The sequence below is a fragment of the Heloderma suspectum genome, chromosome 1, assembly GCF_057233095.1.
Source record: "Heloderma suspectum isolate Gila_16-S chromosome 1, 16-S_ref, whole genome shotgun sequence".
NCBI lineage: Eukaryota > Metazoa > Chordata > Lepidosauria > Squamata > Helodermatidae > Heloderma > Heloderma suspectum.
The window spans coordinates 142,907,446-143,051,624 of record NC_139458.1 but is presented as its reverse complement, the minus strand read 5'-3'; the positions used below and the strand labels follow the sequence as shown (position 1 = coordinate 143,051,624).

At 46.4% G+C, this 144,179-nt stretch overlaps 1 protein-coding gene and 1 pseudogene across 1 annotated transcript; one reads left to right on the top strand and one right to left on the bottom strand.

Moving 5' to 3' along the window:
- Positions 1 to 17,522: 17,522 nt before the first annotated feature.
- Positions 17,523 to 19,299, top strand: LOC146358213 (A-kinase anchor protein 4 pseudogene; annotated as a pseudogene).
- Positions 19,300 to 61,664: 42,365 nt separating this feature from the next.
- WNT10A (Wnt family member 10A) lies at positions 61,665 to 133,054 on the bottom strand. Its single transcript, XM_084805551.1, has 5 exons — positions 133,002 to 133,054; positions 131,874 to 132,363; positions 115,850 to 116,112; positions 80,040 to 80,416; positions 61,665 to 62,817 (listed from the first exon to the last, which is right to left on the bottom strand). The coding sequence occupies exons 2-5, from the start codon at positions 131,951 to 131,953 to the stop codon at positions 62,350 to 62,352; spliced, it is 1,188 nt and encodes a 395-aa protein (XP_084661677.1). The 5' UTR covers positions 131,954 to 132,363; positions 133,002 to 133,054; the 3' UTR covers positions 61,665 to 62,349.
- Positions 133,055 to 144,179: the final 11,125 nt, after the last annotated feature.

Below are 144,179 nucleotides of genomic sequence, written 5' to 3'. Positions count from 1 at the left end.
GGATTTCTCCAATGTCCCTACCTGTGACCCTCCAGATATTGTTGGAGTTCAACTCCCAACACCCCTGCCCATTAGCTATGCTTACCAAGGCTGATGGGAGATGGAGTCCAACATCTGGTGGGCCATAGGTTCCCCACCCCTGGGCTAGAGCCATTCTTTCATTCTTATGGCAATGATGGCACAGGCCATGGAGATGGAATGAAGCAGGAGGAACCATAGCTCAAGGGTAAGAGCTCGTGCCCGGGATGCAGAAGGCCCCTCCCAGGTTCAATCTTTGGTATCCTCCACCCAAAGAAGGACCAGGTAGCAGGTGATGCAAAACACACAAACACCCAATCCCCAGGAGAGCTGCTGCCAACCAAAGCAGACAGCACTGGGGAAGATGAATAAAAAATCTGACCTGGTAAAAGGCAACTTCCCATATTGCATCTGGTTTTGTTTATGCACCATTCCCAGTGGAGGTGTATTTTTAGTTTAGAGCTGGGATAGGCAATCTGGTGTCTTCCAGAAATTTTGGACTAAACCCCCATAATTTTCAAGTATTGGGGCGTATGGGTATTGTGGTAAAAAAACATTCGGCAAGCACCAAGTTGCCCACTCTGGAACTTTAGAGGTTTGTTTGTTTTTAAGAAAGAGTATAAAATATGCTTTCCCCCCAGGTTAATACTGAATATTCTCTGCCTTAATTTTTTTATCAGCAAGCTTTAAGATTGTACTTTAAACAAAGATAATCAAAGCTAAAGTTGAAAATTATCCTTATGTAATTATTAGCATTAGGAAAGTTGACATTCAAAATTCCGAAATAATTTTTTAAAAACTGCTACGTTTGAACCTCTGCAAAGGTTTATTTCAGTTTTTCAATATATCCATGGGGCTGAGCACAAAATATGGGATCTATTCCACTGATAAGGAGTCAGGTTTTCTGACTGGCTGAATGAGAGCTTTTGGTGTTCAAAGCTAAGCTCTCAGTTGGAAAGGAGCTCTTAGTGCACATTTTGCTAGATCAGAATTTTGCTTCGATTTTTTTGTGTATATTGCCTCCCTGCAAAGCCCTGAGGCTGATCTAGCTAAACATTTAAGGCTGCAGACATACACACCAGCCTCTCCAACCTGGTGTCCTTCTGATGTGTTGAACTACAGCTCCAGCTGTCTGTGGATGATGGTGGTTGTAGTCCAAACCATATCGAGGGCCCCTGGTTGGGGAAGGCTGACATACACAGTCTTATACACACTTACCTGGGAGTAAATCCCATTGAACTCAGTGGGACTTACTCCTGAGTAAGACAGGCATATGTTTGCACTGCATAGCTCTAATCCTGCATGCAATCAGTCTGCTTAAATCCCATTGCAGCCAAGATAGAATGGTATCTAGATGGTGAATTTCACACTTCTGAAAAGTGTTTGCACTAGTGGAGGTATAAGGATGACAGATATGTATATATGTATATACGCCATCTCTTAGGAGAGGGGTGGGCAATGCGTGGCCCTCCGGAAGGTGTTGGTCTCCAACTCCCATCAGCCCCAGGCAACATGGCCAGGAATGCTGGGAGTTGCAGTCTAGCAACATCTGGAGGGCACCAGGTTGGGGAAGGCAGCTTTAGGGCTAGGATATCCCATACTCATGGGGGATGCTCCCAAGAATACAGAGCAATTCCAGGACTGGCCTTCTGTGTGATGCCCAAGGTGACCCCAGAATGTAACCTGCCTGGGTGATGATGATGATGCTTTTGATCCCCCTTCCACTCAAGCACTGCACCAGCCCTGGCCCAGCCCTTGTCCTCGTCTGCCACTTAACTTAGCACTCTGTGTCCTTGGCTGCCTTGCAATCTATTTTGTAACCAGTAGCATTTCTGAGCACTTGTCCAAAAGCAGGGATTCGTGGAAGGCAGTAAACAGCAGCTCCTGTTCTCTCATTTAGGGTGGAGAGAGAGGACAGAGCAACCCACAAGGAAGCTGCTTCGTGATGATGCAGCAGCCATACCTGGGAGGAAAGGAGCAGGGGCAATGTGAGAATGCTTGATCTGGCAAAGCAATAGGGTGCTGAAAATCATCATTGCTGGGGAGAAAAGGGTATTGCTGCATATACTTTACAGCAGCCTTCCAGTTGCCTTGGTCTACAACTCCCATGAACCCCAGCCAGCCTGGCCATTGAAGGAAGGCTGCTTTATAGAATGGGAATGGATGCATGTGAAAGAACTGAGTCTTCCTTTGGCTATATAAGAAAGCCTGTTCCTTCACATGTCATTTCCTTGATGGTGCAAAAGAGAATTATTTCTGTAAACAGGCTTAGCTTGTTGCTAGCATCTGGATGTACAAGACTGCTCCTGAAGATTATTCCGAAATGCTTTGGGCAGCAGTAAATTTTCATTGTTCACACCGAGGAGAACATGTCTCTCTTTTTACATTCTTTCTGGATTTGGTGCTTTCCTTTTGTTTTTTGTTTGCTTTCTAGAATGGGCAAAAGCATGCTAGAAATATTTCCCATAGCAGACAGTGGGTGTGTCTATGGGGAGACAAGATCAGGAGAAGGAGGTGTCTTTAAATCCCTTTGAAATCAATGGGATGTCAGCATGCTGTAGCAGATAGCGTGTTGTACAAAGCCCCAGAGAGCTTCTCCGAAACTGAATTTGGCCCTCAGGCTGAAAGTTCTGCACCCTGTCCTAGGGCATCATGCTGAGGTTTGTCCAGGTCTCCAGTTGAGCATGATCACGCACACACACTCTTTGATAGTTGCCCTTCCTTGTTTCCTCCCGGCCAAGTTCTCATGCCTCTCTCCATGTTGGCAATTTTCCTCAGATTAGTCAGGGTCCAGGGAGAGGCCCCATTTTTCGGCTCTCCATTCCCAATTCTATTTCTGCAATCAAACTGTTTGGCTTAGGGGGCCCTAATAATGATTTGCCCAGCCGTTCGGTCTCCCCATCAGTGCCCAGGAGTCTATGGCCAAGAATCTAACTGCCTCAGCTTAAGCTATGTCAACCTGGCCGAGGTGGGACTTAAGACCATGACTTGTCTAGGCAGCCAGGTTGATTACTCCAGAGCGGGACCTATGCCTGCTGTGAGATTCCTAAGGTGGCCAGGTGTCCTGCTATATGGAGGACAGTCTTCTATTTGAAGGGTTGTCAGGTTTAAAGATCATGACCCATCAGAAAGGAAAGCAGATCAGGGGCCTGGCAGTTGCTCATCAATACTGAGCACCTGGACAGCAGACTGGTGACACAGTCTTCCCCACTAGGGTGATATGCATGGCATTTCTATTTAAATTATAATCATTATTTCTAAATGTCCATCTATGCATATAAATCGGTGTCCTCTTTTGTGATGATGCATAAGTGGCCACCCTAGAGTTTCCACATACCATGATCAATCAGGAAATGAGGTCCTTTGGGTTCCCCTTATCCAAAACAAGGTCAATATACCTGCTTTGACTCTATTTCTTCTCCTAAAATTGCTCTAAATCTACCCATTCTGCCCTTCACATGGCTCACCCTCGCTGTTTCCCTGCTACCACCCTCCTCACTCCTGATTTGGCAAACTCTAATCCCTCGCCTCTGTCTTTCTATCCCTGCTGTTGAAAACAGGCTGCCAGTCTATTGCTAGGGGGTTGGTATACTAATTTAAGCTTTTTCTTCCTGTAAACATTTGTGGTAAAATAAAGCTGTGTTTATTTCCTCCTTTTCTTTGTCAGTGAGCTAATTTCCCCATTTTGCTGGAGTACTGTGCAAGGATCTACTGTGCTTCTGTGTGACACAACTCTGCGAAAGATCCCATATTCCCAGGTCAGTTGGGTACGTGTGTACATGTGTGAGTTTGTGGACACGTGTAAAAGAGGATATTCAGTAACAAGAGATTGTCAGGCAACAACTCCCATAATCCATTCACCATGCTGGCTGGGCTTAATGGGAGCTGAAGTTCAGCAACATCTGGAGGGCCAAAGGTTCCTCAGCCCTGGTTTAGACAAGCTTGAGACCCAAGGGAGGCCATCATGTCACACAGAAGAGGACTGCAACCTGTTCCAAGAATGTAGTGTAGCAAAATATGCATTATAGTGAGTGAAATTGATAAACATTTATTGTATTATGTAGATGTGATTAGTTATGTGTGTTGTAAGATAACTGTGTATAATGGCATGTATTTTTGGAAATGGAGGAAGGTTGCCAGAAGTGGGTCAGTCAAGTATTGGAAGCAGAAACATGCTTAGTTTAGCAGGGATGCCTGTATCTAGGTGTTACTGGTGTCAATGGCAAACCTGGCTACAGTGGGAGAAATGGAAATAGTGGTATGACCAGGTCTGAAACTAAGGATGAGGTCATCAACATCATGGGGGTTATAAAAGACAAGGGTTTCATCTGTTTAGGAGAGAGATCCTGGGAGAACGAGAAACCCAGTGAACGTGCTTAGGCTGGCTTTGCCTACCATGCCTTCCATTTAGGTAAATATGAAATTCTGATATTAACTGTTGGATTGAGAGGAACTTACTATGCAACATTTTACTATGTTGACAATATGCTTGCTACTATTTTCATTATACTTTTAGTGATTATAACTTGCATGTATTTATGGATGTTTGTGATCTGCCTTATCATAGCAAAAGCAAGTTATTTTCTTAGACTGTTTGAGCAATGAATGTATATTCTTTAGTACCAAATTTGTGTTGTCTGGTTTGAGAGAAGTTTCAGGGATCACTTTGTTGTTGTTCAGTTGTTAAGTCATGTCTGACTCTTTGTGACCCCATGGACCATAGCGCGCCAGGCCTTCCTGTCCTCCGCTCTCTCCCGGAGCGTGCTCAAGTTCATATTCATTGCATTGGTGATGCTATCTAGCCATCTCATCCTCTGCCGTCCCCTTCTCCTTTTGCCTTCAGTCTTTCCCAGCATCAGGGTCTTTTCCAGGGAGTTTTCTCTTCACATTAGGTGGCCAAAATATTTGAGCAGCAGCTTCAGTATCTGTCCTTCCAAGGAGCACTCAGGCTTGATTTCCTTTAGGATTGATGGATTTGACCTCCTTGCAGTCCAGGGAACTCGTAAGAGTCTTCTCCAGCACCACAGTTCAAAGGCATCAATTCTTCGGCGCTCAGCCTTCCTTATATTCCAGCTCTCACAGCCATACATTACTACTGGGAAAACCATAGCTTTGATTATACGGACCTTTGTCGGCAAGGTGCTTCTTACTATGCTGTCTGGGCTTGCCATAGCTTTCCTCCCAAGGCGCAAGCATCTTTTAATTTCATGGCTACCGTCACCGTCTGCAGTGATCTTGGAGCCCAAGAAAATAAAATCTGTCACTGCTTCCATTTCTTCCCCTTCTATATGCCAGGAAGTGATGGGGCCAGATGCCATGATCTTCGTTTTTGTAATGTTGAGTTTCAAACCAGCTTTTGCACTCTCCACTTTCACCTTCAACAACATGCTCTTGAGATCCTCTTCGCTTTCTGCCATTAGGGTGGTATCGTCTGCATATCTGAGGTTGTTGATAATTCTCCCGGCAATCTTAATTCCAACCTGTGATTCATCCAACCCATCGTTTCTCATGATGTACTCTGCATATAAGTTAAATAAGCAGGGCGACAATATGCAGCCTTGTCGTACTCCTTTCCCAATTTTGAACCAATCGGTTGTTCCATGTCTGGTTCTTACTGTTGCTTCTTGACCCTTGTACAGATTTCTCAGGAGACAGGTAAGGTGGTCTGATACTCCTATCTCTTTAAGAATTTGCCACAGTTTGTTGTGATCCACACAATCAAAGGCTTTAGCGTAGTCAATGAAGCAGAAATAGACGTTTTTCTGGAATTCTCTTGCTTTCTCCATGATCCAGTGAATGTTGGCGATTTGATCTCTAGTTCCTCTGCCTCTTTGAAACCCAGCTTGTACTTCCAGTAGTTCTCAGTTCACATACTTCCGAAGCCTAGCTTGTAGGATTTTGAGCATAACCTTGCTGGCATGTGAAATGAGCACAATTGTACAGTAGTTTGAACACTCTTTGGCGTTGCCCTTCTTTGGAATTGGAATGTAAACTGACCTTTTCCAGCCTTGTGGCCACTGTTGAGTGTTCCAAATTTGTTGGCATATTGAGTGCAGCACTTTAACAGCATCATCTTTTAGGATTTTAAATAGCTCAGCTGGAATACTGTCATCTCCACTAGCTTTGTTGTTACTAATGCTTCTTAAGGCCCATTTGACTTCACTGTCTAGGATGTCCGGCTCAAGTTCAGTGACCGCACTATCATGGCTATCAGGGACATTCAGATCTTTCCTGTATAGTTCTTCTGTGTATTCTTTCTACCTCTTCTTAATCTCAGCTGCTTCTGTTAGGTCCCTGCCTTCTTTGTCCTTGATCATGCCCGTCTTTGCACAAAACGTTCCCTTGAGATCTCCAATTTTCTTGAAGAGATCTCTAGTCTTTCCCATTCGGTTGTTTTCCTCGATTTCTTTGCATTGTTCATGTAAGAAGGCCTTCTTGTCTCTCCTTGCTATTCTCTGGAACTCTGCATTCAGTTGGATAGATCTTCCCCTTTCTCCCTTGCTTTTTGCTTCCCTTCTTTCCTCAGCTACTTGTAAAGCCTCATCAGACAGCCACTTGGCTTTCTTGCACTTCTTTTTCTTTGGGATGGATTGAGTTGCTGCCTCCTGAACAATGTTACGGACCTCCGTCCATAGTTCCTCAGGCACTCTGTCTATCAGGTCTAATCCCTTAAATCTATTCCTCACCTCCACTGTATATTCATAAGGGATGTGATTTAGGTCATACCTGAATGGTTTAGTGGTTTTCCCTACGTTCTTCAATTTAAGCTGAAATTTTGCAACAACAAGCTCATGATCTGAGCCACAGTCAGCTCCAGATCTTGTTTTTACTGACTGTATAGAGCTTCTCCATCTTTGGCTGCAAAGGACATAATCCATCTGATTTCGATATTGACCATCTGGTGATGTCCATGTGTAGAGTCACCTTTTGTGCTGCTGGAAAAGAGTGTTTGCTATGATCAGCGTGTTCTCTTGGCAAAACTCTATTAGCCTTTGTCCTGCTTCATTTTGTACACCAAGGCCATGCTTGCCTGTTATCCCAGTGATTTCTTGACTTCCTGCTTTGGCATTCCAATCCCCTATGATGAAAAGGACATCTTTTTTGGGTGTTAGTTCTAGAAAGTGTTGTAGGTCTTCATAGAACTGATCAACCTCAGCTTCTTTGGCATCAGTGGTTGGGGCATAGACTTGAATTACTGTGATGTTGAATGGTTTGCCTTGGATTTGTACTGAGATCATTCTATCGTTTTTGAGATTGTACCCCAGTACTGCTTTCCCCACCCTTTTGTTGACTATGAGTGCTACTCCATTTCGTCTAAGGGATTCTTGCCCACAGTAGTAGATATGATGGTCACCTGAATTAAATTTGCCCATGCTTGTCCATTTTAGTTGGCTGATTCCCAAGATGTTGATGTTCAATCTTGCCATCTCATGTTTGACAACCTCCAGCTTACCTTGATTCATTGATCTTACATTCCAGGTTCCTAAACAATATGGTTCTTTACAGCATTGGATTTTCTTTTCACCACCAGACACATCCACAGCTGAGTGTCCTTTCGGGTTTGGCCCAGCCACTTCACTCTTTCTGGCGCTACTTGGAAATACCCTCTGCTCTTCCCCAGTAGTATATTGGACACCTTCCGACCTGAGGGGCTCGTCTTCTGGCGTCATATCTTTTAGCCTTGTGATACGTTCCATGGGGTTTTCTTGGCAAGAATACTGGGGTGGGTTGCCATTTCCTTCTCCAATGGACCACATTTTGTCAGAACTCTCTGCCATGACCTGTCCGTCTTGGGTGGCCCTGCACGGCATAGCTTATGGCTTCACTGAGTTATGCAAGCCCCTTCACCACAACAAGGCAGTGATCCATGAAGGGGTCAGGGACCACTACCCATGCATTAATTCTTGAAGCCTAGAACACCTCGCCAGGATTCATACATCTGCTTCTGACTGGGGTCTGTCCTTAAAGCTGTTGTATTCTCTGTTAATTAGGAGAATCTCAGATTCACCTGTTCAAGTTTGGGAAACAAACTAATCAGATGGCGTGAGAATGTGTAACTCATCTCAGTAGGACTCAGAATAATAGGGTTAAGTTACAGGAAGGCAGATTTTGGGGAACATCAGGAAAAACTTCCTAATGGTCAGAACATTCAGAGAATGGAACCAACTGCCATGGGAGGTGGTTGGCTGTCCATTGCTGGAGGTATGCAAGCAGAGACTGGACAGCCATCTGTCAGGGATGCTTTAAACTGGATTCCTGCACTGAGCAAGGAGCTGGACTCGATGGCCCAAATGGCTCCTTCCAACTAAGATTCTATGCCTGAAGCAATCTCAGAACTAAAAATGTAACCATGCCTCCCCCCAAAGAACTTCGGGAAGATGCCCCCCGCCCATTGTCATTATTATTTTTTAAATTTTCTTTCCATTCATGGCCCCATTCCCATTGCATGCCCCATCTTAAGGGAGATTCCCAGCCTAGCTCCATGATAGAATCACCATCCCCAGATCCCTTGTGGGACGGGACAGGGGAGCCATGCAGCTAAAGCAATATGGAGGAATATGCTCCGAATACTAACATCTGCGTGAGAGTGCCACAGTCACTTAAAGCTACTGTGTGCATGTTGTGAATATCTATTACAGGGCCCACAGATCCAAGGTCTTTGCCAAAAGCAAAGTCTGCCAACAGGAAGCTTTCCAAAGATCAGCAACCCAGATCGCAGAGTGCTGCAAGCAGGTATGCTGCAGAAAGGTGTGCTCAGAGCAATGGTGGCTCCAGGTTTTAGCAGATGGGCCTTTGACAAGATGTCTCCTCCTCATCATCATTTGATTGCTGCCTGTCTGCTTGCCCCTGCCCCGCTGGGCCCCACCTGCCCCACCAGCCAGAGGGAGAGGTCAAGGCAAGCGGAAGCTCCTTCTCCTTGTCCCTATCACTGCTCAGCTCGGTCGCTTGGAGAGGGACGAGGAACAAGCAGCAGCAACTGAACAGCAGGGCCAGGAGGCCCCGGGGGTTGGCAGTGGGCCAAGTTGTGGGCCTTGGCGGTTGCTTGACAAATCTGACCCCTGATGCCAGACCTGGCTCAGAGCAAATACCTCTACATGGCTCAAGTAAGGGATATCATGCAACATGTGAAGCATGTCTGATAACGTCCAATGCTGATGTTGCGTGTCTCTACTCCAAAGGCATCGTTAATGTTTGCAAGGATCCGAGGGCCACCAAGACTCGCTCGCACTCACTCCTTCGGACTAATGGCCCGCCTGTGAAATTCAGGAAGCTCAACAGGTGGCGCTGCAGCCTCATCAGACTTCACATTGAAAAGTTTAGGGCAGAAAGGAACAGCCTTTGTCGTTGTCTCCTCCTATCTCACTGGAAGTGAGGTTAGTTTTTTCTTCCCTATCGAGGGCCATTAAACTATGGAAAAGAATCCATGGGGCCCACGCACAGTTCTCAATTGTATTAAGTGCTCTTAACTGTACTATAAACATCACAAGTAAATACCTATATTATAAAGTGTAGGAAGACCAGCGCTGGGGTCTTGCCATCTCGTGCAGCTCTGGCTACTCAGGTTGGGATCCACTGACTGACAGGAACAACACTACCTCTGTCCCTGGAGAGGGAGGCAGGCGAAGACACACGCCTGCTCCTTCAGTTAGGTAATAATCCGCCGGAACAGAAAAGGCGAATGGGGGGAGGGATTGTTGGATGCCCCTTCCAGCTGTGGCACCTAACCGGACACTCTCTTCACCAGTCCTTCCCTCAGTAAAGACCAGCAGTATTGCAGGAGGGGGACACGTGTTGGTTGCCACCGATACCAGCTCCAAGGTTTTCAGGGCCCTTGGCCAAGACACCCTCAGTGGGGGCCCTCCCCCAGTGAGTCTACCTCTCACCATCATTGTCAGCAGCTGCTCCTGCTTCTCGTCCTCTTTCTCATCAGTGCTACCACTTGCTTGCCGGACAGGCAGACAGCCAGTGGGCAAGAAGGCCATGGCATCTGCTGCTCCTCCTTCTCACCACCACTGTTTGCACCAGCGATAGGCGGGAAAACAAGCAGGTTGCAATGGACAAAAGGAGTAAATCCAGAAGGGTCTTGTCAGTGGGCCCTGCTGGAGTGTGGGTCCTCAGCAAGTGCCCTGTTATGCCTACCCTTGACTCTGGCTGTAGGGCGCTGCTGCTGCTCGGAGAACATTCCATTGCAGTTCCCAGCTGGCTGCTTTCGTTTTGGTTCCTACCCAGAGAGTATGTGTGCGTATGGGGGTGGGGAGGAAGCAGCTCCGTGGCAATGCACAGGGGGTGGATGAAATTAAGCGGCAGAGGAGACACATCTGATCCTTGTTCTGGAGGGTTTCCCACCCCCGCTCTACACAGCAGCCTTCTCTGCTTCTTCTGCTGCTGCTGCTAATTCTGCTGCAAATAGCTCTTACTCTTGCACACTCTAAAGGTAAGCTTCGTGGGGTGTAAAAGTGGAGTGTGTACCTCCAATTTTAATTCAGAAAAAAGTGCAATTCCGGCATCTATAAGGAAGTTTGGGAAACTGCTTTAGAAGAGCCAAGCCAACCTTCGCAGTACTAGTTTTTGCCAGCAGACGGCAACGCTCAGTCTATGATCCGTGTGCAAGCGTACTATTTCTTGCGCTAATGTATTTTGATCTCGGCCTGCATGTCTCTCCGCCCCTTCCAGCATGGAGAAGGATGACCAGGCTTGGCCTGTGTGTTTTTTTATATGAGTGAGATCCTGAATTGACTTGTTACTGCCTCTGGGTCCAAGAAAGAGTAAATCCATGGTAGTGCCTGGCAGCTTCCTTCCAAGACAGAAAAGGACAAACCCCAAAGTCCTCTTGGATCCAGTGGAGTCAGCCTGAACAAGAGTTCAATTGCATCATGCATGTGCGTTAACACAAGCTCTAAAGCAGCGAGGACAGCTTTGGCAAAGCCCTCCTTTTAGGCCTCTCGGAGGATGTTCACTCCCCTTTCCCTCTGCTTTGTCTTGTTCACAGGAGTAAGCAGGTCAAGTGCTGAACAGGGCAGAGGGGGCTTTGTTGAAACCTCCCTTGCTTGTCATGCTTCAGGGAACAGCATTCAAGAGCCCTTTCCTCTCAGTGGCAGGGCTTGAGGAGGCAGGGTCTGAGGAAGGCTAGGGCACCCTTCACCAATCTGGTGCCCTCCAGATGTTTTGGACTTCAGCTCCCATCAGCCCCAGTCAGCATGGCTAATGATCAGGAATGCTGGGAGATGCAGCCCAAAACATCTGGAGGGCCCCGGTTGGGGACGGTTATGCTAGGGGAGTTCACTGCTGGCAGCAAGGGCAAGGCACTTACCTTCTGACAGCTGGGCAGGAAATAATTGCCATTTGTTCTGAGATTAAATAATTGGCCAGAATGTGGAGAGGATAACAAGAGGAATCTGTCATTGCAAAGAATATTAAACACTGTGGCGGAGGAGGGATGGCAAAAGTGGGGTGGGGGGAGTTTTCTCCCCCAAGCAGCCCTCATTTTGGAGCTATGTTCAAAGACTGCTTTGCTCCAGTTCAGAAATATTTTTTGCCGAGTGGAGCTGATCTCTGGGAAGAGGGGTATAGGATTTGCCCAGGTATTACCTTTGTTTTGATGGCCCCTTCAGGCTGAGGCTAATTATCCCTAGCCCAGTGCCCTAGTTCTAACAGTGGCCAGTTCTGGTTGTCTTAAAGGAAGAGCAAAGCAACCCAGTGCAGTCACAGAACAGTAAAATCTCTGATGACCACTATCAGCCTGCAACAATTTAATGTGGAGGGACAGTTCTTTCTGTTTGCAAAACACAGACACACACCCCCCGCCCAATTTTATGGAAGGGCAATTGAGGCAGACAGGCTTATGGCTCACCAGAATCAGGGCTAAGAAGTGACTAAAACCCCCAAGTCTCAGCCTGCCCAGTATATCAGCTCCAGAGGTGAGAGCTTCAATGTTGTAGCAATCCACTCGCACACACCCCTCAAATCCACTGATCATGTCTCTTTGTCTGGTGTGTACAAGATGTTCCCTCCTACACACCCCTTTCCTTACTCATCACGGCACAAAAGGTCTTTGTTTTGTCTGCCTGTTATCAAGCGGACCTGCCATCTCCTCCTTCAACAGGATGGTTAGTGGGGGCACAGGTGGAGAACCAGCTGAGGCCCAGGGCTGAGGACCAGAAAACAACGGGGGCAGCTGGGAACAGAGGACTGAACACAGAGAGAGAAAGAACACAAGAGCAAGATAAGATAGACAGAGAAATGCAAAATATGTCAGGGGAAGAAATGGAAGGGGGGCGATGTAGAAAGCTACTGCAGGCCCTGGGAAAGGAACTCTGGTTCAGGGGCTGCCTCCTCCTCCACCCCCCACCCCCCAGGCTTCAAAGCCTCCTTGCCTGTCAGTGGGAGAAGAACTGCCCCCCCCAACCACACACCTGCAGCTTAAGTTGGGGCTGGGCCTAGGGTAGACATGATCTGTCCCATAAAGGGAGCCTGGCTAATGTGACCACCTCCAGTTTCTGTCTGTGGCTGCCAGTGCAAAACATGACACCAGCTAGTGCTGGGCCTTGGGGCCAAAGTCCAGAGACAATGCCCCCCCCCATGACCACCCAGACAGCAGCAGGTAATGAAGGCATCAGGGCAGCAGAAGCAAACTCCATTTTATTCCCGTAGTCATGATAGTGCCATGATTTAAGTGAGTTGAAAATGCAAAACTGCACATGCTCAATTAAAAAAAAAATCAAGGCAAACAGTGTTTTTGTTCTAACATATTAAAAATAGAGAAGCACCTGTAAAGCATGAAATGGTGGGGCAGAGGAAGGGAAATGTTAGCTGTATGCTTCAGAACTGGAATAATATACATGGCAGTCTAAAGAGTGGGCCCATAAGACCATAAAGTCCAGGTCTAAAATTAGCTAGCTGTATCACTGATGACATCTGTCAAGATCAGACCCAGTGGCATACCCACAGGACCTAGGCAGCAGGGATTTTGGTCCCCCCCCCAAAAAAACCCTCATTTGCAGCCAAGATTCACCCTAGAATCTATTTGCAAACCTACAACTCAGCTCTGGGGCATGTGAATATATCTATCTATCTGTATCAGAGCACCTTGAAGCATTTGCAGAATGCCTTTAAATATTTGCCATTGATTAGCTGCAACCAGCTCAAATGCATATTATACGGGGGCGGGGGGAGGAAGCTTCCAGGCAGACTTGAACCCCCAACACCTGTCATTCTACGTACCATTCCATTCCCACCATCTTCTCGAACTCTTCCGACAAATACCATTACTCCATTTTTATGCTACAGTTTAACGTTGCACTCCTGTACCCACTTACCTGGGAGTATACTGCACTGAACTCTGTGGGACATACTTCTGAATAGATTTGCATAGGATTGTGCTGTGCAAGCCAGAAATACCCACTCGGAAACTGCCAACAGCCAATCTAGACGTACAGCAGTCTCCCCCATTGGGTGCCCTCCAGATGTTTTGGACTACAAGTCTCAGCATTCCTGACCAATGGTCAAGCTGGCTGGGGCTGGTGGGAATTGAACTTCAGAACATCTGGAGGACACCAGGTTGGGGAAAGCTGATGTAGAGTATTTTAATAAGGTATCATCAGCAGGAGAAAACTAACTCACCTCATGAGGGTCTAACCCCAAAGTAACAGGAAAATTATCCCCCAGCGTGCAGGATGGTGGAACTCTACTCTCCAAGACCAGCTTTAATGTTGCTGCTGGTACGAATTGAAGTCTGCCACTAGGAGGCAGATTTGTTCTTTTCTGGCTTCTGTACCTCCTTATTAGCTTCTCTTTGTGGAAGGTGGTTGTTTCCTTTAACGCACTGAAGCCCAGCTGCAAAGGCCTGGAATCAGCTAGGCTTCTCTTGAAAGGTGAGAGCAGGCCAGCATACAGACTTGCACAGATACCTGGGAAGCCGACTAATCCTTTGCAAAGTCTGGCTCACAAGAGCCTGCCAAAATGTCTGTTCAAGAGAGGAGGGCATCAAGTCTGCCATGTCTGTGCTGGAATGCATGACTTTGTTGGGATATAATCACAATGCTAAATGCTCCACCTTCACTAAGAAGGAGAACTGGAGAAGGGACTAATAATCAAAATAGACTGAAAACATAAAGGGGAAGAAGGGTCTTTGAGCATGCAGAGGAGGCCTGTTAAATGCGTTTAACAGGCCTACTTCTGTTTAAAAGTATTTGTAACCCCTGCTTGTTGTACTTTTAATGTGTGTGTAATGCTGCATTTTAAAATAATCTTTTCTGTTGATGGTCAGTTATTTATATTTTTATAAATACTGTATTTTTATGCTGCTTTTAAAACAATAGTTTTCAATGTATTTTATGATTTGCGTTATCATTGGTTTGCTTTTGCTTTTATTATGTATGTCTCCCTGAGAGCTTCAGCTACAAGGCGACTCATAAATTGAATAGATAATGATGATGTATAGTATGTTTGCTTCTGATAACTGAAACTGGACATCTTGCTGGAGTAGAATTTTTCCTCCAACACACGTTTATATAAAGCTGGCCTCCCTAATCCTGTTTGATGCCATCGTTAATGCTGAGCACTTGGTCCTGCCTCAGTTAGTCACATGGGTAGTCCCAGCCAATCAGGGATCGCACAGTGAGCGATAACACCACGTTGGTTTGGTTCTCACCTCAGCCACAAACTCATTCCGTGGCCTTGAGCGAGAAATTTCCTCTCAGACATTTTCTCTCTGCAGTATGGGAATATTACTGCTGACGAACTTACAGAGATCTTGGAAGGATTACGGCCATATACATGGAGCATTTTGACAACTCTTTAAAAGTGCTATATTATTGTTGTACTTCTGATGATGTTCCTGGACATGGATAAATAAACTCATGTGGGTCAAAACAACCTAGTGGATTTTGCTTTAAAATGGCATTGCGATGGGAAACTTAGGACAATTTAAACACAACTGCAAACATTTTTGCAAAGAGTGCCAAAAAAAAGACGGCACATTTCATCACTGCAAACATGACTGCAAGAAATGGTGAATAGCCTTGGCTCGGCTCTGCCCTTAACTTGGTGTGGCTTCCTTCTGAATAAGTATGCATCCAATTGGGCTGCACATGCATTTTCCTAAGTGATTCCTAGAACACCTTTTAGTCTGGATTATGTCATTTGTGAGGGCTATTACTGCAGGACAGAAAGTGAAATAAACTTTCTAGTGACTATAGGTGTTATGTTTGAATTCCACACCTAGGAACATTCCCCTGGCAATGTTTTAAATCTTAAAAAAGATTTAAGTACCATTTATGTAAATGGCCTAAGTTAGTACCAGGTAAAACCGAAATATGGAGCCACCAAATGATCAGGCAGGGTGAGTCACAAGCTGGTCCTACCTTCTAGTAGGTCTCTCTTATCTCATAAGTGGGTCTCAGTGGGTTGCAGGAAATGGCAACCAAAATGGTCAAGGGGTTGGAACAAGTCCCCTAGAAGGAAAGGTTATAGTGTTTAGGGCTGTTTAGCTTAGAAAAAAGGTAAGTAAGGAGAGGCATGAGAGAGGTATATAAAATTATGCATGTTATGGGAAAAGCAGATACCATTTTATTAGTTAATTTATTTCATTTCTATACTGCCCAATAACTGACGCTCTCTGAGCGGTTCACAAAAATTAAAACCACAAAGCGCAGCATAAAACAATATAAAATACGAATGCTTAAAACCACAGTACAACAGTACAAACAGAACAAAACCTAGCAGCAATGCAGATATTTAAAAAACAGACTTTTAAAAACCAAAGCTAAAGAACTAGGAAGCTAAAATGCTAAAATACTGGGAGAATAAAAAGGTCTTCACCTGGCACCAGAAGGAGTACAACGTAGGCGCCAGGCGAACCTCTCTAGGGAGCTCATTCCACAGCCAGGGTGCCACAGCAGAAAAGGCCCTCTTCCTGATAGCCACCTGCCTCACTTCCTTTGGCAGGGGCTCCCAGAGAAGGACTGCTGAGGATGATCTTAGGGTCCAGGCAGGCGCATATGGGAGGAGGCGATCCTTCAGATCCTACTAGAACCTGGGGTGTCAGCCCATGAAGCTGATGAGTGGGAGATTCAAGACAGATAAAAGGAAGTGCTTCTTCACACAGTGCATAATTAAACTATGAAATTCACTTCCACAGTAGTGATGGCCACCAATTTGGATGGCTTTAAAGGGGGATTGGAGAAATGCATGCAGGATAAGGCTACCAGTGGCTGCCATTTATTTTTGTTTCATTACCTTTCTATATCACCCATTAACCAAAGCTCACTGGGCAGTTCGCAAAACAAAACTTAAAACCATAAAATACAATAATGGAGTAACACATAATATAAAATCCATAAGTTTCAAACAGAATAAAACCAAAGTAAAAACCAAGATGAAAGAACACATGAACATTAGAAGAGCCCTGCTGGATCAGACCAAGGATCCATCTAGTCCAGCATTCTGTTCACACAGTGGCCAACCAGCTGTTGACCAGAGACACGAGTGCAACAGCACCCCTCAGCCATGTTCCCCAGCAACTGGCGTACATAGGCTCACTGCCTCTGGTACTGGAGGTAGCACATAGCCATCAGGACTAGTAGCCATTGATAGACTTCTCCTCCAGGAATTGTCCAACCCCCTTTTAAAGCCATCCAAATTGGTGTCCATTACTACATCTTGTGGAAGTGAATTCCATAGTTAAAAGCCAGCTGCAGTGCAAAGATCTGAAAAACACATTAACACGATTTTAAAACTGAAGGACCAAACATTCCTGATGGCTATCTAGTCCCTCCAGTATCAGAGGCATCATGCCTCTGTATCCCAGTTGCTGGGGAAGATGAGTGGGAGGGTGCTCTTGCACTCAAGCCCTGCTTCCCATCAACATCTGGTTGGCCGCTGTGTAAACAGAATGCTGAACTAGACAAACCTTTGGTCTAATTCAGGGTGTCTCTTATGTTCTTACCTGCTCAGAGGCCCACCTGCTGCCACTTATTCCCATGGTCATCGAAGGGACTGCCTGAATCCTTTAGATATTTTTACAGGTTAAGAGGAGAAAACTTGCAAATCCACCTCTTGCTCAGACCTTGGCAGCTCACTGGTTGATGGGCGATTCTGATTCTTTGTGATGTCATTGCTGCTATATGTCCACCCAAGTGAAAATGTCCTTTGCTGGCAGAAGAGCATGGAAAGCTAAGAGAGGCAACATCTTGAGTCTGGCAGGGTCGCCAAAGCTGCTCAGCTGAGAAGAAAAACACTCTACAGCAATAAGTACTGCAGTGCGGGGCAAGCGAGCCTTTTGTTAAAGCATTGGCAACTCATCGCTGGTTGGTGGGGGATACTGATGCTTTGTGAAGTCACTGCTGCTATGTGTCCCCCTAAGTGAGAATCCTATTTGCAGACAAGGAAGGGCATGGAAGACTAAGAGAAGGCAACGTCCCCAGACTGGCCGGGTCATCCAAGCCGCTCAGCTGAAAGAAGAACACTACGGCTCTCAGTACAGTTCCATTTTGAAACCAACAAAGATGGCTCATGAAATCGACTGGCTCAACAGTCAGGCTGGTATGTGCAAGGTAAACTTCTACAGCCCTAATGGACAGAAAGACCAGGAGCGCAAAGTGATTTGCTTTCTCGATGTTGCCAACCTCCATGTCAAGGGCAGACATGCTGATGCCACCGGCCGATCCAGCAACCCCTCTGACCCTTCTGGCGAACTAGACTTGGCAAATCTGGAGGAGAAGGAGGTCATTATCATCAAGGACAATGAGCAAAGCAATCGCGTGAATACTGAGGGAGCCGTCTGCCTTTTCAAGCAAGGCTCCTCCGAAGACCTCAACGTGGTCAGCTGGCTCAGCAATGACCTTCAGAAGTACGCTGTCGGGTTCCAGCATGCGCTGACCCCTTTGGGAACACCCCACAGAGCCAACATATTTGACAAGGGCTCCCAGAACAACAACAACACTGCAACCAACACTTCTGGGAGCGGAAAAGGAAGCGCTGATGACATGGCCTATTACGCCAATAAGCTCTGCTCTTTAGTGCTTGAAATGACACGTAAGGAGATCAAGGACAAATGGGAGAGCTCTGGTAAGTGCATCCGCCAGACCATTAGCCCCCACAGTGCAGGGATGAAGGCCACAGCATCTGAGGGGGTTGAACGAAGCAAGACACCTCCGGTCAAGAGGGACGATCCATTCACAGGCGAAGTAGCTAGCCAAGATGGCTTCAAGCAGCAAGAGGCCACCTTTTCCGACAGAGTGAAGAAACAAGATGATATCACTTCTGTTAGCAAAGGGATGATGGTGTATGCCAATCAGGTTGCCTCAGACATGATGCTCTCGTTCTTGAAGACCATGAAAGTCCAAAAAGGCCGGCACCCTCCACCAGCCTGCGCCGTTCTCAAAGAGGTCCTTGTGAGGCACACCAAGGAAATAGTCTCTGACCTGATAGACTCCTCAATGAAAAACCTGCACAATATCACTGGGGCACTCATGACAGACTCTGATTTTGTTTATGGGCTGAAGAAGAATCTTTACAATGTGGGATCCCAGAAGACAGCCGAGATTTTGGAAGTCATGGTGAAACGCTTGTTTAAACTCATCTCTGGGGATGACAGGCAGGCTCGGGCTCAGAGTTTAGCCTTTGCAAGCTACAAATCAGGAGCTCAGTCGACCCAAAGGACTCAGGGCATGCAGTTTGCGTCCATGAAAAGGGAGTCTCATAGCCAGGGGAAGGACAGAGGAGGTGGGCCAGGGAAGTCTGTCCCGTCTGGAAGCAGGGGGATGGACAAGCATGGCTCCGTGGATGTGTATGCAAAAGAGCTTCTTTTAACAGCACTGATGCAGATACAGCAGCACCTATTAGAAAAAAACAGAGACCCTGGAACCCATGAATCCAACACCTCTTCATTCGGCTACATCCACCGGGACCCCAATCCTGACCAGGCTGGTGGGAGCCATGGACCCAGGCACTCCTCAAGGCCAGGGGAAGGAAGAGCAGATTTCTGCCAGTCCGACAGCCTGAAAGATAAAGGGAGCCTCATATTGTCCGTAGTCCAGAAGATCCTCAATGAGGCCGGTTTAAATTTAGATGACAGCTGCGGTGACAAGAACAGGGGATAGAAGCAGAAGACTGAGCGAGGGGGAAAAGACCTCACTGAAGCCGAGTGATGGAGCACCAGATCTGTATGACAAGATGGAGTGGACGGACACAAGCACATTTATTGACCAAATGGCGGAACCTGTGATGAAGATGATCTCTCTATTCATAATGACAAAAAGCACTTGCTCTGGTTTTAGCTAATTAGATACCCTCGTCACAGCCCCATTGGAGTGAATTCAAACTGGTTGATAAAATGGTAGCTGGGCAAGATCATCCATTAAAAGCAAACATTAAAAAGTAAGAAGAGGAGAGGGGCTGTGTTATTCATTGCTTCGTGAGAGCTTAACAAACCATCAGGTAACAACCAACTAGATTATTATGGCAAAGGGGTGATCGTGACTGATAAGGTGTCTTCTAGCAGATTGTGTTTCCTGTCTCCTCCCCATCCTGTAAGGTTTTGGTAGGTCCATGTCTTTCAGTGAGCCCTTCCGAGCTGTTCTCTTGGGTAGCCACAGCACAGGAACAAAGTACATTTTATTAAATCTACCAAAACGACTTTATGAAACTCAAACAGGTTAATGTTTTGTTTTACATGATAGTTTCAAATACCAGCCTAAACATTCCAGAAACTATTTTTATTTGCTTTATTTATTTATTTATTTATTAGTTTGCCTTTCTGCCCCCCCGCCAATGGCATTCAGAGCAGCTAACAGTAAAATCCAGATTAAAACCGAAATTCTTAATTGGAACGTAACATAAAAAACGAATACATTGAAAACACGGGAATAAAAGAAATAAACAGCATCAACCAATTTAAAATCCCTTCGGCGACAACCCAACTAACTTATAAATAAAAAGTAGATGAGTTTAGTTCCATACACATCCCACCCCATGTAGCCGCATGGCTCTCCTTTCCCATGGTACTCTCTCCCGTGGTTGCACTTCGGGTGAATTGCTCACATGTTCTGGCCCCATGTATGGAGACGCATGGCTTCTACCCAGCTCAGTGTGCATACATGATGGGAGGCTCAGTCAATAGCATGCCAGAAGACAAAAAGTGTTTTTACACATTACATCAACCTTCCCCAACCTGGTGCCCTCCAGGTGTGTTGGACTATATCTCCCATAATTTCCAGCCAGCATGGCCAGCATGTAGTACAACACATCTGGAGGGTGCCTTCGCGAATTAGAAGCTTCCGAATTTGGTATCTTCCATGTATCCAATGCCCTGCCAGGCTGAAGCCAGCAGGGCAGGAGGAGTGGCATAGGCACTCTTCACCTCCCCATCCTCTGGTCGCTGGGTTTTTCACTAAATTAGCTTTTTTGCCTGTCTAGCAATGGCACTTCAAAGGGGAAGGGAGGAGGCTGGAAGTGGCTCAGGATAGCTCGTATCCTGGCCGCATTGGTCTCTTCCCTTCCCTGCCCACCAAAATGCCCCCTTTTCCCCCTCCCCGAGGTCCAACTTTGGAAGCTAGCCAGTGCAGTTCTTTCTGCATGGGCTGCAAGGGGACAGAGGAGAGCAGTTGGATCTCCGACTCCCCCTTCCGAGGTCGGAGCGATGTCTCTGACCTCAGAAGGGGGAATCCCCACTATCCTATGGCCCCTCAGACAATGTCTAGGGGCTGTAGGGTTGTTCCCTTAGATGCTAACTGATTTATTGCAGCATGCAAAGGGCAGCCATTCTGATGCACGAATTGGACTGAGAAGGTGGCAGGTGAGTGCATGTGAGTGACAGAACGTTATTAAATGCAGAGCAAGAGGTGATGGCTCCAAACCCAAAACCAACACCCGCCATCACTTAGAGCACAAAGAAAGCAAATTAGCAAATTGCCAGAGTGCAACCTGTAGAAGGGAACTGCGCCCACACTTGAGCAAATAAGGCCACTGCCTTCATAGCTGGCATGTTGGATGCCTACATAGCTGGCCTTGGCTACATAGTTTTCGGACCGCTGGTTGACATCTTGCACACTGTTAGCATGCCTAAACCTTGGGGACTTCCCATAGGATTGAAGCAGCCTAATGATCTGCGTGATTGCAACAGCAAGTATAAACTTTTCTTCATAGTGGACAGGAACAAAATCCTTTCCAACACGGAGGAGGAGGAGTCCTTCCTAAGCTTACTATTAAATGCACCCTAAAGCAGATCAGTGTGCAATAGATATTTGATGCACAAAGGTTCCTAAAGTAGACCACGGGGGAAGGCCGCCCAGTAAAGGGGTCCAGGACTTTAAGATGACGGGCCAATTTTGGCCAACCTGGCACCCCAATCTGCCCCCCTGGGGTTCCCAAAAGGCCCCACCCCTTCCTTGGCCCCACCTCCTTTTCCCTGCCCATCAATCGTTTGGTCATTTCCCAGGTTTTGTGCCTGTTTTCTCCATTCTAAAAGTTTAAATGCCTCTCCTAAGGCTTAGTTCCTGGCAGCAAGGGCTTTAAGCTATAATATCCAGCTATCTTTGGTATTTTGGCCCTGCCACACGTTTTGCCTTTGCTCCTGCCCACCACTGCAACGTGGTCCCTGACAGCTTCTCTGAAATAGAATTTGGCCCTGGGGTTGAAAGAGGCTCCACACCCTGGCCCAGTGAGATCTATGAGATTGTTAAAGGAGCATGTGGCTGTTTGGATGTGACAACAGCCAATCAGTTTAAAAACCAGTGGGTGATGCCCACCTCTTCTGCTCTAGTCCACAACCCATGAATGGCTCAGCAACCCACCATTCGCTCCTGCTGAACATGATGTCCAAACCCAGACCGCTGAGTTGTTTAAACAACCCAGCAGCCCATGGTCAAAAGTTTTCTGGTTCAAAAACTCTCTGTAAGAGAATTCTCATTCAGTATATCCCATTTCACCTTCCCAGTTCCCCTCTCTTATCATACCAACCCCACAAATCTTTCAACCTGCCATTGCTGCTGCTTTTCTGCCCATCTTAAATTTATGATTTATTTAAGCAATGTTTATCCCTCCCCTTCAGCCCAAGTGCTCACTGGGAAACAAAACTCATTGAGAAGTTGGGATTCAAACCCAGGGCTCTCAATCCTTGTTCGGCACTCTAACCAGTACTCCAAGTTGGTTCTCCAATGCCAGCCTCATCTCTGTCCCAACACAGTGTGACAGATTTGTCCTTGTCTAGGGATATTATGATACGATATTTCTGTATTTAGCTGATCATGGATCAGCAGGTAATGTATCCTATGCCATATTCCAGGTACAAAGTGTCACCAAGGAATTAGTATGTTTACAAATTTCCTGGTATTAACACACAGAAGTTTTCGACTGAGGACTCTGAGATCAGGAGTGTCTTTCTATGTTTTAGTTTAACATCTCAAGCAGTGTTTACATTTCATGATAAAAAAGCATTAACATAAAAGAATACTTAGTAGTTGCAAATACGTTTTCAACGCTTTTTAAGAATCATTTAGGAGCATTGCCTTTAAAGTAATAAAATATTTCACCCTCATGGCATTACTGAGCTTGTAGCAAAATGAAGCAGAGAAGTCAATGAAGACCAGTACCATTGTCCTCCTGAGGTCAGATGTTGCATCCTGTGAGAGCTGATGTTTGGTTCTGTGAGGACCATTGGAACGGCTTGGCGAGAACTGATGTTTTGGCTCTTATATTAATATGATTTCTTATTAGCTCTGCTTACGTGATACTTTTCCAAATGGAAATTTCTGTAACAATTAGTTATTATTTTTGTCAAAGTTCCCAGCTATGATTTGGGAGTAATATATTTATTTCATAGCTTTTCTGAGCACATTTTTTGAGTTCCCCAAACCACCTGGTTCTCTTTCATAAGTCCTGTTTATTTATTTTTATCAATGTGTTATGTTCACTTATTTGCATCATAACCTGAACATGTACAATTGTTTAGAAAAGAGTTATCGTTTTCCCCAACTTTCTTATCAGAAGCACGTTTTGCTTTTTCCTGAATGTAGCTGGGAAAATGTCATCTTTCCCATAGCAGATTCCTAGGTCAGTGAAAAAATCAGATAAAAGTCACAGCATGTCAGCACGAATGTTTCTGTTAGAATCAAACTGATTGAAACATTATACAGGAATATATCTTAATATTTCATTGCTTAAAAAAAAAAAGAAAACCATAGCTTAGGAGAGTATAGCAATTTATGAGAGAAATGGGGAAGACCAATAACTCTGTTTTGGATAAATGTTTACAGGGTAGGCTATTATACAGGTTGGTGCAGGAGTCTTGCAAAATGCAAAGGCATCTGGGGCAAATATTTGTCACAACAAAGGCCGTCTACAGGGCTGGCACAAGACATTTTTGCTGCCTGAGGCAGAACAGCAAATGTCACCCACCCCCATCAAAGGCTGGCCAAGTTATTTTGGCACCTGAGACAGAAAAACCCACAAGTGTTCCCCCTCCCCAAAAGTAAAAATACAACAACAACAAATTAGATAGCTAACCATGTGCTGCCATTTCACAATAAGCAAAATCAGCCGCCTGAGGCAGTGGCCTCAGTCTGCCTAATGGTAGGGCATGAGCCATATCTCTTCCAAAAGCTCCTTCCTACTCCCAGCACCACCTTCACCCTTCCCTCTTGCCTCTTGCCCCGTCACTGACAGCCACCTTCCAACCACCACAGAGAACACCCAATCAGATCTCATAGCAGAATGTTCTGGGTTGCTCTCCTGTGGTAGAGAAGAATTGCTGCCTGCCTTGTTAAAATGGCTTGCTCAATAAGCAGACAATTTCCCCACAGTCTTATCTTGGCTTTATCTTTTCTCCTGAGCAGGGCTCAGGAAAATAGGAAGCTGCCTTATAGCGAGTCAGACCCTTGGTCCATGTAGCCCAGTACTGTCGACACTGACTGGCAGCAGCTCTCCAGGGTTTCAGGCAGGAGTTTTTCGAATCCTACCTGGAGATGCCAGGGATCAAAACTGGAACCTTCTGCATGCAAAGCAGGTGCTCTGCCACTGAGCTACAGCCATGCATTACACAGCTATATGACAGACAAGAGATTCTACTGGCAGTCATTTCCCTGATCCATACCAGGAAAAGTTGTGCACAGCTATGCCTGTCATAAAACCTGTTAAAGGAACATAAGTCCTACCAGGAGGGGGGCAGAAAAGGAGAGAAGAGGGAGGGGAAGGACATCTCAAATCTTATCCTTCCTAATTGCCTCACATGTTTTTTCTGCAGCTATGTTACGGAATCATACAACTGGGGAGAAAGGGAGTTTAATGCTTCCCCCTTGTGCTGTTTTCCAGATCTGAGGCATCTCTACACCAGCCTAAAATCCTGCATTTAAAACTGGGCTTTCTGCTTCCATTTTAAATGCAGGATCACAACTGACTCCCTTTACATGCACTTCCTTTCCCCCCTCCTTCTCCCCATATCTGAGCAGAATCATAGAATCATAGAATAGTAGGGTTGGAAGGGGCCTACAAGGCCATCGAGTCCAACCCCCTGCTCAGTGCAGGAATCCAAGTCAGAGCATCCCTGACAGATGGCTGTCCAGCCTCGTCAAGTCTTCCGTTATCTTTCATTGATCTCGCTCCTCTTCTTGCTGCTTTTACTCTTTTCACAGAGGGAACTCAAGCGGAACATAAAGGCGTAATTTGATAGCTCGTTATCTGTGATCTATTTAAAAACAGAACAAAGGGTATTTAGTGCAGGAGACGCCCTGGAGAGTCACAGCAGAGTCACGGCGTCATGTAAAGAGCCTGCAAACGTCCGTGAAGGAGCAATGTCAATCTCAGGATAAAAGCTCTGTGTGAAGGAGCCCCTGAATTGCCCCTCCTCCAGTGAGGGGAATACGAAGATGAGACAGGCACCTGCGTTTTTCCACTGTGTGTTCTGGGCCTACGCAGTATGTGCACACAAGCTACCTATAAACTGAAGCATCATGCTCCCAGGCATACCTATGTACTGCCTCTTAGTATGTGTGTGAGACACACACACGCTCAGAGAGAGAGAGAGAGAGAGAGAGAGAGATAATGGGATGGGATGGGATGGGAGTGGTGTGTGTGAGAAAACATGTGGGGTGGCCACAGCAGTCTCACCCCCTCTGGTATTGGGCCCATGACACATTACCCCTGAGGGAATGCAGCCCTTAAGCTGGGGCAGGGGAAGGTACCCCCACCCCTGCTTTAGGGACTCCATAGGATGCCTTTGTAGGCAAACAGAAGAGATTACCTGGGCTGATTGATTGATACGTTGCCTTTGGTTGTAATGAAGAGGAAGTGATTGTTCCGCCCCCCTCCCCCCATTCTGAGTCAAAAATCAACACTGCGGTAGCATTCCTAGGGTTGGATCCAGATTGAGGCACATGAAACTGGGCTGGCGGAAGTGGACTTCCCTGCCCCCTCCTCCCCATGGTAGCCCCTCCAGCCCCCTGGAAATGCTACTCAGTGGGCCAAGGGAATGGGGTGCCCCTTTCCTCCACCTACCCAGGGTAGGTAGGTGGAGGGAAGGGAGATCCCTGAAAATTGGCCAAAGTTACTTTCCGTAAGCAAAGCCCTTCCATCAATGGAAGGCAGATGCTGGAACCAACCGCGAGCCTTTGTGCCTGGGGTAATTTGGGGTGGGCCAGGCAGACTACCTATGACCCAAAACCTCTCCACTGCGCTGCTACTTTCTGGATCCTCTGAGTTACTGTGGTTGCATTCACAGGAACAAAGACAAAAACGCACTGAATACTTCTGTAAGGGCTGATTCCAGTCAAGAGCCCTACCTCAAACAGCATTCTTACTTTCTTTACAGTGTTTTCATTTCCCTTTTCCTACAAAGGAGATCTCATCTGGGAAAGGCATATGAGGAAAAGCCAGGGCCCTCCTCTGCAGTGGTGTCCAAAGAATAGTAGTCCATCTTTGGGATGGTGTTGCGGAGAACCATTCAGGGAATAGATGTAAAGGGGAGGAGCTATGAAGAAGGGAGCAGACTTGGGGATTTTCAGCAGTTCCCCTGCCTTTGGCTGTGGGACAAAATAACGATGGGCTACCAGCTGAGCACAGCCGAAAGGAGGTAGCAAAACCTGGCCTGCAGCTTAGACCCTGGGATCGCTGAGGTTCAGCCCTCAGCCCAACAGTGCACTCGTTTGCTCTCTGTCATGTAAGTGCATGATGACTCCCATCCACTCCCATGGGGAGGGGAATTTTAAAAAATGCTCCACTTGCATTAACACTGTTGCAGTGAGGGCAGACTGGGTGGCTGCACATCCTGATTATACCATGCCACAAGTTTTAGGCTGTAAGGAAGGGGTGAACCAAGAGCCAGATATCCAACCTCTTCCATGGTACCTTTTGAGCTTCAGATGGGTGACCTCTCTCCAGCAGAAGCACGGGGCAGGTCAGGACAAGGAAGCAGTTGCCTCTTGGCATGCTGCCCACGCCCAAAGGGCCAGTGAGTCAGGAGGGAGGGACTAAGCAAGAGGCTGGAAGAGGTGGTGCCCCAGCAAAAGCAGCTCCGAGAGGCCCTCCGACACTAATGAAGATAAAGTGAGCCAACTCTTTTCTTCTTGCAGGGAAATTTAGTAGGTAAGAGAGAAAAAATGCTTTCAAGTGTATTCATCTAGAACAGGGCCCGGCGGCTAGAGATTCCAGCAGAGTGAGCTGGGCCTTGAGACAGGAGTGACACACCAAAAAAACAAAAACAACACCCCGCCCCCCAGACATGCATATGCGCACGAAGAGGTGCATGCATGCATTTTTTAAAGATCAATTTTTTATTGTTTCAACAAAACAAACAAACAGAAACATAACAAAGCCAAAAAGCTGAAAATATAACAGCATACTCTAAAGTCCTCAGTTTCAAATATTACAACGTTCTAGGGAGAAAGAAAGGAAAAAAGAATAGACTTCACATAAACTTCAGTGAAAGCAGACCAGATATCTAAATATAAGTCCATTTGCAAGTGACGCCTATATATCTTTCTTTCAAATGTTGCTAGAGTTGGTAAGTCTTCAATCCGTTGCATTATAGGCAGTGAGCTTTTATCCTTCCAGTACTGTAGTATCAGTCTTTTAGCAGCTAAGAGGGCACGCAAGAGCATACAGATACAAACACAGAGCTTGCTGCAGGCAGACGTACATGAGACTTGCCTTGCTGGATCAATCCACAGTCCAGTTAGGCTGGCGTTCCGTTTCCAAAAATGTCCAGTCAGAGATGTGCTAGTAGAAAAGCGCACTCTGAGCTGCCGTTGAGCACACCTGTGCACAAACCCTCACACATGTGCAGAAGCTCATGGGAGTTCATAAATGCACCAAAGGGTCAGCGCAGATGTAGGGCAGTTTTGAAAGGACACAGAGGGTGCAATCTAATCAGTTCACAGGCACTGTGGATTTCGCCCCATGCCAGTTCCTTTCCCTGTTTCTGGTCGAGCCACACCGTAGTCAGGGATGAGTACAGGATCAGGGGGGACCAGGGGAGCAGAACCTCAAGCTAGGGGGCCAAAGCCAGCCTGCCTTGGGTTCCAATCCAGCCCTGCAGAGTTCCCCAGAAGGCCCTACCCCCTTTCCCTATCACTGATTTGTTTGGTGGCTTTCTGGTTTTTGTGCAGTTTTTCCCCCACTCTAAAAGCTTGACATGCCTCTCCAAGGCTTAGGTACTGGCAGTAAGCCCTTTAAGTTACACAGTATGCTGGTATTTTTGGCCCTGCCCCCTTTGCCTTTCTCCTGCCCACTTTTGCCTGTGGCCCCACCCACCACTGGAACACAGCGCCCAAGAGCTTCTCCAAAATGGAATTCAGCCCTCAGGCTGAAAGAGGTTCTGCAGCCCTGTGCTATAGGGTGGCAGAATGCACTGCAGATGTGGGTGAATGCATGAATGATCAAAGCTCCTTACCTCTGGGGCCGACAGACTTCAGGCTTGTGGGATCTACTTTGGTTTGTACTAGGAGCCTGAGCTCCACCAACTGGAGCCAAGCATGAAACAGTGGTTTGGGAGTGCAGGGAGGCAGGGGAGTACCCTCAGAATTAAGAAACAAGGGCAGCTAAATATATGCTCAGGCCAGGGATTTCTTTTCAGTACCAGAACAGAGCGCACATTCCAGTCACACACAAGTCCACCCCAGGTTCCCCCACCCCCAGGCTTTCTTCCATCTCAGCAGCCTAAAGGGAAAAAGATGCCTTTTTGTTGTTGCTGCTGTGAAACAATTGGGAGTGAGAAACCCTTGGTGATTAGTGGATAGGGGGACATTTTCCTCACTCTCTCATAACACTAGAACCCAGTGGGGTCAGCCCATGAAGCTGATGGGTGGGAGATTCAGGACAGATGAAAGGAAGTGCTTCTTCACACAGTGCATAGTTTAGCTATGGAATTCGCTTCCACAGGACGTAGTGATGGCCACCCATTTGGATAGCTTTAAAAGGGGGTGAGACAAATTCCTGGAGGGGAAGGCTATCAATGGCTACTAGTCCTCCTGGCTACGTCCAGTATCAGAGGCAGTTTGCCTATGTACACCAATTGCTTAGTTGGCCACTGTGTAAACAGAATGCTGGACTAGATGGACTCTTGGTCTGATCCAGCAGGGCTCTTCTTATGTTCTTATGTATTGCAAATCACCCAGAGATCTACCAGTAGATCCCAGCCAAGCTTCTGCCCTTCCCTGCGTTACCTCACCTGTTCTTCTTAACTCATTCCAGCACACTTTTCAATCCCGGAACTCTTTCCCTAACTCCCTTCCCTCACAGAATGAACAAAACAAAACCCACCTCCTCCACCTCTGTGCCCAAAGAGAGGGCTTTCCACTTCTGCAGATTTCCCGCAGTGAGCTGCCTGGCCAAGAGAAGGCAGACTGCAAGGGGTGGTCACAGAGCCATAGCAAGCCCAACCACATGTTGCTGTGGATGACAAAGGATCTAAGCTGCAGGCCAGGCTTTGCTCCCTCCTTTCTGCTGTGCTCAGCTGGTAGCCCATCGTTATTTTGTCCCACAGCCAAAGGCAGGGGAACTGCTGAAAATCCCCAAGCCTGCTCCCATTTTCATAGCTCCTTCCCTTTACATCTAAAGTGTGAGAAAGCATGTGGGGTGGCCACAGCAGTCTCACCCCCCTCTGGTATTGGGCCCATGACACATTACCCCTGAGGGAATGCAGCCCTTAAGGTGGGGCAGGGGAATCATAGCATCATAGAACAGTAGGGTTGGAAGGGGCCTGCAAGGCCATCGAGTCCAACCCTCTGCTTTAGGGACTCCACAGGATGCCTTTGTAGGCAAACAGAAGAGATTACCTGGGCTGATTGATTGATACGTTGCCTTTGGTTGTAATGAAGAGGAAGTGATTGTTCTGCCCCCCTTCCCCCATTCTGAGTCAAAAATCAACACTGCAGTAGCATTCCTAGGGTTGGGTCCAGATTGAGGCGCATGAAACTGGGCTGGCGGAAGCGGACTTCCCTGTCCCCCCTCCCCACGGTAGCCCCTCCAGCCCCCTGGAAATGCTACTTCGATGCCAAACAAAACAAAGTCACTAGTCCACCTTATCTGAAGGAAAATTTGTTCTTGTGTCTCTGGCATAAACTGATGGCCCCCTGGTGGGGAAGTGTGATACTCCTGCTCTGTGTGGTTAGACAGCACCACTTTCTCTGGTTATATCGCTGTTGCATACCAGTGCAGAAGCTGGATTCCATTATGACCCTTTCCGTCCCTGTACCTTAGATAAGGTGTGTGCCCATATCCGATACGGAGGAGATCATTTTGCCATTAGATCGAAATGCCTGGGGAGAATCAGACTGGGTTCTCTATTACCCACACTTCCCCAGAACAAGAGAAGACGAGCTTTAGAAATTAAGGCTCTAACTTTTACATTGGATGTGTTGATACATTTTGTTCCATGTAAGCAAATGAGGCTCAAACAAGTCACCTCACCATCCCTCAAGCCTAATTTCAGCAAGTGGTGTGGCCCAGTTCTAAGTGCCCTATTATTGACCAAGGCCAGGCACAGCTCAGGATAACTACCTTAATGGGGATTTTTGCTATTAGAATCTCAAAGCATCGACGTTCAAGGCCACGTAGGCAGACCCAGCAGGATCCAAAAATCCTGTTGGGAAATCTTTTTCCTGTTCTTTTCAAACGATTAGTGCAGTTTTTATGATGTTTTTAAAGGCCAGCTTTCATTGCAAGATACTCTTGTTGTTGGAAGCTGTCTCTAACACTGTGGAAAAGGCAGGAAGGAAATTGTTTAAATAAGAAAGACGAACGTTGCTTTAACAGTCGGGATGGAACTCTGCTTTAGGGCTACAGTCTCCAAGGGCCTGAGGTGGCATTGTCCTGAGGACAGGTGGAAGCAATGGGGAGGAAAGGAGGGGGTCGGGGAATGTGGTTATAGAAGTTTCTTGACAGCCAGGGAGGCTGGAGTCAGACTTGCTTGGGCTAGCATAGAGTCATGCAGTAGTACTGTCCAGGAAGAGCTTTACTGTATGATGAGCTGTTGGTTTGCAGAAAGAATCCAAGCCTTATCCTATGGGACACCTGGGAGTTGCTCAGCTATATCAGGGGTGCAGAACCTCAGGCCTGGGTCCCAATCCAGCCCTCCAAAGTTGCCCTGATGTCCCCATTCCCTTTCCCCCAACCACCAATTTTGGCGGTTTCCCAGCTTTTTTCCAGCTTGCTCCCCCTTCTAAAAGGTTGACAGGCCTCTCCCAAGGCTTGGTTATTGGCAGTAAGCATTTCAAGCTAAATATGCTAGTACTTTTGCCCCCACTCCTCTCATCTTTGGCCCCACCCACCACTGAAATGTGGCCCCCGAGAGCTTCTCCGAAATGGAATTTGCCCCTCAGGCTGAAAGATGTTCCACACTCCTGAGTGATATGGAATTGCTATGTGGAATCACTATCGATATGTGGCTCTGAAATGGAATTGGGCCCTCGGGCTTAAAAAAGGCTCTGCACTCCTGAGCAACATGACTAGCCTGCCTAGAAGGTGTGTAATCCCCATTCTCAGACGCTTCGCTCTATGGAGTATTGTTCCCTCCCAGACTCCAGCCGGGGCCTTCTGGCCAGAGCCTGCTCCAGGTTTTGGAGGTCCCCTGGGCAAGGCACCTTCAGCAGTCCCCCTCCCTCAGTGAGTCTGTCTTATCACTGCCATTGTCATAATACTTCTGTGGAAGAAGCTGGTACATGGTGAATTCGCCATAGTGGAGTTAATATTCAAGGGAGGAAGAGGTGATAGGGGCAAACCACAAATGTTGCTGTTGTTGTTAATCAGGGCCCAAAATGATATGGTCCTCTGTCCGTGGCTATGCCTCTGCAGTTGCTTTTCTAGTCCACTAGAGGGCACCCGCACTCCAGCTTGCTCCCAACACCTGACCTGACCTGTACCTGTTGACCAGACGTGAGTAGGCAATGATGGAGTAGAACATAGATAAGAACCCTGCTGGATCAAACCAAGGGATCATCTAGTCCAGCATTCTGTCCACACATTGGCTATTCAGCTGCCCACGGGAAACCCACAAGCAGGACATGAGTACAACAGCACCCTTCCGCCCATGTTCCCCAGCAACTGGTGTACACAGGCATACTGCCTCTGATCCTGGAGGAAGCATATAGCCATCAGGACTAGTAGCCATTGATAGCCTTCTCCTCCAGGAATGTGTCTCACCCCTTTTAAAGCCATCCAAATTGGTGGCCAGCATGACATTTGTGGAACCGAATTCCATAATTTAATTATGTGCTGTGTGAAGAAGTGCTTCCTTTTATCTGTCCTGAATCTCCCACCAATAAGCTTCATAGGATGACCCCAGGTTCTAGTATTTTGAGAGAGGAAGAAAAATGTCTCCCTGTCCACATTCTCCGCACTATGCATAGTTTTGTAGACCTCTATCATGTCTCCCCTTACCCTCCTTTTTTCCAAGCTAAACAATCCCAGCTGTTGTAACCTTCTGTCATAGGGGAGATGCTCCAGCCCCTTGATCATTTTAGTTGCCCTTTTCTTCACTTTTTCCAGCTCTACAATATCCTTTTTTAGGTGTGGTGACCAGAACTGTACACAATATTCCAAGTGTGGTCACACCATAGATTTATATAGGGGCAGTATGATATTGGCAGTTTTATTCCCATTCCTTTTCTAATTAGGCCTATCATGGAGTTTGCCTTTTTTACAGCGGCCGGCCGCACACTGGGTTGACATCTTCATTGAGCTGTCCACCACAACTCTAAGATCTCTTTCTTAGTTGGTCACCACTACCTCAGATCCCATGATGCTATACTTGAAGTTGGGATTTTTTGCCCCAATGTCCAGGCTTTTGATGGTTCTGCTAGGCCTGGTGGTTGCCGTTTGGGTGCCCTACCCCACCTCCCCATCTTATTCACATCAATGTAAGTTTTGCCATCCTTTCATGTCCACCCATGCTTTTCTCAGTACTAGATTCCCCGGGGTTGGGAAGCCTTTGCAGATTACCTTTCAAGACCACAGGCTGGATCACCCCCCACCCTCACTATTCCTCCAGGCACAAAAAGTGATCCCATCAGCTAGCCAAGTGCTGTAGAGTGATTACAGCAAATAGAGAGCTGGGGTGGGTGGGTTTGGTTGTTGTTGTTGTTGTTATTTCTACACCACCCCATAGCTGAAGCTCTCTGGGAGGTTTACAGAGATTAAAAAATTAAAAATACAATATGCAGCATCTAAAAACATTTAAAAAACATACAATAGACGTATACACAGTGACAACGTATATCTAAAAACAACTTCAGCCAAACCATACAATGAATCCAGGATAGATTAAAACTCATCACATGCTGCCAAATGCCTGGGAAAAGAGAAAGGTCTTGACCTGGCACTGAAAAGATAGCAATGTTGGCACCAGGTGGGCCTCATCAGGGAGATCATTCCATAATTAAGGAGCCACCACTGAGAAGACCCTCTTGCTAGTTGCTGTCTTCCAGGCCTCCCTCAGAGTAGGCACCCAGTGGAGGACCGTAGATGAGGTTCACAGCTGAGTGACTAAAATACTAAAATAGAAGAAGCACTGCCAATGCTAGGGTTGCCACTTTTCCAGAAGAATAAGGATTATAATAACTCTGCCTGACATGGTGTTAAGATCTCTACTAGCGATGCCTATTTATTTCTTTATTTTAAATGATGATCGTGATGGTGATAGTGATGATGATTATTTTCATTTCTATACCACCCAATAGCCAAAGCTCTCTAGTCAGGTCACAAAAAATTACAAGCCACAAATACAAAATAATAAAAATATAATACAAAGTATTTACATACAAAAACCTCAATTTAAATCAGCTATAAACAGTTGCAATAAGATATATAAGGTATTGTTTGTGGGCCGTTCTCCTTTACAGAAGTTAAGGGTGAGATGGTATAACAACAGCTTTTAGGCTGTGTATTTTTTGTACCACAATTGCTATAACTCCGGCTGATCAATTCTATAGTGCTTGGCCATGTATATGCACCCAACAGGAGTAAACACCACCACCAATGTTAAACAACGAAAGGGATTTTTTTAAAGGTTTGGTATATTGAGAAGGGCGGCAGGAGGAGAAGAAATGGCAGCTATTTTTTATTGGCATAAGTCAGTGCCTTTAAATATATGCAAATTTGGAATGAGCCACTGCCTGCCATGAAGGAGGGGTTTTTTTTAAGGGGTATAGGAGAAAGAGCATTTTGGTTTCATCACCACACAATGATGCCTGAGGGACTCCTGGGTTCTGGAAGTGCTTTCCTCCTCCAACAATTTCTGAAACCTTTCCTGGTTGCCCCTAAAAAAGCTCCACTCCACCTGGATCTTCTGGCTTGGGTCAAAAAAGGTGTTCCCATACAGCTATCCTGCCCCAATTCTTCAGTTTCTGGCCTTTTAAACTATATCCCACATCCAACAGGTAGCCAGGGGGTCAAAAAAGAAAGGTTTTCATTGTAAGGGATGGTGGGTAATAGACCTGTCAATTCTACTGAAAAGACTTGCCATGTGATCTGACACATGTCTACTCAGAAGTAACTCCCATCAAATTCAGTGGGGCTTATTCCCCAGTAAGTGGCGATAGGATTGCAGCCTAATGGGCACTTGGGATGTTTTATGCGGATGCATGCCTGAGGTATGCAGAACCGTGATTGTGTCACATAGCAAGGCTCACAATAATTGCATCAGAACTAAAACAGTGCTAGTTCTGACATGTGTCCCATTGGAAGACGGGGAGCTGGAGACAATACAGCAGCCATTCCCAACCTGATCCTCTCCAGTTGTGTTTGACTGCAGCTCCCATCAGGAGATGCATCCCTCCTGTACCATCCTCTGTTTTTAGCCCCCTTCCTTTTCTGGCACTGTCCCACAGCAGGGAAGTCTGCTGGGGAGATGTTCCACTCCACTTTTCCCCCTCCCGCTGCCTGCCTCTCTCTCAGCCAGATGTGCGGCAGGCAGTGCGGTTGGGGGTCGCCGGGGTGGGGAGGGTGCCACATGTCACTGCTTCACACAGCTGCTGCTGTTTAAACCAGCTGTGGAAGGCACCCTCAGTCCTACTGGCAAATCCACACAGCTCAAGCCAGCCTGTGCTAGCTGTGAAGGCTGTATTTAAGCAGCCCACAAAATGGCAGGAGAAGAAAGGGCATTCCTGCCTCGGCAGGGTCACCCGCCTATGATTACAAGGGAAGCTGTAGTCAAGGCTGTTTCTCTCTCTACCCCCACCCCCCTTCCTACTCCATATCCAACCCTCCTCCCCTAAACATGCACACATCTGAATCCAGGCTGAATCTGTTTCTATCTGTCCTAGGATAACTTTTGAAAAACTGTCATGATCCATTTCAAAGTTGCAGAATATGGTTTTGCAGGCGTGAGCAAGTTGTGGCCCTCCAGATGTTTTGGCCTACAGCTCCCATGATCCCTCACCATTGGCTGTGTTAGCTAGGGCTGATGGGAGTTGTAGGCCAAAGCATCTGGAGGGCCACAACTTGCCCACCTCTGGAATGGAAACACCTAAAGACTTTTCTTTCAGATTTGGACTGGTGACCATCATTCCAGGGCTCATAACCCTGAACCTAGTCTACTGTAATACACTCGGGGGGGGGGGGGCTGCCCTGGGGGACTGTTTGGGAACTTTAGCAGGTTCAAAACAAAACAGCCTACCACAGGCATCCGGTTGGCCACTCTGTGAATGGAATGCCGGACTAGTAGGCAGGCCTTTGGTCTTATTCAGCATGGTGCTTCTTATGTTCTTAGCAGCCATGCAATCCTGATCAGAACATGTTCCCAATCTGGAGCAAGACCCAGCACCTTCCAATCTGGATTGAGTCACTGCATAATTTTCTTGACAAAGTTCACACATACTCACACATACTGCTGTTTATCTCTGAACATCCAAACACCCGTCCTTCGGAGGCAAGTAATACCCAGGAAGGGAACTTTTAGCAGCAAAGTAATGCCGAGCCTCCAATCCAAGTTGGAGTCCTACAGCTGCTTTTTTCCTTCAAAATAAAAGTAATCAGGTTAAGCATGCTTAAAATAGCTAATGTGTAATTAGTCCTTTAGGCTGCAATACCATGCACACTTACCTGGGAGTAAGCTCCATTGAACATAGGGCCACATAGTTCTGAGTAAACATGCACTGGATTGCACTGTTTGGTTGTAAGCCTCAACACATTTACTAGGGAGTAAGTCCTACTGAACACAGAGGGAGTTCTGTATAAACACACATCAAATTGCTGTTAGACTTTCTCCTCTTCTAGAGACTTACCCATGTCTCTTCAAGAACCCTTAAATCAACAGAGAGGGACCTGTCAAGGGCAGCATCAGTGCAACCAGCTAGACCGACAGGAGCATGCAGAGCGGCCTCCCTGGAGGTTGCTCCCCTATTCTGGAATGGCCTGACTCCTGGAGTCTGCCCAGACCTGGGCATCTTCTAAAAGCAACGTAAGGCTTTGGTTTGGGCAAACGTTTAGGACGTATCTACCCTAGCCCCTCAGACTGCTCTCACAGTCATTCCTTGGCCTCTTGGGATTGCAGGTTTGGCAGGTGTGTGACCAGAGCTCCCTAACAGAAACTTCTCATCACAACATCCAGCTACAATCCCCAGAATTCTTAGTGTGGGGAGCCACAACAGTTAAAGTGGTATAAAACAAATTGGTTTGTAGTCTAGATATGTCCTTAGTGGCTGAGTGAGTACCCAAGGAGGACTTTAGTGGTATGTTTAAAATATATTACACACTGTGTTTTTTATAAGGTTGCTGTCCCCCACCTACCCCGAGTTATTATGGATTATAAAGTAGGGGTGGGGGAGATACTCAAAGGAAAGGAAAGACCAAGGAAAGACCTTGACTGAATTTTTTTTTTGCAGATACTGTCCATGCTTTGCTTAGCTCCACAGATCATTATCACACTTCACATAGTACTGCACATTTGAGAAAAAGGATATTATCAGGTAATGTTACAGTATTGATCTGAAAATGTTGGTGCATGTGTGTGTTTTGTGTGATGTTCCACGAGGAAAATGTACAAATAAAATCTTCATGCAAAGATGTGCTTTGTGTACTATATAAAATGTACTTGCTTTCTTTTGCCAAATATTTGTAAATATGGAGGAACTTTCAAAATGCATACCCAACACCTCCCTCCACACTATTCCTTTACTACTACAGAATTTCTACAGGGCAATTCAACAGGGGCAATAGCTTGTGGCTTGGGACTGGGTAGTGAAGAAGCCATAGCTAGGATGGGGACCAAGGTAATTGGAAGCATCCTCCAGTGGAAGACTGGACTCTTATCGAGCTGTTTTTGGCCAGAAGGAGAATTTGTGTTTACATTCTTGATGAAGCCCCTGTTATTATGACATCAATCATACGTACTGGTACCGCCAATCTTTTGGGTTTGGCTCGGATCATCACAACATCTAACACACAAGTCTACCAGTATATAGAGACATCTGTGTTGAGATTTTGAAAAGACTTGCACAAACTGAGATGGGTTTGCACATTTTCATGGGTTGCACCAACTGAGCTGCTGATAGTGCGCGAGCGTGCACCCCCCCCCCTAGATGAGTGGGCTATTAACACCAGCCAAACAATCTGCATGTTTGTGATATGAAAGCAAGAAACTACACTTGGGAAGTGGTCATAGCTCAGTCGTAGAGCTCCTGATTTCCATGCAAATGGTCCCAGCCATTTCAAACCCTGGCATCTCCAAATAAAAAAGGATCAGGTAGATGGTGATGTAAAAGACTTCTGCCGGAGACCCTGGAGAACCACTGCCAGTCAAAGCAGGTCCATCTGGGCTAGTTTGACCTGCTAGAAGGAGCTCCCTATGTCCCGAACACTTGCCACTGCACATGCTTTAAAGGGGAAATAAAATAGAACTAAACTAAGCCACTTGTTTGCAAGCCAGGTTTTTGCCCAATGTCTCCCTCTAACGGTTGTTGTAGGTAGTTGATTGCACTTCCATGACCATACTTCTTTTTTTTAACCTTTTAGTTTAATTGCTGGCTGAGTCAGAAAGTAATTGCTATGCGCATGAGAACAAACAGACACGATGCCATGTTAATTGCAGGCCTGGTGGAAGGTGGGTACAAGACAGCTCCTGGGTTTTACGGGGGAGGGGGGGAAGCAGGGCAAGAATGAGGTAAGAGGAGAAGTCCACTCGACTCTGCTAAATTGAAAGTTAGCCTCTCTCTATGATCTCACCACTCCTTTTTCAAAAACACCCAATTATCAAGTTTTGCTGAAGGCTGTTGTCCTAACTGAACCCCCTTTGGAGGTTGCCACTTCGAGGAGAGCCATAGGAACATAGGAAGCTCCCTTCTACTGAGTCAGGCCCTTAGTCCATTTAGCCCAGTACTGTCGACACTGACTGGCAGTGGTTCTCCAGGGTTTCAGGCAGGATCCCTTCCTAGTCCTACCTGGAGATGCTGGGGATCGAACCTGGGACCATCTGAATGCGAAGCAGGTGCTCTTCCACCGAGCTATGGCCCCTCTCCAAAGGTACCCTCCATTGGAGTAAGGACTATGAAGCCATTTGGAACATACCTTGCTGGACCTTGGCTCTAGTCAACACTTCAAACTTTTTATTATTTGAGTTTTGCAACATTTAGCAGAGGCTTTATCTCAGCACTCTGAGCTTTTTTATTATTACCATTCTGAAATGTGATGAGCTTTACGGTTATTTATTATCTGGCACTGCACTGTCCCTTGGTTACTGGCTCGTTCTCCCATGTGGTTATTGTGTGCCTGGGAGATGGAGCTAGTGAACGGGGGGGGGGGGAGAGGTACTGCCATTACAGTAGTCATGGGCAGAGGGAAGTCTGGCGCTGGGGGTGGGTAAGCCAGGTGAGGGGAAAGAGGTGAGACATCTTGAGCATTGTCACTTCTTCTGGTCCTTCCCCAACCAACAGGTTTCGGGTTGCCCAATCAACCTGCCTTCTGGTCTGCCAGTGTTGCTTTTTAATGCCAGGTCAGCCCATAATAAAACATTGGTCATCCATGATTTAATTGTAGATGAAAGGGCTGACCAGACAAGTATAACTGAGACCCAGGGATCGGGGGATGAACTACAATGCAACGTAGGAGCCATCTGGAGAGCAATAGTGATAGAGGCCATGGCTTCAGAATTGGGCCATTTGCTAAGCCTTCCCCAACCCAGCATCTTCAAGATGTTTTATTTATTATTTATTCATTCATTCATTCATTTCATTTCTATACCACCCAATAGCCGAAGCTCTCTGGGCGGTTCACAAAAATTAAATCCAAACAACACACAATAAAACAATTTAAAATATACAGAACATTAAAACCACAATATAACAATACAACCACAATAAAACCTAGCAGCAGTGCAAGAGTTTAAAATACAGATTTAAAACAGCAAAGATAAAAATTTAGAAAGCTAAAATGCTAAAATGCCTGGGAAAATAAAAAGGTCTTCACCTGGCGCCAAAAGGAATACAATGTAGGCGCCAGGCGAACCTCACTAGGGAGCTCATTCCAGAGCCGGCGTGCCGCAGCAGAAAAAAGCCCTCCTCCTAGTAGCCACCCGCCTCACTTCCTTTGGCAGGGGCTCACGGAGAAGGGCCGCTGATGATGATCTTAAGGTCCGGGCAGGTACATATGGGAGGAGGCGATCCTTCAGGTAACCTGGCCCCAAGCCATTAAGGGCTTTGAATGTTAACACCAGCACTTTGAATCGGGCCCGGAAATGGACTGGCAGCCAGTGCAGCTGGAAGAGTACTGGCGTAATATGAGCTCGCAGGCCAGTCCCTGTTAACAATCTTGCTGCCCTATTTTGGACCAGCTGAAGTTTCCGGACCGTTTTCAAAGGCAGCCCCACGTATAACGCATTGCAGTAATCCAGACGAGAAGTTATCAGAGCATGGATAACTGTAGCTAGGCTATCTCTGTCCAGATAAGGGCGTAGTTGGTATACCAGCCTAAGCTGATAAAAAGTGCTCCATGCCACTGAGTTCACCTGTGCCTCAAGTGACAGTTCTGGATCCAAGAGCACCCCCAAACTACGAACCTGATCCTTTAGGGGGAGTGCAACCCCCTCCAGAACAGGTTGAATATCACCTAGCCGGGCAGACGAACCACCCACTAACAGTACCTCCGTCTTGTCTGGATTGAGTTTCAGTTTATTAGCCCTCATCCAGTCCATTACCGTGCCCAGGCACTGATTCAGAACAGTCACTGCCTCACCTGGTTTTGATGTAAAAGAGAGGTAGAGCTGGGTGTCATCTGCATATTGATGGCACCTCAGCCCACACCTCCGGATAACCTGCCCCAGCGGTTTCATGTAGATGTTAAACAGCATGGGGGATAAAATAGAGCCCTGTGGAACCCCATGGTACAATTGCCATGGCACAGAGCAGTAATCCCCCAGCACCACCTTCTGGAATCGGCCATCCAAGTAGGAGCGGAACCACTGTAGTGCAGTGCCTCCTACTCCCAACCCAGACAACCTATCCAGAAGGATACCATGGTCGATGGTATCGAAAGCCGCTGAGAGGTATCGAAAGCCGCTGAGAGAGTTTTGAACTGTCATTGGCCATGCTGGCTGGGAATGATGGAAGCTGCAGTCCAACACATCTGAAGGGCACCAGGTTAAGGAAGGCTGTCCTAGAGGAACAGCTATATGGGCCAGATTGGGGAGCCTCACAGGCCGGAGGTTCAGCATGGATGCTCTGTGGGCTCACTTTCAGTTAATGTGGCCTGAGGATGCCGACAACGTGCTTGGAGAAGTTCAGCTGGCCACCTGTATGTTTGACCTTTGCCTACATTGGCTATTTACACTGAGCTGAAAGGGACTGACTGGGTGGTCCCTGGATAGGAATAGCTTGACTACAGTGATCCATACCCTGGTGACCTCTCAGCTGGATTATTGTCATGTGTTATATGTGGCGGTCTGCACTGTAAGACGACCAGGAAGCTTCAATTAGTTCAGAATTCAGCAGCTAGAATTCTGTCTGGTTTAGCTAGATGGTGCTGTCCTACACCAATTCTTGAAGAATTACATTAGCTGCCTATTCACTTCTGAGCCCAGTTCAAGGTGCTGGTACTTACTTTAAAGCCCTAAATGGCTTGGGACCCAAATACCTCCAGGATTCGCTTCCTCCCGCATGGCTGCATCATCCTGCCTGTGCTTTAAGAACACTAGATGAGGCTCTTCTAGGAGTACCATCAGTTGCTGTATGAACAAAGGAAAGAGCTCTTTCTGTGGTGGCACCCCAACTTTGGAACATCCTCTCTAAGGAAGTTCAACTGGCATCGACACTACAATCTTTTCAGCACCAGGTGAAGACATTTCTGTTTGCCCGGGCATTTTAAGTTGGTTTCATTGCATCCGTTCTGCTTGGTAGATTATGGTCTTTCTGCCTTTTAGTCTTACTGTTATTGAAGGTTGATGTGCTATATTATTTTTTATTATGTTGCATTGTTGATTGTATGCCACTCTGGAATCCATCAGGGTGAAAGGCAGGTTAGAAAAGTTGAATCTCGTTCAGCCCCAGGGCCAAATTCAATTTCAGAGGAGCTCTTGAGGGCTGCCATCCAGTGAAGGGTGGGCCTGAAGGCAAAGGTGGTGGGGCAAAAGGGGCAGGACCAAAAATACCAGTGTATTTTAGGTCAAAGTGCTTACTGCCATTAACTAAGCCCTAGGAGAGGCATTTCACCCTTTTAGAATGGGGGGAAAATACGAAAAAGCCAGGAAACCACCAAACAATTGGCAGTTGGTGGAAAGGGGGGAAGGGGACAGGGGTTTGGCCATCTGGTGAACCTCAGAGGGCTGGACTGGGATCCCAGGGAGGCCAGATTTGGCTCATGGGCCTAAAGTTCCCCACCCTTGGGTTAAATAAATAAATAAAATTCAGCTGTCCTCAAGGGTGTGTGGAGCAATCCGCTCATGGATATTTCACTGAATAGGCTTCTGGTCCTTCACCCACCTGGCATGATTGTCTGTTTACTTGAAAGTAAGCTACTACTTTCAATAGGACACACTTCCAGTTAAGTATACTTAACCATTCCACTTGTTCGCATACTGATGTTTCACGGTAACGCTTTTGTTAAATATCACCCATTACCGCTGTTGAGAAAGGTCTAGCAAGATGTTGCACAAAATACTAGAAATCAGGGTTGACTGTGAGATAGCCATCCACTGATATGACTCACAATTACAACAACCACAAAAATAAAGAACTGGGACTCACAATTTGTAAACAATTCCAGAGGGATTAGCAAATACCTATCAGGCACCCACAGATGTGAGGGCGGATTTGATTAGATCTGATTAACTGTCACATCTAAGCCTGTTCCTCTTCTTTCTTGGATCCAGTACCTCCTTTGCACCCATATTTTAAGAGTGGGGAATGAGGAAAGCTGAAGGAACTGGCCTGTATTACAACTGGGGGAGGGGACAGAAGGGCACAGGATGATGACGTATCTAAACAGCTTCACAAGAAAAGGACAGGAGTTAAATGTTTGCAAAGATCACCAAAGGAGAGACAAGAAGCAATTGTTTAAGTTGAAGCAAAGTGAGTTGTGATTCACTAGGATCAGGAACAAGTTCACACAGACAGACAGACAGACAGACAGAAGTGCGCACACGCACACACTTCCACCCTTGATGTTGTGCAATCATCACTTTCTATAAAGGCTTTTAATAGGAGACCAGCTGAGTATATGTCAAGGTTCATTAGATTTAAGACACAGGTAGGCAACTTGCAGCCCTCCAAATGTTGTTAGACTGCAATTCCCATCAGCCTTAGCCAGCACAGGCAATGATGAGCGATTATGGGAGCTGCAGTCCAATGACATCTGGAGGGCCACAAGGTGCCCACCACTGACCTAAGGAATCCTGCCAGGGAAGGGACTGGCCCAAATTCCACTGGGGAGAGTCTCTGTCTCTCTGAAGTTGTCTGCTGCAACCTCTGAAGTCCTTTTCAGAGCCGCCCATTTCTAGCATGGTTGGGTCTAATGCTCCAGTGCAATGCCCCTGGCTGTCAGGATTCCCTTAGCCCTGTCAGGATTCCCTTCACTTCAATGCCCAAACATACACAGATGAGAGGCTTCAGTGTACAGCTTTTAATCCATTACTTCACAGGGTCATACAGATGCAAATTCTTAGAGAACTCTCTGTCTACAAGGAATGCCTTCAGGGGATCCAAATGGAATTTATGAGAGTTGCCCACCGTTTGAAGAGGGAGGCGGTCTCGCTAGCCTAACTTAAAGGGGGGTAGGTCCCTCTCTTCTCGTGAGGCCTCTAAGCGCAGCTTCTCATGCAAGGCCAATTGGGTAGACCGTCTAAGTTCCGCCCCTGCCTTCTCTCTCTTTGCTCTGCGCCTAGCATCTATTAGGTCAACCTCCTGTTCGCTGCCTCTCACGGCAGGGGGGTGAGGAGGGACCCTCAAGCTCAGCCATCTGTACATTTGTAACCTGAGAAGCAGGCCTACTCATATCTGGACTAGCCTGGGAAAACACCTCCCACATGTCTGATGGTTCTCCTTCAGAATCTGAACTGCTGTCCCATTCCCTGTGCTCAGAAACACCCCTGACACCAATGGAAATCTCGACCAGTTTCATCATAACCAGCACTGTGATCCTAGAAGACTACGATGTGGAGCGCCATGGGAACCCAGGCCCCCAAAGAACCAGAACCCCCAGATCCCATCCCACCCCCTGCTGCTCTTGCATCCTGGGGAAGGTCCCATGGCTGCCAAAACCCTGCTGTGCTCTTCCTCAGCCAGCTGAGATGAAAGCCCTTGGCCACAGCCCTCTCAGTAACAACCACCCCCACTCTTAAGCCCTGAAATTAGAGCTTTCTTTGAGCCCGAGGGTGATGCCAGGCAGAAGATAGCACAGCAGTGTTTATATACACCGGTTGGAATTGCTCCCCCACCCCCCCACCCCCCACTGTCTATGCTGCAGTAATTACAGAGTGATGGCCCTGCTGGAGTTTGGTTGTTTGCAGCCTGGCTAGACATGGCATCCTTCTAGGGCATCAGCCTCGCCCAAGCAGCAGCAGCTGGGAATGTGCTGGATCATCAAACCGCAGCTCACCTCAGCTCCCAAAACCAGGTGAGAGCCAACCTAGCTGGGGCAGATCAGTGGTCAGGTCAAACCAGCATCCTGTCTCTGACAGTGACTGGCACAGGACACCCTTAGAGGAAAGTGATTCCCAGGTTCATTCAGAAGGTCCCAGGTTCGATCCCCGGCATCTCCAGGTAGAACTAAGGAAAAAAACCCTGCCTGAAACTCTGAAGAACTTCTGCCTCTCAGTGTCGACAACACTGGACTAGATGGACCAAGGGTCTGACTCAGTAGAAGGCAGCTTCCTATGTGACAATGGCATGTTCCTTACACTCCGATCCCACCTAACTACCCAGACCTGGTTTGTACTGCAGCTTTTCCTTTTTAGTGCTCTGCAGAGATTACAAACCTACAGCACATTTATATCTCCATTTGGCACAGGGTTATTGTTGCAAATCATTTTAGTAAAGCTGATTCTCCCCGGCTGCACAGTGCCCATTGCTAATGGCATTCCCCAGCACTGCAGAGATATGGAACCAACTATGGTCTGAGCATCGGCAGCATAGCCCACATCAAGAAAGGGGCAGTGACAGCATGGGAGGCCCTGGGACACGGCCTATCTTCAGGTTGGAACCCATTGCCCAGCCCATTCTGTTTCACTGGAAGGGCTGTCACAGCAATTCAGCACACTCAGATGTATCCAATCTAGCTTGGTCCCAGCCTCTTAATCCAAGGAACTAGAAGAGGTGGATTAATGAATGCCACAATGAAACCTCTGTGTTACACGCTTCCTGACTGCTCATCTTGGTTAGATGTTTTGGACCAGCCTGATCTACTGCAGGGGTGGGCAGAAGGTAGACTGTGGTCTACTGGGGGACCACTGGATAACTTCTAGTGGACCACCTAGTGCCTGATGATTGCTGGAATTCTTGAAAAGAATGCTGGACTAGTTTCACCTCGATCTGTTCCAACGAGGAAGGCACTTCTAGTGTTCTTAACAAGAAGCACACACTCAAGATCACTTAACACATCCAAGTTGCACTGTAACTGATCAGAGATACTGCATATGCACTTTTGCCATGTAAAATTATCTCACATTGGTAGTCCGTGTGTTTTCCCCCCAAGGCATAGAATTGAAGTCAGCCCAGCCCTGAGCTATTGGATTTGGCCTTGGCTTGACTAGACCCAGTCCGTGATTTGATTCTCTCTTGATTTGTTCTGGACTTCGTACTTTCTTGACCCCTGTCGTTGATGCTCCAGTTCTTGCCTCCCAAACAGATCCAACACATAACACTACACTTCATTCATATTTATACAAACATTCTCTCTCTTACCTTCTGAAGTGGAAGTGGTGGTTTCCCCACACACACACACATAGATGTGCCTTGGTTAGGGGGTCCTTCCTATGCTTCTGTAACAGAACCTCTGCCCATACTCATTACATAAGGGAGGGACCCCATAGCTCCATGGCAGAGCACCTGCTTTGCACGCAGAAAGTCCCAGGGTCGATCCCCGGCATCTCCAGGTAGGGCTGGGAAAACTCCTGCCTGAAACCCTGGAGAGCCACCACCAGTCAGTGTCAACAATACTAGGCTAGATGGACCAAGGGTCTGACTCTGTATAAGGTAGCTTCCCACGTTCCTGTGTTCCTAAAATACTCATCACTAGACTATTCGAGGGCAAAGGGGGTGGTCTTAGTGATGTGCCTCCACAAGCAGATCCTACACTTTCAACTCTTTGAAGCATCTGCCCTCAACATAACTCCCTCCAGATGTGTTGGACTATGACACCCATCATGTCAAGTTGGTTGGGGATGATGGGAGGTATAGTCCAACACATCTGGAAGGCGCCCCTTTGGGGAAGCCTGCTTTGAACAGGGCACAGGCCAAAAAGAGGACAAGAAAGAGGGTTATCCAATGTTCCTAGTCTAGATTTACCATAGAAGAAACCACAGCACCAATGTAAAAGCACTCAGCTAAGCAAGCAACAATAAGGAGTTCCAGCTTTTGTTCATAAGGCTGCCAACCAACGCACACACAAAAACAGCATGTCCTGTTCTTGCATTTTAACACATGTCACTGCATTCCTGTGGAAATCAGGGTGTGAGAAGAGGGCCTGGAGATAATCGTTATCTATGATAGCTGATCAAACAATTGTTCGACACTGGAGCTGAGGCTATTTCAAAAGTTGGCAATGCAAAAGGTGTGTTGAGCCCCCTGAATTCACAAGCTATGTTACTCTTCCCTACCTTGGAGAACCAGCACGTGAACTTTGTGTTTTCTCCTCAGTACCTGGGCTTCAAATGAGTTTTTCTACCCTGTCTCCCAATAGCCTTGTGAACTTTCACAGTCAGCTCAAGTCACACCTAAGCAGAGACTTTCACACAGAGTGACTAATCATAATTTCACCACACCAGTACATACAGTCCATATTCCTGCAGTACTAGGGCGATTTTGTTATTCTTCATTGTGGGCATGGTAGGGGCTGATTTTTACATTGTACAAATGATGATCATGGGAGGCAGGGAATCCCTGTAAAATGTCACTGTCATTGGGTTGCTTGTTTTTTTATGAAAGGGAAACTAGGAAGGACACAAAGGATACTCGTGCCCAAGCATACTTGGGTTCCCTTCTACGCACCTATTTTACTGGGGAGAAATCTGCTCCTCTTTGACCCAGTAAAATGTTCAGTGCATTAACAATGCGCCCATACCACAGACAACGCCTTTCAGATGCAGGTCAGATGTTTTATATCTCCTGATATACAATTGTTGTTAACCTGCTCTGGGCCCAGCAGGCTATAAATACAAATAAATACATACATAAAACACAAACAGGGCAGGTCAGATGTGCTTTATAAGCACTTCAGATCAGCACTGCATTGCCATATGCAACCAGTATAGGCGCGCTTCACAGTTTAGTCACTGCATAAAAGAAGTCAGCGCTGTTATCATCCAATGGACTTCTCCAGTCTATTTTAAAATACCCAGTTATGACTGGTGCCATCATCAAAAACTGTTGTTATGCACCATGCACTACTAAATCTTGCTTTAGTAGTTCTAGGAACATAGGAAGCTGCCTTATACTGAGTCCGACCCTTGGTCCATCTACCCCAGTATTGTCAACACTGGCTGGCAGCAGCTCTCCGGGGTTTCAGGCAGGAGTTTTTCCAGCCCTACTGGAGATGCCGGGAATCGAACCTGGGACCTTCTGCATGCAAAGTCCAAATCAGCCCCCCGTCAGTAGCCACGAATGTAGACAATACACACTTGAGTGGTGGGTTAGGAACAGACCTTACTTGAGATATTTAACAGGCTTACATCCCAAGGTAAGTTGGCTGATGTCAGCCACATGCTCAGCATCCCTTGCAGAAGGAAGTAGGAAGAAGAAACAGGAGAGTAGAGGGAGGAGACAAGGAAAAGGCAATACAATCTCCCAGAGACCCCTCCCACCTGACTCAGGTACATATTAACCCTTCATGTTCAGGTTAAGTGACTCATGGCCCGAGTCCCTCCAACAAAAGCAGGTACTCTGCCACTGAGCTATGGCCTCCCTTCTGAGGAGACTTTAGTTTTTATGTGATAGAATGAAAGGGCTCTTCTCTAGTCACCATTTGATTTCATTAAAGGTAAAGGTGTCCCCAACCAGTCGTGTCTGACTCTAGGGTGTGGCGCTCATCTCCATTTCTAAGCCGAAGAGCCAGCGCTGTCCGAAGACGCTTCCGTGGTCATGTGGCCGGCATGACTGAACACCGAGGTGCACGGAACGCTGTTACCTTTCCCGCCAAAGCGGTACCTGTTTATCTACTTGCAATTTCTTGCTTTCGAACTGCTAGGTTGGCAGGAGCTGGGACTGAAGACGGGAGCTCACTCCGTCACGCGGCACCCGGGTCTCGAACTGCTGTCCTGCCGACCTTCCAGTCTGCAGTTCAGCGTCTTAACCCACGGCCCACCTCTGCTAAAAGGGGAATCCGTCATTACTTACATACATACTTCCTATCTATTAATGGCAAACTCATTGTCCAAGTCTGGGTAGCCAAAAGAGCACCATTCAGACACAAGAGGGAGGCACTGGCAGGCTCTAAGGCATCCCAAGTTTTGCAAAAGTACAAAAAAAAAGACTACAACCCCACCTCCCAAGTGTGCGTGTATGGGGGGGGGGCCAAACAGCTCAATGAGGACTGAGCATTCTCAGTGGGCAGAGAATGTTGACTGACTGTTGTTGGGAGGTGGGGAATAGACAACTGGGAGGAGGGGTGGAATGACAGGTAGAGCTCGCTGGCTGGAACCTGAACAGGGAGCACGCCGTACTGCATCATTTTGTAGCAGGTCCCACTTGTACATATATAGTACAACAATCACATGTAGCCAATAACAGGCACGCAGTGCGCAGTTACATTTTGGTGCCAGTTTTGTAACAATATTCTTACCTGGTTATGGAATGGTGGGTGCACTAATCTGGCACCTCCTGTTGGCTCCCAGCTGCCTTCCCAGATGATGTTCTAGGGGGATATGCACACCCTGCAAATGGCTGTTGCCTAACATGTATGCAAGTTAGGCAGCAGACATTTGCAGGGTGTGCATATGCACACATGGTAGTTGGGGGCCCCAATTTGCCCTGATTGCACATTCCAGGAATGATGAGGTAGGGCATGAGCGGAGCGCACCATGAGTATGACCTGACGCCTGTGCATCGATCCTAAGTATCTTCCCTTTGTTTTCCATCACCCTGCCCCTTCCATCTTGTCACATCAGCAGGCACCTGCTCTCACTGTAATCCCCAGAAATACAGCATTGTGCCTTCCCATGTCTGGATACCCAAGAAATCATGATTGCCATGACATTTAACACATATAACTTTGAGTATTTAGAGAACTTTGCATATATTATCCTACAATCATTACAACAATCTTTAAAGGTAGGCCAGTATTATTATCCCCATACAGCAGATGAGTAGCCGAGAAAAATGTAGCTTGCCTAAGGCCACCTAGTATGTTTGTGGCCGAGACAAAATTTGAACTGCAGCTCGCGGCTTACACTCTCAGCTACCAAAGGTCCACTGTTTAGCTGCTCCCACTTGCAGTAGGAGTAATTAGGCAGTGTTTATGAGCACGTGACGTGCGAACCCTCCCTATATGTTCTTATGCAAAGCCTGTGAAAATAAAGCTATCAGAGATGGGATCTATCTAACCATGCAGAGATGCTTTAAGAAGATATGAATGTCCCAACTTTGATGGATCTCTCACCGCAATCCTATGTACAGTTACTTGTGAATAGGTCCCACTGACTTCAGTGGAACCTACTTGCTCCATCTGGGCCATGTGAGAGAGCAACTCTTGGCCGACTTGCAAACTTCCACATGCATACAACTTCCATCTGCTATATATAGCTGGAAGTGCAATGTTTGGGTTGTTGTTGTTGTTCAGTCGTTCAGTCGTGTCCGACTCTTCATGACCCCATGGCCCATAGCACGCCAGGCCTTCCTGTCCTGCGCTCTCTCCCGGAGCGTGCTCAAGTTCATATTCATTGCATCAGTGATGCTATCTAGCCATCTCATCCTCTGCTGTCCCCTTCTCCTTTTGCCTTCAGTCTGGTGTTATACTCTGGCACTGCTCCAGGGAACCCTTCCTGCATTAACTTATACATTGCAGAGGAATCTGAGAGGTGTTCTAGGTCACACGTGCAGTTCATACTATGGTGGTCATGTGTCCTACTTTATGGAGGACAGTCCTCTATTTGATGGCATTTTCTGTTTGAAGGGCTGTCCAGTCCAAGTCCAGTTTAAAGATAAAGAAACACCAGAAGAGAGAGTAGATCAGTGCCCTTGAAGTCACCATGTAGCACCTGGGCAGCAGACTGAGCAGGCAGCCAGGTCACAGTCTTCCCCACTATGATGAGATGTATTGTGTTTGTATTCAAATGATAGTCTTTATTTCCAAATTTGGCTAGATAGCATCACCGATGCAATTAATATGAACTTGAGCACACTCCGGGAGAGAGCGGAGGGCAGGAAGGCCTGGCATGCTATGGTCCATGGGGTCACGAAGAGTCGGACACGACTGAACGACAACAAATATAAATTAGCAGATGAACAGTTTATGCAAAGCTGTGTCCTTTTTTTAGTCCTCACTTTTTTGGGTGATGCTTAAGAGGCCACCCTAGTTGATGCGAAGTTCTAGCTAGGCCTGCTGGGACTTAACGTTTCTCCATAGGGTCTGGGAATGCTCCCCAGAACACAGAACAGGCGAAGACTGATAGTGGTGGTGAGCAAGCTGTCATTCAGAGAAAGTTGATTGCCATTACTGTTATCTTGTCACCAATGAACCCCAGGGTTCTCTGCAGCACAGTTTGGAAAAAAAACACACACCACTGGTTTAGATTGACAGCCATCAGCAGAGCTAAAAGTGGCTTATACAGGCAATAAGAAGAGGCCACAGCCAAGACTGAGATGTTTGAACCTGCGGTCTAGGGATTCTGCCTTGGATGTAATTGAAAGCTTGCCCATTGGCTATTCTTCAGTGAATCCTATTATCCAGGCATCTCATAGGCTGCATGGATGTACTGGGATGCATTCCACCTTGTTTTATATGCAGTCAGTCAGTGTGCATAAGGATCTCTGTGCTGTGCAAGCTGAGAAGCCCCAAATCCAGTCACCGTGGAGCAACCTCACTGGCGAACTCCAACCTTGCCTTTGCATACAATCCATCCCTGGGCTGTAATTAAGCTGCAGCTGGAAAGCCCCAGCACCCAAGAACTGAGGAGCTGGGGATGGGTCCAACCGCAGGCAGCTGCAGGCACCCACATGAGAGCGTGGATTAGAGGGCAAGGCCCCACCCGGCCCATTGATCTCCTCCATGCTGATCAGCAAGAGCAGGCAGAGGCGCTAGCTTTTGACACCCTGCCCCTCTTGAGCTGTAGTTTCCATGACAATCTTCTGCAAACAGCAGTTTTGCTGCCCTGCCAGGCTCACGCAGACCTCTAGGTAGAACTGGGAGAGCAAGCCTTAGATGAAGGCATGCGTTACAATTATTTTAAATTTTAAAATCTGATATAAATCAAAATCATGTATTTTTAATTTATATCAGATTTTTTAAATTAAAAATAATTTTAACATGTGCCTCCATTTAAAAACAACCAGGTAAAATCTGAATTGAATAGCAACAAACACGTTAAAGCCTACACATCATTTCGTAAAACCTAATCATGACCATCTATCAGATACTTGAAATTAAAAAGCTGTTTTTCTTGGTAAAATAAAGAATGATGAGGTCCTATACATGTCCACTCAAAAGTAAGTCCTATTGAATTCAACAGGGCCTGCTCCCAGGTACGTGGGTATCAGATTGCAGCATAATGGCTCTGAAGCTTAGACTTGGACATGTTGCATTAATGACAGTGGAACCAACCCTTACTGCCATCACAAATTGTAAGTGTGCACAATCCCTAAATTTTGAAGAAGGATAAAAATGTTTGATGCAAATCTTGCTGGATGAACCTTTGGTAAGCTTTGCATCCAAAATCAGGCTAATGTGGGCTAAAATGTGCACATTGCAAAGACATGAAATTTCATGCACAGGAATTCTGTTCTAAATGTTCCCATTACTTCCCTCTTCCTCCTTCAATGGCATAAATGTTTATTTCCTCTCCATATTTCTTTGTTTTCCATAGCATATACCCTGGGATCTAGACCCTCCTTTGTAATTGTTACCAAGACAAGATCAATCATTTTGCTAAGTAAGCTGTAATACAGACAACTAAATTAGGGACCCTTCCATGGTATCATTATCCGATAGCTTCCAATTATACAAACTACACCTGCTCTACTCAATTTGCTGGACTCCTTTAAAAATCTGCAAGGAGGGTGGGATTTTAGGAGGGTTCTAGAAATAAACACACACCTGGATTGCATACACACCTGGCTGTTCTACAGGTACAAGTCCATCCCATGGGTTTGGTGAGAGAAAGACCTACCCTCCTTTTTACCCCCTTCTGTTCTATCCACTTTTGATATAAACAAACAAATCCAGTTTCTTTCCTGCCCCCACCCCATCCTCTTTCTCTTTGCAGATTTAGGATCTTCAAAATGGAAACTGGAGTTTGAGGCAGAGATCAGGCAGGGTAAGAAGCAGAGGCTGAAGGTGGATAAGATGTTCTGGCCTGGATGAAGATACTTGGAAGCAGATAACCACAAGTCTGGAAGATTCTAGAGCCGCTTTCTCAAGCTGGTGCCCTCCAGATGTTTTGGTCTACAATCCCAGCCTCCCCCCTCCCCGGCTGCAGGAGGCTGGGAGTTGTAACCCAACACATCTGGAGGCTCCAAGTTGGGGGAGGCTGCTCTGCAGCAGGGGTGGGCAGAAGGTAGATCTCCAGATGTTTTGGATGTCAAGTCCCAGAAGCCCCTGCCAACATGGCCAATTGTCAGGAATGCTGAGAGGTGAAGTCCCAAACATCTGGAGATCTGCTTTCTGTCCACCTCTGCCCTAGAGTGTCAAAGCCTTGTAAAAGAAGAGTGTAACAAGTGCCTTTTCTATGGGCATCTTAATATATAGCTTCCTTAGTGCAGCAGTCTAAGCAATGGGGAGTGTGTTCCCCCCCCCCCCCGCTGCTTTCTGGAAGACCTGGATACATAAGAATTGGGGGAGAGGGTCCTTCCTCCACACTAGCTCTGCTTGTTGCCTGTGACACCGGGAACAGAGATGGCTGGGGTGCTGCTGCTCCTCCTGCTGCATTTGCTTCCCTCCCTGGCCCACCTCACTTAGGCTTCCTTCCTAGTGAGAACAGAAAATGTCTGTAGCTGGGCGTTCCCGATGCATCGCCAATGCCCCTGGAGGGGAATACCTCTGCAATGGGTGTTCTGAGCAGGGAATAAATACCGAAAGCCTTACTCACACACATATCCACACTGCTCACAAGCGCTCACTGCCTCCCTCCAGGAGATGCAGCAGAAATCTCCACCAAGGGAAAGTCCTACTGTGGTAAAATATTTGCTGATCAGCACTAGATCTTTCCAGAAACTGAAAGGAATTTGGAGTTCAAAGGGCAGGGTGAAACTGGGCCAACAGGAATTTAGGGAGTCCGGTCTTGGGGAGTTCACACAATGTTTTAAAAATCATAGAGATGTTTTAAAAAATATTAACTGAATATGCCTACAAATTATGAAATTAAACACAGCGACATGATCACTAGTCTTCAAGTGTGTTCAGCTTCTGGTTTGCAGCATGCAAGCCCTAAACAGCATGTGTGCATAAATTAGCGAGTCAAGATTCACCAGTCCTACAACAGACCATGGGTTATTTGAGAGTTGTTTAACCCTCAAAAAACCCCTGCCACCTGAGTTCAGATGACACAACAAACCATGGCAACCACCTGCCAGGGGCTGAATATGCAAAATGGCCACTGGCACGCACCACATCCACCATGGCTTAAATAGGCCACAGTAGGCTGAAGTGATTGTGTGAACCAGGTCATGGTGACCTTTCAGATGGTTACCAGGCATGGCCATTGTCTAGTTTGCCAGGGCTTTAAAGTGGCTACCTCTCCCTCACTCCATTCTTTATTCCACCAGTGGCTGTCGCCCTGATGGTTAAGGAATAAAGTTGCCATCTTTTCTTTTTCAGGCGAGGCTTGGCGAAGAGCCAGACAGGCTGGTATCGTGGTTAGAGCAAGGGGAGCAGAACCTTTTTCAGCATGAAGGATGAATTCAATTTCAGAGAAGCTTTCAGGGATCACATTCCAGTGGCGGGCAGGGTCGAAGGCAAAAGGGGGCAAAGCTACAGGCAAAAGGGCAGGGACCAAAAATACCAGAAAATTTTAGCCTATAAAACTCTTACTGACAGTAACAAAGCCTTAGGAAAGGCATTTCAACCTTTTAGAATGCGGGGAGTGGAGGACTGCACACAAACTGGGAAACCACCAAACAATCAGTGGTTGAGGGAAAGTGGTTGGAGCCAGGCGAAGGGGATGTGGTGACCTGTGGAACCCTGGAGGGCTGGATTTGGCACCCAGGCCTGAAGTTCTGCTCCCCTGAGTTAGAGCAAGGGTGGGCAGAAGGTAGAACAGGATATACTAATAGATCTCTGTGATTTACAGTAGATCACCAAAGGTTCAGTCTCCCAATTGCCTAACAGAAACTAAAAAGAGCCCCCTCCCCCATTAATTTGATGAAAAAGAACTCTGGGGGTGGGGGGAGAACCAGGAGTGGATTTTTGTGTGGAAGGACTTATCCGCTTGGTTCTGGTACTGATCACAAATTCCTGGTCTGCTCAGACGCACCCTGTTCTTTAATTCTTATAGTATATGTCAGCCTACCTATTGTGTACCTGGCTTCAGGTGCAAAGTGGGTGAATCTCAGGGTTCTAGGAAAAACACAGTTGCTCCCAGAAGCCTGAAGCCTGTCCACCCCTGGGTTAGAGTGCCATACTCAAGTTCATTCAAGTTCAAATCCCCAGTCAGCTCACTGGGTCAGTCATTATTCCTTAGCCTAACTACCTCACAGGGTTGTTGTGAGGATAAAGGGGGTGGGGATAAACCATATACACATCCCGAGCTCCTTGGAGAAAGGGTAGGATATAAATGGGATGCAAATAATAAATAAATTGCCTTGGGTTGGGTTGGCCCTTCCAATACCAGAGCCAAGCCAAGGTCTGGAACATCTGAAAGAATAATAACAAAAGTGCCTCAGAACACATGCAGAGTACCGTGCCCTCCACCCATGGGACCACTACCTATTTCCACCCTTTTAGGGTTAAGCCCCACCATCTCTTTTTGTTTGTTTGGAAATTAAGCACCCCTGCAGCCCCTGTGCTTTCAGCGGCTGCATGATGGGGCAAGAACTGCAGTCAGCAAAGCTTTCCCCACTATTTTCATGCTGGGAAAGATGAATCTGTTGAATGTCTACCTGTTACGCCACCTTCTGCGTGGGCGGTATCCATGCCACACAATTGCTCCAGCGTGTTTTGTGCAACACAGTCTAACTGTTGCTGTGCTGTAAAACCTCTAATTTGCCCATTCATTTTGCCTTGTAACAGAGGCAGAGGCAACCTTTGGATTTAGCTTGTGATCAGTTCAGCTCCTGGGGCACGTGCCCACTTGCTTCCCTAGGCAGGTGTTTGTTCAAACTTGGACTTATTGGCAAACAAGATCAAGTGGGAAAGGACTTAGGTGGAATGCAGAGTTACTCAAACATGATCAGAAACAATGGATATGGAGAACTTTATTCTGCCAAAGCAGAAAGAGGCTGGCCTGTTTTTATTGGTTTTAATTAGCATTGCCAAGTTGCAACCTGGAGAACCTACCTTTACCTTCCTGGCTTCTGTCGCTCACCCTCTTCCCCAGTCTGTTGTGGGGCAAAATTAAAACACTACTTGCTTTGGCAAACAGGGAGAAGGAGGTGGCAGCACAAGGCCTAGGAAAGTGGTGCGCTGGTAATGGCAGCTTCTCCCACTGTATTGGAACTACTGTCAAAGTTAATGAGAAGTTCTCCAGCCAGATCTACATGGCAACAGGATGTGAAGCCCTTTCAGGTTTAATGAGGATGTTCATGAAATCAGCTTTGGTCCATCAGGGACACAGGTAGCCAGAAAAGTGGAGTGTACAATACCTTAAAACACACTTTCACAGGTCACACTGCACGTCAATCCTCCTTACTTTGGGGTCGTGTGGGCAGAGTCCCGCCACTTGCATCCAACCTTATCAAACACGTAGATGCCACTGAGCAAATGACAGGCTTGTTCCCTGCTGCTGTCCATGCTCTTCTGCTCAGGGAAGTTTGAAAGTGATGAATTAAGCCCCATAGTTTAACCCTACATCGTTCCCGTCATCCACCATTGGGATATTATAAAAGATTAAGGATTGAAGCTGTGCTTTTATGAATGGAGAAAACAGGCTGCATTCTACACATGAGTCAACCTGCTATCCTGACACATCGGAATTGTGAAACTGCACCTTTAAGAAGGGAGAAAACAGGCTGCATTCTGTGAATGGGTCAAACCTCTAATGGGAAAGCAGGGTAGGAGGAGGGAGAAGGGGCTCTGATTGTCTCAATTGGAGAAAGGTGCATGGGAAGAGCAGGTGGTGGCAGAATGGCAGCTCCTTATGGAGCCCCTTTGCCACCCCTTTGGCTCACTTTCTTGCCTCTGCTCCTTACATCTGAGTAGATCTAGTGGGCTATTCTCCCAATCCCTCTCACCCAAGCAGGCACAGCCAGGCACCGACACACCGCTAGGGACATCCAGCATGCAGGATTTAATATGGGTGAGTGGGGCACACTGCAGCTGAAGCGTGCAGGAGCCACATTTAATGTAAAATACGTGCTAAAACAACTTTCAGAAGATGTACTTTTTAGAGGGGAAGCGGCGGAGTGGCCATGACATCATGTGTCTTCTGTCTCTGTGCTGGGAGTTTTAGGACTTTTTTCTGTCTAAAGCTGCAGAAATGTCATTTAAAGCCTCTGGAATAGCTGCACTCTGGAAAAGAAGGATTCCAGGATGAGGTGACATTGCGCATGTAGAAGATAACCTTCAAGGTCTCTATGAGGCTCTGTGGTCCTAATAGCCTTACAGCCTCCCAAGAAGGGTCTTCACTACTGCCTCTATTCCTGGGAAGAGAGCTCAGTGGTTCCCAGGCCAGGCAGGGTATGCCTTGATGGAGCTCCGTCCACCCCTTGTTTGATCATGGGGAGGAGGGAGACAGCCTATCATTCATACAGCCCTGATACCTGCCAACAGGAGATTATGGCACATTCTGGGATTGGGGAGGATTCCCCCATGCTAAAATGATGTCCTTTGCCGGTTCAGGTCTCTCTCCCTCCTGTGTCTTTTGCAGCACAAAAGAGGTTGAAGTAGGCAGAAGAATTTGGAATATTATGCTTATGAAGTAACTCACGTGGTATTTCTGGGAGTAGAAGGAAAGATTAATTCAATAAAGGCTTTTCCACACACTTTTAAAATATTATTTTTAAATAAATTGACTCCATTTATCCCATACTGGAATCAGATCAGATCTAGAGGACTTGCAGTTTTGCATGTAGCAGCTATGATGTAAAAATTGAGTTGACTGCTCTTTTTGTAAGATATATGTTTGGTGTTTTAATTAAGATTTTTAAAAAGAAAAGATAAAGAAGGCAGACAGTTCGCCCACAATTTGGGGGAAAGTAAGGGAAGAGAGCAGAAAGGCAATCTGATCCAGTTTTGTATTTTGATAAAAAGTGGGGGGGGGGGTTAGTGATGCATCATCATCATCATCGGAGAAAGAAAAATAACAATATTGATGTATAAGTGTATGTGCATGGGGGTTAATGCAGTCTCTGCCACAGCTGCTCCTCTCCACAGCTCTATCAAGCAGACATGGGTGTGTGTTCCTTGCTGGACAGTTGTTGGGGGTGGGGTGGGGTGGGGGTGGGGGTGGGGTTAAGTGCAGAAGGATTAATAACTAGAGCCCAGGGCAGGGTTGCTTTGGGAATGTGCATTATCATCTGTGGCGGCCCAGTGAGATCACACGCTCCCAACCAAACCCCCCTTGCTTTGAGCTTGCAAACAGATGCTGAGTTCAAAGGGCTGAGGTGTGATTGATGTGTGGGGATAATTGCCCCCCCCACTCTGCCCGATGCATACACATCTCCCCCCCCCCCCGCCCCTGCCTGTGAAGAGTGGAGAATGCTGATGGAACTGAGTGAGTGTAGAGAATGCTGGCAGAACTGAGGGAGCCGAGGTGGCCTTGGGAACAAAAACAGAAAAGACCAGAGTATGAGGGACTGGGGCAGGCAGCCAAGCAGGTGAAGTGTGTGAGGGGGATGAGATTCGACTGTACCACAAAACAACTCTAGGTCAGCACTTTGCAGAGGAGGAGATGGCATATTTGCTTTGGGAGCGGAGGAGACTGACTTTGCCTCCCAAGGGTACCTTGGTGCTCACAGTTCTACTGGTCTGATACCGGCCCCCGCACTACCATTAGGCAGAGTGAGGCCCCAGGTGCTGCAGGGCAGCAGTGGCAGCCTCCTGGCTGCTCCTCATGAACTCTTCAGCTGTTCCCCTCTGTTGTTCTCCACACAACTTAGGCTGGGTTCCCTAAACTATCCTGCTGCCTTCAGTGTGGTGGAGGCTATATTCCGTCGCCAGAGTTGAAGCAGTAGGATTCAACTGCCGGTCCAGACAATTTCTTTGTGTGGACTGGGGAGGGGGCGCCATCTTGTCCTTTACCTCAGGAGCAAAATGTCTTGGGCCAGCCTGATACAATAAATGACAAGCAAGATGTGGAAGGGATGAGGTTATGTGGAGGAGGCAGATCCCAGCAGAGTCTAGAAGGCCTAGTTCTGTAGATAAAGTGTGCGAGCGGCAACCGTGTGTTGAGACCCAGGGGCCAGGGCTCATTGAAAGCATGGATGGGAGAGGGTAATGTTGAGAGACTAGGAGGGCAGGACTGTGGGAAAGAGGTCGGGCTCTGAGCATGCAAGGGCGAGTGTGATAAGCCAGCATACTGACAACAGGACAGGATCTGGCTGGAGGCACAAGGAGGACCCAGGAGAAATAGAGGTGGCTGTTGTGGGGTGGATGTTCATCTGAATATATTACCAAAGGCACAAATGGTGAAAGTTGTTCCTCAGCAGCTATAGACCAAGGATGCAGGCCCTCTTTTAGTGCAAGGGCCAAATTCCATTTCGGAGAGGTTCTTAGGGGGTCACATTTCACTGCTGGGCGAGGCCAAAGGCAAAAGGGACAGGGCCAAAAAACCAAACATATCAGAATATTTTCGTTTAAACTTGTTACTGCCAGTAACTAAGCTTTAGGATAGGCATTTCAACCATTTTAAATAAGGAAAAAAACTGCACAAAAGCAGGAAAACCACCAACAGATTGGCAACTGGGAGAAAGGGGTGTGGCCTTCTGGGAACTGCAGAAAGCCAGATTGGGACCACCAGAGGGCTGGATTTGACCCCTAGGCCCAAAGTTCTGCACTCCTGCTATAGACTACATACTTTGATGTAGTTCACAGGAGTGGTGGCAATCCACTGTGGCTTAAATAAGCCATGGTGGGTTGCAGCGCATGCCAGACACCATTGTGAATATTCAAGCCACAGTAGGCAGACACTGTGGCTTATCGTGACGTGCGAACTCGGGCAAGGTGGCTAGTTGCCGTGGGTAACAAGCCACCCAGAACCCATGGGCTGTAGTATTATTTAAGTTATTTATGTAGTCATTTAAGTGACAGTGGGTGCTGCCAATCATGTGAACCAGCTCTTTCTATAAGATCAGAGATAGGCTCAAAAGGGAAAGAGATAGCCAAGTTCCACTCCCTCTCAATCAACTTAAATGGCAACACAGCCTCAGTGGTCAGGATCCTCTCCGAGGATCTTCTCCCTGCCTTCACTCCCTCATGCGCTGCCCATAGACCTTACATAATCAAGTCTAAAAGGACCCTGAAACCCATCTAGTACAGTCCCTTGCATCCAGACAGACCAAATGATGACCAAATTATTCAAACAGATTAGTTCATTCCCATTTTATACAGACCTATAAGCAGAGAGCAGCAGAAGGAACTCAAGAGGCACTTTGCCAAAGATTTGGAAGGCCAAGACAAACAAGCTCACACAGAGCTCAAGCAGGAGCTACACTACAGACTGTAGAGACCAGCCTTCCTCAACCTGATGCCCTCCGGATGATTTGGACTACAACTCCCAGCATTCCTGACCACTGGCCATGGGGGCTGGGGCTGATGGGAGTTATAGGCCAAAACAACTGGAGGGCCACAAGAGGCCCATCCCAGCTTTATACTAGTGGAGAGAGAGAGAGGCATATAATTAAAAAAAAGATTAACAGCCCACGAGGGTGTGTGCATGCGAGCATGCATATACATGTGTGTTCCTTCTGGACAATGCAGTGATCAGACCTACATGAAAGCAAAATCCATTCCTGAGGCTGGCATCTTATTTTCTTGACACAGCAAAAATTCAGTGGATGAAGCTTTCTCCAGTCTAGAGATGCACTGATGGAGAAAGCCTTGCCAGATTATAGGTTATGCCACATGTGTTAAAGGCACAGAATTCCTGTCAGAAAAAGGAAAGAAAGAAAAGAAACCCTGTTTTGCATTGGTGTCATTTCTTTCATAGCCCCAGTATTTGCAGGGCTAGCCCTACCATTAGGTCGAGTGAAGCAGCCACCTCAGGCAGCTGATTTGGAGTAAAGGGCACCAAATTGTTAGGTTTTAAAAAGTGATTAGTATTGTATTTTTACTGTCAGGGAAGGGGAGAAATGTTTATCACATTTTCTGCTTCAGGTGCCAAAACAACTTGACTGGCCTTATGTACTTGACTTAGGGTTGTGTGGGGAGAAGGGGCACCATTTGTTGTTCTGCGTCAAGGAGCAAAATGTCTTGGATCAGCCCTGTATAAGGCTGGTCTTCCTAGGTCAGGAAGGCCCCAGTCAGCAGGCACACTTTGGTCTTGAATTCCATTTCCACTAGATTTTGTATTTTTTCAGAGGCACCAAAGTTAAAGCGAATTTAGTGGTTCCCCAACCCTATGCCACACCCCACCTATCCTGATAGAGGCCCTAGAGAAATTCAGCCTGTGCCCTTCCCTGGATACAAAGCCCTTCCAGGTGATGACACCTCCCCCAGCCTTTGGCGGGCTGAAAATTAAAAAGAAGCTGACAGCTCCAGAATGTGATGCTAAGATACCACCCACCAACGACCTGCAGCACCCTGGAGCCTTATAAAACACAGTTGCAGGGAGCTCCTTCCTGGCTAGGCCTGTGCTCCCTGCCCACTCTTTCCTTCCCATCTAGTGTTCCTTTTGCATAGCCTCAGGGCCAACATTATAGGCAGGGTGGGGATTTATCAGACAGCACAAGATACCAATAGAGTGATTCATCATCACCCAGCCCATGCAGGGCAAAGCAGATAAGTAGTGTAATCTGCCCCAGAGAACACTGGTTGATGGGCAGATTAAAAATATAATAAATAGAAAAGCACTGCTACTTACTACCACCACCCATACACTGACCCTGAATCCCATACACATTCTGCCCATAAATTAGGACCCCAAGCTGCCCACCTACTGGGGTTGTTGACCATTCTTATTCTTAACCAGCTGGCAGAAGAACCCAATCATCTAAGTCATTTCTGTCTTGGAAAGAAGCAACCTAGGAATATTTCCATGCTGCCTCGTTTTTACATGGGAAATCTTCCCCTTTTAGAATAAATGGTTGTTTTGCCTTCCTCCTATTTTTCCTCATAGGGGGATTGTTCAGGTTCCTCCCCTCCCCACCCATCCCCATGCCACCCTACTTAAGTGCAACAGATTCTTGGGAAGGGTTAGAGATACCACTGAAGCCTTGATCCAACAGATATCCCAGACATTCTCTGGCTGCAGTAATAAAACTTCAGAATTTACCAGAAAGGCAAGAAAAAGTCTTGTGGCACCTTAGAAACTAACCAGTTAATTGTAGACTACAGTCCACTTCATCAGATGTTCTGAGTTGCAGGGTATATATACACATGGTGGACTGTAAACAAAGGTCAGAGGTAAATGAAATGCAGGAAGTACAGACAGTGACATGATTAACACTGTCTGTACTTCCTGCATTTCATTTTCCTCTGACCTCACTGTTTACAATCCCACCCCCCAATCTCCACCAAACCATCTGTTTCTCTGGATGATACTTCATGCATCTGATGACATGGACTCTAGTCCATGAAAACCTATACCATAATACATCCGTTAGACTTTTTAAGGTGCCACAAGACTTTGTTATTTTCTTGGCAACAAACATAATACAGCTACCTGAAAATTGTCTCTCAAAATTGTTGGAATTTACAAATGTCTTCAAAAACTTCCCACACCAATCACCTCAGCAGTCCACGTGTGCTGGAATCATAAATATAAGTTTCAACTCGTGAAGGCTACACATCCCCCTAATGGGCTACCCCTCGGAACATGTGTAGACCTCTCGCATCTCTCATGACAGAGCTCAACTCCTGAGCTTTAGATGAGGACACTTGTATTCTTCCTTCCAGAGGGTCCATTCTGGTGCTCTCTTCCCTGTGGCCCACTCTGCAGGTTCTGAATAAACCAAAGTGCCCACATGAGCTTTTGTGAAATGCCATTCAAAGGAAACATTCCATATTTAACCTAACACATCACGTCTCCAGCATTGTACTTGCAAACACACACACACAGCACCATCTCCAATTCACTTTTATTTTCACAATAATAAAATAACTTACCAACCACAGTTACTGCCTTAAGTGCCTGTGGCACTTGCATGATGGGACGCTAGAGACTCTGCACCCCCACCCTTCAATCTCCTGTTAGAAACATTTTTTAAATGAACTCTGTATATTAATTCCCCCTGCCCCCGCCCCTGAACAATAAAAGTACTCATGGGCAGCCCAGATAGGTCTTGACACCATCTGACTTTGAATGGGGCAGCTTCTGCCCAAGTAAAAAACAAACAAACCCAAAGCAAGTATTTTGGTCTGTTGGGTTGTCTGCCACCTGAATGATCCCAGGGCGGGATTTGCAGGGCATGTCATTTTGAGTGAGTGTCTGCATGAGGTGGTTCATGGACCTTAACTTCACAGCTAAAGTTGCCAATGGCCAGAAGCAACTGGAGCAAATGTCACAGACTCCAGCCAGCCCGCTGGGGTGCAGCTCTTTGGAGAGGCACGGCCCACACATATGTCTGTAAAATTGGACTCCTTGGAATCTAGTGCTCATGCACAGGTCAGAAAGGAGGAATGGAAGTTCCAAGGAGACAGGACACATTAGCGCCCCTGGCCACCCAAATGGTGCAGACCTCCATCCTGCTGTGCCACAAATTCAGACGGTGGTGTTTTGGGAATGTCCGGCAGAGGCTGCAGTCCTCATTTGCAAACACTGACCAATTCCGCCCGATGGCACTCCTCACAGGCCACGAAACAGCACCAGTGGAACTTGCAGTTGCAGCGCTCGCTGCGTGTTTGCTGCAGGATATTGTGCCCCCGCCCGCAGCACAGGCTCTCACAGTTGTCCATGCCTGGGCTGGTCTTGTTGCACAGACGCCCCTGCGTCCCCATGGAGTCCAGGGCTGGTTCCCTCTCGCAGAAGTCCGGCGATTTCTCAAAGTAGATCAGGTCGCTCACGCCGGCCCGACGCCGGTGGCGGCCGTGACCCAGCTCCATCTGCCCCGTGTTCCTGTTGTGGGGCCGGATCAGCATGGCCCCATAGAAGCGCTCCTTGAGCAGGGAGCCCACCAGCCGGAACTCGGGGGTCACCTGCCAACATGTCTTCAGCTGGCAGCTCCCAGAGGTGCCATGGCACTTGCATTTCCTCCGCATGTTCTCCATCACCACCTGCCAGGGGCACAAGCGGAGAGCAGTTAATGGAATTCTGCTAACACTTCATATCGTCCTGCTGCTGTCACAGCAGACAGGGCAGTTTCTCTTGAGCTGGGTTTTCAACTTGCTCCCAGAAGTGCACACCGGTTGGCTTTGCCATCCCTTGGAAACACTGAATAGCATTGCTCCGTGTGGTTTTATTCAACTCAACCAACTAGTTACGAAAGGGGTTCTCCAGTGGTTTTTCCATATTGCTGGGCTAAAGAAGAGCTAGAATGGAGTTCAAACTACAATCTGCCTCCATGGCAGGTAGGTTATGTCTTGATTCACAATAGCAGCCCAGATTTATGTGTTCAAAGAACATGAGCACAAGTAGTCCTGGCTCCAGGTTTTCCAGGGCCCTTGGACAAGACAACTTCAGTGGGCCCCCTCCCGCAGTGAGTTTACCTTCTCACCACCATTACCACCAGCTGCTCTTGTTCCTCATCCTCTTTCTTACCATTGCTATGTGCTTGCTTGACAGGCAGAGAGCCAGGGAGCAAGTAGGCAGTGCCATCTACTGCTCCTCCATCTCACCACCACCGTTGTCTGGGCCAGAGCCCAGAGAGGCCGGTGAACAAGGAGGTTGCAGTGGTGAAGCAGAAGAGCAACCCCAGAAGGGGTGATATTAGAGGGGTTCCTGCTGGGGTGTGGTCCCTTGGCCAGTGCCCAACTCTGTTCACCCTTGACACCAGCCCTGAGTGTAAGGGCTGTCAACCCAGAAAAGCGCCCATGTATCCACACTCCATGTGTAGCTCTAATCCAAGTTGGGAGAGCAAATAACCCGGGGTGCTACCAGAGATAGGCCAAGCCAGGACAATGTGCAAGGAGATATGGGCTAGGGAGGAGAATGTTACTGCATTAATGTGCTCCTGGATTTCAATAAGATATCCTTAATCATCACTGGTAATAGGGAGGGGAGGGGTCCGCATTCACATGGGGTGTAGGCGAGAGTTGCATTGGCCCTTCCTAGGATTCAACACAAATAGATCCAAACTGTTCCCAGTTGCTATGGTGTTCATTAAGGGGTCGGATGAGGATAGTTTGTGCAATAGGGGTGCAGCTCGTGGAGCACCCGGTTACATGAAGCAACATGTGGACAGGCATGATAGGGCTACAAACCATTTGGGTTGCCGGGTGCAGACTGGCAGAGTGAGGATGAAGGAGGACGTTGTTATTCCAAATGTATGTCAACAGTAAAATCATGAGATTTAAACACAAAAAAACAAAAAGCTGGCTTTAAATAATAATTTTTGAAGTGTGTTTAGCCTGAGGCAGTAGATGTGCTAAGCACGAGGGCAGCAGAAGCAAACTTTATTTTATTCCATAGCATCATGATGGTGCCATGGTTTGACTTTAAAAGCTGAAACTGTGTATGCTCAGAGTATTTCTTTTCTCATGGCAAATGGGAGGTGGTGGTGGTTTTTGCTCCAACCTATCAGGAAGGTAGAAGCAGTTGTAAAGCATGGAACAGTATGGGCGGGGGTGGGTGGTGGGGAGAGAAATGTTCGTTGTGTGCTTCACAACTGAAGCAATGCATGCAGTCGTCTAAAGCCCCCACCCTAAGGTCATTGTCCAGGGTCTAAAATTACCCAGCTGCACCACTTGCTTGACTGCACTTCCTTGCAGTGCACCAACCAAGACCACGCCCCCTCCCTCTACTAGCTGGAGAGAGCCTGCTTTCAACCACTCGCCTGTTATCTGTACTGAGGCCCTGGAGCAGCAGTGGCAGAGTGTGCTGTACCACCCCAAACGGCAGGCAGGCAGGCATGTTCCAACCAGGAGAGAGGTGACTGCCTCCAGCTTGGGAAATCCCATCTTCCTAATGGGTGGGGTAAGGATGGAGAAGAACTCCATCTAGCTAAGTAAACTAAGTAAATACCAACTAGCCCAGACACCACTCTGAGGGGCATAACTACAATCTTTGGTAGAGATGTACACTGACCCCTAGATTCGACTCAAATCCCAGTTCAGCACTTTGGAAAATGGCCCAGTTCTGCTCGGACTGATTTGGAGACCATCCACTTTGACTTGGGTACTGAACCTGAACCAAGATTTTGAAATCTGAGGCTTCATGCCTCCCATTGACTAGCATGGGAATTTTTTCATAAAAGGGCTATAACTCTTTTTTCTCTTTATTAGAACTGGATAATCTTTGCAGGCATACTCACCCCTTAGAATTACACCTGCCAAATGTCAGAAAAATAGGTGCAGGGGGTTTTGTGCTACACACTTTATATTTTGACTTTTTAAAAGGGTACTACTGATAACATTTTTATTTCTTGGCAGAATTGGATGAAATTTATGGTGATGGTTGCCTCCTCTTAAGGGATTGAGCTTGCCAAGTTTCAGATGAATATACACAGGGGTTTTTGTACAAAAGCAGCCTTAACATTTTGAGAGCATTCCAAAGAGTTTGCACTTATCCTCCTATGTTCCTTGTGGACCATTGTTCTGAAAATGACAGTCAGCCTAATAGTATCTCTAAGTAACAAACAAGCAAAGTCTCAGAAGAACAGGTGAAGCAGTTCATGTGGGAGTCCTCAAATTCATTTCCCTTTCCCTCCTTCCCTGTTTTTGGGGGGCAATTTGTATGAAAATGGCACCATCATAGAGATGTCTCCAGGCAAGAAACATAAGGATAGCTGCCAGGGCTAAGGAGTTATGATGACTGAAAACCAATTTAAGCCTTTTTGTCATAGTGAAGCCTAGTAGCATTGGAGGAATGGCCATCTCACGAGCCCATCCTTGGCTTCCCCCAAAGCACAGTGATTGGAGCCCCTTGTAAAACGTGTCCTAGGAATAGAGGGTGGACCTGTCACTCATTCAACTACCCTCCCTTCCTCCCTCCAAATGTCTGTCTCCAAATAGCATGAAATGGTAACAATGCCTTCTTCTGGCCTGGCTTTGTTTTTGATAGTTTCAGACTGAAGCCTGCTTTGCCTCAGGAAGCACCAAGAAACAGTCTGAAAGGGCCCAATTCTGCTTGGGCTTCATCTGAATCTGATGCATATCCCTAGTCCTTGGGCCCGTTCAGATAAATGGTGTGTCCATATAGTTTCTTTGCTTTAAATTGCTCCACAACATGAAAAAGCTCAGGCTCTACCTGCTGAATTTCTGTCTGCCCTGCAAGCTATTCAAGACACATTGTCAGGAAAACAATGTGATGATCCTATCTGTGTCTGTTCTGGGAACAACAGATATGAACGAACAAGAGAAAACCAAGCTGTAAACCTCTGCGCAGCCATGAAATCCATTGCAGCAGCCCTTGAGAAGTCACCATATCTCAGCTCACCGGGGCATGTAAAGACAAACAGAAAAGTACCGTAAAGCACTTGATACACTTGGCCTGTACTTGCGGCAGTCTTTTCTGCTCTGTCTACAAGCAAAGAAGTGTTAATATCAGAGCGTGGGAGGGAGGCATTTAATGCACTGCAGATTCTGCCATTAGGAGGAGTAGGAATGAATCAATCAGAAAACTGCCAGGGCCTTCCCAAGCCTTATATATCAGGTCAGAACAATTTGGGACCCACCAGGCTGAACTCAGCTGACTACCACCCAACCTACCAAGTGCTTGACAACCACCCTGTTCTTGCAATCTCAGGCAGCAGGCAGAAACAGGTTTATCAAGCTCCTGGCAGGCCATCACCACAGCACAGTTTTGACAGATTGTGTCAAATTTGGCAAGTCATAAGGTGCTCCATATGTCCATATACAGGATGCTCCTGTGTGGAGGTGCGTTATTATATTGTTACCGTGCATGTTAGGTAAGTGCACACGCGGAGGGAGAAAATGAACTTTTGCATATTCTGCACAATCTGAGTTGGGTGTGCCCAAGTGCAGCTGTGCTTTCTGTACCCCAGGTCATGCTTCCATAGGACACAACTTCCAGCATACCTGACTGAGCTACCTGGACTTCTGTCCACACATGTTTAGAATAGAATTCCCACCCATTGTCTTCTACTCTTACACCAGACAATTTCTGCAGGCACTTGCTAATTAGTGCTTTCTCCCTTCCTTACGGTGAGTTGGTTCAGAGCAGCAACATGTTGTACACGGCTTTTTGAACTGTGGACGAGGGGAATTGCCCACTTAGACTGCAGACTGGGGAATCGCCCATTTGAGTGCCCTTCCATGTCAAAGCAAAGCCAAAAAGCTCCTTCCCTACACACTGAAAGTTAGCATGTTGGGGGGGAAAGTTTTCAGCCTGGCCTTTTCCATGATGCTATGCTATGTCACTAGTGATTCCTGAACGCAGATATTTCTCATTATTGCTGTCATCAGTGCTTTTAGCCGTGTGCTTGCTCCTGCCGCCACCACGCTGTTCATGCTTTATTCTGTGGTTGCATAATCTTCGGGGCTTTTGTCTAATGCTGATCCTGTTGGGGCTAGTTAATCACAGCAAACATGTATTAAGGGAGGGTACAATTGCACACAGCTTCAAGTCTGATGGGGACGAGTGTGGGACTGTGTAGTAGGTCACCTTCCCCTTTTGCCTAACTCAACAGAGACATCATGGGGTGAAATCCAGTGAGGTCCTTCTGCTGATGGAACTGCTTTCATCAGTGGAACTAGGGGGGGGATTCCCTCTCCTCCCTTCAGCCCCCCACGCAACCTCAACATCTGCTCCAGAGGATTAGGAGATTCTCTGGAGCAGATTTTGATGGGGCATGCTGGGCTGCAGGGGGAGAAAAGCAGGAGAAATGCCACTAATACTATTATGGATTTCACCCAATGGTTTAAAAAACAGATTACAGCCAGGATACCCTTGATTATCAGATGCTGGGATCAAAGACCAGGGAAGGGTTATAACCTTCCTAAGTTTCCCAGGGGCAGCTGGGTAGCAACACAGCTGGATTAGACAGTCCTTTGGTCTGATCTAGCAAGGCAAGTTATGATCTTAATGGTGCTGTCCCTTGTCATGCCAGCGGTGAGCTCTCCCAGTGCCACCATCATTGCCAGCTGCCACAGATGCCTCCCCTGACCTAGCACAGCCACAGCATGAATTGCATTTGCCAAGCTATCTCCTTTGTGCCTCTTGTAGAGAGGCAAAGGGGCCAGGCAGGCACATGGCACCAGCCTGCAGAGCACCCTGGTGCTACTTTTCTGCCCAATGGATGATCCTGCTGCTTGCACAGATTCCATATGGAGATCACCCCACACACAGGCTGCAAGCAAGCACCATCCCCTGCAGTGCAGTAACACTGTAATAAAGGAAATTAGCACCAAATTACAGAGCACTAATAGGCTGGAGCCATTATCCCCTTTGCAACCCACCTAGTGGTTTTGAAACCATTTCCTGTGTGCTCCAAGGGGACTGCCTGCCTAGGAAGGCTGCTGGGGAACAGAGGCCCCATCCTGCCAAAGGCACAGCTTCCCAAACAGGAGCTCCCCTAAGGAGCAGGCAGAAGGGCAGAAGGATCTCCACAACCAGGCTTCTTAAAGCAGAGCTGTGCAATGGAGCTCCAGCAACAAACACAAACCTGTCTGTGCTGCAAGAAGGATAGAACAGAAGTCAGACACAGTTTACCAGACAAGAGGCATGTCTTCCTCCTCCCCCCACCCCCCGCTCCTCTCACTCTGTGCTCCATTACGCTGCACTTTAAAGTACAACTGTTCAAAGGACACCTAATCTCACAGAACAGCTGTGCATTTCAATCCTACTGCATGTTTACTTGGATGAAAGTCCCACAGAGTTCAATGAAACTTACTTCCAAGTAAGTGTATATATAGGACTGCAGCTGTAGTGAATAAAACGACAACAAACAACAAGTGAAGAGCCTTTTTTCTGGAACCCACTGCTATTCTGTCAGCAAGATATGGCTTTTGCAAGCAGGGGTGTGCACGCAACACCCACATCATGTTCCAGGAAAGACTTCACAGGAGAAAACAGACTGGGAGTGTCCTTGCACAGAACTGGTAGGAGCCAAAGCCTGGCTTCTTCATCCCCTAAATCCAGCCCTTTAGGCCCCACGGGGAACATCCTGAGGAAAATGTGTCCTCAGAGCAAGAGGAGGATGGGAAGCTCACAATTCTTCTAAGGAAAAAATTGTTTATAATTAACATAGTAAGAAAGTGGTGACAACTCATCTATTGTTCTTAGAAATCCTATTAGATCTGCTTTATATGTGCCATTTGTTCATGTTCAGGGCAATTACTGCTTTATTAAATTAACTTGCCTTTGACAGGTATCCCATCCCTCTTTCACTAAGAGGTATCCATATCCATCCTCACCACAGAAGCAAACCCCTACCCCCACCTTCAGGGCCAGCTCCAGGATTAAAGGGGCCCCTCTGCAGAGTGCCTTCCTGTGCACACACACCCCCAGTGGGTTTGCTGGGTCTGAGCCAACATTTTAATTCCTCACAATGCTCCACAGCAGGGGCATTGTGAGAAATTTAATGGCAGCCAATGGCAGCCAGGGCATGCATGGCCCTGCTGCAATGCTGGGGCTCTGGTAGCTGCATGGCATGCTGATGCTAGGCATGACCACCATCGTTGCACAGATGACTCTTTGAGGGGGCCTTTCATGGAGACGTTCCTGTGCAACCTGGATCTCCTTCTGCTGACTCTGGGCCCTCCCATTATACCTTCTTTATTACGCACATTTCAATGCATACACAAACACGCTATCTTGTTGTGTTTCCTCTTTCAAAGCTACTCAGAGATTCAGTCCCCGTGACAGCCATAGGAGCTGAAAAAGATCCACACATTTTGGCTGGATGTGGTAGCCAGCCATTCTTCTAGTAGCCGACTGACACTGTTGCTGTATTCCAGCACAAGCTTCAGCCCAGTGCCATTCTGAAAGTGGCACTCTGCCTCTCCGTGTTGTTGATGGCTTTTTGAAAAACTGCTATTCCCGTGGTGGTGTATATTGGAGGATTTCCCTGCTCATCAACAGAATTAAATTACTGGTTGCTGTTGGCAACTATATTCTTAGAGATCCAGTGGATCATCTCCCACTTTCCAAAGTCTAGGGTGGCCTAGTGGCCTACTTTACAGAGGACAGTCCTCTGCTTGAAGGACTACCAGGTTAAATATCAAGAACTATCAGAAGGGAGAGCAGAAAACAATGAAAACATCAGAAGGCCCAGAAAACAACTACACATGTAATTCAACATATGAAAATGTTATGCAAATCTGTGCCCTCTTTTTTTGTGATACATGTCTCCTTTCTGGCGATGCATAAGTGGCCATCTAACCTGAGGCAAAACATCCTATATGTTAACCACAGAGGGTTGCACAACTTTTTTTTAAAGACAAATCCACAGTCTTCCTGGGCAGCTTGTTCAGAGTACCTTTTTCTTAACCTAATCTGTCTCCCTGTATTTCAAAAGCATGGGCTCTTGTACTAACCTTAGTGGATTAGGTAGAACAATGGTCTCCCTTAGTGGTCACTGCATAGATACAAAGCAGGGCAGAGTGGCCTGACTCTGATGGATAAGGCAGATAGTACAGGGCTGCTTTCCCCTTCTCAAGGAGCCAGGAGGTCAGACCTAGGGCAGGCTTGTTTACAAGAGGAAGGCTTAACTTATATTAGAGTCATTAACCTGGATTAGATCCCCTACATCAACACTGCAAGGGCCTTTTAAGTGCTAATTTTACCATTCCATCTCAAAGAAATGATACAGAAAAAAGAAGAAAGAAAAACACGTTTTAGGTCTATAATCGCTACTGTAGCTGTGAATCGATTAATGACGGGGACAGAATTTAAGCTTACACAACTTGAAAGGCCTGCACTAAATTCAGCCACCTCTTTGAGTCAAGACAAAAAAGCCTATGCCACTGTATCTAGAATCTGAGCCCAACGCGACAGGCTACCAGCTAAACCCTTCAGTTGCTCATACACCCAGAATGCTTTATTGTTGCCCTCACTCATCGGCAACCCTTTGTTGTGCAGCTAATGGGTGGTTCTGGGTACCCTTTCATCTTCGCATCCCTCTGATCTGGCAAAGGTAAAGGCTGCTCTTATGGCCCCATAAAGAACAACCCCTGCAAAGACATGGAGAGATGTTCTATCAGGGGGCTGGACATTTGCCTTGAGGCTCACTTAGGCCTCAAATCTACAGTGAGCTTTTCCTCCCTAAGCAGCATTCATTAAGGCAACTAGGAGGCTGCCAGTACCCAATGTGTTGTAGGAACAGCAGAAGCAGTCCGAGATGCTCCTCTGCTTAACTAGGGACAATTTATTTACAGTGGAGGCTGGTGGCTCTGATGTCAGTGGGGCAGAATTGACAACCACTGCATTATGTTAGTGTATTGTGCTTTGCAGCTTGGATAGCTCCTTTGGGGTTCTGACTGAAACCCGGAGTGGATTCACCACCCCACTGACATCAGAGCCACCAGCCTCCACTGTTTATTTATTAGATCGGGAAGATTTCTTCTCCAGGAGAGAGAGAGAAAACCAGACTGGTATGATACAACAAAACAGTTAGCTTGCTTTTGGATTTAGCTCACTCCTATGTCTTTGAGATGATAATGTAGCACCAACTACTCTTGAACGTAGTGTGCACATTAACTGAATCCAAGTGCTGCAAAGAAAATTGCTTGAATTCAACAGTGTTGGCATGTAGCAGCCTTCCTTAAAGCACTACTGCTGAAAAATGCAGATGGACACAACACTTCCACCAGTACAATAACATAATGCAGTTGTGGTCATTTCCATGAATTTCCTATTCCAATTTCCAATTTCCACTTCCATATTCCTTTGGAAACAGTGTTGTAATGGAGCCAGCATCTGCAGGGTTGAAGCCCCAGGACTTCTTGATTAGCATGGACAATGACATCATCTGCCATTTCCCTCAGGCTTCCCTGAGCTTAGGTACAGTCGCCCCAGTAGCGGGGAGAGGAGGGGTGGATTTTCCCAGAAACCTATTGTTGTGAGCTATCCTTGTTGTAATGTGAAGTAACTGGGGGCGGCTTGGTCTTCAATGGCCAAGTAAGACCCATTTGCTTTGCCAAAAGACCTGCTCCTAGTGGAGATGAAAACTGCCAGAACTGGTTTGTCCCTATGGAACAACACAGCTGCCTTCATTTTTGGACTCTCCTTGGGGGTGTAGCTATTTGGACCACCATGATGAATGCCTGCACTTCAACATTTACCACTTCACGACTGTTTTTCAAAGTATTTTGAAATACTTTTCAAGTATTTTGAAATACTTTGCAAAATATTTTCAAGTTTGCAAAGCTTTAAAGTACCTCAGGCTACCAAAATGACTGCACTAGCAAGGGAATCTCCACTGATATGCAGTCTCTTTCAATCCTGCTGCAGCTTCAGTTGCTTCTTCTCTTGCTTAACACCACCATCCCACTATTCACCACCAATCATTGGCCTTTCCCCATGACCTTGTTTTATCCATCTTATGTGGCTGCAAGTTTTCTGGGGAAAGGGCTTATTTCGCTTCTATGTTCTGTACAGCACCTAGTGCACTGTTAAAGTAGCATCAGGGACAAGAGTATAAAAAACAATAACCTCTGCTTTGATTGTATTGCCTGCCTACTTTAAACCAAGAGATGCTGCACAACCCGTTACAACACCCTGTAACTCCCTTGTTAACTAACAATTCTATTGTGAACTACTATTCAATATGCTACTACACTGAGCTTTATGATCAAAACATGATCTCCTTTAGCAGACTATATCAAGAGTTTAAACAACGAAGAGTCTTGTGACACTTTAAAGACTAACACATTTATTTTTGCATATTTGTTAGTCCATACATTTGTTAATCTTTAAGGTGCCACAAGACTCTTGTTTTTGCTGCAACAGACTAACATGGCTACCCCTGTCTCTGAGACAAGCTTCTTTAGGAAAACACAGCTATTGGAGAAGGTGGGAGCTGCTCTTTGACCCCACGTAGTGACTAGGCCATGCATACTCATACAGGAACTCATGCACACTCACATATTCATACCTCCCCCCGCCACACACACGCACCACTTGTGTTAGTTCTTAATGCTGGAAATCAATGAGACAATCCTCTGTTTTTACAAGTTCTTTGGCTCCTCCACTAACTGGGGACCTACTTCCTTCCTCAGCATGTCATCTGCTTGCTCCAAGGACAAGGAGGGCCGCAGAACAAATCTTCCTTGATCTGTTAGGGAGACTAGCTACAATCTTAAGACCGTTAAGAACAGCCATGCTGGATCAGGCCAAAGGCCTATTTAGTCCAGCATTCTTTCACACAGTGGCCAACCAGATGCCTGTGGGAAGCCCCCAAGTAGGAAATGAGGGCAACAGCTATGGCTGTGCACCACTTTGGCCCGAGGCCTGACCCCCTAGTCAAAGCCGCTTCACTTCGGAAGGGGCTCAAAGTTACCCAAAGCCGCCCAGGTTGCTCTCCAAAGCACTTTGTGGGCTTTGGAACTTTGGCACCCCCAGCCCAGCCACGCCGGCACCTCCAGGTCCTTACCTGAGCTGCCCACCTCCTCCACCACCACCACCTCTGCTGCCACCTCCTCTGCCGCCACCACCATTGCCGTCTGCGCCAGCACTGCCTTCTCCTCCTCCTCCACCATCACTGCCACTGCCTCCAGGTCCTGAGGCCTGGACGAACTGACTCTTATTGCAGGGAGTTGCCATTTTAAATGGAGCAACTTCCAGGAACATCCAGGAGGTTGCCCTTTTAAACATGGCAACTCCCTGCAAGAAGAGTTGGTGTGCATCCAGGCCTCAGGACCTGGTGGTGGCAGCGGAGACAGCAGTGGCCAGGAGAAGGCAGAGAAGGGGACGGCACGGAGAAGGCAGAAGCAGACGTGGCAGTGGCAGCGGCAGAAAAGGCAACAGTGGAGGCGGCAGTGTCAGAGATGGCGACGGAGGAGGAGAAGGTGGCAGCAAGGTAAGGAGCTGGGGTGGTGTGCGGGGGCATCAGGGGGGCCCCCGAAGTGGGGTTCGGCATCCAAATCCTGCTTTGGGTACAGGGCCGAGTCGGGTCGGGGGGGTCCCCAAATCAGATGGAGCTGAATCGGGCCTGCCTCCAAAGCCGAAAAGTGGCTTCTGAATCAGATTGGGGGGTCCCTGCACAGCCCTAGCAATAGCACCCTCTTGCTTGTGTTCCCCAGCAACTGGTATAGATCGGCATATTGCCTCCAATACTGGAGGTAATCTATAGCCATCATGTAGCCATTGCATGGATTTGTCTACTCCCCTTTTAAAGCCATCCAAGAATATATCTCAGCTAAGTACCATTTCAGTTTTCCTGGGGGCATGGGATGGAGACAGGGAGCTCTCTAGGACCATGAGAAGGCTCCTGTGCCTTTAAGATTCATATCAAAGTCCAGCAGTGACAGAAAAGGCATGCATGATCCCTTCTAGGCAAGTCTTTGAGGTGTAGGAGCTCTCTCAGTGTCTGGACCTGACAATCCTGGCTCCTTGTAATTTGTGAATTCTTATCCACAGAAGTCGGTCCGATAGGACATCACTTTTCCTATTTGTACCCATTATTCTGAGGTTACTTAAGTAACAGGACAATTGCTCCTCATGATCCGGTCCACAAGCCTCCCTCTATCCCAATGTGCTGTACAGCAAGTACTGATGTTCAGTGGAGCTGAATTTGCATTAAGTATAGACATAAGGGTGGATGCAAAATAAAATTCAATTCACCATATAAATATTTTGGGCACTTCAGATAATTGGCACATTGAATACGTACAATAAAATAAATCGATCAGCAGAAGGCTGCAGGCTGTTGTGGTGCCCAAGAACCCAAGATCCCTGTAAATGATCTTTTCAGTTCAACAATGTTATGAAATAGAATGTTTAGGCATGTCTTTTAAAGGCATTTCTTTTTAAGATGCAGACTGAGAGGTCAAAGAGAAAGTGATTGTGCTGGGTGAAATGTTCACAAGGTAACAAGCTGTTTTGTCTGTAGTCATGTCTCTGTATTATTTAATTTGTCATGTTAAATACTGTTCAATTTTCACTTGCATAGTCACCTTTGAGGATGTCTGCTGCACTACACTGTAATTAGAACACGATTTCCTTTAAATTACTAAAATGTATTTGCATTGTTAAGTCATCCTGCTTTCTGAAGTATGGAGCACATTATACCAGCACTCGAACATCTGCACTGGCTTCCTGCTGTCTTCCAGGAATAATTCAAAGTGCTGGTCTTGACCTATAAAATGAAAGTTAATGTGTCCAATACCTATTTCTGCACTTGCATAGAATGATCACAGAATATGCGCTGCTCTCCTCATGGGTAATCCACTCTTTACAAAGTGCAAGAGCTCTACAAAAAGCTGTTTTTGTTGAAGAACTTTGCACCCACTTCATCAGTGACGGATACATCCTTGGCTATGTGGCAGGCAGTAGCCTTAAAGGGTCCTCCAATCAATCCCCCTGCTCAGGGTTTGAATCCACATAAACAAATCCAACCAAATGCTTGTCTAACTCCCTCTCTTAAAGACATTCCCTGATAGAGATTCCATCACACCCCTGTATCCTGCACCAAGAATTTGGGAATTGGAATGTTCTTTCTAATGGGCAGTCCAAAGGTTTTGGGTTTCTGTTTAAACCTATTAGTTCTTGTCCATGTTAAACAAGAAGAACAACTGGTCCCTGTCTTCCTTGAAGTAACCATTTATGGGCTGGACCCAGCAAAAGCCTCCTACGGATGGAAGGGCTCCTTCTATCAGCCAGAAGTTTATGATACATCTAGCAGAGCTTTTCTGCTGGCTGAACAGAGGATGGTGATCTTTGCTGATTCTTCCCCCCCTCTGAAGTCCTCTGAGTACCCAGAAATCTGCTCTGGAGGGTTGGGGGAGGTAGCACTGGGAGCTGCAGAAGGAGGGGAAACTGGCAAAAAACCTGGCTGGGGATGATAGGAGTTGTGGTCCAACACATCTGGAAGGTACCAGGTACACAGCTAGATTAATAAATAATAAATCAAATATTCCTGCCCAAGGTTTGTAGTAACAATCTTTCTTCTTGGTTGGCTAACACAGGTAAGTCTTGAATGTCCCTGTTCATGTGTTAAATCCTGATTAAAGGAATCTACTAGGAATGAATGCTTATTCTGTAGCTTCTATTGCTAGTGCTGTAGGGTTATTTACTTAAGCTCTGCCTGTATAATAAATTAGATTTGATATTCTCAAACAGCCTAGGGGCCCTTGTCAGGATTGGTCAGGAGTTACATCAACTTTTCCCAACCTGGTGCCCTTCAGATAGTTTGGACTTCAAATGCCATCAGCCCCAGCCAGCATATCCAATGGCCAGGAATGCTGGGTATTGTAGTTCAAAACATCTGGAGGGCACCAGGTTGGGGAAGACTGAGTTACATGACTGTGTGAAGCCACACAATACTTTTCCTTTAAAGTCAAGTTCAAGAAGTGCCTATTGTTGGTTTGACCCAGAAGTAGACTCAGAATCAATGAAACCTCAAGCAGCTTAGATGAGAAACTTGTTTTACATTTCTATGGCTCTCTGCATATCTGCCTTCATCCTAGCAATTCTATTGATAACATAACTATTCAAGAATCCTGTATTTTGCTCTTTGAGCTTTTAAAAAAATAATAGCGCAGACAATGTGCAGTTAATATATCTTTTCTATATGATAGGTTGTATGCCTGTAATTTTCTGTCCTCTAATAAATGGCTTTTGATAAATTACTCCTCATATTGCCTGGGAATTCAAGAGTACTGCACCTGTCCTCAGATATCTTGTTTAACTGCATGGGGTTACCAACCACCCTAAGAGTAATAAAAGTCTGTCTGAAAGAAGGCGAAAGGGCACTCTAGCATTGACGAGGGTGCCCAAGACTTCTCAGACCCTGACCAGTGCCTCTAGTGTGTCCAGGATTGCCAACCTGCCTGACTTTATTTAAAAGAGGAGGAGAGTTAGTGGCAGTAAAACTCTGATGTAAAGTCCCTTGAGGTGTGGCTTTTCATTCCTTCCCGTTGCATTCAATGAGCTGTACCCAAATTTGAGCATGAATGAAAGAATGTAGCTTCTCCATGTGGATCAGCCGCCCTCTCCCCACTAGTAGTGACTTTGTTGGTGAGCAATATGGTGGACTTCACAGCATTCCTATATGCTGTTGGTAGCTACTTCGAGACCTGTGTAGTTTGGCATAGCCGGCAGCTTTATATTTAATTAGAAGCCCTTTCACACAAGCTGGTAATTTACAGCTTTCACCTTCAAGCTCTTTTTGTCAGCTAGATTATGTCATCCTAGAAAATGAGATAGGTTTTGCTTCCCACAGAAAAGAGAGCCCCCTTCTCCAGGTTGGGCAGAGGTAGTCTGTCAGCTCCTGAATTAAGCTGAGAGATACTTATAAAATCTATTCCGGCGGCTTTGCACTTTGGTCTTGCTCCATGGGGAAAAGTGTGGTATCAGCCTGGAGAAACTTGTGGCTTTAGGAATGACTTCTCATCTATCTTGGGGACCCAGATTTGTCATCTATTTTCTATCAATAAACTCATCCTTTTGCATGTGGCTTTGTTTCATCTTGGTAATCCAAAAGGATCTAGTTTGACTGGGACCTGACAGAATCAGGACCCCAGATCAATACACCACCAGTTTGGAGAACGTTATCATGGAATTCCGTAAAGGACAACCATGTAAGATGACCAAAGAGAGGATCAGACACAGGTGTAGGTAAATGCTGCCAGATTGTTCCCTCTGCAAGCGGGAGCAGCTAAACGTATTTAGCTTAAATGTTTAGCCTGAACATGGATTATTTCTCTGGCTTGTTGGGGAAGAGACAAGGCAGAGGTCCAGGTTCACACATCATGCTAAACAAACCACAGGCCAATGGTCGGTGTTTATTTAGCCATTCCCGCTTGCCATGGGAGTGATCAGGCAATTGGCCAATATAGTCCAGGGTGGGGAACCTCTTTCAGCTGGAGGGCTGAATTCAATTTCAGAGAAGCTCTTGAGGGCTGCACTCCTGTGATAGGCAGGGCTGAGGGCAAAGGGGGTGGGGCAAGAAATACCGAACATACCAAAATATTCTAGCTTAAAGCTTTTACTGCCAGTACTTAGGAGATGCATTTCAAGCTTACTTAGCTTACTTAGAAGCATTTCAAGCTTTACTTAGGAGATGCATTTCAAGCTTTGAGAATGGGGGAAAACTGCACAAAAGCTGGAGAACCACAAAAGCCAGAAAGCACAAAAGCCAGGAAGTCACTGAATGATCGGTGGTTGGACGGAAAGGGGGCGAGGCGAAGAGAAGGGGTGTGGCCCTCTGGAGAACCCAGGAGAGACAGATTGGGAACCCAGGAGGGCCAGACTTGGCCCCCAGGCCTGAGGCTCTCCACCCCTTATAAAGACCAAATCCAGCAACACCATGGGAGATCTTCAATGTACTCACATCTTCCCTGCCTGCAAGGACTTCCCCATTCTCTTCAAGGGAGTAGGTAAGTCCATTCACACCTCTTTTTTTTTCCTTTTTGCATATTACCAAAAATGGGTGCATCAGACATGCATTTTCCTATACAAAGGAGAGATGACCGATCGATTTTTGCTAGACTTACTTTCATTGAAATTGTTCGTTGCTGGTTCCTTCCCACCACCCCGGTAGCAATTAACTTCTCCATCTTTTGTTATTATAAAACCACTTTCCTATGGAAAGCAGAGATTTACCAAGCAGCGTAAGAACTTGTTGCATCGTCCCATCTAGTTCAGCGTTCTCGCTCACACAGCGACCAGCCAAATAACATGGCAAGCTCACAGGTAGCAGGACATTACATAATAGCCAGGGCCTTTTTGCCCTGAGCATCCAACTATCAGAAATAAACTGTGTCTAATCATGGAGGCTCTATTTGGTTTCAAGTGAGGGATATCGGAGGAATCTGTTTTGGGGGTGAAGGTCAACAAGTTTCCCTTGGTTTGGCCCCCCGAACTTCAGTCCACTTTCTGCTGCAGAGCCTGACACAATCTGTATCGAATCAGGCTAGTTCACAGATTTTGTGAATTTTTGTGTGTGGCGAGCCATCATTTGCACAAATAGAGATTTGCCTACATTTCAGCCTCAATTTGCACAAATTACACAAATTTGGGCCACAATTTGCATAAATTATGCAACTTGCAGCTGCAATTTGCGCAAATCTCTATTTGCACACATTACAACCACCACTCCAAAAACCCCTGCAAAAAGCTCCCAGAGTTTGGGGAAAACCCATGGTTCAGCGCACAAATGCAAGCCAAGTCAGGCATTCCACAGACTGTGTGCTGACCCTGCGATTTCCCCAAATGAGGAAACTCGACTGCATAATTTGTCGAAAGAGAGATGGCTTTCCCAACAACAGACTTCCCTAGTTTCAAATGAAGTGAGTCTGAAGTTGGTTTCAAGTGAGCCTCTGCAGATTTTCTTGCAGAGCTTTTGCCTGTGAATGAAGTTGCTGGATGGTAAGAGAATGCCCGAGACACATCCATTTTACTTGCTTATTCAGATGAGGTCATTTCCCCATGGTGTTTCTAGGCTTCCCTGGATAGAATCTTGATTGTGAAATAACATTGTTTGCTGTCTTGATAGAAAAGTGGGATGTAAGCTTTTGTAATACATGTTATGTGTACACATATCCACCCAAATGCCCTGCCCCAAAAGCCATTTGGAATTAGTTGTGCATCTGGAGCAGCATTTGCTTGCATTTTCCACCCTTCTGCTTCACTTGAAGCATGAGAGCGAGCAGTTGTGCATTAGAGAAGCAGAGATGACGTGGCACCTAGTTAACATCAATTCTGCTGGCAAACAGACTGCACTTCATGAATGGGTGCCATAATTGCTTCAGGCAGGGACTCACCACTGGCAGAAGACAAGCACAGTATGCACAGTGCCATTTAGGCCTGCATCAGAAGGTGGTGTGCTGCCTGCCCTCTCACCAACTCCATGCAAATAGCAAAGTCACAACCACAAGATCCTGGCAGGCAGCATCTCTTAGTGCCTCCAGCTTCTGCTCCAGGCAATACAAACCATCCTGGGGCAAACAGCTGGGTGACTGGCTGAGCCAGAACTTAACAGCCTCTTTATTTCTAACGATCAGGAACTGCCTCCGTTCCTTATTCCCTCCTAGAAACTTAGGGCAGCCCTCCCCAAACTGGTGCCCTCTAGATCTGTTGGACAACAACATGGCTGGGGATGATGGGAGTTGCAGTCAACGCATCTGGAGTGCTCCAGGTTGGGGAAGGCTGCCTTAGGGTATTTACAGGCTGAACACCTTGCCTCCTACCCATCAGCATCACTGCACATTCAGCTCACCTGGCGGCCGACGCGGTTGTTGTGCAGCCTCATGCGGGAATGGATGTCTCGGTAGGTCTCCCGGGAATCTAGGAAGTCCTTGGAAAATTTCTCCCCATAGTCCACATCAGGGCTGCAGCCCCCCCACTCCCAGGAGTCCTGCAGGCCTGGGGCCTCAGCCGGCATGTGCTCCAAGTGCACTCCATGCATCATGCCCTTGCCTCGGTTCATGGCCTCCAGCTGGAGACGGTGCAGTTTGAGGCGGAAAGCCTCCTCATCCCCTCGACGCTTCTGATCACAGCCACAGGACTGCAACTTGCCCAGGGAGCATGCATTGGAGACAGCATGGACCACCCCTGCGGCTGCAATGGCGTAGGCAAAAGCACTTTCCCGGAAACCTGCAAGAAAGAGCAGATGAACAATTGCACTCAGTCACCATTGAAAAGCTCTTCACCACTGCCACGAATACAATACAGGAATCTCGGTGGCACATTACACAGTATAGTATACTAGTCCAGCCTGAGAACATTTTTTTACCAGCCCACCTGTCCACGCACATCAATGGACTAAAGATAAGATGTCTTCCGAAATGTCTTCCAATGTACAAAAACATTCTTGCTTACTCATGTGCTGGTGCCCTCTATTCACCATAGGTGACCAAATCCATGCCCGACTACCATGTTTTCAGTATAGTTTTTAGCAGATACCATTGGACTGTGTTATTTCTCCCATTATTTCTATTACAAAAGTGCCCACAGAGATGTGGTACATCAGCCACGGCCCTCTTCTCCCAACATGCACATACAGAGACCTAGGAGGAGCTCATCACCAGGGGGCAACAAGGTCTGCCACCTGCTTGACAAGACAGCATTCATGGGCCTTAGGCCACCAGACAAGGAAATTTGCGATCAGGAAATGCATGAGTATATTTATGCACTTTGAAGCCGCTCAGCTGTCTGAAATAAAAGACATTAATCCCTTATCTGTCCTCCTGAGGTGATGAAAAAGGCTGGAGCCAGAAGGCTTGCTCCTGCTCATCCAGGCAACATGCTTTGTTCTTCTAAAGGCCAAACAACATGTGATGTGGAGGATCTGCGATCAGTTCTCCTGATGTCTTTTTCTTTGGTTAAAAGCAGCTGCAGAGGAGGGGAGGACTGGATTGGGACCATACCACTTAGGGAAGGCAGTTTAATGCTTCGCCCACCCCCCAAACCGTATCTTATCCTTATTAGCCACACAGAGGGTGAAAAAGGCAAAAATAGCTGTATTGTGCCTGTCTTTTTCCAACTCCATGACCAACAGAAGTTTGGGGGCAAATTTAGTTTGGGTGAAGGAAACAGACCTTCCCCAAGTACCATGAACCTAATCCAACCCTTATACACAACTGCTTTCCATTTTAACCAAAGAAAAAGACATTGGGAAATGCAATCGTGACTAATTTTGCCCCAAGGGAGAGATGAGTGACAGCCCCTTAAGATGATGAGTAAGCGTGCAGGCCACAAGGGTGCTTCTGTGGCACAATTTTTGTGCCATTTTTTTTTACTTTCCTGAACTTTGTGCACATTTATTTGTAGAAAAATACAAAAAAAAAAAAAAAAAACCAGCCACAAATGTGCATTTCCCCTATAGGCTAAACCATGAAAATGCACATTTTGGAGGGATTTGTGCACTTTGGGGGATCTGCACATTGGGGGGGAGGGGATTTGCGCATTTTTGCAAGTTAGAAAAAATCCAGTTCTGTCAATGAGTGGACAATGGAATGAAAGGCACCTGCCAATCCGTGAAACACATATGGAATGAAAACATAGTTGGAAAATCTGTACCTCCCTACTTGAAAGCCAAAGCCCCAGGAAGAATTATCAGCAAGGCTGCAGGTTGGAGCACAGACTCAATACTCCAGCTAGCATAACACGAGGCTCTACCTACAATACAAGGAAGACAGGCCAGCAGCCTGCGCAGATCTGCACAGAATTCCCTTGGTAGAAGGATAAACACTGGTGATTAATATATGCTAATTTGTTTAATGGAGGCTAAGGCTATCAATGGCTACTAGTCCTCACGGCTATATGCTACAACAGCCAAGATCAGAGGAAGTACAAGTTGGCCGGGGAACACAAGTGGGAGCGCACTAGCAGGATGCTGATCTCGATAGGCTTTTGGTCTGATCCAGCAAAGCTCTTGCGTCCATGTGGCTGACGAATGTTTTCCCATTTTCTCCTGCTGAACTGGAAAGAGGTGGGGGTGGGGGGAGGCCACCATTCTCAGAGTGGCTTAAAAATAGCCACTACATGGGTCTAATAGCGACATTCTATAAGTGACACCCTCAGGTTCATCCTCCCAACCAATGCAAAGAAAACAAGTCTCTCTGAGGGCAGCTCTACTACGTGCATAGCAAAAGAGATCGGCTGTGGCCTGGTCCTTTCACAGCACATTCAGCCACAGACTCTCAAGCCCTCAACTTGCTGCCAGTGACACAGGGAACTCTGGCTGCCAGAGCTCTGGCCTAACTTTCAGCAGAGGTAGTACCTTCACTTCATCTCTCAGGTGGGCAAACACTTGGCTTGTCAGGAACTCTACCCTCCACACCATCTCCCTTGGCTCCCCACATTTTCTAAAGAGGGTTTTTATTCTGGCAGGGCCAGCTGAACCTTCTATCTCCCTCTGACCTCAGTCTGCCCCCCACAACCCTCAAAAAGCTTTTTTGTGGGGTTCTGATTAGATCTGGAACCAAGTCTCCTATGGTCACCTACTTTTAGAGAATACAGAACTGCCAGGTTGTTTTGTACATACGTTGGCAAATGTGAACGTAAGAGCCTCCCACATACATTTTGTTTCAGGCCGGAGAAGTCACTACATGAAGGAGCGCCTCCTCCCATATGTATTTGCTCCATTGCTAAGATAGTCTTTGGAAAGCTCTTGTCTGGATGCCACTGCCCACAATGGTGCACTGGGTGGCTGCCGGAGAAAGTGCCTTCTCTGTAGCGCCCCCCTACGCATGTCTGTGGAATGCCCTTCCCAAGGAAATCCTTAATGTTTTTAATGTTATTTATGTAGTTACTTGGTTTGATTCGATTTGTACCCTGCCTTTCTACCAAGAAAAATGGCATTCAGGCTGGCTTACAATCATAAATAAAACTTGATTAAAACAATAATAAAATAAATCCATTTAAATGTGTCAAATGATTATTATATTATTTTGATACTTTTATTGTTGTATTTCTTGTTTGGTTATTTTGTTGCTGTTGCTGCTGCTGTTCTGGTTTTATGACTGTAAACTGTTCTGAGAGCATTTGCCAGTTGGGCAGTATACAAATCTAACAAATAAATAACTTGATGGTAGTTTGTGTAGAGAAGGAAGGAAGGAAGGAAGGAAGGAAGGAAGGAAGGAAGGAGTGGTTTCTCTCTACCTGTAGCTGTCAATCTGAAGTATAGGGAATTGGATCAATCACACATACTTTTGAATAACTACTACTAAAACACAACAGTAGACAGCAGCATGCAGCGAAAATTCTTGTTGTTCTTGTACTGTTGCTCCTGCTTGCCCTGCCTTGTAATGGGCTCATATCTGAGAAGTTTATGAAGCTACACATGAGTGACTTGCAGAAACAAAAGAGCTGTGGCTCTCTCCAACCCATATCCAAATTACCAGTACAGAGACAGTTTGGGTTTGTTCCCAAGTTTTCACAGTGAGCTGAAACTGGACCTATGGCCATTGCGCATGCAGAGTTCTTTTCAGTGATCCATTCCCACTAGCTGAGCAAGCACACATATACCTTCTTCATGTTCATGTGTGTGTGCACACACATGAATACATACCCATGCACATGAACATGCCACTACGACCTGCAAGGAAGAGAGGAGGTACCTTTTGGAAATCTAACTCCAAGCTTTGCTGGCCTTCCTGAATTTCATTTTTTAAAATATGCCAGGGTTGAATTAAGTCGCATTTAAAGCAGCAGTGTTATAGTTTCAGCCCCCGTCTCACCAACAGCATCAGATTCTTGTCTTCTGATATACTTGTTACTCAGCCTCACCCACTACACAAGCTAAGCAGAATGTAGCATTCCACATCTAATATAGCTACTGGCACACTGCTGGTCACATACTTACACTGATGAGTGCATGCTTCCACACCTGCTTCTCCCTCCACACTGTATGCTGGAGTCGAGCACAAGAACAAAACATGTGTCACGTGGAAAGGAACAAAGTCAATGAGATGAACAGGGTACTATCCAAACTGATTCTGATATGGTCACTGTCATGTCTAAATTGATCTAGAAACGTATTTTGTCACATTTGTTAGTATTAAACAGCAGGACTCTTATGAGAGCTGTCACCACAAGATGCAGGTAATGCAAAGATTTTAGCCAAGTGCAAAGAAGATTTTAGTCCCACCACTGGATAACATGTTTCATGAAGAGCTGCAGTGTAAAACCTACTGCTAGGGAAAGTCAGGTTGCTTACCTGTAACTGGAGTTCTTTGAGTGGTCATCTGTGCATTCACACATATGGGCTCTGTGCCTGTGCAGAGCCTCGATTCGGGGAAGTTCTATAGCTGAGGAAAAAACTGGAGGGAACCCTTCCCCCATCATCCCATTGCGCATACTCCAACAGGTTCCCGCTCAATCCCTCAGTTCCAAAGGAGACTGCCAATTGTGGCTCCCTAGCACTGAGGAGCTCCAGTACCAACACCGACATGACATTGACATCAAAGCAGGCATGGTGGGTGGGTTGTGTGAATGCACAGATAACTCAAATAACTCCAGTTACAGATAAGCAACCTGACTTTTTTTTTCATGGTCTCTGTGCATCACACATATGGGCAAATAACAAGCTTATGTACCAGGAGGTGGATCGGTGTCCTCATCGAAAAACCTCTGACAACACCGTACAGCTGAAAGAGCAGTCTCTGCCAGCTTGAACGTCGAGATGGTAATGCTTGACAAATGTGGAAGGGGTGGACCAGGTTGCAGCCCAACAGATGTCAAACACCACTGATGCTGCTACCACTCTGGTTGAGTGAGCTGTGACTGGACCAGACAAGTCCAAAGGCTCCCATTCATAAGCCAGTTGAATTGCTTGAACTACCCAAGATGCTATGCGCTGGGAGGAGATGGGGAGTCCTTTCTTAGATCCCCCATAACAGACAAACAAATGCTCAGATCGATGAAATGACTCCATTCTCGCTTTGTAAAATGCCAAAGCCCTGTGAACATCCAAGGCGTGTAGTGTCTTCTCAATTGGCAGGATGAACTATATCTTGACCTAAATGAAAACTAGAAACAACCTTCAGCAAAAAAGCAATATCAGGATGAAGTACTACTGTGTTCCTATGAAAGCATAAGTAGGGATCATCCACTTGAAGGGCATATAACTTTCCAGAGTGACATGCCGAAGTAATGGCCACTAGGAACACTACTTTCAGGGAGAGAAGACAAAGATCCACTGTAGCAAGCAGCTCAAATGGTTTTCTTGTAAGCACATGCAGAACTATAGATACACTCCATGCTGGCACCAGAGTCACTGGAGGGGCCAGATTCTTGACTCCTCTTAAAAACTCACAGACAAAAGGATGTGAGAAAACTGAGGATCCATCAGAACCAGGACGGGAAGCCGAAATGGTGGCTATGTAAACTCAAAGGGAAGAACATAAGTCCTTGCACATGAAGTGACAATAAAAACCATAGAACATCCTGAATAGAACAATAGACCGGGTTGAATCCATTGTCCCTAGCAAAAGCTGTAAAGCATGTCCACTTGCTAGCATAAGATTTTCTGGTGGCAGGCTTCCTCACTGCCTCAAGAACAGCTTGAAGTGAGTCAGGTAAGTTCATTCGATCTGCCGTTGGATCCTCCATGCCATGAGACGTAAGGTGAGTAGATCTGGGTCCCTCACCCTGTCCCTGGACAACAGGGTTGGTGTCAACGGAACATGAACATAGTCCCCTCTGGACTGATGCAGAAGCTTGGCAAACCAAGGCTGCCTGGGTCACCATGGTGCAATCAAGATGGCCTCTCATTCTCCATCTTCGCTACCACTCAGTTGAGAAGAGAAAATGGTGGAAACACATAGAGGAAACATCTGCTCCAATCCCAGGCAAATGGGTCTTCCAGAGACCGCGCATCCCTGCCCGCGTGGCTGCAGATGCTGCTACACGCCGCGTTCCTCTCTGATGCAAACAGGTCCAAAGTGGGATGGCCCCAATAATGAAACAATCAGCTGTGGACACTCAGATTCAGCTCACATTCATGAGACACTTGGAGGGAGTGACTCAGATGGTCAGCCAAAATGTTGTCCTTGCCCGCAATGTGAATCGCAGTGAGAGCAATGGCCCTGGCTAGGCACCATTCGAAGATCCATATCGTAAGATGAATCAACGGTATCGAGTGAGTCCCTCCCTGTTTGTTGAGGTGGGACACCACTGTTGTGTTGTTGGACACAATCTGGATGTGGCAGCCATTGAGGACCACTTTCAAGGCCCTCAGGGCCTTGTCAACAGCAAGAAGCTCCGGGCTATTGATGTGATCGCTCACCTCTGCATTCGACCAAGGTCCTTGCCCCCTTAGGTGCCCGCAGCGTGCACCCCAGCCCTGTAGCGAAGCATCTGTCATGACAGTCAATGTTGGATTAGGAAGCTGGAATGGTATGCCTTGCAGGAGGTTCAACAACACCGTCCACCAACGAAGGGATGCCGTAACAGATGAGGGGAGCTGCATCCCTTTATGCATCCCGTCCTAGGTTGAATGACTGGATGAACCAGTTCTGCAATATCCGCATATGGAGGCATGCATACGGGACCATCGCTGTTATAGCTGCCATGAATGCAAGTAGCTTCTGTACTGTGTGAGTCCACATGGTACAACAAGTGGGAACGTCTGTCGCAAGCTGCACTAGCACTCTTGCCCGATCTTGAGGAAGGTTTGATTGCACCCTTCGCCATAAACTTCTCTATCTCTTCCCAGAGTAGTGGAGATGGAGGTGCTGTTGTGATGCCTGAGGAAGGAGGGAGAGTGCTGAACTCAATTTGGTAACCTCGACAAATGATAGTGTCATGATTCCCTTAGCCCCCACTTCACTTCAATGCCCAAACATACACAGATGAGAGGCTTCAGTCTACAGCCTTTAATCCATTACTTCACAGGGTCATACAGGTGCAAATTCTCAGAGAAACTCTCTGTCTACAAGGAATGTCTTCAGGGGATCCAAATTGAATTTACGAGAGTTGCCTGCCATTTGAAGAGGGAGACAGTCTTGCTAGCCTAACTTGCGGGGGGGAGGTCCCTCTCTTCTCGTGAGGCCTCTAAACGCAGCTTCTCACGCAAGGCCAATCGGGTAGACCAACTAAGTTCTGCCCCTGCCTTCTCTATCTTTGCTCTGCATCTCTGCCTGGCATCTATTAGGTCAAACTCCTGTTCGCTGCCTCTCGGGGGGGGGGGAGTGAGGAGGGACCTTCAAGCTCAGCCATCTGTACATTTGTATCCTGAGAAGCAGGCCTACTCATATCTAGACTAGCCTGGAAAATCAGACATGGGGGAAAACACCTCCCCCATGTCTGATGGTTCTCCTTCAGAATCTGAACTGCTATCCCACTCCCTGCACTTAGAAACACCCCTGACAGATAGTGAAGACCCAAGAGTCTGTTGTTATTCTCTGCCATGATGGAAAAAAGGCTGCAAGACAGAAGCTGAAAAGAGGATCTAGGTGATCTAGGAGAAACATCGGCGCATGGGAGCAGTCAAAGATGTTGTTTCTTTGTATATTCAGACCTCCTATGGGAAGACTGGAAACGCGATGTTGAAGGAAATTGGCATTTCTGTTGGGGGCCATGTTGGTGTTGCCCCAGCCGATCCGAGTGAGGTCAAGACTGGTGAAAAGTCGACTGTTGGTACCAGCGGCATTGTCTAAAAGGTGGTTGTGCCTGCAAGAGACCCATCTTCCTTGCCGTGGTCCTAGCTTTCTGAATAGTGTCCATAGCCTCGTCAGTCTTGGAATGAAATAGACCCTCACCATCAAGGGGGAGGTCTTTAATCCAAGAACACACCTCTTGTGCAAGGCCCGCTGATCTTAGTCAGGCATGTCTGCAAAGCGCAATGGCCCCCACCATGGTTTTGGCATCACAATCGGCTTGATGCTTAGCAGTGTTGATTTGTTGCCTCACCACCTTCGTGGCCTCAGATTGGAAAACCCATGCCAATTCACGCTGATCATCCAATAGGCCATCACAAAGGGAGTCAAACTTCTCCCACAGAAAAAGCTGATAACAGGCCATTGTTGCCTGATAATTCATAACCCATCGCCCAAGGGAAGCAGAGGAGTAGATACACCCACCTGTTAAGTCCAGTCTCCTACCTTCCTTGTCCACTGGTGAAGAATGTACCCGCTGAGACTTGCCTTGTGACGACTCCACAATAACTGAATTGGACGGAGGAAGGGTGAATAAAAATTTTGCCTCCCTCTCCTGGATTCTATACACAGCCTCCAACCGTTTGGAAGTTGGAGTCATGGATGACGGTGCCTTCCAGGACAGTTGTACCATCTGCAATAATGTCGGAAGAAATGGAATGGCAACCAGAGTACCTGCATCGGTATGGAGAACATTGAATATTGGATCTTTAACTCTCTCGACAGGCTGTTGAGTCTCAAGATGGAGTGACTGGGCCATCCTCAAAACGTGGTCAGCAAAATGACCGAAAATGACGCAGTGATATCAGGTGATGAGAGTGACAATCGAACAAATGAAACCGAAGCTGAGACAAACTGGTAATCCTCCCTTGAGGAGCAGGAAGAACCCCACTGAACATCTCAGTCATCAGGCGTACAGGACGCAGCCTATGGAAGTGGAGAAGGGGCTCTGCCTCCATCTGGTCCCTGCTGAACCCTCTGGAGCGGACTGTAGAGAACGAAGTACAGAGCACCATGAAGCAGGCATTGGTAACACCAGAGGGAGCGCCCTTAGGTGGTGGCATGAAAGTCTCCTCAGCTAGCAGCTGAGATAGGGAGGCCGATGGGGAAACTTCCCAGTGGTGTCGATAAGCACCAGGATAAATATAATGGCCATAAGGATATGGCTGAGGTCAATAATAATTCCAGTCATACCAGTCACAACGACAGCTTGGAGGACAAAACCAATCCGATCCTCTCTCCCAATCCGAGTGGGGAGAACAGGATCTCTCCCTGTATCTCAGCCATGGAAACACTGGTGCTCCCTCACCTCTGTGGGAATAGGTGGAGTAGCCCAGTTGCAGGGAGTGTTATCCATGATTATGCATCAGAGGCAAGCCAACATCTCCTCAATCTTGAGTCGGGGCCGAGTCTCTAAGTTCCCGTTCCAACATGGAAGGTATCGGCTGCAGTACCGAGGTCAATACCAAGGGCACGGAGACCATTGGAATCAGCAAGTCTAGCATCAGAGGCAACGACGGCAGTCAGGCAGGTGTTCCAGCCCAGGAAGTAGCCTTTTTCAACTCCTTCACCTTCTTCTTTTTCTTACTTTCTTTGGAGGGATGAGAAGACCTCACTTTTTTCAACAATTTCTTTGTGATGGAAACTGCCAAGGAACAGCCTGGGGTTGGAGGGTCAGAACAGCCCATGGCTAGAGCCGGAGCTGACGGGGTAGGTGGAATCTCTGACTTGTCCGAAACCTCCTTTTGACGAATCTTATCTACTCCCTTTGGCTGACCTCAGGTTGCTCTGAACCCGATGTCGTGGACGTCTTAGGAGTGTCCGCCACCTCCAGCGCATTCTCCCAAAGAATTGTCTTGTCTATTAGTGCGATTTTTCCTCGCCTGCTTACAGAATGACATGTAGTGGTGAGAGGCCTCCACGATATGACCTTCACCTAGGCAGAGAAGGCACAGGGAGTGACTGTCTGTGGACAGTAATTTCCCCCCACAATGAACGCACTTCTGAAAAGGGGCCTTAATGCCCATACGCCCAAAGACACCACACGATCAAGGGATTGCAACGACCCAAACAAAAATAAACCCCAAACAGTGAAAGACAGAAGAAACTAGAGAGAGAGACAGAAAAAAATGAATACATTTCTCCTCAGCCAAAAACTAACGAGAAGTCCCTTCAATCGAGTGCTACCACAATAGCAGTATCCTTTGGAACGGAGGGATTGAGCGGGAACCCGTTTGAGTATGCGCAGTGGGATGGTGGAGGAAGGGTTCCAGCCAGTTTTTTCCTTGGCTATAGAAGTTTCCTGTATCGAGGCTCTGTGCAGGCGCAGAGCTCAGACAGTATGTGTGATGCACAGAGACCACGAAGAAGAACTAAAGAAAACCTCTTGATCCTTAAAGCTAACAGGAGATGATGATTTCAAAGATGGTCAAGTTCAGGTCTGTTTGGCTGCTATACTGTCTAATCTAATCTTGCCTCCTAATCCCAGATTGGGAAGCATGCAGTTGTTAGTCAGTGATGGTGGTGGAATTCACTTTGTGCAAATTCAGAGGCACGCTTAGGAACACAGAAAGCTGTCTTATGCTGAATCAGACTGTTAGCCCATCTAGCCTAGTATTGTTGACACTGACTGGCAGTGGCTCTCCAAGGTTTCAGTCAGGAGTTTTTCCAGCCCTACTTGGAGACACCGGGGATCGAACCTAGGACCTTCTGCATGCAGAGTAGGTGCTCTACCACTGAGCCATGGCCCTTTCCACTTCTTTAGTATACCGTTATTAACTTCATCACCATCAAACCATCTATATCCACTTCTCACATTTGTTCAAAAGGACTTATAATGAAAGGCCTCATATGCCCACAAAGTATCAGATACCAAATATGGGCTCCTTCTATAACACATCCTCTTGTGCAGGAGAGGGGCCACAATCCAGCTGCAGAGCACATGCTTTGCGTGTAGAAGATCCCAAGTTCAGCTCCTGGCATCTCCAGCTAAAAAGTGCTGTGAAGACCTCTCTGCTTAGCCCTGGAGGGCCAAAGTAGTCAATGCTGAGCTAGATGGGCCCAACTCAGTGTAAGACAGCATCATCTATTGTAATTCACCCATTGTCCTCTCTCCAACTGATACCCTTATACAGTATGTGACCTCTCCTCTCTCTAGAGGCTGCCCAACAATCAAAGTCACTCCAGAGTTATATCACAGGCTCCCTTCTCCTGTCATCTTTGCCTCTCCCTCTCTCCAAACATATTCAGCTTTCCTCTCTTAGCAAAAGTCTCCTGCTGACTGCTAGGGTGGCTGCTTATGCAACACCCCCTCCCCTGAAAGATGAAACGCATCACCAAAACCAACAAAAGAGGGCAGCAGTTTGCATAAAATTTCACATCCGAATTTGTATGTATAGATAATCATTTAGAAATAATTACTATAAATAACTATTATAATTTCAATATCCCACCATAGTGGGGAAAACTAGAATTTAGTACAAACCTCTGTGCCTGCTCAGTCTGCTGTCCGACTACTAACCTGTGATGGGCAGCTTCAGTGCCCCTGCTCTCCCTTCTTACGGTATTTTTTTATCTTTAAACTGCACTTGGACTAGACAGCCCTTCAACACAACAGAGGTTTCCTTCAATAGAGGGCTGTCCCCTGATGGCCCCTCAAATGGAGGAATGACCTCTATAAAGTAAGGCCCATGGCCATTCTAAGATGGTCAACATCCTGTCACACACAAACAGGAACTGAGATATGGCGCGAGCGAGTATTGCTTCCCTCTCCTGCCAGGCTCCACAGAGGCCAAAGGCAGACCCATGTAGCTAAAGCCTCTTTGGCAGTGATAGTAGTTGCTGCTTTACACTTTCCAGAATGGAGCGGCAGCATTCCAGGCTTTGAGTCTGGAAAGCCCTGAGGACAACCAAGCCAGGGTGAGCAGATTATCTCCGCTGCTACCCACTGTACTGATGGGCAAAGGTTTATGGACTTAGATTAGCAGCCTGATCCTACACATATTTACTCAGATGCAAGGTTCACTGTGTTCAATGGGCCTTACTCCCAAGTTAAGTGTGCTCAGGAGTGTAGTATTAGGGTAGCAAATCCTTCGGTCCCTTCTGCTCCAGTGTCATATTGTTGGTTTGATCTCAGGCTGCTTTCAAGGGCGAAACTTTGGGAACAAGTTAGACATGACAACCATTTCTGCTTTGGGACGAGGGGGTTATACTAGGTGACCTTTGCAGTCCCTTCAGACCCTCCAGTTGTGAGCAATCTGAAAGGGGAGTTGAGGATGGGGACTCTTAGGCACCTTAGAGTCTCTCACCATTGCAAAGCTCGCCAGCTATAATTAGAGCACATTTCTGGTTTTGGCTTTGTTTATACTCAACGAGATACGCTGGAGTCACGCGAGCTTCCACCAGAGAAGAAGCTGCAGGCTGCGATCACCATAGCTCGGCATTGTTTCACTGCACAGAGGGGAATTTCCAGAACTGAGTTTATCAGTGAGGGCAGACAAACCCAGCTCAAAACTCTGTTGCCAGGGGAGGTTTCGAGTTACAAGTGTAAGACACATACAAACACCCCATGACAAAATGTCCTGTGTATGTGGGAGAAAGTTTATGTGTTCATGAAATATACAAGTACACTTCAGATGGGTAAGATTTGATTAGAGAGGTAGGTGTGTGCGTGCACTTTTACGAAGGTTCAGTGGCATTTAGAACTCTATCTATCTATCTATCTATCTATCTATCTATCTATCTATCTATTACATTTCTATACTGCCCAATAGCCGAAGCTCTCTGGGTAGTTCACAACAATGAAAACCATGAAATCCAACATAATAAAACATAATATAAAACTTTTAAAAGTTTAAAAATACCATATAAAACCAAAGTAAAACCCAGCAGCAATTATAGCCCAGGGAAAGCCTGGGTGAAAAAGTGTGTTTTCAGGAGGTGTTTCAGAGATGTCTAGTTGGTTACTAGAACTAACTAACAAACCAGCTGCTATCTGGCCTGGTAAATCAGGCCAAACAATTCCCTTACTACCCAGTTTTTTGTTGTTGTTGTTGTTTAACCAAGCATTAATGCAAGCCAGGAAATTGTAATTTGCACACATTTAGCTTAATTCATATATACCAGTGAACAATGACCAATACCTCATCTTTTGAGAGATGCTGTAATCCTATAAAATGCCAGTTTCCTAAACAAGATTCAGTAGAACACGTAGGAAGCTTTGTAATCAGCCAACAGAATAACATAGCTTTGAACAAGTAGGTAGCTTTGTAATCAGCCAAACTACACCCAATGCTGCATCTACCTTGTTTCTTTTATGCAGGAGTAGGCGGCTTTTGGCCCTTCAGATGTTGTTGGGCCAACTGCCATCAGCCCTAGCCAGTATAGTCAATGGTGAAGGATGATGGGAGTTATAAGCCAAAACATCTGGAGGACCTCATATTGTCCACCTTTGCTTTAATGGATCAAATGAGGGGGTTTTTTCTGCCTGCAGCCCCTTCCCCCTGCTGCTTTCCTCCCGGGGCAATGGAAAACCAGTTCAGAGGCCATAAATGAGCCCTAAACTGCTTTCACTCTCAGCATTTAGTGTAGAACCACCACAGTTCATTCACTAACATTTTACTGGGGGTCCATACAATGTCTTCATTCATTTTGTAATCTCCTGTGTTTTCCCAGTGCCCCTTCCATCTTTTCTCAGACTGCAGAAAGTCTGACTTTTTTTTTTTTTAGAAGAATGGAAGAGTAGCACAATCTCCTCAGGTGTAGACAACAGTGCTATGTTTCAGTCAAGAGGCATGCTTTTCAGGTGGGCTGTGATGTAGCAGGAAGGTGAACCAATCACAGCTCAGCACATATTTATTATTACCTTTGCAGTGCCCTTATTTTATAACCCCAGTGATTATATACACACACACACACACACACACACACACACACACTTACTTTTAATTATCACTCAGACACTTCCTGGCTATATTTTAAAATATATATTAGCACAATACTGTTTAAACCAAAAGAGTATTATAGTGCTATAACATAATACAGTAGGTATGTCAGAGAAATCTGCATCTGACTGAAATGAGTTTGGATTTAAGAACATAAGAAGAAGCCTGCTGGATCAGACCAAGGGTCCATCTGGTCTAGCATTCTGTTCACAAAGTGGCCAACCAGCTGTCGATCCAAGAACCCACAAACAGGGCATGCACCCATGCTCCCCAGCAACTGGTGTACATAGGCTCACTACCTCTGGTACTGGAGGTAGCACTAGGGATGGGCAGATTCCCTACCTGTTCGTCTGCTTGGGAATCCGCCCACGGGGGGAGGCGATCCGTCCCTCCCCCCGGAATCTTACTTGGCCGGCTCCGCTCCGCAGCGATTCCACGGAGCTGCCAGCCGGCTCCAAAGCGCCAGCGATACAGCCGCCACGCCAGTACACCATTTGGTGTAAATGGTGTACATCCAGTACACCATTTGCGTCTGCAGTCAATCCCCCTCAGCCAGCGATACAGCATGGCGGCCATATCACTGGTGCTCTGGAGCTGGAGGATCCAGCGGAAGAGGATTCTGCGGGGAGGCGGAGGTAAGTGCTCTGTTCCGCCACAGACTGGGGGGGGGGGCAGATTCTTTAGAATCTGGCCTCATTGGGGTCCGTGGCAGAATTCTCCACCATCCCTAAGTAGGACACAGCCACCAGGACTAGTAGCCACTGATTGCCTTTTCCTCCAGGAATTTGTCCAACCCCCTTTTAAAGCCATCCAAATTGGTGGCCATCACTATATCTTGAGGTAGCAAATTCCATAGTTTAACTCTGCACTGTGTGAAGAAGTACTTTTTCACTACAAGTACTATTTCTATGAATCCAACTTGTAGATTCCACAGCAGACCAGCTTTATCCAAGTCGTGCAGATTCCGTGGATTTGCAGACCGTTTGTTAACTTCTGGGTAGGACTTGAAGAAACGTGCATTAGCACAAATGCACATTTGCAAATAGGAACGAAAAACGCCTGACAATCCACAAAACACAGACAGAACAGATTTAACAAATTCCATACTTCCCTACACTATAATGCTAATTTTACACACACACACCACCTTTTCCACCCAGTGACCACCATTGTAGCAACATGCTTTTTTCTTAAACAAACACTTCCAATCTATGCTTCTAATCCAAAACGAACATTAAACAATTTGGTTTTCAACATTTTATGGTTAGCAATAGGTAATCACTCAGGCACACCAATCCTATGGCGGGTGGAAGGGAGAATCTTTGCTGTAGCTTCCACCACTTCTTTGCCCTGCTGGTTCATTGCAGCCAAGATACAAAGTGGGGAAGGGTGATTTTTTTGGCCTTGTCACTGCTGCAGCTCTTAAAAAAAAAGGTCTGCCCATTATTATGGAGGGTGGGTATTAACTAACCCTCCTCCCAGGCAATGACAGAAGAATGATGCGAAGGAGGTTTCCACCACCGTAATGTGGCAGTCCTCCTTCTCTACTGGGGAAGAGAGAACTCCACAATATCCTCTAGCCCCTGGGTTACCTCCCACCCCAGGAACCATAGGATTGCCCTCTTGAATAAGCGCTTAGAGAATTGTTGAAATTTCCCCATATGGCCATGCCTCTTCCCCCCTACCCCCACCTGCCGATTGTTTGGTGGTTTCTTGGCTTTTGCACTGTTCCCCCCCCCGCCACTGCCATTCTAAACAGTTCAAATGCCTCTCCTAAAGCTTAGTCACTGGCAGTAAGTGCTTTAAGCCAAAATGTGCTGGTATTTTGGGCCCTTCCACCTGTGCTTTAGGCCCCACCCACCACTGGAATGCAGTCCTCAAGAGCTGCTCCGAAATGGAATTCAGTCATTGGGTAGAAAGATGTTCAACACCCCTGCACTAAATAATTTTTTTTAATCATTATTGAAGTATTGCTTGTTTGTTTTCTCCCCAAATGCCCACTCAGGTAAATTGGACCTTCCCCTCCCAGACCCACAGAAGCTGTATTACACCCACTAGTGCAGATAGAGCATGGCAGAAGGAACATACAAAGAAGTACAATAGCACCGATAGCACAGAAACTAATTTGCTATCCCACTTTGTAGTTTACTAATACCCACAGAGCTGGAAGTAGCCCTAGTTCTCACTGTGGTCAACCTGTGTCTAGACTGTACCACTTCTGAGTGCATTTAGTGGTTCACGTGATTGAATGTTCCTCCGGACAACCCCCACCGCACTAGATAATTAAAGTTTTGGCTTAAACTTTTCCCTGACATAGGTTTGTTTTTTGTTTTTTAATGTGAAGGGATTTGTTTGGGTGTTTGTTTTTGGTATGGAGAAACATTCAGTCATGTGAGCCCCCATCTGCAGTCTGAAGTAGTACAACCCACACACAGGTTGACCACCTCAGGGAGAACTATAAATTCATGAATGAATGCATGAATGCATGAATGAATGAATGAATGAAATAAGTCTAAGGAATAGAAGAGCCAGCAAAGGAGGGCCTTAGGGGCTGTCAGATCAAAATAAAGGGTACCCGGCACCCATTATTGCCTTTTCTATGGAGTCTATTGAGCTGCCAAATTCTGGATCAGGTTATGTTCTATCGAGCTGGAATGTTCTGGAATGAGGGGGCTTACCCTCTAAAATACAAGCCTTGTGGCACCTGTGCTGATTTGCCAGCTCAGTATCCAGGGCTAAGTATTTCTGGCTTGCAACACCATCCTCAAGATTAAAGAAAGATCATTTTGAGGAGTTTCTATCTCTATTCCTAGCTACGTTCCCTGGATTTCTGATGTCCTGTTCATGTCCAAACACCCTCAAAGAGAGATTTCAATATTCATTGTTTGGTCTGTTCCACAGTCTTTTTAGACCTGGACTGTTTGGGTTTTTTTTCCTTTTCTTTTTTCCTCAAGTGATCTGAAGGCACATGACACAGTTCTCTGCTGAAGCTAAGCAGGTCTGGTCCTGTAAGTTGCCTGGATGGGAGACTGCCTGGGAACCATAGGTAAGCCTCTCCTGAGCACTCTGAAGGAAAAGCAGGGTGAAAAAATAAATATTTAGCATCAACCGCCTGCTAGGACCTCTCAGTCCCAGAAGCCCAAATGACAATATTATTTGACTATTTAGCTAAATTGTTCATCCTGTAAAGAAAAGAAAGTGCAGAGAGCAAGAGGTGTAGCAGGATGCATTGATGTTCAACTGTTCAGAGGCTGCCACAGACGGTATTGGACGAATGATCAAAGAGACATTAGGAAGAAGAAGAAAAGAACAGAAGGGAATATCAAAGTAAATGTGTGTGTGGCGGGGTTCTCATTCTCTTAGTGAAGATGGGGTAAAAACAACTTATGTTGAAACCAAGGAGAAGTTAACTGAAGGGCGGTGAACTTTATTAGCTTCTTGAGAAATATTTATTGCGAGGCATTCAGAGTTGTATTCTTTCTTTCTTTCTTTCTTTCTTAATATGCAACACATTCTGCTATTATTGCTACTCAACATTGATACACCAATGATTATGTGCTACTAAACAACTATAAAGAGCTTAATCTCAGGGCCAAAGTAAATGACGCATTGGGAGATCTGTGAACAGATCACCTGTAGTTTTGTTTTTAAGTTAAAAGTAGCCATGGAAGATGTGTGTCATTTGTTTCAGGGCTGCAGTGCCGGAACAGAAGGTTGAATCCTTTACCCCATGCCACATTCCCAATCAAAATTCCACACCCCAACATCCAGCTTCCTGAAGCTGCTATTTGCCCCATGAGTGGCAGGTTTTCAAAAGGGAGATCCAATGATGGAGCTCACAACATCTCATCTAGTTTGGCCCTCAGCTCTCCAAACTAGTAGAGGAAGACACACCTTCCATTCTCCCACCTTCACTATTTCCCTGTGACTTGCTGTACTTCTTATTGATAATCCACTTCAGTGAACCCTCCGACTTTGGGACTACACATTCTAAACAGAGAACAGCCTTCTAGAACAGTCATGCCCTTTAATGATATGGATTCAATCATATATAACAGAGACTGCTTCCTTCCCTGTGTCCCATGACGAGCCCTAAGGTTGCTCAAGTGAGCTATGCTGTTATCAATTACAGCTGAACACCAATTCTATATGCCAAGGGGACAAGGACATTCAGAGATGTTCTTGGTGGATGTCTCACTATCATGGAACTCCTATGTCCTAGAGCAGCCTTCCCCAATCTGGTGCCCTCCAGATATTGTTGGACTACAACTCCCAGCATTCCTGACCACTGGCCATGTTGGCTGGGGCTGATGCTGCTGGCCACTATGTCACAGCTATATTGGCATTATGCCATCATGACACAGATGTGATCCTTTGCACCCCTATCAGCAAAGGAGACAGCAAAAGAATAGCATAGAAACTTAAGTTAAAATATCAGCTTTGACAACCTCCCACAAACTCCCTGGCACCTCTCCCACCACCCATCAATCATGACATTGCATACCAGCAATGCCCCCATTGACAAGCAACACATGCTGAAGGCAAGAATGCCATGTGCCATCACAGCACCCAGTCCAAACCACCACCTTCCACACAATATATAAGCAAGCTGCCAAGAAGAGCCAACAGCATTCATTGTGTCAAAGACCTAGCCAGCCTAGTGGTTAGGAAGGCAGCAAATGACTTCTCCAGCCACAGGCTCCAGGGCTTCCCTCAACCAGGGGTGAACTACCTGGCAGTCTGAACTAGGTATGTACGGATTGGGTAAAATCCGTTCCATCTGTGTTTCGCAGATTGTCAGGCACCTTTCGTTCCATCATCCGCCCACTGACAGAATTTGATTTTTTGTTTCTGAATCTGCACAAATTCATATTTGCACAAATGCACATTTGCACAAATGCACATGAAAATGTGCAAATCCCCCCCCCCATGCACTTTTCTCACACTTTCGCCTATGGGGAAAATGCACGTTTTTGGCGAGGTTTTTTTTTTAAATTGTGTATTTTTCTACAATGAAATTTGCACATAATTCAGGAAAGTTAGAAAACCAGTTCGCAAATCCATGGAATCCGCCCAATAGGGGAAAAGCCAGTCTGCTGCGGAATCCACGGGTTGGAGTCGTGAAAATCCGAACTCACTTGGTTCCACTGCGGACTTCTCCAAGATCCCTAGTCTGAACATGACCAGCAGCAACCTGCAAACAAAGCTTCAAACAGGGCCAGGGCCAGACAGGGAAGGAAGGAGTGCCATTCTAATCACAAGTTACCTTAATCTAGGGATGGTGCAGGTGCCTGTCTCGGTCCGGATTCCAGCGGACCGGCTGCACATGCGCCCTCCGAGCTGCTCCCACTGAGCCCCTGCCCTGCTCGACCCCCTCCCATGCTTGCCGAGCTGCTCACAACTTACCCTAGCTCCATCCACCTCCGTCGCGATTGCCATGTTTTTAAAAGACATGGTGATCACAATACTGTACCTACAGACTTCTACGCAAAATGGCGCTGTGAATCTTGTGTATATGGGCAATTCATGGTGCCATTTTATGTATATGTCTATGTGCACATTTTTCACAGATAGACTTTTATGCAAAATGGCACTCTGAATTGCCCATATACACAAGATTCACGGTGCCATTTTGCGTAGAAGTCTGTAGGTACAGTATTGCAGTCGCCATGTCTTTTAAACGGGGTGAGGGGGCACCCGTCCATCCCTACCTTAATCCATCCCTACCTTAATCCATCCCTACCTTAATCCATAGCTCAAATGGGCAGGCAACTTACATGCACCAACCAAAGGTAGACAACTCCCCAGGATAAAGGGTCAAGTCCCACTATGGTGCCAAAGATAATACACACACACAATGTGCATATACCTGCACACAGCATGCTTCTATTGGTTTCAGAGAGAAGGAAACAAGCATCATGCAAGGGAGAGGAACAGAGAGGACACAAAGAATGCATACTACAATAGCGAGCTCACAGCAAGGAGTACCACAGTCTGCACTGTAGCTCAGTGGGAAAGAGCAAGGCAATGGGAAACAGGAGAGGCCAGGCTGGGTCCCACTACTGGAAGATGTAAATGCAGCCTCTGTTAGACAACAGTTACCTTTGGGCAACCTGCTAGCAACAGTAAGTTTAGATGGAAAGGGGGAAGAGGCTACGGACAAAATGCAGACGACCCCAGTGGAGTGTTGTGGATGAGAGAACACTGCCTCTTCCCACTGGGTGCCCCAGCCTGAAGGCATCTGAGGCACATAACAGTCGAAGGGGGAGGTTTCCTGTCAGCTAAGAATCAGAAGAACACAATTTAAATAATCAGTGCTTTTATTGAACAATATCAGTGGTGGAGTGAGTTGTGACATCTCATTAACATGGATTTTCATATCTTTTTGTTCATGCAGGGCCTCTGTGCCTGTGAAAGAAACATAACAGACAGCACAGTAGCAGGTACAGCAATCCCCTTCACTAAATATCCCTGCTGGGTCCTCCTGCACCTGCTGTATTCCTGTCTATCATGCCCTTCCAAGAGACAGGAAGCCAAGGCAGACAGATGCAGCTACCCCATAAAGCAAGGTTGGGGAACATGTGGCCCTCCAGATGTTGCTGGACTGCAATTCCCATCATCCCTCACCATCAGGTATGATGACTAGAGCTGATGGGATTACAGCCCACCAACAGCTGAAGGGCCACATGTTCCCCACCACTGCCCTATAGGAGTAGCTGGTTTTCATCAGGTCACTGCTGCTGTAGGCCTTGCTTGTGGGCTGCATGGCACTGGGTTGTGCCAGAGAACATCCTTGCTTTGTGAGTGTTGAATGGCTGCTTGGTTGCCTGTGGAGAGACATAAAAGAGGTGGAGATAGTAACTAATAATGAGTAGCAGCTGCAACAAAGAAATCCTAAGACTGGGTGCTTATGCGGGTTTTGCAGGTGCACTTATGAGAAAGGGTGAGGCCAGCTATATGTACAACCCAGCCCAACTCCATTAGTAACCCCCCTATGTCAACATTTGGGGATTTACCTATTTGGGAAGATAATGTAATCACTGAAACAGTACTTCCTTGAGTTCCTTTTTAGGGAAATTGGCAGGATGTAAGCTTTCATACATGCATACATACTCAGAAGTTGCAGTAGAACTCTGTCTCTGGTTAGTATTGGTTCAACTTCTCATATCCTTGGTCTGATCCTGCAAGGAAAAATGAGTCCTGAGTATCTGAGCAGCAGTTCCAATGAGTGAGGTGCAATGCTTCATGCTCACCAACAGTAGTAGTTGTGTTCTCTATAGCTTTCCCCAGTGCATGGTGGGAGCTTACTCGCAAAAGGGGGGGGGAGTTGTGGCCCACAGCCCTCCCCTGTCTGTACAGTGCATTCTTGCCTTGAGCCCCTATGGAGAGACATTGCTACAAACTGCTAAGAGAGGGAGGCTTTACCATACTGCAAAATAGGGAGATGTGGTGGATACAGTGGTGGACCTGGGTATTTAAGTGCCCTGGAGTTCTTGGGGCACTTATGGGAGATGGATGAGGAGTATTACTTGGAATCATGGTCTCTGATAAGGCTACCTTTGCTTACCCTGCTTTGTTCCTGCAGCTCTGGTTGCGGCAATGGACTACAGGCTCCTCCTGTTTGTGTCTGGAGTCCTGCTGCAGAGTACCTGTAAGGGCTCTGAGAGAAGACTGGTGTTATTCACCTGCCCTTCTGAGTTGGTTCTTGCCTTGCCTGTTAGTGCAAAGTAGTCCTTTTCACCAGCTCCCTTATCACCAGATCTCCTACATATGTGTGTGCATAATCCCCTAAGACGACCTTCCCCAACCTGTGGCCCTCTAGATGCCATTGGACTACAACTCCCATCAGCCCTAGCCAGCCTAGCCAATGGTGATGGCTTATGGTGGTTGTAGTCCATAACATCTGGAAGGCACCGGGTTGGGGAAGGCTGATCTAGACATGGGGGCAGAATGAAGTAGCCCCAAGTTGTATTCCCTTTCTGGGGCTATATACTCCTGTGCAGGATTAGCCCTGGAGTTAATCACAACCTTACCCTCTGATACTGTGGCAGGAAGGCGGCACAAGGAGATGTGGCAGTCAGGGCAGCTGTCTTGGCTGCTCCCTTGATTCCATTTGGAATGCATCTCCTCTTTTGTTGGAATAATGCTACATCATCACCACACGGTGAGGTCAGCTATGGACGGAGCATAGCATTCTGTTCAAGCTCTACTCTGCTCCTCCTATGCCATGCCAGCTTCACCCATTTTTGCTCCTTGTGTCCATGTTTTGTACAGCAAATGATGCTATGCTGGCAGAAATCTGACACGAAGGCCTAATTTTGTATTCTGCCAGCACAGTGGAATTTACCTCTGCCCTTTGGGTGTTTAACTCATGTATAGGATCACACTGTATATGTCTCTTATAGCAAGACTGCAAAACTCAGGCCCAAGGGCTAAATACTGCCCTTCTGGAGTCTCAATCCCACCCTCCTTGGTTCTGCAGACAGAGGGAATCCCACCCCCTTCCCTAGCCCCACCCCTTTCCCCTAACCACCAATCGTTTGGTGGCTTCCCAGCTTTTGTGCAGTTTTTCCCCATTTAAAAAGGTTGAAATGCCTCTCCTAAGGCTCAGTTACTGTCAGTATGAGCTTTAAGATAAAATATGCTGGTGTTTTTGGCCCTGCCCCTTTTGCTTTAGGCCCCGCTCTCCATTTGAATGAGAGCTCCTCTGAAATATAATTTGGCCCTTAGGCAGAACGCCTGTCTTATAGGATACAGCAACCCAATGGCCATCATCCCATTTGCCACAAATACTCGCTCCGCAATAGGTTGCCCCAGAAGCTACACCAACTGCTAAACAGCAACATGAAGTGAAGCAGCCTCCTGGGAGAAGGTAGACAACAGAGGTCTCTACCAGTCTGTTTTATCAGGGAAATATATAGGCAAGGGAAAATTCAGACTTTGACTCCATTGTTGACTTAACATAAAACAAATGCACCTATTTTCTTCCGCTAAAACTGGAGAACATAATACTGCTAGAGGGTTCCCTAGAGCCACAAAAAGATAGAACACACACCCATACTAGCAGAAATCCTGCAAAATAACCGGATTTCATTATATGATAACATTATAAGCATGCAAAGGCGTATCTCACTTTCTGCTCTTCCTTCACTGTTAAGACCCATTCTCTCACATCCATCTAAGGTGTGTCCCTCCAGGTACCTGGACTGGCCACAGTGTCCTAGCAGAGTGCTAGGCTTCCTCGAGCAATGTCAAAAACAGGGGCGGGCAGGGGGGATTTCCCTCCTGGGATGCAGGGAGAGCCTGCCTTGCCCATATGCCGTTGCCTACTGCTTCCCCTTCCCAACTCCTCCAAGGGCTATGCAGCCAGCCAGTTGAAACATGTCTCCCATTCCCTCTCCTCTGCCCCTCCTCCCTCTTTCCCTAATTAAACTGCAGGTGAACCCGCCAGGGACTGGCAACACGCCAGACCTTCAGCTCTTCAATGCAGATCATAACTTGCCTCCCTCCATCCTCCAAACCAGCCCCTGAGACCTTGCTCATTCTAGCTGCATGGTGGAGACAGAGAGCCTCCTCTGTGCAGGATTTCCCACCCAAAGAACATTGCTAATTATATATTCCTAATCCTTACTTAACATGTACAATGTGTGATTTTTTTTCATCACAACAAGCCTGAGATATAGGTCGCCATCACCCCAATTTACAGATAAGGAACTGAGGCTGAGAAATAGAAAACTTCTTCAATGTCACATAAGAGGTCCATGGTTAGGCAGAGTTTTAAACATTCCAGAACTAAAGAAGGCCTGAAAAAATAGCCTGGCAGTCATGAGAACCAAGGTCTGATTAAAGGATGAGCCCTACACCAACTCATATTTACCAGGAGGAATAAATGGTAATTTCTCCCAATGGAAGGATGTAAACAGAGGGTCCCACGGGGATCTGTACTGGGACCAATGCTTTTCAACTTGTTCATAAGTGATCTGGAATTAGGAGTGAACAGTGAGGTGGCCAAGTTTGCTGCTGACACCAAATTTTTTAGGGCTGGTAAAAGAAAAAGGGATTGCAGAGAGCTCCAAAAGGATCATTCCAAACTGGGAGAGTGGGCATCAAAATGGCAAATGCAGTTCAATGTAAGCAAATCTAAATTGATGCACATTGGGGCAAAAAATCCCAACTTCACATATATGCTGATGGGGCCTGAGCTAGTAGCGACCAACCAAGAATGAGATCTTGGGGTTGTGGTGGACAACTCAGTGAAAATATTGACCCAGTGTGTGGCTGCTGTGAAAAGACAAATTCCATGTTGGACAGAATTAGGAAAGGAATTGAAAATTAAACTGCCAATATCATACTGCCCTTATACAAATCTATGGTGCGACCACACTTGGAATACTGGTCTGGGCACTGCACCTAAAAAAAGGATATTGTAGAGGTGGGAAAAGTGCATAAAGGGCAACTAAAATGATCAAGGGGCTGAAACAACTCCCCTCTGAAGAAAATGACAACATCTGGGACTGTTTAGCTTAGAGAAAAGGCAAATGAGGGGAGACATCAGGTTTACACATTTATGCATGGTGTGGAGAAAGTGGATAGGGAGAAATTTTTCTCCTTCTCTCATAATATTAGAACCCAAGGTCATTTCATGAAATTGACTGGTGGGAGATTCAGGACAGATAAAAGGACTTCTTCACACAGCACATAGTTGAACTATGGAATTCACTACCACAAGATGCAGCGATGGCCACCAATTTGGATGGCTTTAAAAGGGGATTAGACAAATTAATGGAGGATACAGCTATCAATGGCTACTGGCCATGATGGCTATATGGTACACCAGTATCAGATGCAGTAAGCCTATGTATACCACTTGCTGGGGAACATGGGCAGGAGGGTGCTATTACACTCATGTCCTAATTGTGGGTATCATACCACAGGACACAGACACAAGCCAATGAATAACTACCTAACTTTTCTGTTCTTTATTCTCTTTTCTCTCTTCTCTCTCTTTACCTCCCCCTCTTTATCTAGTTCTCTCTCTCTCTCTTTTTTTCTCTTTCCTTTTCCTAGAAACCCCCCTCCCCCGAATTATAACAAGCAATTCGCATTAAGTGAAAACATGTAATATAAAGGTGCAAAACCTGGAGTTGGTAGTGGGCTGGGCTCTGAGCAGGTGTCAGGAGAAAATGAGAAACTTATAGCTAAACATGTTGCAACGCTGCCCCACCAAAAACAGAAATAAACTATTAAATAACAACAGACAAATACCATACACACAAGGTGGCTTTGTATGTGACACTGAAGTGGTGATAGGATATACACAGGTGACTTCTGCCTTCTTTTTCTATACTTCTGTTGTCTTGGGTGAAGAAGGAACCTATGCATCTTCTACCCTGTCAGCTGATGCAAGAGCTGCTCCCACAATGAGAGCATGCAGTTCTTTCCAGTGGATAGTCTGAGAGATGCTCCAGTTCTCTTTTAGCACAAAACACTGGCAGCATGGGGAGAGTAAGCATGATTCAGTTGCACATCCTTTTATAGTTGCTTCCAGGTCACACAAGAAGGGTCTCCGTAGGTGCACACTGCATTTCACAAACTCTGCAATTCCACCCTGCCTCGAGATCTTAGACTGTATAGAATGTATTCTGATCTCCAGTCAGTGGTGCAGCTAGGGAATTTCAGACCTTGGACTTAATAGTTTTATGGGGTCCTTCTTTAGACAGACATGTGCATTACTTCCATTCTGAAGCATACAGCTAACACTTCTCTTTGCCCTGCAACCAGCATTCCATGCTTTACAACTGCTTCTACATTCCTCATATGTTAGAACAACAACAAAACTGTTTGCCAACCGTGATAAAAACAAAATAAATACTCTAAGCATCTGCAGTTTTGTATTTTAACCTCAAATCATAGCACCTTCATGATGACAGGAATAAAATGGAGTTGGCTTCTGCTGCCCTGATGCCCTCATCACTGGCCATTGACTAGGTGGTCATCTTGGCGGGGGGGGGGGGGCTGATTTGTCTCCAATATATTGGTTTTGTTACAAGTTTCCTCAGTTTTCTTGCACCTGGAAACATAGCCATTGCTCTTGCCTCTTGTGATTCAGATACCATGTTCTGAGTTGCAGGGAATTTTGAGGGAGCCCACACCATTTCTGGTAAGCAGCAGGGCATTTGAGACGGCTCACAACCACTTATAGTACAGAGAAAACCCAAGTTGGCTGGGGTCCTGTTCTGCAGAGGGACTAATTTAATATTTAAACTGGCACTGGCAAGAGCCCAAAGAATCCAGTAACTATTGAGTCCATTCCTTTTCAGACAGGATTTGATGATGGTAGTGTTTTAGGGTGCAATCCTATGCATATTTAGACAGAAAAAGGTGCTACAATTCCCAGCATTCCCCAGCCAATATGCCTGGTTGGGGAATGCTGCGGGTTGTAGGACTTTTTATGTCTAAACATGCATAGGATTGCACCCTTAAGCACTTTAACCAACTATAAGTATTAAAACAGGCACCAATAGCTGGGAGCTAAAAAAAATAGTTTTTTATGTGAAAAGGTAGAAACGTTAAAGGAAAGAGAGTTAATCATTGGGATATGCTCCTGCAGGCTAGGAGAAAGGAAGAAAGCAAAACATGGATTATGCATCCCATCATGGCCTTCCTAAAACTGTACATTACACTTGAATAACTGAAAAGAACCCTAATGCATACAGGGGAAAAGACAGCGTAGACTTCAATGGATCTTTCTGATATCTATGTATTTGGGAATCCATTCTTTCACTATCCCAGCTAAGCCTGTGTCACATTGATCTCCTGTGCCAAGGACTTTCAGTATTATGCGGCAGAAGATGCCAAGAGATCTGTCTTAAAGGAGGTAGAACTTAGCATTATGGTACATCCACTAATGTTGTCAGAGAGCCCTCCGAGCTATGACCCTCCTGGCTGGGAGAATCTGGTCACATTTCTTTGGGAGCATATGGCCTTCTTGCTGACTTTCTTAAAAAAAAAGAAAGGCAGAAGGAAAGACAGAAAGGGAAAGGGAAAGAGAAAGAGAAAGGACACTTCTATAATAAAGAAGGAGGAATGGGGGGGAATGCAAGGAGGTGGGGCAGCATGAAACTTTTGTCAAGAATAAGCATGCAAAATGCAGAGTTGAATACGGGACATGTTTCTGCATTTCGCACAAATAGAAAAGAAATAATGAATCATGCATAAACAATGACAGAAATCCTTCCTTCTTTCCTTCCTTAATATGCAGTGAGGAGTGCACCAGCTCCTGCCATGATTTCTGCAGTGGATTACGAGTGGAAAATACTGGTCTAGATACACCCTTCTCTTTTTGGAACCAGCAAGACACAAATGTTTACACCAAACATTTAATTCCTCTTTGTTTCCACACTACAAAATTGCTTCACAGCTACCTTCTCTGGGTCTTCTGTTGAATTAGCTCTTAGCATCAGAACTTTGGTGTCCATCCAGCTCAGTCCACCTAGCTGAGCCAGGATTGGAAGGAAAACAATTTTCTGCAACAGAGTTCCTGAGCTGCCCTTGAGAGACTTTTTTTTCTCATTTGGTTGGAAGAAACCCCTGGTAGGGGGAACAAAGGAGTGATCTACAAATTATTTAAAGTGAGAAGCACACCTGGCTGAGTTGATGGCAGCAGATGTGGGAAATGGCATAAAAGATTCAAGGGATCTGTCACTTTAGGTTACCAAGAACCATCCTTGTAAGAAACATAAATCCCTGAGTGAGACATAGCAAGATGCAATTCACCCCACACACACACTCCTAGAAACAGCATGAACGCAAGTGACAAGGGACTCACGTGTCCACCCGTCACCATTACTCCACACACGCACCCTCCTGTCAAGGTCCAGGCACTGCTATGGAAGCTCTAATGGGGTCACTTTCAATTGTTTGTTTTCCTAACAGCTGTAAAAAGGTGCTGACACTCTTGTTCCATTAATCCGGCAAACAAAACAGAAAAAGCAAAGCATTCATAGCTTTGTATGGTCCTGATCTTCAGAAACAGCAGCCTCAGAAACTTTCTAGAGGGCTATGATGCCAGACAGTGAGAGAGAAGCTCTGTGGATGGATAGTGTTCGTTTTCTTTAATGACACATTGGGGCAGGCCTGCACAACTAATCCTACAGACGGTAGATTTATACCACAATCCTACACATGTTTACTTGGAAGTAAGTCCCACTACGTTAATGGGGCTTACTCCCAGGTAAGTGTAGAAATGTGAAGGCTGGAAAAAACAGGGAGGGGATCTAGAAAAATTAAGGGGAAAAAACCATTCCCCAAAAAAAGTTAAAAATCAAATCCCTTGAAAACTGGGGGGACAGGGTTTTTTTTAAACAAAACAAAAACATTTTCTGTCTGTCCCCCCATTTTTTCCTGTTTTTCCCCCAGGCCTCCACATCTCTAGGTAAATGTGTATAGGCTGTTAAATTGGCTTAACAGTCATTCCCTCTCCCAAAGGAACTGAGAGGCAGCGGGAAGCATCTCTAAAAGAGAACAATCAGAAACTTCACCAACATATGATTCTCAAGATTCTTTGGGGAATGTAGGAGCCCTGTTGGATTAGACCAAAAGCTTAGATTGGATTAGACCAAAATAGCCCAGCATTCTGCCCCCGCCCCCCCGCCCCGGTAAAACTAGTATAGAAGCAATGCAGAAGCAATAGCTTTACTTCCAACATGTATTTATATGCCTGTCTGATGATGTGTCTAGGATCTAGGTCAGATGTGGGCAACCTGCGGGTCATACGCAGCCCTCAGCTGCTCTCTGTGTGGCCCATGGAATCTCTGGGACGCCTCATTCACTCTTCCCTACTGCCCAGCTGATCAGCAATCAGCTGGGGGCAGGGGAACAGATTGCTTTTTCCCTGCTTACAGCAGTGAGGAAACAGCAATACTGAGCAGGGCCACTGGCAGGAGGTTAAAGCCTCTCCCATCCTCCCCCTGCCCTCAGCAGCAATCCTCGTCATGGCTGGCCCATTGTTTCCTAGATTCTAGCATTAATACTAAACATATCTACCTGGAAATAAACCCCAACAATTTTAATGGCACTTACTTCCATTAGCAGTGAATAAGACTAAAGCCTAAATCTCCATCATTTGGATTATTAGATCTTGGCAGGATATGCTGGGAGTAACTTTGGTGTTCAAAATTTGCAGTCTAGGGCCTAGATCTTTCTGCATGTGGTTCTCTTGAGAAAGAAATCTCAATTCAGCATAGTATTTAGAGATGTGTGAACGGCACCCTAAGTGAATAAAAGAACCCACAAACTGGATTAGTTCAGGTGTCCTCTTCCTGAAACAGAGCAAGGACTTTGGAGTTATGAGACCTGCACAAATCCATTATGGTTTCATCTTTTTCTTTTGTATGGGGTGGGGACAGTGGACATTGCATATATGATTGTTTCCCAGATGACCTCTTGGATGTCACTAGGAGAACTGAGTTATGGATGAGCAGCACAAGTCTAACAGAATAACAGATCAGTCAGTGCATATGACTTTTTTTAATGCAACCTGTAATGTATTTCAGGACCATATTTTATGCAAGTACAAGAAGCAACTACAGCAAATAGCTTATGTCTAAGGGTGCAATCCTATGGCCACTAGACAGCATCTAGACGGCCATAGGATTTTTTGGTTTCTGGGAACCGAGCTCGGAGCCAGCATTCCAAGCTCGGTTCCCAGAAATCCGACTCCCCGTCCCTTCCCCCACCGCCTCATAGGAGGCACAGGTTGTACTCATCTCCATGCTCGGAAGAGCAGCGTGGAGTGACCGAAAACGGGGCGTTCCTGGGGGCAGGGAGGGGACTGCAGAAGTGTCAGTACAACACTTCCTATGCACTGTCCAGCCTCCCCCACTTGCTCCTACGCACCCTGGTTAGACAGCCATATACTCGGCTGTCTAGCTGCAAATGCAGGGCAGCTGGAGCACAGAGGAGAGGATCCCTTCCACACTCCGCCCACCCTGCAATGGGTAGTCGGTTGCCTCCAAGTTTGGAGGCAGCCGACTATCCCCATAGGACTGTGCCCTAAATTGCTTTTATGGTGAACATGGCAAAGCTCCTGTGCTAAGAGAATGATGCAGTTCAATAACTTGACATTTGAAATCCAGGTTCTAGGGTGCTTCCAGACATGCAACTACCTTCTCTCACTCACAGAATTTTATAGGCGTCAAGACGATATCCACATGTAACCCTCCCATGTTTTTCCATTGCAGCATTGCTTTTTCCATCTTTTTTTCTTACCACAAAAAAACCATTAAGGAAGGAAAGACAGAATATCTGCACAATGTCTTTTGACTGGTAGTGCTAGGAGTCCTCAGTCTGGAAACACCTCCAGTGTCTTTAAAGGCAATGATGCTAACAGCATCACGAGTGTGTCTTCCTTCCACCCGGCCTGGAGCTTTTCTACATGAGGCATTTATTGTGCGCTCATTATTCTCTGCTCACGGATGTTTGTGGGTTCTTTAAAAGATGTTGTGACCTTCCAGTTTTTCTTTAGTTTTTAAACAGCATTTTCAGCAAGGTTTTTTTTAGAGCAGGGAAAACACAGTGTTCTATGAAAGCAAAAGAAAACGCTTTTCCACTTGTGTAATTTCACTATTCTGTTATACTAAAGTGCCACCTAGAGGTTATGTAGTGGAAAAGCAGAAAAGGAAACTCTCTTCGTGTAGTGCTCAGATCTCAATTCTGTGACAAAATGGAGAAGTAGATTTAGCAGATTAACAGCCTCATGTAGACAACCTCCCAGTAACAAGGGGTTTGCTACACCTGCAGTACCCACCCACCCCACAACAAGGTAAGCACAACCCTTTGTGAAACGCCTTCTCAAGACAGAAACTGAAAGCCAGCTCTCCCCACTGAGAGCAATGAATCTACAAGGAGGCAAAACTGTGTGCTCCACATTCAGAAACCACTTTCGAGACTAACCTTAGAAGCAACAGAACTGAGAAGATGGGATAACAGAACTAAGGAAACGACAGAAAAGGGCTCAAAAATCCTTTGTATTTTATCATCCATACAGACATCCAATTCCTTTTCATCTTAGGTTTTCAGGTTATGTCACTCCTGTGGCAGTGAGTTCCAACAGTTAATGAAACCTGTGTGTGTGTGTGTGTCTGTGTGTGTGTGTGTGTGTGTGTGTGAGAGAGAGACCGAGAGAGAGAGAGAGAGAGAGAGAGAGAGAGCATGCACGCAAGCATGTGTGGACATTTTTTCTTTTAATTAGTAATGAAAGATTTTCTCAGCATTTCTATTTGAAAACCATCCTCCTTGGGGTTTTCCAACTGATAACCATTTCAAGACACTGGTGCTTACCTTCAAAACCCTAAACGGCTTGGGGCACAAATACTTGAAGAAATGCCACTCCCTATACTGGCCTGCCCATGTCTTAAGATCTATGGGGGAGGCTCTTCTCAAAGTTATTGTTGTTGTTGTTGTTCAGTAGTTCAGTCGTGTCCGACTCTTGGTGACCCCATGGACCATAGCACGCCAGGCCTTCCTGTCCTCCACTCTCTCCGGGAGCGTGCTCAAGTCCATATTCATTGCATCCGTGACGCTATCTAGCCATCTCATCCTCTGCCGTCCCATTCTCCTTTTGCCTTCAGTCTTTCCCAGCATCAGGGTCTTTTCCAGAGACTTTTCTCTTTGCATTAGGTGGCCAAAATATTTGAGCTTCAGCTTCAGGATCTGTCCTTCCAATGAGCACTCAGGGTTGATTTCCTTTAGGATTGACTGATTTGACCTCCTCGCAGTCCAGGGGACTCGTAAGAGTCTTCTCCAGCACCACAGTTCGAAATCATCAATTCTTCGGCGCTCAGCCTTCCTTACAGTCCAGCTCTCACAGCCATACATTACTACTGGGAAAACCATAGCTTTGATTAGACAGACCTTTGTCGGCAAGGTGATGTCTCTGCTTCTGACTATGCTGTCTAGGTTTGCCATAGCTTTCCTCCCAAGGAGCAAGCGTCTTTTAATTTCATGGCTACAGTCACCGTCTGCGGTGATCTTGGAGCCCAAGAAAATAAAATGTGTCCCTGCTTCCATTTCTTCCCCTTCTATATGCCAGGACGTGACGGGGCCAGATGCCATGATCTTCGTTTTTGTAATGTTGAGTTTCAAACCAGCTTTTGCACTCTCCACTTTCACCTCAACAACAGGCTCTTTAGATCCTCTTCGCTTTCTGCCATTAGGGTGGTATCATCCACGTATCTGAGGTTGTTAATAATTCTCCCGGCAATCTTAATTCCGATCTGTGATTCATCCAACCCAGCGTTTCTCATGATGTACTCTGCATATAAGTTAAATAAGCAGGCAGACAATATGCAGCCTTGTCGTACTCCTTTCCCAATTTTGAACCAATCGGTTGTTCCATGTCCGGTTCTTACTGTTGCTTCTTGGCCCTCGTACAGGTTTCTCAGGAGACAGGTAAGGTGGTCTGGTACTCCCATCTCTTTAAGAATTTGCCACAGTTTGTTGTGATCCACACAATCAAAGGCTTTAGCGTAGTCAATGAAGCAGAAATAGACGTTTTTCTGGAATTCTCTTGCTTTCTCCATGATCCAGTGAATGTTGGCGATTTGATCTCTAGTTCCTCTGCCTCTTCGAAACCCAGCTTGTACTTCCGGTAGTTCTTGGTTCACATACTGCTGAAGCCTAGCTTGTAGGATTTTGAGCATAACCTTGCTGGCATGTGAAATGAGCGCAATTGTACGGTAGTTTGAACACTCTTTGGTGTTGCCCTTCTTTGGAACTGGAATGTAAACTGACCTTTTCCAGTCTTGTGGCCACTGTTGAATGTTCCAAATGTGTTGGCATATTGAGTGCAGCACTTTAACAGCATCATCTTTTAGGATTTTAAATAGCTCAGCTGGAATACTGTCATCTCCGCTAGCTTTGTTGTTAGTAATGCTTCCTAAGGCCCACTTGACTTCACTCTCTAGGATGTCCGGCTCAAGTTCAGAAACTATCATGGCTATCAGGGACATTCAGATCTTTTCTGTATAGTTCTTCTGTGTATTCTTGCCACCTCTTCTTAATCTCATCTGCTTCTGTTAGGTCCCTGCCTTCTTTGTCCTTTATCATGCCCGTCTTTGCACAAAACGTTCCCTTGAGATCTCCAATTTTCTTGAAGAGATCTCTAGTCTTTCCCATTCGGTTGTTTTCCTCGATTTCTTTGCATTGTTCATTTAAGAAGGCCTTCTTGTCTCTCCTTGCTATTCTCTGGAACTCTGCATTCAGTTGGATATATCTTCCCCTTTCTCCCTTGCTTTTTGCTTCCCTTCTTTCCTCAGCTACTTGTAAAGCCTCCTCAGACAGCCACTTTGCTTTCTTGCATTTCTTTTTCTTGGGGATGGATTGAGTTTCTGCCTCCTGAACAATGTTACAGACCTCCGTCCATAGTTCCTCAGGCACTCTGTCTATCAGGTCTAATTCCTTAAATCTATTCCTCACCTCCACTGTATATTCATAAGGGATATGATTTAGGTCATACCTGAATGGTTTAGTGGTTTTCCCTACGTTCTTCAATTTAAGCCGAAATTTTGCAATAAGAAGCTCATGATCTGAGCCACAGTCAGCTCCAGGTCTTGTTTTTACTGACTGTATAGAGCTTCTCCATCTTTGGCTGCAAAGGACATAATCCATCTGATTTCGATATTGACCATCTGGTGATGTCCATGTGTAGAGTCGCCTCTTGTGCTGTTGGAAAAGAGTGTTTGCTATGATCAGCGTGTTCTCTTGGCAAAACTCTATTAGCCTTTGTCCTGTTTCATTTTGTACACCAAGGCCATGCTTGCCTGTTATCCTGGTGATTTCTTGACTTCCTACTTTGGCATTCCAATCCCCTATGATGAAGAGGACATCTTTTTTTGGTGTTAGTTCTAGAAGGTGTTGTAGGTCTTCATAGAACCGATCAACCTCAGCTTCTTTGGCCTCAGTGGTTGGGGCATAGACTTGAATTACTGTGATGTTGAATGGTTTGCCTTGGATTCGTACTGAAATCATTCTATCGTTTTTGAGATTGTACCCCAGTACTGCTTTCCCCACCCTTTTGTTGACTATGAGTGCTACTCCATTTCTTCTAAGGGATTCTTGCCCACAGTAGTAGATATGATGGTCACCTGAATTAAATTCGCCCATGCTTGTCTATTTTAGTTCGCTGAATCCCAAGATGTCGATGTTCAATCTTGCCATCTCATGTTTGACCACCTCCAGCTTACCTTGATTCATTGATCTTACATTCCAGGTTCCTAAACAATATTGTTCTTTACAGCATCAGATTTTCTTTTCACCACCAGACACATCCACAGCTGAGTGTCCTTTCAGCTTTGGCCCAGCTGCTTCACTCTTTCTGGCGCTACTTGGAAATACCCTCTGCTCTTCCCCAGTAGTATATTGGACACCTTCCGACCTGAGGGGCTCATCTTCCGGCGTCATATCTTTTAGCCTTGTGATACGTTCCATGGGGTTTTCTTGGCAAGAATACTGGGGTGGGTTGCCATTTCCTTCTCCAATGGACCACATTTTGTCAGAACTCTCTGCCATGACCTGTCCGTCTTGGGTGGCCCTGCACGGCATAGCTGATGGCTTCACTGAGTTAGGCAAGCCCCTTCGTCACAACAAGGCAGTGATCCATGAGGGGGCTTCTCAAAGTACCTTATACTTTTTATGTGATAACTAGGGAAAGAAGTTTCTTTGTTATGAACGCCTGCCTCACAGAGATGTGACTGGCACTGACTTTGCCATTATTTTGGTGCCAGATCAGACCTTTTCTGTTTGCCAGGGCATTTTAAGCTGGTCAGCTGGTCTTATTGTATATTTTTACTGCTGTGTTATGATTGTATGTTATTGCTTTTATTGCGTTTTATGCTTGTATGACCATTTTTGTTATATTTATTGTTCACTGCCCTGATATCTTTTTTTATGGAAGGCTATTCATAAATGTCCTAATAAATAAACAATAAACCATATGAAATTTCTGCCTTTCTGCATCTATCATCTACGCACTAATCTCCAACGGGAAGTTCATATTGCTTTGCAGCTGGGAAGGGGCTTGGTATATCTTGAGGCCAATGAAGAACTATTGCACTGTCCACTTCTAGGTTTGTGTAAGGTGTCTCACCCGCTCCACGTAGCTCTGCTCATCAGTTAGAGTTAGACAGGACCACTGTTCCTCAAAACTGGCACAAGTAGATGTTCACTTGCTTTCTCTGGGATAACAGGATTCTGATTTACTGGTGGACCACCAAGTGTCCTTTGGTTGCTGGGATTCTTGCAAAGCACATTAGATCTTGATCTAATCCCACAAAGCACTTCTTAGGCTCTTAAGCAGAAGAATAATACCAAGAACCAACATAGATTAGATTTACTTTTAAGTGTTAAGCGATCCTTCCTGAATATACACTCTTGATTTGCAAAATTAACACATACTGATGGACCACTGGATTTCAATTTTTTAAAAGTACACCATTCAAGACCATTGTCAGCTCACCTATCAGCATGTTCAACCCTATAGAAAACTAGGGTTTTCATTGGTTTTAACATACATTTTAAATTTAATTATGCTTTTAGCTGGCCGCTATTTTTTAAATCTACTCTTATCTGATTTTATACCATTTTATTGTGATTTTGCTTATTGTCTATGCAAATTAGTTATTTTTAATGTGGATTTTAGTGTTCTTAGTTGCTTTGGGCTTTTCTTTTTTAATGTGAAAGCGGATATAAATGTAACAAATATGTAAATCAAATCTGCGACAGCGTCTGTATGTTAGGTTATGAGCGAACCTTAAAACTCTGAGAAATGGTATCACATTCAACAACAAACCTCAATCCCACAATTTCTTTAATTATCCCTTGATTTGATTTTTATTTGTAGCCAGCTTAGCACCTTTCTTAGATGCCATAATTTTGTTTCCTTAGAGATTTTACAGAGTCTCTGAGGGGAAGAGGAGAAGGACCCTTACCTCTGCTGAAGATTATGCTTTCATAGGGGATCTTGTTCTTGGTCTCCAGGCTAGAGCAATTCCAGCGCTGATCACGGAACTGGTGCTGGCACTCATGGATGGCGATCTGGATGCCTTGAATGGCAGAAGCTGTCACATCGGGATTCCGCACACACACCTCCAATTGTCGCCGCGTCAGGCCAGGCAAGGTCAGGCAGACAGTGTTGGCGTTCAGCACAGGCTCCAGTGGCAACTTCAGGCCCAGGATCTCATTAGAGAGAGAGCTGGCAAGGAGACAGACCATCAGCAAAGCCATCATCACATCCACAGGATGGCCTTAATTCTAAATACATCCCACATCTCAAAAGAAAGAAGATTGAAAATACAACAATTGGAGCCAATTCTACAAGCTGCAGAGCAAAAAGAAAACTTTTCAGTGATAGAAACTTTGCCATCTTCCTTGATAACTGCTTCTACTTCTTCTTGATAACTGCTTCTGCTGTTCCTAGGCCTATAATACTGCAGAGTGAAGATACAGGAATATTCTTGATTTGTACTTCACAAGCAAAACTGCTCCCCAGGGCCGGCCCAAGACATTTGTGCAAATGTCTAAAATGTGGGCACTGTTAAAAAGCATGAGAGAATGTTAAGAATCCTTTACACATTTGGCAAATGTCTGAAAATTCAGGGATAGGCACTGAATAGTCACTCAATGGTCACTGCCAACATTCGCTAGTGTTGATAATTGTTGGCAGTGACCTTTGACAAATGTCCTTATTTTAAGATCTGTGAATTTTCAGACACTCAATAAATGTCCACAGTTTGGGACATATCATCACAAGATGTGTCATGAACTGTCAACTTTACCTCACGATTGTCTACAGTCTCTGTATTTTTGGACATTTACCGTAACATACCGATTTGCACTTGTGTCCAATTATCACCTTTATTCTAAATAAACTCTTGGCAGTGTACACCTCTGTGCTTCTCTATCGACCTGCCAGACAGCAATCAGCTTTGTGGTTTGATGTGGATCTTTAGCTATGATTTGTAAAAGGGAGAGGCCCAGCCCACACTCCTGTTTGTCTAAATATCCTGGGCCTTCCCACAACCAGCCCTATCTGCAAACAGCCTAGCAAGTAACCAGTCCAGGTAAACAGGGAGAGGGAGGAGGGAGAGGGAGGGAGGGAGACTCAGGTTAGTAGACAAGAAGGCTTTAATTACACAGCAAAGTGCTCCCTTTGGCGGTTTTAAAAAAAGGGACTCCCAAGTCTCTAATGACTCAATTTGAGGGGAGATGCAAAGGTGGTTGTAACTCACTAATGACAGTGCTTGATCAAAGGTGGAGCAGTGAGGTACTGTGTCCTCTACTCCAACTGGGTCACACATTCCCCATCTCCTGAGAAAAAATGTCCTGTTCCCCTGGCCAGCCCAGGGAATTCCCTCTTGCTTAGACAATGCCCATTGCTCTGTATTTGGCTAAAGAGAGCATCTGTTTCAGGCAGGCCTGTGCCATTCACGTTCCACCAAATTAAAGACAGCCCACCAGAAGTGTATGACGGCCCATCCAGGGCTTGTTAAACCTGTTTTTTTGCTGCCTGCCTGGGTTTGCAAATACACAGAGGGGGAGAAAGATACTGCGTGCCGGCCACCACAATACATAACGAGTGGGCTTAGTTTGGTTTGGTTGGTAGGCCACAGGTTGTGTGGGATACTGAGAGGATATTCTCCTGGGGCCAAAATTATCCCCCAGGTTCTGCATAGTACATGTGGTAGCTCCAAGGGAGATTCTGGGTCATGTTTCTAACACACAGTAAGATGTTGAGCATGTGTTGCATAAGAAAATGAGTGACAATTCCAGATTCCTATGGAGCATTTTCCCACACCCTGCCAGCTTCAGTAGAGTTGCCAGGTTCAGTAGAGGACTATGCTCCTCTGCATTTAATGGTCATGTAGGAGGGAGGCCTCCAGCAAGTGGGGCTTTTCCTTGCGTATTTTCTTTCTATATAATATGGCCATACCGCCTACTGAATCTAACAACTGGCCTCAGAAGGCTCCCTGTATGGCACTCAGAGGTTCAGCAGCTGCAGCTTCTCCTATGATGATAACATCTTAATGTAATTGTCCCTACATACAATTTACTACATACAGAAGTCACAGGAGCCTACAGGGAATAGTCTCACATTTGGTCCACCTGAAGTCAATTATTTCCACATGGAAATGCCCTAGTTTGCCAGCTGACCAGAAGAGAATGTCTTGCCCAGTTCTTTATTCCTTTAGCACAGGGATGGGCAACTTTTGGCGGTGAGGGGGCTGCATTGCCTCCCCAGAACCCACCTGCAGCAAGTGCAGAAACACATTCCTGGGAGGCTTTTGGGAACACCATTCTGCTTGCAAAAAGGCGAGGTCTTCCCACATGCCTCTTTCCCTGCCAAAATTGCCACTTTTTTTTGCTGCTGCAGCAGCAGCACATTCAACAGCAGCAGCAGGGTGCATGCTGCCTACAGGCTGCATGTTGCCCACCCCTGCTTTAACAGCCGCAGAAATCAGCAGATAAGTCTTTTCATGGCACGAAGATAAGCATTGTTGTCTGCAAAGGCCTGCAGCTCATACTGCTGTGAAAGGCGCAGGGCCAACAGGCATCTACAGTCTTGTGAACAGTTACTGCCTGGCAGCCTGTGCCGAGTAAAAGTTGTTTCCAGGCAACCTAAACTTTGTAAATTAAGAGATCTGGATTTCTATAATTATAATTAATATTATTTCCATTCAGTCCATCAATGGGTACATGAGGGCTAGTAAATATATGCGTGGGCTGGCAACCTCCATGGATTTCTTTGCAAGCAGCCTCAGTTTGAACATGACCACGCTACAGAATTAAGCCAGTTTAACTGTGATGGCTTCCCCACAAGGAAATCCCAAGTATTGTTGTTCTGAGAGGAGGCTAGGGATTTCTCCAACAGAATTCTCAGCCTCCTCACAAATTCCCTAAAATTCCCAGGGCTACTTAGGGAAAGCTATGAGAATTGGAAGTATTGGAAAACTAGTTTGAAATTTCTAGCACAGATGTGTCCTAACAGTTAATTTGCCAAAACATAATAAATACATGCTCGCTTCATGGGAAGGGGCTTACTGAACAATCGTATACACCAGTGACACTCTGGGTGGGAGATATGCCACCAACAGCCAACATATCCTACACCTGCTCAGCTAAGGGGGATGGGGGAACACACAACATAAAAAAATTGCAGAACAATGTAAAAATGGTGGACATGGCCCCAGCGCTCTGGAAACACCACTCAAAGCCCACCTATCAGGGACTCTGCTGGCTGTGACACCCACACATGGAGTGAGCCAATGAACTCAGCATACAGCCCTGCATCACAACACACAAAACACCAGCAACACTCCCAGGGCCGTTTCTTTGGGGGGAGGGCGAATAGGGCAACCGCCTTGGGTGCCAAGTTCTGGGGAAGCCAAGCCAACCTCCCCCACAACCCTCTGGCTCCTCCCCCTTACTGGCTGCTCACCCATCTGTGCCACCCAGAGAGTTCAGATGCCAGCCCAATCTCTTGCTCTGAGGATTCTCCCAGAGCACAAGACTGATTGGGCAGGCTTTCTGGAGAGCTGGCCAGGCCCAAATGCCACATTCTGAGGGGTCCTTCCTTAAAGCAAGGCATTCTGGGTGAGGGACGGAAGTTCAAAGCAAGGGTGGGGGTGGCAGTGATGGCTGGGGTGGGCAGGGGGAGAGAAGAGAGGGCACAGCTAGGGGATGGAGGGGAGAGAAGAGATATGCAGTGGCGGTGGCATGTCCACTGGGGTGCCAACATACCACCTTACCTGGGGCGCCAGAATACCTACAGACAGCCTGAACACACCTCCAATTCATCTTACCCCCAGGCATCCATCCTTATAGGCAGGGGTTCAAATCCCCTTATGCTGCTCACAAACATTTTGGAGCACTATGCACAGAAGGGGAAGGAGGAGAGCCCACTCAAAAGAGCATCCACATAACACCCCAGGCAGGAGATCTGCAGACAGCACATGCAGCCCTCCTGGGATAAGGTTCAAGACCCATTCAGGAGGGAACTACTATTTTTCCGCCAGGGGGCAGGGGCAGGACATGCAACAAAGGGAGCCACAGATACACATTGAGAGCAGCAGCAACAGCTTTTTGTGGCTCAATACATAGGGCAGGGGATTGAGAAGCACAGGGCTGGCCCTACCATTTGGCAGAATGAAGCAGTTATCTTCGGCAGCAGATGCTGGGAGGTAGCAGCAAGATGTTCGGGAAGAGACCTGTGGGCCATGTGGCCTGCTCTGCAACCCCTATGTTAGCTTGCTGTCTTCAAGTGCAGCAGATGATGGTGTCCCATCATCAGTGTTGAAGACAGATTAATCTATCAGTCTGGTCAGCTTTTGAACATGGAATAGGAGGGGGTGCCATCTTGTTCTTTACCTCAGGCAACAAAATGTCTTGGGCTGGCCCTGGGAAAGCAGGTGGTAGGATCTTGAGCCACACCAGGGGGAATGGGGCAACATGGCCCCGCTAAGGATTTGCACGCCTCACCAAAACCAGTCATGTCAGAGACAAAAGACACAGAGTGCCCAGGACACAAATCCACACTACAGACATCACAGAGCAGTTCCCTTACCACTTACCCACAGTTCCAGGCAGGAACATGACATGTATCACTTGTTAGACCCCTTAGAGCCTCAATACCCAGTCACTGATGCCAGAAGCAGTGGGGCTACAAGAGAAGCTCTAGCATGGCGAACAGTGTACACTTTTCATGCAAGGGATCCCAGGATAATTTCCATGCTACAATATCACACTAGGCCAGGTAGGGAAGGGCCCCCACACCTCAGCCAATCATGAGAACACTGCATTTATTCATATATTTATTCATTTTGAAAATTCTATACCACTCCTTCATCTCCAAAGGCAATGCCAGGCAGAGCATTGCACTGACCAATAGTCTAGCTTCTGCATAGGCCAATCAGTCCTTTGGGCCCTCTCCCACTGAGCAACCCACATGAGCAATACACACACACCTATTTTGCCCAATAAGCTAGCCCCACTGGTTAGCATCACAGCAGGTCTCTCCTCACCTGACTGCCTCTTACACCTTGGCAGCAGCCGCCAGCTCCCTTGTGATGGACCCTGAGAGAGGCTGCCCCCTCATAGTCTGGGGAAATTGGAGGAGTAGAAGGAGAAAGGGCCCTCAGCCCATCAAGCTCCCCGCTCAGCCCATCAGGGTCCCATTTTGAGGCTAGCTGAAGCCAGATCATATCAGGGTGTGGGAAAGGGATCCATATCTAACACACCCTAGCAACAAAAAATCAACACAGGTGACAAACTCATATCTTGTATTGATCAGCATCCAGGATGATGGTGATCCTGAAAGGGAAAAACACATGTGTGGGATTGCCAGCCAGTCACCCCAGCAGGGCTCCATTGCCTTGGGCAGTGGCTCATCAGACAGCAGGGTAGCAGGTGCTATGCCAATTATGGCACCATATCCATGGTTGTAACACCATCACCTGTTGTATAACTGTCTATCACAAAGCTTGTAATGGTACAGCAACTAATGGGAGCTAATAGGTTGGCAATCCTGTTGAGAAATGTTGGGCGCATAGTGGTCATGGGGCAGGCCTCTGTTCCCGGGGCATGTATGTGGCCGGGGGTGGGGGTGGAGAGCAGCATGTGGAGAGCGAAGGAATTATTAACTGAGGAGGAGGAGTCAGCAGCAGAAATGCAGCTGGATTCACAGTACATGTTTATGAGGGAGTGCAAAAGGAAAGAGAGAGTGGTGCTACCTGAGCGCTCAGCCAGCGTTCATGCCACAGCCTCCTCAAGGAGGAAGAATCTATCTATCTCTTCCCCCTTGGGTGGAAGGCTGTGTGTGTGACAACCACTTGTTCTGCTCTCTGCATCCAGGCTGTGATCCTGCAAGGAGCAAAAGTGCTCTTGAGTGTTTGGCCAGTGGTGGCAATGGTTGGAATGGAGCAGAGCGACCAGATGCAAAAAAGGACAGGGCTGATGCAGCATTAACAGTTTTGTAGAAAATTGAATTTCAGCAGGTGCCGCTTGCACGAAAAGCAATGCCTGCTGAAAATAAATTCTTCTACAAAATTATAAAAGGTTTCTCTCTTTCTTTTAGCTTAGCTGGCTTGCAACTGCGCTGCATGAGGGATCTCCAAACGCCCTTCGGAAGGGAAACCACATCATTTCCATTTCCTTTCCAGGAGCCTTGTATGGAAAAAGAGATGGCGGCCCCTACTGAGGCAGTGCCAGCAGTTCAGCTGCTACCTTGTGTTTTCCCCTCTACTTACGGCAGAGTAAGCCACGTAGCAGCTCTGGGCTCTCTGGTGTGGTGCCTGTGGGCACCTATGTGCCCCTCGGACGCCTCTTTTGGCACTTGCCAGGCTGCCTGCCCCTCCAGATTTTAATTTTATTTATTAAGACTTTTTTTAATTCACTGGGAGGTTCGTACGCTGCAAAGTAAAGTTCTGCCCTCCAGTGCCATCTCTTTTTCGTTTCAAAAGCGTGGTTTTGTGTTTTGGAGCTCAGTCCCCATCTCTGCCTAGTACTTAGCTTCTTGGGCAAGTTATTTTTCTTTGAGTCTTGCCAATTGTTTTCTGGGAAATGAGTGTTTCCCAGAAAGGAAGGGACCATGGCAGCCATTTTGTGAGAGCATCTACGGCACTTTCTCAAAATTCCAGATGCGTCCACTGACTCAAAGAGTAACCAATCGGTGTGCTAGTCCCAACCCACTACGACCGATGGCGGTGCACATCAACTGAGCGGCGGCATGATGCGCCCAGCCCTACAACAGCAAAATAATTGGGTTGGGTTTACTGGTGATAATTATATATAACAAAATCCAATGATAACGTTTTTTATCTGTGTAGTTTAAAATCGTACATCTAAACAATAAAAGGGAATACAATATTATTGTGCTGATACTGTATTCTCTTTTATTTAGATGTATGCTTTTACACTACACACATAAAAAAATATCATTAGATTTTGTTATATATATTTATTATCACCAGTAAGCCCAGCTCAGTTGTTTTGTGGTTATATTGCTTAGGTTGTGGGACACTTCCTGTTTTGTCTGGCGCCCAACCAAAAGGCCCTGGGATACAGCCCGAACAGCCACCCCTTGCCAATGCCCCATTGCCAAATATCCCCACCACCATGGGGCGGGGGGAGGGGGATGGTGCTGCTAAATTGTTTGTGAGGGATGTTCAGCCCAGCCCTAGTTTATATAGTGATAGTGGTGTTGTGCACCTATTGACCATATCCTGTGCCAGGGATCTCCAACCTTTTTGGGCCTGTGGGCACATTTGGCATTTTGAAAAAGTGCCCTGGGCACCACTACCAATTAGCTGCTGCCGGGGCCCAATCACAAAGATGTTGGGAGCACACTCACCCCATATCTCTGTGAGTTTACATGAATGTGCACACTGTGTGTAAACTACTCACTCTGGTTTCTCTCTCTCTTTCCTCCCTATTAAAGCCAATGGAGCAATTCATCCATTGGTTTTAACAGGGGGAGGGCAAGTTCCCCTGCCGAAAAACAGCTGAAAGGGGAGTGAAGGTCACCCCTGCCCACAAGGACTCTGTTTCCCCAAGGGTCCTTGGTGGGGGGTGGACATTGCCCCCCCCCCAGCCATTTTTCAACAGCGGTCTTAGAATCATAGGATTGGAAGGGGCCTACAAGACCATCGAGTCTAACCCCCTGCTCAGTGCAGGAAGCCTGATTCCCACGCGGTCTCCCGTCCAAATACTAACCAGGGCTGACCCTGCTTAGTTTCCGAGATCAGATGAGATCAGGTACATCCAGCCCTTTGCTTGTGTCTTTCCTCTCCCTATTAAAACCAATGGAGTGATTTATCCATTGGTTTTAATAAAGAGAGGAAAAGCCCCACCTGCTGAAAATTGGCTGGAGGCTGGATGAAGGTCCCCTCCCCCGCCCTTTGGCTGTTCGGTGGGGGTCTTTGGTGGGGGATGAGCTTCAGCACCACCACCACCCCCAGCCATTTTTGGCAAGGGAGCTTTCCCCCTGTTCAAGTAAATGGAAGAATCACTCCACTCACTTGCAGAGGGGGTAAATAGCTTGGTGGACACCTTAGCTTGGCCTTGCAGGTACAGTAGCACCTGTGGGTGCTGCACTGGAGATTCTGTCCTATGCTTTTTTGTGGTGATCTGGGCAGGGGAGTCATCAATGCAGGGGTGGCTGTTTTTAAAAATGTTTACCTCCCATTGACATGAGTGGAAGGGAAATTTCCTGTGCCGGTTCTGGGGCTGGTGTAAAGTTGTGCTGTGGGCAGGGTAATGGTTTGGAGGAGTGTTGGAGGATGCGGTATAAGTGTGCCCCTGCCCTGCCCTAGCCCACCCCCAGGGCCAGCCCTACCATTAGGCAAAGTGAGGCAGCCAGTCACGTCAGGCAGCAGATGCTGGGAGGCGGCAGCAAGGCATTGGAGGAGACAGCTGTGTGTGCTGTAAGGTCTTCTCTGTGCCCTCTAAGACAGCCTGCTGCCTTCAGGTGTGGTGGAGAATGCTGTCCCATTGTCAGCACCGTAGAAAGACTCAACTGCCAGCCCAGTCAGCTCTTGTACATGGAATGGGAGGGAGAGCCATCTTGTCCTTCACCTGAGGCAGAAAAATGTTTTGGGCCAGCCTTGCCCATCCCCATCCTGCCCATAACTCCACCCATCCCACTGGTGTATCTTTCATGCCAGTAGCATGTCTCACTCGCATGGTGGCACTTCTGCCAAATCCTATGGCCCATCAGCCAGTGTAACTCAAGCTCTATTATTTCAGAATCTGCCCCCTCCACATTACAGTGGTGCAAAACAACTTAACTTGCTCACTTCCTCACATCTCAACTGATTTTTCAACAGTATTTTAAGGATGTGGGTGAAGCATTCCCTATACTTGTAGGTCTATTGGCTGTCTTAGCTGTGTTGGTTCCAGAGAACAGGAAAGCACAGAATACAAAAACTGGTAATTTTGAGTTGGCAAATTCTAATTGTTCAAAAGTTGTAACAACAGCCCTGCAAGGCTTTTCTTCAAACATAGGTAGATCTAGTCTGTTGCCACAGTCAAGGCTTGGTATATATCAAGCCACTGTAGTGCAACTTAAGGAGAACTCAGGCCAGGCTGCCAAAAAAAAGCTGCATATTTCTCCAGGGACCACATACTAAATAAGATCCACCTTCATGGCTTATAAAAATGAAGTACAGTAGCAAATCTGCAATATGTCACCCCAACACACCCAGATAAAGTGTTGGCATCTGATTACCAGGCATCAGACGCCATGTACACAAGATCACACCCTTGTTTTACTAATTGGAGAAAAGTAGCATCCCCTGGTTCTGTACTCAGACAATCGCTAATACAGATTAGAATCCCACCTTCATCCTTTAAAAAGGAAGGCCATCCTACCATCTTGCCATACAAATTGTGGAAATGCTGGCGTGATGAATTGTTATAAAGTGGTAACCAATCCATATTATGCCTACAATCCTGAGCATGCCTACTTAGATTTTATTTATTTATTATTAGCAGGTATATATTGAGTTACTGGTTAAAAGCCATCAAGGCAGGGAACAACAAAACCTTGAAACAAGAAAAACTAAAACAGTGAAACAGTAAACACATTAAAACGTTTAAGACAACTACATATTTTAAAAGGCTAGTTTAAAAATATGCATCTTCACACCCTTTCTAAAAGCTACGAGAGCAGGAAACAATCATAGGTCTTGAGGAAGCACATTCCACAGCTTTGGGAGCGAGCAACACAGGAGAAAGCCCTTTCATGCATGCCCAACAAACAGGCCTCTGCAGATAATGGTGCCCTCAAAAGGGCCCCTCCTGCAGAACTTAATATGTGAGCAGGTTCATAGCGAGACAGGCGGTCCCTTAGATAGCTGTTCAGGGCTTTAAAGTTTAAAACGAACGTCCTGAATGCAGCCCAAAAAGAAAATTGGCAACCAGTACAGGTCTTTCAGGACACATGTAATATGGTCCCAATACCTTGCACTGGTTACCAGCCTAGCTGCCGCATTTTGCACTAATTGTAGCTTCTGGACACTCTTCAAGGGTAGCCCCTCATAAAACACATTGCAGGAGTCTAATTGTGATGTAACTAAGGCATGGATAACTGTTGCCAAGTCAGGCCAACACAGGAGGGGTCACAGCTGGCATATCAAGTGTAACTGTGCAAATGCACTCCTTTCCACTGCCATCACGTGAAGATCCAGGGACAGCATAGGATCAAGGAGCACTTCCAAGGTATGAAGCAGATCCTTCAGGGGACGTTCATCCCCTTCCACAACAGGCTGAATCCCAATCCTCAAGTCAAGACTTTCTAGAGGTAAGGGTCCTTTATTTCATTGGTACTTACTTGCATCTAAATATGTGTGGGAACATGGTGTGAGTGTTCTGGAGTGTGTGCACTCAGATGTTTTGGACTACAGCTCCCAATATTACTGGTCATTGGCCATGCTGGCTGGGGATGATACGAGTTGAAATCCAAAACATCTGGAGGGCACCAGGTTTGGGGAAGGTTACCATAGGGGCAGCTTAAATCTCTTCAAGCAATTGCCCCTGGCTGCCTGAAACTTCCCAGAGTTCTTCATCTGTTCTAGCCAGATCACATTCATGAGATTCTCTCCATAATAACAACACAGACTGGACAATGGTTATGTGGAAATGACTGTCCCTGGTATAGGCACTATAATTTATTCTGACTGTACAGTTGTAAACTGACCAGAAAAAAAGCCTAGGCAGTTTTGACTAGTTTGATCTGCAGAAATCAACTATGGAAATCAGCATCACTGCCTGCTAATGTCTGTAGATCAAAATGCTGTTAAAGGGGCAGCTATGGAAGTTATTCAAAAGTTGTCAACCCAATCTGACTGTGAAGAATGGGAGCAGAATACAGTACTGAAGGAGCAAGAGCAATTATTCAATGAAATAAAGCATTTTGCTCCAAGACTACATCTTGTCTCCCCAACCCCTGCCAAGGTAAAATGTTCATCCAGTAAGTATCCAGTACATAGACATTTGGACTTGGATCTATAAGACCTGGGTTCAAGTCTCATCTCTGCCAACAGTCCAATATATGACCTTAGGTATCAGTAAACCCACTGTAAAGTAGTAATCGTTACTGTAAGGTCCAACACAATAAAGACTGAAAAGTAGTTATATTTGCAGAGTTGTATGAGAATGGTAGTCATGGCTCAACACACTATACTATGCTATCTTTCATACCCACGTATCTATACAGTCCAACACGGCTTGTGCACACGCACATACCTTTCATACACACATAAGATGAGCACATGCTCATACATGCTCTTTCTGTGCTCTTTCATCACACTTTCTGTCCTTTCCATACAATTGTGTAAGCCAGCACTAAGCACATGGCAGATACACACAAAACCATCACTTGCATGTACGTCACCCCACAAACACACACACTATGGTTTCCTTTGCATGCTATTGAGCCTTGATACTATTCTGTATATTTCTGATTTATTATTGCCTTCATTAATGGTAATAATAAATGGCTATTATTACCATCATTAATTATTTGTATTATCATTATTAATAGTATTTGTGTACATCCAATAACTGATGTTCTCAAAGACATTTTTCCAGGCTTTTAATTGGGAATTGTGCAAATTAACCAGAAGGCCTGCTTAAATACACCAGGCCTTCTACCTTCCTTCCCAGAACATGGTGAAGATTGTCAAGCAGACAGTTCTGGTTGTGTATGGAACAGAAAAACCTATTCCAGTCATCTGAGATGTGTAATAATGGCCAAGTGATAGTTAGGTTGAATCCTGAGGGCCAGCCCACTATGGCACCCCACCCTGCCCTAAGCACATGCACCCTTTTAATGTTGAGATGTCTGCCAGCCTTAGGAAGTAAATCTAAGCTTTTCCACTTACCTCACTTTACAGGTAAATCTCCTGTGCCATCCCACTCTAACCAGAATTGGTGTCCTTTCCTCTCCTTCACATCCTGCCACCTAAATAACTTATATACAATGAAATCCCTACAACTCCCCTGAGAGATCATCCCCTGCCTGATAATGCTGGACTTTCTGAATTCTCTCCTTCCATACTCCTCTCCCCAAATACACATAACAATACACCACACACACACAGAGTCACACATGTTATTTTCTGGCCCTAAAAGCGCAAGGAAATGGGGGTTCAAACAAAAAGACCCACAGAGTTTGGGGAGAGAAATGGTGAAGGGTCAAAGGGGGTGGCTTATCATGTCTGTTCTTTGAATCTGATTGACCTTCCCTCCCCCATTCCCCACTCCATAGCACTAAATGAGTTGAAACATGATTTCACGGTAAAAGGCCCGCAGGTCACAGGCTGTGGTTGCTGCTGCTTTAATTAATACAAGTTCCAACGGTAATAAATTATATTGGGGGGGGGGGCAGAGGGAGAACCAACTCAGAAATGTAAGTATTAAAAACAAAACAAGGCAAAATGGAGAGGTGGGGGGAGGAAGATATATTATTAACCCTTCCCTAGACTCAACACAAGTTTTATGGTGGGGAAAGATGAAATCAAGAATGATGAGATATAAGGGGGAGTTTCCCATTTCTTCAGATGACCTCTGTTCAAACAGCTTCCCCAGATTCGGGATAAATGGAAAATGTTCCCACATCATCACCATCATCAAATAAAACCAAAAGTTTATTTGAGACCATCTAATTTGACCACCTGTATGTGTACAAGTTAGTATCTTTTCTCTGGATGCTCTAGTCTCAGGCTCTTTAAGGAAGGTCCTCTCCCTCACCTCCACCTCAGTCTATAGAAATGCTATACTTGTAGACTCCTGAGCTTGATCATTATCTCTGGCCTGCAGACTTTTAATGGCTGGCAGAGATGACAATATTTTTTCTGCCTTTAGCAGCTGTGTGGCAAGCAGAAACACAGCAGGTGAATACCATCACAGCATCTTCTTGTCAGGTAAAGATTCCCCAGCTGAATTTCTGATTATCACCACATAAATGAAAAAGCAGAGGAGTCCTATCAGGAAGAAAAGACAACAACAACCTGGCAACATTATGACTGGATGAGTCACCCTGTTCTCAAGGCTTTGAATCAAATGCTAGCATCTAGCCAAGTCAAGAAGAGTGTCCACTTTTTATCTGGATTGGGTAGCATGACCACAGAGGATACCCTGTCACCATTTTCAAGGGCATGCTTTTGGGCCATTCATTACCCACTTCCTGTTTGATTGTACCTCCCATGCCCCCCCCCCAACACGCACGCACACGCACACACACTTCAAGTGCGGAGTGGTCACCCATAACTGAAGAGAGGGATCATGACTCAGATTAAAAGAAAAGGTGCAATATATTTACTCTTACTGATTCCCACTCTTCAGAAGGGAAGTCATTGCATCCTAGGGGCCACTACCAGTCTTAATTGGGTATGAAAGTCTGATAGTTATGAGACCAGTCACCTGCATTGTTAAATTATGCCATTTCTGATCCTATGGTCCTATAATGATAGCCTTTTTATGGGGAGTCCCAAGAAAATGCAGGAGTTTTTCTCTCTCTCTCTAGCAAGGCCTCAAATCTACCACCACAGCCAACTTTCTAGAAATATGGATCCAGCTGCTTGACTCTCTGTAGGCAGCCATGTTTGCACGATCACCCATACAAACTTTGTGAAGTGCAGAGGGATGTTAGTGCTCAGGGTATTCGGAAGCGCTCACTGCCCCCTAAACCCATTTCAAGAGATGACTAATCCCTTGCACCCACATACAGGAGCTGGAAAGACAGTTACTTCGCATATTTGCCAAAAGGGAAGGGACCTGCCTGAGGGCTCCCAGGATCCAGCACTAGAGTCCATACCAAATCCAAGGCTCACTCTGAGCCCCAAAGCAACCAGGCCCCACTTGAAAAGGAGGCATATTTGCTCTTTGGCACTGATCCGGCTCTAGCCCTCAAGGAAGGGACCTGCCCTTCGAAGAAAACGATTAAGACATTGTGTGTCTTTCATAACAAGGCAGCTCAGAACAGCGCAGCGTTTCTTTCTAATGAGAGTACTCTGCATGCTGTGGCGCATGCCTTTCATCCAAGCATCCCCAAGCCTTTTTCAAACATGATGCTGATTGATTCATTAATGAATTTATCTTCTGCCCCCTCCCTTAAAAAAAAAATGAAATGCTTCAATTCCACTGAGTCTTTGAGCAACATAAGGTAAACATCTTTCTCCCCATTCTAAAAATAATGAGTCACAGAGGGGGGAAGGAAGTGACTGCTAATCTCAGAATGATACAAAACCTAGGGCCCACAAAAGCAAACCCAGGCATCCCATTTCTTCCCTCAACTCCAAATTCTCTCCTTAAACTGTAAACACAGTGATCACCCAGCCCTGGTGCTCTGAATATCACTTCCCTCCTATTGCTGGAATAGAAACTGGCAACTGCATCCTTATTCAAAGTTTCCTCTTTTTCTATGAATGAATGTGCATTGTCTGCTGACAACTTTGCCACCTAAACCTATTTGGGGTGAACACATTTTCAGTCCTAATGCCACAAGCATTGGGCCTTATTCATTCATTCATTCATTCATTTATCCACACTGCGCCACCCACCCACCCCGCCTCCTCATGCCTTCCCATTCCCAAGGGATCAAGGCAAGTAACATTATCTTATCTCATTTTATAATTGCTACAAACTTAAAAAGAAGGTTAAGGAGAAAGCAATTTGGGATAGTGACTCAAAGCCACCCAGTGAGCTTCATTGCTGAGCAGAGAATTTGAACATCACTCTCCCATGCTCAAATTCAACACTCAAACTGTGTTCCTAAATTCCAATCAGATAAGGGGATTTGGTTCTGCAGCACTTTCACACAGAATTGTTAAATAAGGTAGTTGTAATGAAACTGAGCACCATCCAGTTGAACCCTTGGGACTACAGAAGGATTCCCCATACTAAAACAGATTACCTAATCCAAAAAAATGTAAGGGTCCAAACACACTAGCCTTGTAATAGAATATCACCCATTGTAATCCAGAGCAGGACAAACCCAGCTAAAGCCATAGCAGAGAGTTATATATAGGATATGGACTAAACTTAGTACAACCGACTTTGGGAAATACTGAGATTTTCATAATCTTCTGCACACCAGTAGGATCCTGTGCTAGAGAAAGAAGAGTAAGGCCTTCTTTGAGAAGATGACCACAGGTCTTTGAGCCTCTCCAATGAATGAGTTTGGTGACCAAAGGAGTCCTAAAAGAGCTACCCATTGTCTCTAGCAACGTTTTCTTCTAGCCATGGGTAATATCAGTCTTACCCCAAAGAATAAGACCAATGTGGGGCTTGCTCTATACATGGGGCTGGGAATCAAGATTCCTCAGTTCTTCTGTCCCCAGGTCTGTGGAGGAAATTATGACTAGCAAATTGGAGCAAAGTCACCTAGGAGCCTGATATCCTCTAACCCTATTTCTAGGAGAGGAGAAGCAGATTCCTAACCCTGGGTATTCATAGCTGAACTCAGAAACTGACACTGACGAATGGAAGCTCTTTCCCAAATGCTTTCATGTCAAAAGCACATGCCCTTTGGCGAGAATTTCACGATTATGGATGGGGCGAGAATACGTCTGTAGAGGGAGATGACAGCCCGGATTATAATGCACTGTGGGGGAGGAGGGCTGAAATAATCCTGATGACTAGAACCACTCGTAAAAGAGACAAATCTGCTTCGACACTGCATTCCTGGGAGAGTTGTAATTACAGAAACAGCTCCCAAGTGACATCCCCTCCAAGCCCTTGGGGGCTTCGAGGGGCTGCATTAGGAGGGGATGTGTAATTAATCTCCCCTTAGTATGGTGCACAAGCTGGGGAAGGCATGGAGAGGTGTGGGGTGGTGGGGGAGCGAGAGGTTGTCAATTCTGGCTGTGTGGTAAAGGTCTCACCAACCTTAGAGCAGAGGATCTGGAAGGAGGAAGACAGAGAAAACCAAAATAAAAGGAGGCAAGGAAAGGGTCTTACCTTTGGCCCCAGAGGCTGAGAAGCAGGGGGCAGAGCCAAAAAAGCAGAGTTTGTCCCATCCTGGCTATTAGAAGTTTCATCTCCAGCAGCTGCTGGTTCCTCTTGCTGAAGTGTTTGTTGGATGAGGATGGGATGGGTTGGGTTGTCTCTCCTTCTCTGCCGCTGTCGGTTCGCTCTCCTGTCACTTTTCCCTGCTCTTTTAGGACCTCATTGATCGCCTTGGATTGGAGAGTTTGGCGTGTGTGCGTTTGTGTGTTTAATTTTTGACAGCTCTTTTGAAAACTTTGCAAGTCCAAACTGCAGCGAGCACCTCGGGCCTGCCCTCTCTCCTCCCCACCTCTCTCCCCTCCTTCACCAGGGCAGCTGGGTTTCGAAGAGGCGTCGAGGGCGACTTGTTGGGGTACGCAGCGGCGGGCTCCCCGGATCTCCTCGGAGCTCCATGCGGACAGGTCCTCCTCCTCCTCCGGCCCCCATCTGAGAGCGCCGGGCGCTGAGGGAAGAAAAGGAAGGAGGCTGGCAAAGATCCCCCCCCCTCCGCCCCGCGCACCGCTCCCTATCTATGTACACACCCTCTTCCCTTTGCAGCTTTGGAACCCCCCCACCCCACCTGGGTGCTGAAGTTCCAAGCGGGGCTGCTGCTGCAGCTCTATCTGGGCAGGACAGTCTTTCTCGGGGCGGGGGGGAAGGGGGTTCAGGCTGCGCCCAGCAGGCGGGTGCAGCCCCCGCAGCCCGCCCCAGCGCGCATCTCGGCTGTTCGCGGGGCTGCAGTGCCCGCCCGCGGCGCGGGGCAGCTCGGCGATCGCGCCGGGGCGAGGAGAGCGCACGAGGCTGATCGCGGCGGCGGCTTCTCGGCTACGACGGGATAGGAGAGAAGCAAAAAGGCTCTCTGCGCGCAGCAGCGAGCAACCGCCGCCGAGCCAGCGCCCCAAGCCCGAGTCCCGACACGCCCGTGCAGGAGCCCTCGGGCGGGCAGGCGGGGAAAGGACGGGCCGGGAAGCGTGTGCCAACCGCGCACCCAGAGACATGCACACTCGCACATGCACCCTCGCAGGTAGCCACGCACGGCCGTCCCATCACGCGATTCTGTCCAGTCACTCGCCCGCCAGCCTGGACACACTGCGCGCCCACCTCGTTGACGGGGAAGAAGTACGGGATCCAACTTTGCAAGCACACGTGCGCGGCGCAACGCTTGAAACTCGCGCAAAGCCCCACTCCCTGCCGTGCGCACATCTGCACGTGTCCGCCTTCCCGCGTATGTCCGGAGAGGCACACAAGGCCCGTTCACGCCAAACAAGCATGTACAACACCCAGCCTCGAGCATCGTATGCGCATATCGTTTAGACGCTGCGGAGTCAAAGGCGCATCTTTTGATAAACGCCCACCATTTATAAATGCCCACCATAAACGTGCCATTCCATCGTGCACGCAACTACATAATCTTGTGCTAAGGACGGGATCACAGGCCGTTCACACGACTCTAACAGCCAATACTCATGCTTGCAAATGGCCACGGGGATACACATCGTTCAGCAATCCAATAATGCGCTGACGCTTTATCATACCCTCGCTTCCATTAAAGGTGCATATGCAGCCTTTCCGTATTTACACAGACACAGCCAAGCACACGGATACCGGAACACCTAAACAATACAGTCCAGTGCTCTTCAACATTTTTATTAATGACTTGGAGGAGGAGGTGCAGGGAATGCTGATCAAATTTGCAGATGACACAAAATTGGGCGGGATAGCTAATACTTTGGAAGACAGAAACAAAATTCAAAGTGATCTGGATAGACTGGAGCACTGGGCAGAAAACAACAGAATGACATTTAATAGGGATAAATGCCAAATTCTGCACCTAGGAAAAAGAAACCAAATGCACAGTTACAAGATGGGGGATACGTGGCTCAACAACACTACAAGCGAGAAAGATCTTGGAATTGTCGATCACGAGCTGAATATGAGCCAACAATGTGATGTGGCTGCAAAAAAGGCCAATGCTCTTTTGGGCTGCATTAATAGAAGCATCGCTTCCAAATCCTGGGAAGTACTAGTTCCCCTGTACTCAGCACTGGTTAGGCCTCATCTGGAGTACTGTGTCCTGATCTGGGCACCACATTTTAAGAAGGATGCAGACAAGCTGGAGAGGGTTCAAAGGAGGGCAACAAAGATGATTAGGGGACTGGAAACAAAGCCCTATGAAGAGAGACTGAAAGAACTGGGCATGTTTAGCCTTGAGAAGAGAAGACTGAGGGGGAGATATGTTAGCGCTCTTCAGGTACTTGAAATGTTGTCACAGAGAGGAAGGCCAGGATCTCTTCTTGATCATCCCAGAATGCAGGACACGGAATAATGGGCTCAAGTGACAGGAAGCCAGATTCCAGCTGAACATCAGGAGAAACTTCCTGACTGTTAGAGCAATACAACAATGGAACCAATTCCCTAGGGAGATGGTGGGCTCTCCCACACTGGAGGCGTTCAAGACGAGGCTGGACAACCATCTGTCAGGGATGCTCTGACTTGGATTCCTGCACTGAGCAGGGGGTTGGACTCGATGGCCTTGTAGGCCCCTTCCAACCCTACTATTCTATGATTCTATTATTCTAATACAGTCATAGCTAACTTAAACAGGTAATGCGCATGTTCCCATTCAAATACACAGCCCTGCTATTTGACCCCCTGGATATCCAGGATTTACCTGACTATTCTAGGCTGGTGAAGGGGAGGAGGGCTGGTGAATGGCTATTCTTGCCTCACTCCTGCCAGTCCTGCCTCACAGCAGGGGGCTGGACTGAATTGATCTTCAGTGTTTCTTATGAGGCCCTGAATATTCCACACGGGTTAGCTATCCCATTTTGGTTTCTGTAATCCAGAATTGGCCTTTGAAACTAACAATCAGCTACCATTTTGGCAATGAAAAATTCTGACATTATTAATTTATACCCCACCTTTTTTCCTCTTGCAAGGAACCCAAGGCGGCTTACGTGGTCCTCCTCTCCTCTCCATTTTATCCTCACAACAACCCTGTAATGTAGGTTAGGCTGAGAGTCAGTGACTGACCCAAAGACACCCAGTGAGCTTCATGGCCGCGTGGGGACTAGAACCCGGATCTCCCGAGTCCCAGTCCAGCACTCTAACCACTACGCCACACTGGCTCTCTGAGTTTGGCAAATACATCTGAGCCTGGTACTGTGGGTTTGTTCCCACAGTGCCAGAGGCCCAGACATTGTTTGATATGTACCTCCTTGTCCACAGTCAATATACTCAAATACCTTCCTTTCATGTGCTTCAAATCCCCATTGAAAAGAAATGAGTATTTTAAGCCTTCATCTCTGCTACCATTGTTAAGCCTAAGAAATGAGGTTACTGGCCTAAGAGACCTGTGGAAACTTACTGTCATGGTTCAGAATGTGCATATGTCCTTCTGGTCCTTTTAAAAAGAAAGGTTAAGGAAGTGCCTAGTCTTCTCTTGGTATATATTTATTGGCCCAAAGTCTTTTAATCCTGAAGCTGCTGATTGGGATGGATGAGAAGCTGCCTTTTAATTTCCAGAGAGAAACTCAGCCTTGTAAATAAGCCTGCAAAACTTACTAGCCTGCAAAAAGAATTTACAAGCCAGCTGCTGGTATACTACTACTAGCCTCTTTGCTGGCTAGTAAAAATATGCTTTCTACAAGATGGGCTGGCAGAAGAGGGAGGTAGCTGAGGGAAAGGATTTTCTTCTGCTACAGCCACCACAGCAACCAAGTTGTGTAATGGAAGAGAAATCTGCCCCTTCATCACCAGCCCACTCACGCACCTATGCAGGATTCCTTGTCGCTTACGCCTACTACATGAGCTGTTAAATACAAGACTGGAGAAACCAATTGCAACAGCTGCCCATATAGATCTGTACTCTTTGTTGTGATTAGAAATGATAAAAAAGTTTAAAAGTTTAAAAAAGTATTGGCAATGTAAACATTGTGAAGAATCCTGCATCTTGCTCTTTACACTTTTACCAACTTAGCTCATGGCCATGTGTAGTAAAGTTATGTAAGGTCCCTCAAATTTATTCTAATGATGTCACTGTGGTGTAGTGGTTAGACTAGTGGCTGGACTAGGCCTAGGAAGACCTGGGTTTAAATCCTCAGTCAGTCATGAGGCTAAGTAGGTTACCTTGGGCCAATCACTATCCAGCCTAATCTACCTCGCAGGGTTGCTGTAAGGATAAGATGGAGGAAGGGACTACCTACACCACTCTGAGCTCTTTAGAGGAGGGGCAGGATTTTAAAAAGTAAGAAATAATTTAATGGATGGATTAATCAATTAATATTAATATGATAAATAAACTTTTTTAAAAAACAAACAAACAAACAGTTTACAGCCCCAGTAGAAGTGAATACATATTTTTCTGTTTATTTTTCTGTATGGTAGTTTGTATCTCTGTAGTCTTCTGTTTCCCAATAAACAGCTTTTGATACTTGTGGTTTTTCCTGAGAATTCAAGGGGTTTGGCACTGGCGTTGCTCAACTTTGAGACCTCATGGGCTGAATCCACATGAAGGTTTGGAAGGTGGACAGATGTGCATCCAGTGTACGTATGTCCCCCCTGACCAACTCCTGCTGTGACTAGATAGATCTGCTGTTCAATGGATACACACATAAATTGAGCAAAAGTCATACTTGGAAGATTATTAATGATTTTTCCATCTAATGGGAATGATGTAAATAATAATGCAAGAAAGAAAAAAGAAAGATGCATTTATATAAAATTTTAGAGTGTTCAAAATACTTTCATCTACATTATTTTAGTAATCCTTACAATAACCCTGAAAGGTAGGTCAGTTGCACCCATGTTGCAGGTAGGGGATGATCTTGATGGTGGCATGCCTAAGGCCACCTAGGGAGTTCTGGCTGAGACCCAAGATTCGAACCAAGACCTGCTGGCCCAGTCTGCAGCTCACACTGTTAGCCAGAGGGTTGTGCAGATATCTGCCAGCCTGGCTCTAGTACTGTTCACAGTTTTCATCAGATTAACAGTTTCAGGAATGGGATCAACACAAAACTATGAGGAACTGGGAAAATTTTGGAGGATTGAGTTAAAACTCAAAATGATTTTGATAACATTTCTTTAGGATTAACACATTAAGACAAACCTTTGCAAAGGCAGATCAGATGTGTAGCTACAAAATGGGAGATACCTCGCTAGGAAGTAGCACAGAGTTTCTGTTAACCACAATCTGAATGTAAGCCAGCACTGCAAGATTCTTGCATAAGAAGAAATTAAGCAAAAAGACACATTGGGTTGCATTACAGAAGGCTGACGCTTAAAGTATGAAGTAATTGCTCTACTTTGCTCAGTACCATTCATGCCTCTTGACTCTGACACAGAACTTGCTGAAGTTCAGGTTATCCTGTTATAAAATGTTTTGGTTAAATGTTGGGAAGTATTTTCCAGTGAAGAACAACAAATGAAATGTGAAGCTGCTATATTCTGAATCAGAGCATTGGTCCACTTAGGGTGCACGCTTAGACAGAAAATATCATACAACCCCCAGCATTCCCCAGCCAGCCATGCATAGGATTGCACCCTTAGCCTAGTACTTTCTACTTGATTGGCAGTGGCTCCCCAGCATCACAGCCCAAGTTTCACATAATAACATAGGAGGTGAAGTGGCATTTGCAGGGAAGAATCAGCAAGTGGGGAAGGGATGCTGAACCCTTCCCCTACCCAGTGATTCCCCTGCAAATCCCCCCTCTGCTGTTATTTTAAACCAGTTAGTTCTACATGAGGCTGTTAATGGGCTGTTAATCCGCTGTATCTACTTTTGCTTTCATTGCAGAAATGAGAGCCAAGCACTATACATAGGGCATTTCCTTTCCTGCTTTTCTGCTACATAACCTCTAGGTGGCACTGTGGTATAGCATAATTGCACAAATACACAAGAGGAAATCACACTTTCTTTCGCTTTCACAGTTAAATGCCACATTTTCCCTGCTCTAAAAAACCTTGCCAAAAGTGCAGGTTGGATAGATAAACGAAACTGGAGGGTCATGATGTCATCTAAAGAACCCATAAACAACCATGAGTAAGGAATGACTAGTCCACAATAAATGCCTTGTGAAGAAAAGCCCTAACTCTGAAATCAAAAGTAAGGTCAGCCGGAGGGGAATTTATTGCATTTATATCCCACCTTTTTTCCTCTTGCAAGGAACCCAAGGCAGCTTACATTATCTTCCTCCTCTCCATTTTATCCTCACAACAACAACCCCTTGAGGTAGGCTGGGCTGAGAGTCTGTGACTGGCCCAAAATCACCCAGTGAGCTTCCATGGCCAAGTGGGGACTAGAATCCGGATCTCCTGGCTCCCAGTCCAGCACACTCACCACTACATCACACTAGCTTGGGAGGACATTTGTAGGGAATATGTGGTAAGTCTAGGCTGTGTGTATGTGTTAAGCACACATTTCATGTACTGTCTCCTATCTCAGCAAATGCAGGTTTAGAACACACATTTGTAGGAGTAATTTAGGACCTAGTGCCTAGCATTATATCATGAAAATGGCACAGTCCATGCATAAGAGATAGGTATTGGCAGGCTTGCAGAAGTATTAAAAAAATTAGGGGGGAAACCCTCCAAGGGTCTCACTGCTGACATACCCATGAGGGAACACGGCCCTCGGTGGAAAAAAGGTTGCCCATCCCTACTTAAAGAATGGTTGAACTCAGCTCCCTTTCTGTGTGTTTACTCTGTTGCAAGTTGCAACCAGATCAGCCAAAGAGCAATTACTCAGGTGAAACCAATTCCCTCTCCATCATCTTTAACACTGTTGGCACAATCCTATGGATGTTTAGAGAGAAAAATGTCCTACAACACCCAGCATTCCCCAGCCAGCAGTGCTGGCTGGGGAATGCTGGGAGTTATAGGGCTTTTTCCTGTCTAAACATCCATAGGATTGCGCCCTTAAGGGTTTTTCTTCTATATATTTCCTTTTATTCAGATCTCTTTTCATTGTTTAATTGTCCAATTGTTTTATCTTTGTCATATACTTTGTAATGTTGTACAGGTTTTATGTAATGACCTTTGCCTTGCAAATAAAGGACTGGACTGAAACACCTGGATGCATATGCACTGGAGTAAAGCACTTAGGGTCAGACTAGACATGACATTGTATACTTCTTTGAATCCAGTGCTGGGGACTCTCCTCCTTTTCTTTTCTTTTTAAAAAATAAAGCAGCCACAGGGAGAGTGGGATTTAATCCCTTTCAATCCACCATTTACCTGCTGAAAATTGTCCCCTTGCTCCCCTTGCTGTCATTTGCCTCTGAAACTGCTGTTTGCAGATAAGTAGGATCCAGGTCATCTAGAGCTTTAAAGGTCAAAACCAGCACTTGTCTGGAAATTAACTGGTGGTAACTAGTACAATTCCTTAGGACCATGATGAACATGAATTTGAGAAGCAATCCTGAGCTAAGTATGTTAAAGTGGAGGGAGGCAGGGAGGGAGTACATTTCTGCCCTGAAGTTGAGGTTTATGATAGAAAGAAATGGAAGACCCCACCTTTAGTTTAGCAGTGAGATTCTACTTCACTGGGAGACTAGTGATGTGATCTGAGCAAGATAAATCCCCCCCCCACCAGGGGAGGGGAGGGGAGGGGAGATCCCTGGTCACCTCTGACCACAGTGGACATGAGATCGTAGGGTTCATCCAGAATCAGCTAGAATGGCAGTGGGTTCTTGCTCTGCTATTTACAGGTGTCTAAATCATCCCTTTCGTCTCTATAATCACAACCTTTGTATAAATGAGCTGCACTGGGTGTTTAAATGTGGTGCACCATGACAGTAGCTGGCTCTGCATTTTTCCACCCAGGCAAAGATCCATGTTTTTCTATAGCTGAGATGGGAGCTGTTATTACCTGGGGCTATGACTGGGCTATAACCTTATAACTCTACACTTGACCTGCATGCCGGCAGCTGCTCTGCTGCCAAGGATGTCCTCATTCTGGGGAATAACCACAAGCCCGCAATTCTGCCCAGCAGGTTTTCAAAACAATCCCATCAGTACTCCAGTACTGAGAGGCAGCAGAAGGCCTCAGGAAACAGCTTAACCTCTCTAGTTGGAGTGCCCAATGGACGGAGGGGTGATTTATAAATATGTAACATGACAGACAGACAGACAGACAGACAGACAGTTGATAGGTGAGACCTCCACTGAACATTTGTCCAAAGTTGTAAAATCTCTTTTCCTGCAGGCTACATGCTCTTGTTACTGGCTAATGAAAGCGGGCTCTGAGTTCCATGTTAAGAGTTCATAACATTTAAGACTATGTTAAGACCATATTACGGTCATCTTCAGAGGCTCTTCTCTGGGTGCCACTGCCCACAGTGGTGCAATGGGTGGCTACCAGGAAAAGAGCCTTCTCTGTAGTGGCCCCCTGTCCGTGGAATGCCCTTCCCAGTGAGATCTGCCTGGCATCCTCACTGTAGACATTTAGGCACCAGGCTAAGACCTTCCTCCAGCAGGCATTTAATCTTTAATATGCTGTCATGATTATTAACTTTATTACTGGTTCTGTAATATTTTAATGTTTTGTTGTATTTTTGTATTGGCGATAAATTTATTATGGTTTTGGGTTTTTATGATTGTAAACTGCTCCAAGGGCATTTGTCGGGGCGGGGTGTGTGTGTGTGTTATTTAATAAATAAATACCCGAGAGTTGTCACTCCCCACCACCCATTGTTCAAAAACTTCGCCGTGCTTCAGGGAACCCCTTGCATAACATTCAACCTGTAGTTTGATGGGGGTGAACGCAAATAAAAAAAATGAGGATGGCAAAAGAAAGATCAGTTCTGGAGGGCAAGCGCATTTGTCTGAGATGTTTGAGGTGTTGGCGGCGGGGGCGGGAGGGATGCAGAAAACTCATTTGCTCATTGCCCAGAGAATAATCTAGGTGTGAAACTAAGCAGTACTGGCCTGTAAACAGCCTGTCTAAGGACTGTATGCAAACTGCACTGGGCTTCCTGTGGGAAGACAGGAGTATAACTGTAATAAATACATGTATCAGCTGCAGTTCAAGCCATGGATACTCACTAGCATTATATCACACACACACACACACACACACACCTTCCACTTTGCAGTGCTGTTAACACCCAACTGCAAGGTCCAAGCCTGAACATCAACCTACTTCATAAAATCTATGAACGAGGTAGGCATTTACACACAGGACATGGGGTATACTGGAAGATAAACCATCCTAACAAAGGTGAGAAGATAATGAAAATAACTTTTTGTAAAAAAAAAAAAAAGACACACGGACACACACATATACATGTACAACCTGACTGCTGGACCACTAAACATATGGATGTTGTGTACAATCAAGCAGGAGACCATTTTCATTTTGTAAATTACATTTTGTGTAGGGTGCAGGCTTTAATCAGCTAATTAATCAACTAAAGCATTCACCACAGAATAAACCACTCCTCTAATTAATCAGTGGAGTTGAGAACAAGTAAAGACCTGAGACATTTGAAGAAAAAAAAATGGACATAACTCCCGACGCCCTGCAAAATTTAATTTAAGGTATGGCTTCTTATTCTTCTTTGTGCCCAAGCTCTAGATATCATGCCTTTTGAGGATTTCCTTTTAATAATAGAATCAGAGACAACTGAAGCGGCCACAGCTCAGTTGAAGTTAGTCAATTGGCCTTGATCTCCAGTAGTACTGATGGATCTTTAATTTGTTTATTTTTGAAGCTAGTTTGGCCAAAGTGTGTGACCATAATATGGAATATTATATATTCCACCTTCCCCAACTTGATGAAAAATAAAATTTAAAACATTGTCTTTCCTTCTAAGTGAACATAAGAAGACCCTGCTAATTAGACCAAAGGACCATGTTTCAGCATCCTGTTTCTCACAGTACTCAGCTAGATGCCTATGAGAAGCCTAGAGAAGACAGGAAGATAATACCCCTCATCCAAGCACTGCTCCCCAGCAACTGGTGTTTGGCAGCATACATGCATATATGGGGCTCCACTTTACAGGGCCTGGGTCACATTGCCCCAGTTTCCCCCACAATGCAGCCCTGGAGGAATTCAGAAATCCCATCTCCCTCTGCCTACATTCAGCTTGAAGTCTTGTCACAGGGCAAGAAGTTATCTACAAGGGACTGAAGAGGGTGAGGCCTGATTTTCAGCCTGAGGAAACAATGGCTCGGTTTGCAAATAAGAAGAAGCCACCATGGGTGAATTTCTCTGTGGCGGTTCTCATCGTGGCAGCCACTGCCATTTTAAATATTTGACTCGAGCCACAGCAATGGCACACCATAGCCTGTCATTATGTGCGAACATGGCAAGGGTGGGTTTCTGGGGTGATTAACAAGATACCCAGAACCCTAAAACAGCTCATGGGTTCTGGGTGGCTTGTCAACTACCCCAAGAACCCACCCTTGCCAGGTTCGCACATAACGACAACCTACAGTGCACCCCTGCTGTGGCTCGAGTACTCAAAATTCAAAATGGTGGTTGCCACCACAACGAGAAGCCCAGCGGGGAAATTCACCCAAAGATGGTACTTTATCTGGGACACTTTATCTGATGGTTATTTTAACTTGTCATAGCTATTTTAACTAGTCATGACTAATAGTTATTGATAGACTTAGCCTCCATGAATTTGACTATTCCCTTTTGTGATTAGTTTTGTTATTGTATCACCTTAAAATAAATTTCCTCTTTCCTCAAGATCCTTAAAAAGGTACTTGTACTGAGGGTTAGCAAAATATGCATGTATTTAAATGTAATTAATTGATTAATCCGGTCTGAAACTTAGTTGATGGTTTTGGAGGCTGGTACATGGCCTTTCTTCCATCAAAAGATAAACCTGCATCTTCACTTGAGGTCACAGCTTCTTTGAAGTAGTGATCAAGGTGAGCCAGGAGCCACCTTTCATCCCTAGAAACACTTTTACTCCCAAGAACAAAAGTAAGTTACTACAGGTAAAGATAGGTCTTTATCTTCCGGGCTGTGTTATAGCTACAGGGCAACAGAGATTAGCATGTGAGTCCTTTAATCTCTTTCAAGCATCTCAAGATGGATCCCTGATAAAACAAAATGGCACATTAGCAATAAAACAGCCCTACTCAACAACACTAGCAACTGATTCACAGAAAGCACTGGATTTTCTCCTCAGACTCAACAGAGACTTTCTAATCTGAACTTACATAAAGATGGGGATGGGCAAGATAAACAAGATACAGTGGTATTAACAGGAAGGTTTTGAATTCATTCCACTGAAAACAATCCCCATTTAAGCTCCAGTCTGGGCCTAGTTAAACTAACCACCACTGCAGCATCCCAGATAAAGTACCAATCTCTGTCTCCTCAGGCTGAAAAGTAGGCCTCACCCTCTTCAGTCTCTTAGGATGCAATCCTATGGCCGCTAGTCAGCAGCTAGACAGCCATAAGATAGGTCGGTTCCCTGAGAACCAACCTTCACGCCCTCCTGCGCTGCCTCACAGGTAGCATGGAACGCCCCTGCGCTCCGCGCTCGGAAGAAGAGCACAGAGCAGCGGAAATGGGGCATTTCTGGGGGTGTGCCAGGCCGGGAACTCGGACATGCCAGTACGAGAGACACATCCAACATGTCATCCAGCTGCTGCTTCCCCCACTCCAACTTCCTGCAGCTAGACAGCCGAAATCGGCTGTCTAGCCACAAATGCAGGGCAGCTGAAGTGCAGAGGGGACAATCCCCTCTGTGCTTCTCCTGCCCTGCATTGGATAGGTGATTGCCTCTGAGTTCAGAGGCGGCCGCCTATCCCAGTAGGATTGCTCCCTCCATCTGTTTTGTAGATAGCTTCTTCCTCTGTGACAAGACTTCAAGCTGAATGTAGGCAATGGGAAGCCGGATTTCTGAATTGCTCCAAAGGCTGAATTGGGGGGGGGGGGGGACAGGGGCAATTTGCCCCATGACCTGCAAAGCAGAGCCCCATACAAGCATGTGTCCTTTTATGGAGCAGCAGCAGGGCCTCTAACGTCATGTTTTCCCCAGGCCCCATAAACCCCCTGAATGGGCCTGATTTGCTCCCAGTCTACCTGTAGAGAAAGCCATTTGAGGGGCCTCCATTGGGTGTGTATTGTGGTTACTGACTAGGCCTCTGTTGGCGTTTTTCCGCTCCTCTCCTCACAGCTCTCATTCTGACTGGATGTTTTCCTCAGCCCAGGCTCCCCACCCCCATAACTCAGAGCACTCCAATTTCTCCCCAGTCTTTTACAACTTCTCCCCTAGAACAAAATCCTCCTTTAAGGAGAACATGAATTTATCAAGG

What these genes read in the sequence shown, in the direction of transcription:
- WNT10A (XM_084805551.1), bottom strand. Translation starts at nt 131,953, where the DNA reads ATGAAACTTCTAATAGCCAGGATGGGACAAACTCTGCTTTTTTGGCTC. An exon ending in CTCAGCCTCTGGGGCCAAAG is followed by an intron (nt 116,113 to 131,873) that starts GTAAGACCCTTT and finishes TCTCCTTGCCAG; the next exon opens with CTCTCTCTCTAATGAGATCC. An exon ending in ACAACCGCGTCGGCCGCCAG is followed by an intron (nt 62,818 to 80,039) that starts GTGAGCTGAATG and finishes TGCCCCTGGCAG; the next exon opens with GTGGTGATGGAGAACATGCG.